We start from the raw sequence: 122,361 nt of genomic DNA, 5'->3' as shown, positions 1-122,361 counted from the left end.
TGGACTCAGAGTTAAAGGAATCTGACCAATGAAGGCATGATTATTTCCTAGGTAATAATGGTGTACTTTATACTTTAAAAAAAATGTGACAACCATGAGCATTCCTGGTTAATAACAGTAACATTTGCCCACTTAAGTAGAAAGGTGATTAAATATGGTTCTACTCCATGCCTCCATAGTTGACCTGTTCTCAGTTTCCTGGGATTTACTGAGTTTACCAATGGTTATTCCTCAGTTTACTGATAGAGGTACCTTTGCAGACTCCTTACAAGGTGTTAGCATCAAGAATTGATTCAAAGCTCATGATTGCTAAGGCTGTCCACTCAGAGTCTGGGAATTCCTTGGCATGATACCCTGAGGACACCTTTGGTGGGTTAGATTGGGGGTGTAGAGTAGACACTTTCTGAGTCCTCTTCATTTCTAAGATTTTTCTAAGAATTGCTAAGATTTTGAGTGGAAGGGCATTAGGTCTCAGAGGGAGGAGAGCATGTAATCAAAGACTAGCCATGGAGGATGACACAGCTGCTCCAGGACTGTGGAATCCTTTCAGTTAAGCAAATAAGCATCGAAATAAAATGTATTTATGTGGGCCAAAGGAGCAATATTTAAATAACAGTTCAAATTGTAGCATATTAGTCACATGCTAATATTAGATGTTAAGAGCACACGTAGCTATTTCAGGAGAATGGACACAGTTTTAAAATGCAAGTAATATTAATTTGTTGGGGGAAAGGGGAGAAGATACCTGTTTTGTTGATCAACAGTTTAAATCATACTTAAGGCCTTTAAACATTAATTACATACTAATCCTTACATGCTAATTATTAATTTGTTCTGTAAAGCTATGTCAATGCAAACTTTTCTTTGAAGCATTTTTGTAGGTGGCCAGTTGAGATGATGAATAAAAGGGCATTTGTTTAAAATATTCCATAATTTGAGATTTTCACCTTAAGTAACTTTAATGAATTTTGTTTCATGAGGTTTTGCTACATATAGATCAGAGCTGTGAATATCCTGGAAATTTTTATGGTATCTCAATAATCAATAATTACCTCATGATAATAAGAATAGATTGCCCAGAACATGTGTAGTCCCCCTGTTTATCACTGTAATCATGGAATGTCAGCCCTAAAGAGCACCTAGCCCAACACCTTCAATTTTGGACAACAGTCCTGTGGTGTAGAGATGTTTTCTGTCTCTTCTTAAATCTCTACCATAACAGTTTTCAAACTGGGGTTCCCTGGACCAACAGCATCAGCTTTTTAGAAAAGCAAATTCTTGGGCCCTACCCCAAACCTGCTGAACAGAGACTCTGGGAATGGGCCCAACAGTATGTGGCTTAACAAGCCCTCCAGGTGGTTCTGACCCATGTTAGTGTTTGCGATTGCTGCCCCACACTTCAGCATTAAAATACTGCGGGGCAATAACTTCTCTTAGATCTCTCTCAGCCACATAGAGAATTACTTCCTGTTTTATGTCTAAATTTATCTCCCTAAGGCTTTGAAGGGCACGATACACAGATTTTACAAGTGTAGAGACACTTCTCTTACGTTCTTTTATGGGTAACTGGGCAGGGTGGGTATTGGCAGGAGGCGAGCCAAGCCAAGAGGGGAGATGAAGACAGAGCTGGCAGTGGGCAGAGAGGGTGGGGGGAAGGCCAATCTTCACTCTCACTCCACTCACATTATTTGATAATTTGATAATCCAAGGTCTACGCTGAAGAGGAGCACGGCGTAATTTAGTCTGGGGTCTGAGTTTTTAAGACACACAAATAACACCAAATCAAGGGAGTACGGAGTCGGGGGAAGCAGGAGTTATGTGGAGGAGACGATAAGCATCTCAAATACTGGCAACATTATTCCAGAAATTGTCTAAATAAAGCAAGATAGAATAGAGAAGGGTCCAGCCCTCTGGGAGCTGAGAACTGACAAGCTAAAAAAAGGCTGCAGAAGATTGGCTGTGATTCAGGGCAGGATCCCATTGTTCCCAACCACCCCTGCCAACCCAGTGTTAGCAGAGAAATCCAAGGATTCAGGATGCCATGGGAGGCCACAAGGTGGCCTGACTGTGTTCCTAAGAGCTTCACAATGCTGTTTGTAAGGACTGTGCATTGAACGGTTACTGTTTTGTCTGTCTGGAGTACCACTCTCTCCACAGAAGTGCAGCTTCTCAACATGTGGGTCAGCGGGAGCCCCTAGTTCCTCACCATTCTGCTTCCCTGACTCAATGATTGGCTGGAGGTAAACATGTTCCCCAAGCTTGACCAGTCCTGGACGTTTCTGACCTTCAACCAGATGAAGAGGGTCTCAGGCTGACTCAGGTAATAAACCTGTTAGGTAGGAGTGTGAGCCATTTGGTGGCCAGGTACCCTCTGGTGTGGGGAAGAGGCACGTCTGCAGTGGGAGAAAGTGACTGCTAAGACTGAGACAAGTGGAAATGAGAGATGGAGAGAGGACTGGTGGTGCTCCAGCCCATGGTGTGGTCATCCCTGAGGCCCAGCTCAAATTCACCTTTCTTACAACTCAGCTGGCTGAGCCAAAAAATTCCCCTTTTTGCAGTAAGAGAAGGGGAAAAAACTACTTTTCCTCTACACTCTTAAATTCAGTGCTGGGGGCCTGTGAATTACACCGACAAAAGACATTAACAGGAGAAGAAGTCTATTTCATATGCACAGGGGAACCATCAAAGGAAGTAGCTGGATCCTTTAATGGGTAAAGGGTTACACACCTAATTCAGCAGAAGAAAGGCAGCAGGGAGAAATGGCTTACTGTGGAGGAACAAATAGGTTTCTTTAGGAAAGGCAAATGGATTATTAGGGAACAGAAGGAGACAAGAAAATCTGTGGTAATGTTTGTCTATACAGGGACCAGTGGTCTGTACATCTTCATCAGAAGCCTAACAGTTCCCTAGAGAAGAAATTTGGGTTAGATTTTATTCCTGGTCTCCCATGTGGGAGTAGATCCACCCTGAAGAGGAATTTATGGCAGCTGTATTTTCCAGAAGTTACTGCTTTTAGTTAGACAAGGGAAGGGAAGCTCTCTGAAGTATTTTTTCTTTCTTTTTTTTTTTTTTTGTTGCATCTGTTGAATCTCAGATGTCTTCAGCTTAAAATAATCATTACCAAAACAGCATATTTTGGAGTGGCATATTCTGATCATTGCCTAAGCCAATTTGTCTCTCTAGGGACTGTGTCTGGCTTCACATCTTTCTGTAGATGCTTAATTAGCAAAACACCCGTGGGTTTAAAAAAAAATTTTTTTTTCCAAGTGGATAATCAATTTATACTATTTTTTAACTTCATTTTTAAGAGCAGTTTTAGGTTTATGACAAAAGTCAGAGGATGATACATGGATTTCCTATATACCCCTTGTCCCCTCACTATATAGCCTCCCCAATCATCATCTTACTCACCAGAATGATGCATTTGTTACAATTGATGAACCTACATTGTCACATCATAATCACCAACAGTCCATGGTTTGCCTTAAAATTCACTTTTGGTGTTGTACATTCTGTGGGTTTAGACAAATATATAATGACATGTATCCATCATTATAATGTCATACAGAGTATTTTCACTGTCTAAAAATCCTCTGTGCTCCGTGCTCCACCTGTTTATCCCCTTTATCCTTATCCCTGGCAACCATGGATCTTTTTATTTTCTCCATAGTTTTGCCTTTTCCTGAATGTTACATCACTGGAATAATACAGTATGTAATCTTTTCAGATTGGCTTCCTAGTAATATGCATGTAAGTTTCCTCCATGACCTTTCATGGCTCAACAGCTCATTTCTTTTTAGCCCTGGATCATATCTATTGTCTGGGTCTACTGTAGTTTATTTATCCATTCACCTGCTGAAGGACATCTTGGTTGCTTTCAAGTTTTGACAATTATGAATAAAGTTGCTATAAACATCCATGTGCAGGTTTTGGTGTGGATATAAGTTTTCAACTCCTCTGGGTAAATGCCAAAGAGCATGATTGCTTGGACCATATGGTAAGTGTATGCCCAGTTTGTTCAGAAACCACCGAGCTGTCTCCCAAAGTGGCTATATACTTTTGTATTCCTGTAACAATGAATGAGAGTTCCTGTTGCTCCACAAACCTGGCCAGCATTTGGTGTTGTCAGTATTCCAGATATTGGCTATTCTAAAAGGTGTGTGGTGGTTATTTTATTTTATTTTATTTCTTACTATGCCTTCTGCTTTGTAAATCCTGCCTTTAAGTATCCTTGTACTGCTTTAGAATGTAGTGTCTATTTCAAGGACCTCAGCTGAAAGTTTCATTTTAACATCTTGCATTTTTCCCAAGCTCATTCATAGCGACAAGCTTGTAGATATCCTCATCATACACAGCAATGACTTGAAAGGACTCCTACCTACCCACCTTGAGAAGCATCATCCTGTATCCCTCCCTTAATGCACTCTCACTGAGCCCACTCTGAACGTTTGCACATTCTTTGAGCTCATGATGACTGGATGTTTAGAAAAATTTGCTTTTAGAAAATTTTTGTTAAAAATTTTATCACTCTAAGTAATTGACAACCATTTATTTGTGCAATATTAATCAACTATGCTCTCCTTTTTCTGGATACCACGTTACTTTTCACTCTACAGATTGGTTATTAGTGCATTTAGATGTTCCTGCATTTTATGACACATTCCACTAAGGGTATCCTCTGGAACAAATATATGTGTGTGTGTGTGTGTGTGTGTGTGTGTGTGTGTGTGTGTGTGTATATATATATATATATATATATATTTTTTTTTTTTTGCATGGAGGTAGTATCGGTAGCTTGACAGCCTCTAGTTCAGTGGTCATCTGTAATAGCATTTGACCCATAGTAACTCAGTTTTATCCCTAGCTGCCTTCAGAGCTCTTCAATGGATACTGCCTATTTCTGTGACTTAATATTCAGGTGATTTGTCCAGTGAGTTTTAAACAGCTTCTGTTTAATGGAATGCTTTAGACCTATTTGCTTCAAAAGACACTGGGGGGCAAACTATCCCTAAAATATGGAGTAAGGAAAGATAAAGGCAAGGAAAGCTTAAGTGCTGTGATCGGATCATTTCTCAGTGCACGTTGGCACTGTGTTTATCTTGCGCAGAAAGAAATAACATGAACTCTAAGTTTTGACTGTAAACTTTTGGTTTCACCCTGTTATGTTTCCTCCCTTTGTGGTTAGCTGCTTGGGAGGGGATTTCCGGAGATGCAGGCTCTGTAGTTTGTTTCCCAAAATATTTTGCATTGTTTTGGGTGAGATCATGTATTGCCTACTCCGTAATATCTAGGTCTTGGAGAACTAATTTGACTTATAACCATAACCACATGATCATAATTTATATCAGTGGTAAAGGAGATGCCTCTGTCATGACATATTCTTTCATAAAATAAGAAAGCCTAAAATAAATATGTTCTTTTTTAATTTGGCAAAATTTATGTAACATAAAATTTATCATTTTAACCATTTTAAGCACATAATTCAGTGGTATTAAATTCTTAATGTTGTGCAACCATCATCACTATCTAGCCCCAGAACTTTTTCATCATCGCAAATGGAAACTATATCCATTCAACAATATCTCCCCATTTCCCCATCCCCACAGCCCCTGGTAAACTCTATTCTACTTTGTGTTTCTATGAATTTGCATATTCTAGGTACCTTATATAAGCAGAATCATGAAATATTTGTCCTTTTGTTTCTGGCTTATTTCACTAAGCACAATGCTTTCTAGGTTCATCCATGAAGCATGTGTCAGAATGTCATTCCTTTTGAAGGCTGAATAATATTCCTTTGCATGTATATACTGTATTTTTCAAATTCATCTGATGATGGATATTGAGGTTGTTTCTACCTCTTGGCTATTGTGAATAATGCTGCTAGAAACATTGATATACAAATATCTGTTTGAGTCCCTGTTTTCAGTTCTTTTGGGTATATACTTAAGAGTGGACTCTTCTGGTAATTCTGTTTAACTTTTTGAGAAACTGAAGAAAGGAAAACTTATGAAGTATCATATTTTGTCTTCACTATCCACAAGTTGATTCTGCAGGACCCAAATGTGATGTGACAGAATGTCTCAGAATACACTATTGCCATTTAGAACCATTTAGGTTTGAGGACATGGGTATGCCCCACAGCCTAGAAGCTGGTTTGGTATTCCTAAGACAGGTCATGGTGCAGGAGGCAATTCACTTTGGGATAGCTCATCTGAATCCATGGTATTTATTTATAGAAGAGCTCCAGGTCTTTTTTTTTTTTTGTAAGAGGACCCTGATTGTCAGAGCACCTCTGAAACTTACCCTGCATCCTTGGATTGATCCAGACTGGGGACTTTACAGAACTGGATTAAATACCAGGGTTGCCTCAAGCAAGACTAGAAAACCACCTGCCTCTTGCCTAAACTGCCACATCATACTCGTCACCAAGTCTCACCAATTTTTCTTCTATATCCTTGATCCTATTTTTTTCCATCTCTGCTGCTACCATCCTAGTGCAAGTTATCCTCATCTCTCTTGTAAACCCCTGAAATAGCATTTTTTTCTGCTCCTACTTCATGCACTCTTGTTCTGCACACTGTAGCCAGAGTGATCTATGTGAAATTCAGATCTGATCACGTCACCAACTACATTTTCGTGGAGGGGACCAGAAGAGATGATTATAAAGTTCATATGGAAAAGTAAACAGTTAACAGCCAGAAAGTCTGTGAAAAGCAGGTGTAATGAGAAGAGACAAGCCTAGATTTGGAAAGCATCAAGTACTAAAATAGTTTTACATCAGCACGTGGATAAGCAGAGCTGTGGAACAGAATAGAGAAGCATTAAAGAGACCCAAAATAGATGAGAACTTCAATTATAATAAGGTTGGCATTTTGAGTCAGTGGGGAAAATTCAATTTAGAATAATTGGTTGTTGAGACAAATGGGAAAAAGTTGTTTCCTTAACTTATACATCACACCAAAACAAGTTCCAAGTGCATCAAAGATTTAGATAATATTTTTAAAAATGAAGCCATAAAAATACAAGAAGTTAATTCAGGAAAATGTCTTTACATTCAGAGTACGAAGGGATTTCTGAACATGAAAAATATGAGAAGACTTAGAAGAAAAAGATGGGTAAATTTGTGTACATACAGATTAAAATTTTTCTCACAGAGAAATATCATAGAGAAAGTAAAAATGCATATGACAAATACATGGGGTATTATCCCTAACATGTAAAGTACCCTTGCAGGACAGATAAAGAAGACTAATATTCAACAGAAAAATGAGCAAAGGCAGGCAGTCCACAAAGAAAAATCATTCAAATGGGTCTTGAATATATGAAAAGATACTTGACCTCTTTTTAAATAATATAAATGTAATTAACTAACACAATAACATGGATTCCACCTGTTAAATTGGCAAATTAAAATATATTGATACTAGATTGTGTTGGCAAGGTTATTTCAAATATGGTATCTCATGTTGCTGGGAAGAATGTAAATTTGTATAATTCTTTGAAAGACTATTTAATAATATCTATCAAAATGAAAAATGTACTTACTGTTTGATCTAGCAATTCCATTTGAAGGAATTTATGTGAAAAATTTTAAAGAGTCACATACAAGAATAACATGAAAACATTCTAGAAGCAGTTTTTAATTCTGGCAGGAAAGGGGGCACAAAAGACTTTCAAAGAGGAATCAACACTGGAAGAGTTAAAAATCTGACACTTTCTTAGCTAAAAAAGAAGAAATTCCCTATAATCAGCCAATGTCTGGTATGGTAGATGTATGTTTGGATGGATATTTAAAAGATCTAAGTATGGCAAAAACGATTGCTTGCTGAGTTCTAAGGTTGGAGAGAAATATCCTTAAGACTTCTGGGACCAACATTTATTTTTACATGACCGTCCCCCGATCCCGTCCCTGGCAAAGAAAACCCTGTATTTTCCATCTCTGTGAGTAACTTGCCCATAATCACACACTTAACACATTTTCTGATGAATCATATATCACATCTGCCCCTGAGACTGGCTCCATAATTTGCAGGGCCCACTGCAAACTGAAAATGCAGGGCCTCTTGTTCGGAAATTAAGAATTTCATAATGACAACAGGAGAACATTAAACCAAGCATGGCACCCTTGTAAGTAAGAGGCCCAGTGTGATCCCGCAAGCTGTGAGCCTGTGAGACTATCCCAGCCAGCTCTCTGCTAATTATATTCCAGCAATACCAGACTACTTGGCCATTTCCTTAAATAAGCCAGGCTCTTTCAGACATCACTTTGCACAAGATGTTACTTCTATCAGAAAGTTCTTCTGCAGACCCAGAATCATCCTCTCCAAAGCTCCTACTCATCCCCAAATCCCTCCTCAGTTGTCACTAGCATGAAGCTGTCACTGCCCTACTCCCCCTCTCTTCCCATTAAGTGTCCCTCCTCTATACATCCTTGGCCATCTGTGCACAATTGTGCATGGGCAAAGGTCTTGCATTCTGCTTGTCTGTGTGCCCAGCGCTTACACAGTACCAGTCGCTACACTTCTGGGCACTTACTATGTAGCAAGTACTATGTTAGGAACATTACCCTCACAGCCATCCAAGGAAGGAGCTGTAATTATTCTCATTAGCCAAAGGAAGCTCAGGAAGATAAAGCCTATATAGGCTAATACATCTAGAGGCACATGTGGTTATAAAAGTGGACTGAATTTAACAATTGTCTGAATAATTAATTGTCAACAGTGGCCTAAGCCATGACATTAGATTATTAAGCCTACGCTTAAATAATAGCTTTGTATAAACAAACCTAAGGAAATGGAGGTTCTGTAGCCAGGTAACTGAAGGTCTCCATTATTTGGAAAATACAAGAGTACACTGAATATTAAACAAGTGCCTTCTGACTGCACCTTCCCCTGTCATCCTAATTTCCATCAACTATGGTGATGTCTCAAAATCTACCCTATCTTTTAGGTGAACATTTGCCCTCTTTGGACATTCTCTTTAAAATATAAGTATTATCTAAAGTGAAGGCATTAAGTTCCTAACTCTGTAATGGGTATGAGTTCACCAGTCTTTTCTATACTATCCTTAAGTAGAATAGAAAAACACAGGGCTAAATCTGCTTACACCACATGGTGAAAGGTGGCTGATTGCCCATAAATGTCTTAAAAATAGTGATTCTCATAGTGTGGCTCACTGGCCACCTGTGTGGGGGAGGGGTAGGGGTTGGGGGGCATTATTATTAAAAATGTAGATTTGTGGCCCTGAACCTGGACCCACTGAGTCAGTATCTCTGGGAATAGACCCCTAAATCCTGCATTTGAGTGAGTGATTCTGATGCATAGTGAAGTTCAAAACTAACTGTTTAAAAAAATTAATGTAAACTCCAAATAAAATAAGATGAGATTATCCTACACTGTTTTGTTTCTATCACTACTTTCATACTGATATAAAAAATTGGGGGAAAAACATCCCACGACATTGTATGGTAAGGGCAGAGGAAATATTGAAATGGGGAGAAAATGGGATTGAAAGGAAAGACCTAGGAAATTGCACCTCAAAAATTTTAGTCTTTCTTTGGGCTGGTGATGTGCCCTTTAGGGCTTCTCAGACTAACCAAGGTCGATGTACGTTAAGTAAGTTAGTCTTCTGAGAGTGAATGAACAATATACTGCCTTGAGAAGACTGTGTATCTAAGATCCATCCATTCGTTCAGTCAAGGACCATGATTTGAGCCACTACCAGCCAGGCACTATACTAATTGCCAGAGATGTCAGGCTGAGCAAATACCTCTCAAATAGCTTACAGACTGGTTGGAGAGAGAATACACAAGAAAATTAAGAAGTTGATGTTGATACTTGCTTTCAAAACTTGAGGGAAGAAAAAAGAAAAAATGATAAAAATGGAAAGCTATTTTGTTATATAGCACTTCAACTTTACTGTGTGGGAAAAAGTTAAAATGGAGAAGTCCATAGTTCTTACAGGGGTTGAGGCATTTACAGTAAAAAGGGCTGGTCAGACAATGGCGAATCAGGTACTGCGGCTCAAATAATGATTTCATCAGCAATACAAATGATTCTCTATTCTCAGGGATTCATTTATTTTAATGGCATGATTTTCAGATCATAGCAGAATTATTCTCCACCTCCAACCGCCATCAGGTATTTGCATATGTGTGAATCTTTACTTGTCTGAATCTGCAATATGGGTAAAATGAGGAAGTTGGATTAGGTAAACATGAAGGGCCCTGTGTTGTTTTGGTCCTTCTATGAAGGAAGGATCCTTCACTCCCTTTAGACAGGAAATTGAATGTGGGGAAAAAAATCCAAGAAACATCTGGATAAGTCTAGACAGAAGTATCTCCATAAACCATATCTACAGAAGGGCTGATTGTAGGTTTAGCATTGTGCCAACCCAGGGAGGAATAAAATAAAAAGGCAGGCTTCAAGCTAACTTTACAGGTGCAGCTGAGAAAATTGTACAGACCAAGTAGGCAGATGCAACAGCAAAATGTAGCTGACTAAGGCTGCTTTATTCTTCTCTTTTTGGCCAGAGTGGATTTCCAGGGCGGAGGTGAGGATGGCCTTAGATAGTGTTCCCACCCAGTCTTCTTTGAAACACTGTTACCATCACCACTGATTTTAAGAATTCAGGGAACTCAAAATAAACGAGTGACATATGATTTCAGAGACGGGAGGTGCAGGACTGTTGGATGAGGAGCTTCCAGGAGGAGGATGCCCTCTAAGTCAAGCCAGGAAGAAGGTGGAAGGACAGGTGTAACAAAGATACAGCAGGAGAGACCAATATGGAGTGTGTGTGCCTGGTGGGGTACAGAGTGCCTGTGGGGGAGGAACAGAGTCCAGTGAGAGCATTTTTACCTATAGGTCAAGATGTTACGGTCCTGGGAACAAGCTCTCAGTCCAGCTTAATGCCAGTATAAAATATATTCTCTTCGAGAAGCCTTGGAGATGCTAATGACATATGCCCCCGACCATCTTTGTCACTGGTTAAGCTCTGTTCCCTACACCTTGCCATGTGACGGAGGTGAGAGCACCGCTGAGACTGAGAACAAAGGTGAGAACCATGTGAAGCATGAATGTATGACTACACGGCTGCCCCCTCCCTACAGAAGAGCAGAGTGATCAAGGAACAAGACTACATTCCCTTCAGAGTTTACTTCTGCATCAGGTTTCATTTCAGGACGATACAAGACTCAAGAATGTTGTAACTTTATTCCATCAATGATGGGGAAATCATAGAAGATTTATAAGCAAGGGAGAAATATGAAAAACCACAGCAGTGTTTCTGGAGGATTGGTCCAATGGCTATCTGCTGGCAGCCTCAGATGGTGGGGGCTGGGGCTGGGAAGTGCTAGTGATGGTGGTAGATTTGGAAAGAGGAATGTGGTAGGCTTTGGCTGTGGTCCCATCACTAGCAGGTATGGGGAGATGGGCAGGAAGAAAATGGACTCAAATTAACACCAATAAGGTAAATGAACATGGAGGAGTGCTCGTGTAACACACACGAACGTTAGCTGGTTGCTGTATTATTGAGATCACTTGCAGCCCCTGCGCACGCTGGGATGATAGTTTTCCACCCTGGAATAAGGTTTTTTTTTTGTCCTCTGGAAGACAGGGTTGGATAACTAATGAGAAAGAGAGCTTGAAATACAAAGAGAGAAAAGGGCTGTGTCCTCAAGGGCGTAGTGACAAGCCATCTCATGGGGGCAGCAAAGAGGGGAGTTTGCTGGACTGGCAAAACTGAGCCCAGGGCTCAGTTGTGTGAGCCTTTTACACCAAGAAAGGGGATCTAACTACATGAAGTTGGGACAGGAATTGGAGTTCGAGAAAGGAAAGAGGGCCACTGGGAGTAGACTGTGCTTCACAAAGCTCTGACTTGGAGGGAACTTCCCTTGTGAAGTTTTATTCCACATCGGGATCTTCTACTTTTCCTGCTGATTTATCAGTTAGGTAGAATTGATTGGTCTCTTAATTGACCATGTAACTCTAAAGGTAAATGGTAGGTACAAGAAACATTTTTTGCCAAAAACCCTGATTTCAGATCAGGTAAGTTTTACTCTGCTTTAAAATTAATGTTATTGATACAGAATCCTGAGCATTAAAGTCTTCAAAGCTACCTGAGCAGTAGGTAAAAGATTTCAGGAGCTCTGTCCCTTGACCTTAGCAGAGCTCCTTAGGGCATACTGTTTCCCTGTCACCTTTATGCTTGTCAGGGCACAGGCTCACATGTTGTCTTGTTACATAAGGGAGCAGCATAATACTGTCAAACCAGCAAGTGTCACATGAGATGGCTAATGATAATTCTTGTCCTAGACTTTTGGCTCTCTGGATATCTGTCACAAGGAATATCATGTTCAGGAGGATTTATTCCCTGTGTATCTGCTTCTTGGGCTCATGGGAATTGAAATCCAAAGTAATCATTCAAAGTCACAGTTTTACCAAGTAGGTACTGTGCTTTTTGGCATGACTGGAGAATAAAGGTCATCTAAAAGGCATCCAAATTGGACAGGAAGAAGTAAAATTATCTCTGTTTGCCAATGATAGGATCTTATAGAAAAACCTAAAACTCCTCAAAAACAAGACAAAACAAAAAACCTGTTAGAACTAATAAATGAATTCAGTTAAGTTCTAGGATACAGCATCAACACACAAAGATCACTTGAGTTTCTATCCACCAACAATGAACTATCTTAAAAGGAAGTCAAGAAAACATTCCACCTACAAAAGCACCAAAGAGAATCAACTACTTAAGGAATAAACTAAACCAGGGAGGTGAAAGACTTACATACACTGAGAGCTATAAAATACTGATGAAAGAAATAAAAGCAGACACAAATTAATGGAAAGACATCTTGTGTTCTTGGATTAGAATAATTAATATTGTTGTAATGTCCATACTACCCAAAGTAGTCTATAAACTCAGTGCCATCTGTATAAAATCCCCAGACTTTTTTTAATAGAGGCAGAAAAAAACAATCCTAAAATTCATATAGAACCACAAAAGACCTTGAATAGCCAAAGCAGTCTTGAGGAAGAAGAACAGAGCTAGAGGAATCTGATTTCAAACTATCTTACAAAGCTATAGTAATCCAAATAGTATGGCATGGGTATAAAAACAGACACATAGACCAGTGGAACAGATTAGAGAACCCAGAGAAAACCTCATGCATATGTGGTTAATATTTGACAAAGGTGCCAAGAACACACAATGAAGAAGGTCTCTTCAATGAACAGTGTTGGAAAAATTGGATATCCACATGCAAAATAATGAAATTGGACCCTTACCTTTCACCATACACAGAAAGTAACTCAAAATGGATTGAAGAATTGAAGGTAAGATTTGAAACTGCAAAACTAGAAGAAAACATAGTGGAAACACTTCTTGACATTGATCTTGGTAATGATTTTTTGGATAAGACACCAAAAGCAAAGGCAACAAAAGCAAAAATACACACAAGTGAGACTACATCAAACTAAAAAGCTTCTGCTCAACAATGGATGGAAACATCAACAGAGTGAAAAGGCAGCCTACAGAATGGGAGAAAATACTGGCAAACCATACACAAATTATACCTCAAAAAACTAGGGAAAAATTAAAACTAACAAAGTACAAAGTAAAAAAAAATTTTTAAAGGTTAGGCAGGGGATCCATTAACTGTTTTATCTTATTTTTTAAAAAGGTTTACTGAAGTCTAATTTACATAAAAAAGTTCTCCCACTGGTAATATAGTGATTCAATGATGTTTAGCATACAGTTGTGCAGCAATTATCACCATCCAGTTTTGGAGCATTTCCATCATCCCAGAAAGTTCCCTCATGTCCATTTGCAGCTATTCCCCCCTCCCATCCCCAGCGCTAGAAACCCACCAAAATGTCTTCTGTCTCTATGAATTTACCTTTTATGCACATTTCTTATAAATGGAATAATTCAACACGTTGTCTTTTGCATCTGACTTCTTTTACTTAGCATAATTTTTTGAGTTTCTTCCATGTGGAAGCATGCATCAATTGTCCTTTCTTTTTTATTGTTGAATAGTATTCAGTTGTGTGGATGTATGTACATAATTTGTTTTATCCATTCACTGGTGGATGGCCTCTTGGATTGCCTTGAATTTTTGGTTTGCAGGTTATAGTTTGTGCATTTCTCATAGGTAGATTCCTAAGAGTGGAATTGCTGGGTCATATGGTAAGGACATGTTTAATGTTTTAAGAAATTGCCAAACTGCTTTTCAAAGTAGCTGTGCCATTTTACATTCTCCCCAACAATGTATGAGAGTTCCAGTTTCTTTACATTTTCATGGATACTTAGTATTGACTGTCTTTTTTATTGTAGCCATCCTACTGGGTGTGCAGTGGTATCTCATCGTGGTTTTAATTTGTATTTTGCTAGTGACTAATGTTGTTGAGCATCCTTTCATGTGCTTATTAACCATCTGCTTATTTTTTTTGGTGAAATGTCTGTTCAACTCTTTTTCCCATTTTTAATTGGGTTATTTGTCTTTCAACTGTTGAGTTTTAATAGTTAAAAAAAATACATGTATTTACTAAATATATATATTAATATATGTATATAATAACACATATATATGTGTGCGTGTGTATATGCATATATATGTGTGTGTGTTCTGGATACAAGTCCCTTATGAGATATATGATTCACAAATAGTTCCTCGCTATTCTTGGAATAGTTCCTTGCAGTTTTTAAAAAAATATGTATTTACTTAATATATATATATATATATATATATATATATATATATATATATATGTTCTGGATACAAGTCTCTTATGAGATATATGATTTGCAAATATTTCCTCACAAGTCTGTGGTGTGTAATGATGTCTTTGACACAAAAGAGTTTTTAGTGTTGGTGAAACTCAATTTCCTAATTTTTACCTTTATAGATTATAATTTTAACTCTTCACATAATCCAACGTCATAATTTTCTCCTGTTTTCCTCTAGAAGTTTATCATTGTAGCACTTACATTTAGGTCTGTGATCCATTTTAAGTTAATTTTTGTGTGTGGAATGAGGTTAAGTTTCCAAGTTAAGATTTTTTGCATATGTATATCCACTTGTCCCATCATCATTTATTGAAAAGATAATCCTTTCCTTTGTTGAATTGTCTTGGTACGTTTGTCAAAAATCAATTAACATAACTGTAAGGGTTTATTTCTGGACTCTCAATTCTGATACATCCATTGAGATTATCCATCTTTACAACAGAGTGCCAATATCATACTGTCTTGATTACTATTGGCTTTTAGTAACTTTTAAAATCAGGTAGTATAAGTCCTTCAACTTTGCTGTTCTTTTTCAATATTGTCTTGGCTATACTAATTCCATTGCATTTTTATATAAATGTTAGGACCAGCATATCAATGTCTAGAAGAGCCCTTCTGGGATTTTGATGGAGATTGTGTTCAGTATATAGATCAGTGCTGAGGGGACAGGAGCCTTGACAATAGTGTCTTCCAATCCATAAACATGGAATGTCTGCATTTATTTAATCTTTAACTTGCCTTTCCAGTGTTTTATAATTTCAGTGTACAAGTCTTCTTTAAAGTTTAAGTATTTTTTTTCTTATTGATACTACTGTGAATGGAATTGTTTTCTTAATTTGAATTGTTATTGTTAGTAGAAAGAAAACGATTGATTTTTGTATATTGATTTATATCTTGTGACTTTGCTAACCTTGTTTATTAGTTGTAGTGGTTTGTTGAATACTTGGTATTTACTACATACAGAATCTTGTCATCTGTAAATGAAGAACACTTTACTTCTTCCTTACCAGTCTCAATGTTTTAATGTTTTTTCCTTATTGCCCTGTCTAGAACCTTCTGTATGCTGTTGAATAGATATAACAAGAGTCACAACCTTACATTTTCTCTGTGCTACACTCTTATGAAGGTTTCACACGAAAAAACAATGTGGTTACTACATTTACCCATATTATCAAGTCCCCACCTACACCCCACTGCAGTCACTGTCCATCAGTGCAGCAAGATGCAACAGATCCACTATGTGCCTGCTCTGTGCTACACTGTTCTCCCCATGATCCCCCACACTGTGTACTAAACATAAAACATGATTTTAAAAAAATGATGTGTACTAAACATAAAACATGATTTAAAAAGTTATGATTCAGTCTTGCACCGTCAAGTAGAATATTCACTGTAGATTTTTTGTTTTGTTTTATAGATGCCCTTTAACATGTTGAGGAAATTCCCTCTGATCCCTAATTTATGAGAGTTCTTTTGTCATGAATGGATGTTGTATTATGTCAAATGTTTTTTCTGCCTCTATTAAGATGATCATGTGGTTTTGTCCTTTATTCTATTAGTAGTGTATTATGTTGATTGGCTTTCAGATATTAAAACACCTTTGCATTAGTAGGATAAATCCCAGTTTGTCATGGTGTATAATGCTTTTCATATGTTGCTCATTTCAGTTTGGTAATATTGTGTTAAGAATTTCTGCTATTACATTTTTGAAAGATATTGGTCTTTGGTTTTCTTTTCTTTTTTTTAAAATTTTTTATTAAGGTATGATTGATATACATTCTTATGAAGGTTTCACATGAAAAAACAATGCGGTTACTACACTTACCCATATTGTCAAGTCCCCACCCATACCCCAATGCAGTCACTGTCCATCAGTGTAGTAAGGTGCCACAGATACACTATGTGCCTTCTCTGTGCTACACTGTTCTCCCCATGATCCCCCACACCATGTGTACTAAACATAATACCCCTCAATCCCCTTCTTCCTCCCTCCCTACCCGCCCTCCCACACCCCTCCCCTTTGGTAACCGCTAGTTCATTCTTGGAATCTCTCAGTCTGCTACCATTTTGTTCCTTCCATTTTGCTTCATTGTTATACTCCACAAATGAGGGAAATCATTTGGCATTTGTCTTTCTCCACCTGGCTTATTTCACTGAGCATAATATCCTCCAGCTCCATTCATGTTGTTGCAAATGGTAGGATTTGTTTCTTTCTAATGGCTGAATAGTATTCCATTGTGTATATGTACCACACCTTCTTTATCCACTCATCTACTGATGGACACTTAGGTTGCTTCCATATTGGTTTTATTTTCCTATGATGTCTTTCTCTGGCTTTGGTGGACACTCAGAAAGTTTCTGTTGACTGCTTTGTTCTGTGTGAGAGAACACTGTTCTTTTTCTTTGCATGTCTCATAATTTTTTGTTGAAAACTTTCAACAATTTGAAATCTTAGAAAATGTGGTAGCTCTGAATTCCAGTCATTCCTGCCATCCCAATGGCGGTTATTGCTCTTAGTTTGGTTTGTTAGTAACTGGCCTGAGATTAATCTGTGAAATATGTCTCCCCCAAGGTATGTGGACACAGATATTTCTGCTCAGTTTTCCTTAAATTTTTTTTAACCTTGACTTCTTGGGCTCACCCCTGTGTCTGCATAGCCTAGTCAGCTAATGATTAGACAGAGGTTGTGCTCCAGTACCTTGATCCAGGAAAGCTCCCATGCTCTGCTAGTGTATCTATGGGTAGGGGAATGCATTCCAGTGTCAGCTATGCTCAAGTTGGCCTTCATGTTTACTGCCTGCTGGGCCCTTTCCTGTCTCCTCTGTGCATGCTGGAAGTGGGTGATGGATGGACGGGGTCTTCCCTGGTCTCCACCGCACACCCCTGTAGCCTGAGCCAGACAGATGCTGGTCCTAATCCCAGTTCCATCCTCAAGCTAGTAGAGTCCTATTCTCCACTTATTTGCTGCCAAGAGTTCCTTCCATTGACAACACTGCTGGGTACAGGGGGCATCCACTGCTCCAAACCCAGTGAGTCTCCTTTGACCATAGCAGTGCAAATGCCAGTGCTCAAAGTCTGTCCAGGTAGCACCTCTGTGACAGTGGAGCCAAGTGGGGGAATGGGAGCAGCTCCAGGTAAGACTGCATAGAGATTCACTGTTAGGACCCAAAGTTGTGAAGTTTTTCATTTATAATGGTTCTCAAATTGTTGCATAGCTTCGTTGATTTCTAGAGCACTAAAATAGCTGCTTGTCTATCTTATCCATCGTTACAGTTGCTTTTGGGGGAAAAGATTTTCCAGCCTCCCCATTAAGTCACAGCTAAAAGTCCCAACTCCCATTTCATTCTCTTTTTAATGGGGGAAAAACCTAGAGTCTTCAAATAAAAATCCTGACTATTATACCTATAGTAATCTCTTACTTGCAAAAGGTAGAAGTTACTAGAGCAGCAAGGAAACTGAGAATCTTAGATATCTAGATTAAGGAAAAAGGCACAAATGGATACAGTCATTAGCACAGAGCAAAGATCATGTAAAAGAGGGAGAAGGGCTTGGTCTGAACCCAGCTTCACTCTCTCCTCTGCTCTGGATAAGTACCTGGAGGGATGGGGCTTTCTAAGCAAAGGGAGGAACCATAAGAAGACGACAGTTTTCTTTTTTACTGCAGTTAAATATGCTGTGTTAACCATTTTTAAGTGTGCAGCTCAGTAGTAGTGAGTCTGTTCACATTGTTGTGAAACAGATCTCCAGAACTTTTTCCTCTTGCAAAACCAAAATTTTATACCCATTAAACAATATCCACTTTCTCACTCCCCCCAAGATAATTTTTGTTAAATAAAAATTCATTCCTTCTATATGTCAAAACTTCATAAATATAAAGGCAAACTACAACTGGGAAGGTAGAGCCTATTAGCAGCAAATTATACATGAAATACTTTTTTTTTCAGTAATAAAACTATTTTATCCAGAGGCTCACAGGAACCTATGCCTCTGTTTTCTTATTTATTTATTATTTTTGCTATCATTAATCTACAATTACATGAAGAACACTATGTTTACCAGACTCCCCCCTCACCAAGTCCCCCCCCCCACTACAGTCACTGTCCATCAACATAGCAAGAAGCTGTATAATCACCACCTGTCTTCTCTGTGTTGCACAGCCCTCCCCGTGCCCCCCACAACGCTATACATGCTAATCGTAATGCCCCCTTTCTTTTTCCAGGCCCTTACTCCTCCCTTCCCACCCATCCTCCCCAGTCCCTTTCCCTTTGGTAACTGTTAGTCCATTCTTGGGTTCTGTGACTCTGCTGCTGTTTTGTTCCTTCAGTTTTTCTTTGTTCTTATACTCCACATATGAGTGAAATCATTTGGTATTTGTCTTTCTCCTCCTGGCTTATTTCACTGAGCATAATACCCTCTAGCTCCATCCATGTTGTTGTAAATGGTAGGATTTGTTTATATACATGAAATACTTTTAACTGTGCAAAAAGAAAACACCTAAATAGCAAAGCTGACAAAAAAAAAAATGGAAAAGACAATTCATAAAAGAAAAAGGGTCAATGAACTGAAAAAAAAAACTTAATCTCACTAGTGGTCAAAGAAGTGTAACTTAAAATACCAATTTTATGTCTCAGATTGGCAAAAGCATGTTCAGTGGTAGTGCTTAGTGCTGAGAGTTACTCTCTCAGTGAGCTGGGCAGGCTCATACCTGCTGGTAGGAACATAAGGCAGTACAACTGTTAGAGTTTTATTTGGCAATGCTTTTCAAAATCTTAAAATAGTCTTAACTCATGACCCACTAATGTCACTTTTAACATCCTGTCCATAGACAAAAGGGATGTATCCAAAGATTTATTTATAAGGATGTATATCACTTCATTTATAAAAAGAAATATATAAGCAATTCAAATGTTGAACAGTGGAACAATGGCTACATAAAGTATAATGCATTTATGTGACACTATAATATGGAGTCTTTCCTGAAGAATTCTTAATAAGAGGCTCATGCCAAGTGAAAAAAACAAACAAAAAATTCCCCTCAAAACCAAAACCAAAACAGAAAACTGTATGTATGGGTATGCACAAAGGGAAAATAAAAATAGAAGGAATACACCAAAATGGTGACTGTCTCAGGGTGGTGGGAGATTTGAAATTTTCAAAATCAAAATATTTAAAATTTTCATTAACAAGTATGTATTGTTCTTATAGTCAGAAGAAAAACCTTAAAAAGGAAACATAAAATATGGAGTATATATAACATATACAAATATTTTAAAAAATATTTGTATATATAACATATACAAATATTTTTAAAAATATGAATTTCAATACCCTGCTCAACTAGTTATATTTACTTAGTGTTTGTGAAATTGTGCCTAGGTCTCAGAATACACATTTGTGAAAGTTGGAATTTTGCTCCTGCTCTGAGTCGTCATACTTTTTGGTGGCTGTTTTAAAATAAAACTGAAACACTGGAATAAACTGTGCCAGAATTTTATCTTGGATTTTTGGTGTTTTTTTTTGAGAGTAATTACACTCTCATATTTAGTTAAATTGAACTTTTACCTGTCTTTGATATTTGTGGTTTTCAGAAGCTGAAATCCAGTACTTCAGGAACATGATGGATTAAATTCCTCTGTACAGTGTTCTGTAAACCTTACAACCAAAAATAATTTCGGTACTCAGGGGAAAAATGAAATCCAAACAACATTTGAATGTTTGGAAACTCCCTCTCAGATATATGAATTCTGATAAAGTTGCATTTTTAATTGTCATTTTGCAACTATTTTTAAACTTCATATTCTTATGAAAACTTTATAGAAATCTATTACCTGGGAAGAAAAATACCATGAGAGACCAGAGTCCTATTTACATTAGCTTCTTTTGTCATTTGAGGAACAAAAATGCCTGTTGAAGCAACCTACTTGAGTAATTAGCAGCCATTGAAAATTTGGGAAACCGAATGGAAGTTGCAAAGGCCTGATTCAGGTCACATCCACTGAGCAAGGCACCACACATAGTGCCAAAACTATGAGAACCCTTGGACCCTGGATAGGGGCTGATTGTTGAGAGAGGGACAGCAAATTGGTGCTCTCAGAGGTGGGCACCCTCCCCAGACGTCAACTGCTGCCTGAAGCAGGAGCGACCCACTCAGTTCCAGCTTGGCCCAAGGACCCTGGCAGAAAATCTGATCTCTCCTGACATGTGAGTAGTACCAAGCCTCAGCCAAGAATGTGTTCTGCTGGGAAGGGCATTCATCACTTGTATCGTTTGAAGGCCTTCTGTGCCAGGAGGAATAAAGTCTTCTAATCCAGACCCAAGTTTTGGGAGCATAGAGAAGTTTAAGAAGCTAATAAATTTGCTTTTAATATTCAGATTAGTTGGGAACTGACTAGATCTCAGTCCTAGCAAGCCTGGAGTGGCTGGCAAATCACCAGGTGCCCATCCATTCATTCGAGAAGCCAAGAAAACACAAAACCCCAAAGGCCTTTCAGAGAAGCAATTAAAAGACAAGCTGATATAAAAGTACATTTCCAACTCTGTTCCTTAGATGGAAATCTCTTCCCAAATGGAGCTTTTTTTCCCTTCTCCTATAGCTTCAGAAAAAGATTACTAGAACGCATTTTCTTATATTCCATACTGACTGGAATGATGCTAAATATTTTTGGGTCTTCACTTTAATCACAAACCCACGTATTTGTTGATGCTGTTGGAGAGGCACAAATATATATGTCCTCCTATTTCTCTCCAACATCTTACACCTTCTATTTCCTTGTATCATGTGAGGGCCTTCGTGCCAGGAGTAATCACAGAACCGTTTACTGGCCTGAGTTTAATCCCAACGTCTCTGCTTCTGATCTTCCACTCCTGCTCCAACAACCCTAAGATTAAAATGGAAATTCTGTGGCTGCAGGCTAGTGAGATGAACAATAAAACAAACAGAGGCGAATCCATTATGGGGGTGTACATGTGCATGTATATATGTATATATAACATAGATATATTCTTTGTGAAAAATCCTCTGCTCCTTAAACTTATTTTACTAGGAGATGATGAATGCTAGGAGTTGAGGGAGTTCATTTTTTTCAAATTGTTTGTGAGGAACAAAAGTTAAGCTCCATAACGAATGGGACCTTTTCCATTTAAGAACACCAGGGCAACTCTTCTTCCTTGAGCACATCACATTCGTCTACTGCGCTGGGATGCGGGTGCCGTTTTGGCTGTATCCTATCCTGCTGCTGTGTGATACGTTTGGTTATTTTTTATCATCACACCTTCCTCCTCTCTTCACTCTCAATTTAAAGTTCTCTCTCTTATCTGGAAAGGTCCTCTGTGAAGAGGATCCATCTTTAAGTAAAACCACCTGATGCCCACAGTCACCAGCGTTGGGTATTTTTTGCATTCTTTTGCATTTCATAGACATGTTCCCAAAGAGGTCGTCATTATTTTAATTTCTCAGCTTTCAATATCTTTCTTCGCATATGAAGTTAAAACTGAGAAACAGAACACATGACCTGTACATTTCTTGATATTTAATAGTTTTAAATGATGATTTTTCATCTTGTGGAAAATTTCTTTCCACCAAGGTACAGTGATACATGCCGTGTGAAAACAATTTGCTTTTGAGGATTATAGTGTCCAGGACAGAGGGAATATTTACAGTTACGTCCTTTTCAAAGTCACCCGCTCAGAGCTGCTAATTTTAGCCATCTCTGTCTTTGCGAGTCTCCTAAGAGGCTTCTTTTTAAGCTGTCAGCTTCCACGAGGGGTACATTAAAATACTTTCATGGGGAGGCAAGGTAGTTACAGAATGATACTTTGGGTTTGGTATGTTCTTTCTTGGATTTGGGCAAAATTCAGTAAAAAGAAATGCCATTTTACAAAATCTGTTTTGCCAACAGGAACAGTTCTTGACAATTTGAAGTAACAGGGCCCAGGTATTTCTTCTGTGGATTTCTTCTGCTCTTCCTCTGTTCTCTTCTTACTACTGTGGTCAAAATGTGTGTGTGTGCGTGTGGGGTGGGGGAGGGGGCCCTGGGGGAGGAGTTGGAGGAGGTGGATCCTGCCTTGCTGTGGCTTCTGCTTTTCTCAGAGAACTTCAGAGAACGACTGTGATACCAGTTCTAAATGAACAACATGTAACTCCCCTGTTCACCTCCCCTCACCCCTGCCACGGGTTTTCTATGTGTACTTCAAATGCATGATACAGAGCTGCTGGAGTCCCTCCAGTCTTAATCACTTCATCAGGCAGCAAGATTTTGCTTTTCTAAGAGGTGAGCGACCAAACCTGAGGCCGTGCCTGGGCTTTGCAAAATGCTGCTTAGTTCCCCAAGCATCAGTGACAGCTTGTCTGGGTTTCGTCAGCCCTTGGGGGTGAGTTTCACCAGGCCTCTTTGCCAGGGCCTCCCCGGCGTTGTCAACAAGAGTGTCACACCTACTGCAGACAGCCCTCAAGTTTCATCACAGGGATGCTAACAAATACTGTCCGGCTGCAGCAGTGACCTAGTGCATTCAAGGGCAGGAAAAAATGCTCTTCTTCCAGAACTTCCCTGGGCATGGAATTTTCCCTCTTAGGAAGATAGGAGCTTTTCTGGAAACAGACGCAACTGTGCTTTGACCTGTTCGTGGGAAAAACCCTGAACCCTGTAACTCCTCTGAAGCCCCAGTCCCAGGAACAGGGGCATCCAATCAATGCCTCACACACAGCCTGGAAGCCCACAGCCGAGCCAGCCCTCCTATCCCAACTCTTGGACAAAACAATATTGACAGGCGGGGATACTCACCACTATACTAACGGCAAAACAGTATTGAAAAGTAAGTATCTAGACCTTGTTTTTTACATAAGGAAAGTCCTTGCTTTAAATACATAGCTGTTTCTGTTTTCTACGATAGGGAACAGGGCAGCTCATTCAAGCTGCTATGTGGCATATTTGGGTATATGGGGTCTTAAAGTGGCCAAATTCTCATTTTTTAGTTTAGGTCCATTCTGATCCTTTTTGGAAACTATTATTTTTTTTAATGTCTGTTGACTTTGAATTAAAATAGATTCTTTCACATCACGGCTATTCTCAACAGCCAGAAAAAGCAAACATACAGGATGACTCAAAGGAGTGACCTGAAGAGGTTTTGCAAAGTAACATGAAAAATTGAGGTGATTATCCAGGTAATTCAGGCCCTAGAGACTTTTGCCTGAAATATTTGAGTATCTTAGTTAAAAGTTTTTGCTTTTGTTTGGATTATCTGAATGGGTAAAAATCTCCACTTTCTGGGTGGGGATATCTTGTTTAACAACAGGAATGCAAATTGCTGAAAAGCTCTCAGGCATTTCAAAATGGCTGATGCAAACATTCATGGAGTCATTAAGTAGACTTTCATTGCTTTTATTTGTTGTGGTAAGAGCACTTAACATGAGATCTGCCCTCTTAATCAGTTTTTAAATGTACAGTACAGTGTTGTTAACTATAGGATTGACGTACTCAAGCTGTTACACAGATTTTTTTTTTCAATTTAAGGCAAAAGCCAACCAAAAAAAAAAAAAATCCATCAATAAAATGACACCACTGTCACACTACATTCTGATGAACACATCCAGGCTTTAAAACCAGTGATGATGGGTGATAGTCGCAGACACCTGGCAATCATTTAAAAATAGATAAAAGCAAGAACAGTATTTAGAACTGCTTCTGCTTTAGTGTTTCCCTTCTACAACCTTTACCTTAAGTAAAGGCAGTCTTCATTTTTGAAGATTGATTCATGAGAAATGGTAAGAGCCGTTTTGTAACAGGATACCTGGTAAAGGTAACTTGAATGAGCTTGTTTGTTGTGGGGCTTCTGAACGGGAACCCGGGATGTGTGAGCCACCTTCTGAATCGACAAATTGACAGATTCAGTATTAACAGGCACTGATGGTCAATCAACATGTTCAGGTCTTGGAAATCAGGATTGAAAACAAACTAAATGTATTTGAGCTTCCAAATCACAGTGGCCTTTTGAAGTTTTTGCAAAACGTTCAGTCACAATTTGGGGTAGATTTTTAGATAGGGTGGAATTCTTATTTTCATCAACCACAGAGAGTTCCTTGTTTCCCCCATGTAATTCATTCTTATCTGCCCCGTGCACACTTACATGTGGATATCAGTCTGTGCAAAGAGGATACAGCCAAGTGTCTCATCTGGGTGAGTGGAGGTCGATGGAAGCAGGGTGGTGCTGAGGAGTAAAGCCCACACTCTGGAGTCAGATGTGGAATCAGATCCTGATTCTAGCACAGCTTTTCAGCCTGTGTGAACTCCTGTGTTCTTGTCTGTAAAATGAAGATGTCACCATCCAGTTTGACAGGACTGATGGAGGATTAGATGAGTAAATATACCTAAAGTACCTGTGCAGTGGTAGTTTCTCCACAAAGGCTAGTTCTCCTCCTTGGTTAATTAAAAAGCTTCTCTCTCTCTTTTTTGTTAAAACTTCAGAATGTTTTCATAATACTAACTATTCAAGTAATGGAAATGACACATTTTTGACATCAGTGCATGACTACACAAAAATAACAGAAGGTTAGATTTTTTGATGAAAATTCTGTACTTGAAACCAATGTATTTGAGAGCAAAATAGAAAAAGGATTATGTTTTAGAATGCATCTATAATAAATAAGAAAACTGTTTTTGTCTGAAAATAGTTGATGGTGTGTTTATTATCTAAAGAGAGTATATCCATATCATTTGAGGATGCCTTTTAGCATCTACTAGTACCATGTTTAAATATGAGTTTTCTTGAGTCCATAGGAATGGAAGGGAAAAGTAAATGTCTGCATACAAGGGGATGCCTGTGATTATTATGAAAATAAGGCACAAGCACAGTCTTTCCTCAAAGATTATAGTTGAGCCTTGTGTTAATTCCCTTTTTGCTTAGACACAGGCACAATGGGGTGATAGGTGGGAGTGAAGGTGGGAATGCTCTGAAATGGACTAGCCACTGGGGTCTGAGCGGAGACAATAGCTGGGTAGGTTATCCTAGGAGCCATGGCTGGAATGTCAAGGTCAGTGATGAAGGTCCATAATGAACACAGGGTGCTTCTATGTTCTGGGGTGAGGGTGAGTCGGGCACAGAGGGATGGACAGACAGGAATCACAAGTAGACCTCATGGGACAGCTCTAAACATTTTTATCAGCTCTCTATTGTGTTACTGCCCTTATCTTCACTGAGATACCCCATAGCTTTGGCCCAGGCACATCTAAGTATCATAATCAATTCTTTGCTTGAGTTCCTGAAAGGCTCACAAGGAACCCTGCTCGTCTGGGCTTAATTCTGCTAAAAGGGAAATCTGGATATTCAGAAGTGTAAGGAAATGTGGAAGAAAATAATCATGTCAGCTTGTGGTTGGCAAAAATGAAAGAATAAATGCCCAACCCACATGAAAGAGAGAAACATTTAACAATGTGTGGAGCCCTCATGGAGGTTTCTGCTGATGCGCACCCTCCTGGCATAGCCCAAAAGGACCAGGAGACTTTGGACATCAGGCTGGAGAGACATCAGTTCTGGACAGTTCACTTCCCAACAGACAGCACCCTACTGCTCCCAGGGCCACCTCCTGCATGGCTGCTGCCGGTGTATCTGGGGCCACACAGCTCACCTTGACCTGCACTTGGACTTCAGTCCTGCTCTTAGATAACCAGGCTCATTCACTGCTCAGTCAGTAAGTCATTTATGACCTTCCTCTAGTCCAGCAGTTCTCAAACTTTAAAGTGCAGCACCGTCTAGAGACCTTGTGAAAATACAGGTTACTGGCTCTCAATCCCTGAGTTTCTGATTCTGAAAGTCCCAAGAATTTGCCTTTCTGACAGTTCCCAGGTGATGGTGATGGTGCGGCCCAGGCAAGTCCACACTCTGAGAACCTCTGCTTTAGCCATTCCTGTAGCCTGTAATTCCTGAAGAAAACCTACTCGGGCTTGTTCTCTCCAATCACTAAGCCTGCCTACACAGAGATGCAGAAGGCTCAGCTGGAAGGTGCTAGAGCTGTAGGAACACAAGCATAAACCCATTGGGTGCCATTCGGGCAAAGAGTTGATAGCTGAGCATGTGTCTGGGGGACACTGAGTGTGTGGGGGGACACATGGTGGAGGGGGTCTTTTTATAATTTTTTTCCAGTGGTGGTAATCAAGGGAGGCTTCAAGGGCAAGCTAGCACTTGAGCTGGGGCTTGAAAACTTGTGGGATTTGAACACGTTATCGATGGAACGTTGTCTGTGTAAAGGAAACAAAAAAACAAAACATGGAGGGCAAGAGACAGGGTTTGAATGAAGACCAGAAATTTGTTTGGTTAGGCTAGGCTTTCTGCAGGTGCCCCCAGAGCTTTCTTGGAGAAGCATTGTTTGATTAAGCCACCTAATCTCAAATCCTGTCTATACAGAACTAATCTCATTACACAACCGAATCTCAAATCCTTTACTTCTGTGTATAATGTGGTGAAGGCATGTGAGGGCCAATGATAGGAATTTCCATGGGCCAGTCAGGGAAGGATGGATGCTTCAGTATGCTTTCTAGAAGTAACAAAAATCAACTCACACTAGCTTTAACAGGAGCGGGGATTTATTGCCCACACAACTGAAAAGTCCAGGAGTTTGGTCAGGATCCTGGCTCGGGTTCTCTCTCTGCAGACCCTGCCCTTCTCTGTGCTTCGGCTTCACCCTCGGCCTATTTTCTGACAGTCTCCAATGCTTATCACAGCTTTCCCTGGGGTTGCACGCTTTCTTTTTCCTTTTTGAGAGGCCAGAGTGAAAGACCTAAGCTTGGCACTGATTGGATCACTCCCGAACTGCCTTCTGGAGAGAGCCATGTGCTGATTGGCTTAGACTTAGGTTAGTGAGCCAATCACCGTGCAAGACCAATCAGAGCCCAGAAAGCAGGAAGGGCGCGGAGTGCTGGGAGGCAGTGGAATGGAGTTAGAACAAGCGAAATGGCCACTTCAGGAGAATTAAGCTATTTTGGAGAAAGGCCTCTAAAGTCAACCCAGCTCTTCCTTTAGTCGTAAGGTTAGCCATGGGCAGCGTTCGTATTTTAGAGATTTTTGGATAGGCCTGTTATAAACTCCAACTCAGACAAGGTAACAGATTCTCCCCAGAATGGCCCTTGCATGGACTATATGACCTTCCTCCCAGGGTGCTTTTTACTGGGTGTGGTGAGACACACAGAGAAGATGAAGAATGATTTAAAAATCCTATTCAGAAAAGAAGGTTAGGTGGAGGCAAAAATAAAGTTTTCTCCCCAGATCCCCTGACTGGCTGTTTTGAAGGATGATGGCAGAAGGTGGTGAGGTTAAGGACCCGTCCCTGGTCCCCCAACTGTGCACTTTCTTTGAGCGGCTTACTGGGAGGTGGTTTGTTGAGCACAGAAAAGCCAGGCACAGTTCGTTGCCCTGAGAGGGGGTGGTCTTCTTCCCCCTACACGGCAGAGAGCAAGACAGAAGAGACCCCAGCCTTTCTCAGGTCCTCAGCTATACTGGCCGAAGCCTGAATTTCCATAGAGAAACACTCCACACCTCTTGGTCCCATAAAAAATTAACATTCTCCAACGAGGGAGAGCTTGGAGTTGCCTTGGGGCTTGGGTACATGGGGAGGGAGCAAAAACACACAAGGGGCCTGTGAAGGACAAGAGGAGGAGGAACCAGAGAAAGAGCTTCTTCACTGCACAGTGGTGGCCCTGAGTGCGCGTGCCTAGACTGGACACGACCATCAGTCCACCAGGCTCACTTCAGATCAAAGTGATTTTAACCAGTTGATTGACAGAAGTTGGTCTCATTAACAGCAGTGTCCTTGGTACGTTCACAGCATCATAGTCTTTCCTCTCTTCCTGACTGCCCTGAGAGAGGACAAGGACACCAGAGACAAAGGAATGTGTCCTTTCAACATAAGTTGAAAATCAGAGTCAAGAATCATGGATTTTCCCACTAACAAGCTGTGTGACCTTGGAAAAGTCCCTTAACCCACCTGTGATTCTGGGGTGTTTCTCAATTGCAAAATCAGGGAAGGTACTAAACTCATAGGTCTCATGTAACCTTGAGCTATTTTTTTTTTAGCCCTCCCTTAAAGAATTGAAATCTTCCGCAGATTTTAAATAGCAGAGGAAAGGAGTACCAGCAGGAAGACTCTATTCTACCAAAAACAATTCAAGCCAAATGCTGACAGCAGATTACAGCTACAGTTCAGTGTTCATACTTTATCTACATGCCAGGCACACTGTCAGGCACATGGAGTTGCTCACTATTAATATTTAAACGTTAAATTGTATTTTTTTATTAGGTAAGATACATAGATTTAAAATATCCAAAAGGTATACACAGCAAGCACTGACCTAACTAGCATCCCCTCCTTTCCTCAGACACTAGTGCCTCCTCCCTAGGTGCAGTCAGGTTACCCATTTCTTGTGTATTTCTAGAATCATTATGTGTATAAATAAGCATATTAGAATATTCTTATTTTTTTATGCAAGTGATACCATATACTACACTCTTTTCTATATTTTATTTTGCTTAACAATTATATCTTGGAGATTATTTTGTATCAGTGCCTACATATAAACCTGATTCATTTTTATACCCATTGCTGTTAAAAGGTTCCATTGTGTAGATACACCATAACCAGATTCCTACTGATGGATATTTAGATTACTTTCAGTCATTTACTATCACAAGCACTGCTGCAATGAATATAGAAGGTGCTTGTTAAATGTTTGTCTCCTTCTTGCCTCTCTTTTAAAAATGAACATTTTTGAGGCATATTTTGCATATTGTATAGTTCACCTTTCTAAGTGTTCAGCTTGGTGATGTTTTCAGTACATTCATCAAGGTGCACCACCATCATTGATGTTTTGCACAGTTTCATCACCGCACAGAAGATTCCCTCATGCCTATTTCGTGTTGATTAATGTTCTCTGCCCTGCCTCCCCCTCCAGCATTCACTAGTCTACTTTTGGTCTCTGTTGCTTCTTTTGGACATTTCATGTAAATGGGATCAAACAATACATGGGCTCTCATGTCTGGCTGCTTTCACTGAGCATAATGATAATGTTTTTGAGGTTCCCGTGGCCTACCAGGTGTACTGGTTTGTTGCTTTTCATTGCTCTATAGTGTCTTGTTGTATGGCTCTGCCACGTTTTATCTGTTTCATTAGTTGGACATTTAGGTTGTTTCCAACAGAAATTTAGGTTATTTCCAATTTTTGGTTATTATGAATAACTCTCCTAAGAACATTTGTGTGAAAGTCTTTGTGTGGATATATGTTTTCATTTTTCTTGGGCAGATTTCTAGGAATGGAAATTCTGGGTGTTTGGGTAAATTTCAGTTTAACTCTTTAAGAAACTGCCAGTTTTCCAAAGTCTCTGTACCATTTTACATTCCCACCAGCCATGTTAGAGGGTTGCTTTTTCCATATTTCCCATCTATTTTATTATAGCCATTCTAGTGGGTATGAAATGCTATCTCATTATGGTTTAATTTGCATTTCCATAATGACTAATGATGTTGAGCATCTTTTTCTTGGGCTTACTTTCTTGCCTGTTTCTCATGTACAACCCTAAAGTCATACCCAAAAAAGAACATAGTGCTTGAGACAGTGAGGAACTAGGTTTGTAACATCAACCCTGTAAAGTTACGTAAAGCTTCCAAACCATTATCTGTGAAATGGGAAAGAATACCTCCTTAGTAGTTGTGCTGTAAAGATTAAATGTGATAATGTCAATAAGTATTAAGTGCCCAGCCTGGGGGCTGACACGTAGAAGCACCCAAAACATGTCAATTATCTTTACCCGTCTGGTCTTTCTCCCACGGCCCCCACTCCCAAATTCCCAGAACCCATCTTTGGGGAGGATGCTATTCCCTAACTAACCTAGGATGGACTATTAAGGGACAGTGGGTGTGACATCCAAATCCATAGTAACTCAGATGGCAAATTCAGGAACCCAACTGCCATTGGATTAGCCTGGGTAATCAGAACTAATCCCGCCTGTCCCCAGTGAGACAGCACTGTGACAGCTGGCTTTCCTACCAGCTCCTGTTCTCTGGTGTGGGCTGAGAGCTCTGCCCTGGCCCCTCCGGGGACAGCAGGCTTCCTGCTGACAGCAGCCACTGGTATGGGGCAGATTAGCCAAGAAAAAACTTGGCAGCAGTCAAGGGCTTTCAATATTCAAAGAATTCTCCTATAATCTCTTACCTGTTCCCCACCAATTTGAGAGGAAGATATTTTGTCGTTTTGCTGATGTTAAATCCTAAGCTCCTGACAGCAGCTAACAGAGAGAGCTCATTTTGCTATTTAGAGGAGTTTTATGCACCCATTTAATTTTCCTACCAATGAAATGAAGTAGAGACTGCTGTTATCTTAGTTTTACAGGTGAACAAACTGAGGCAGAGAGAAGATAAGGTAGTAAGTGGTAAAGCTAGGGTTTGAACCCAGGAATCTGGCCCTTCATCACCACATCCTTCTGCTGTTCAGTTAAGCATCCTGCCCATTCTGGAGTATCTATCAAATGGGACATGAGAGTACTCTTTTATCCAGCAATTCCATTTCTTGGTATTAATCTAGAGAAACACCTGCCCAGAGAGGCATGTACCAAGATGTTTTTTGAGACACATTTGTAAGTCTAAAAACTCCAGCCAGTCTCTATGTCATCAGTACAAGAACAGACAAGATTAAGCATGATATTGCCATACCATGCAATACTGAGAGCATCAGGCAGTTTTTAAAAAAGGATGCAGCCCTTTATGGACTGGGCTGACACTGTAAGACTGCCAGAAGTTATTCTTAAGTAAGATAAGCCAATTGTATGGCAAGTACATGCCATGTAATGCCACTCATCTCACAAAATTATATATGTATTCCGATGACTTTATACATAAATGGATGAAAAATGCCTGGAAGAACAGCCAACTCTTGCTCTTAGGAAAGTACTAGGATGGAGGAATAGTGTTTGTGGATGACTTTACCTTTATATGCATTTTTAAGAATACAAATGTGTGCATGTAGAATCTGTATAATTAAAGGTAAACATACATTTTAAAAAGAAAGCAATTTGCCCTGGACCACACAGCTAGAAATCATTGACAACAAAAGAAGAATCACCCAAATATTGTGTTCTTTCCAGTTAACATGTTTTCTCTCCAAGGTTGTCTGTGAGCCCAGCCGCAGCCCCCTCTGCTAGTATCCATAACTCAGTATTGCTATCCATCTCCAGCAGAGAAGGGGAAATCTGTCTTCAAAGGCTCTCACTGCATCCTGACTTCACTGTCCTTTCCCTGTGGCTGGGGTACGTGGTCCCTGAACCAACTGTATGAGTCAGGGAGTATGTGTGTCAGTGTTGTGACCTGTAGGACTTCATTGTCAAGAGGCAGTCACCCGGGGAGGAGCCATAGGTGACACACCAGGTCCTCAATGTCACCCCAACTCCTGACAGTTTGTCCTTTCTTTCCTGTCCACCCCAGCAGTGAACCTTGGGAATGGGAATGGAGGAGTCATATCTTATAAATCACTATTGCAGGTGAATATTATACCAGTAGAAACTTTAAGACATTAATTGACAAATCACATAAAACAACAACAACAACCATTTGTGGTAACCCCCAGCAGAAAAGGAGATTGATGAAACCAGGGAAGTCTTTCATTAAAGTCTATTGATTACCACCTTGAAAATCAGTTATGTAGCTGATTCTTCCCAGGCCATTTACATACATATTCTAATCCTTACAACATTATCGTTATCTCCTATTGCAGATGATGAAACAGGCCTGATAACTCCACCAGGTCGGTGGCAGAGGTGGATGTAGATTTATCCCTGGCCAGTAACAAGGCCTGGGCTTGGTTCTCAGTCCTGTGGTGCTTCTGGTTCTGGAGAGTTTTCTAGCCATGAGAGTCTCGTGCCCGCCCTTTCCCCTCCCCAGTTGTCTGGGTAAGTCTCCTAGGAATGTGGAGAGCCCAGGTAGTCATCCCTTTGCCCCAACAGCTGCTCCTAAGAAGGGTTGCAGATTGGCCTTGGGAAGAACTGAAATGCTGACACACGGTACAGCATGGATGAACCTTGGGAGCGTTATGCTACAAGAAAGAAGCCAGTCACAAAGGACTACATATCACTTGATTCTATTTATATGAAATATCCAGAATAGGCAATGCCATAAAGACAGAAAGGCGATCTATGTGTTTTTGGGGCACTGGGAGGGTGGGGGTTGGTGGGAAGATGAGGAGGGGGAAGCTAAGGTGGGGGGGTGGGTTTATTTTGGGGGTCATGAGAATGTTCTAAAACTGATTGTGGTGATGGTTGCACAACTCTGAATACGTTGAAAGCCATGGAATGGTACACTTTAAATGGGCGAATTGTGTGGAATGTGAATTACATCTCACTAAAGCTGTTAAAAAGAAGTGTTGCAGAAGTATCAGTGTCATTACCAGTCAAGTCAGATGGGCTAGTGTTTCTAACCAGAAGCTGCACTTTAAAAAAATAATGATTAGTGCTAACATTTACTGAGCACTTACTTCTGCATTGTAATAAGTGCTTTATAGGCAATAATTCATTTAATCTTCACAACCTATGAAGAATATACAAGTTATGCCTCCATTTTACAGATGAGGAAACTCAGGCACAGAAAGGTTGTTTCATGCTTATTGAGCTCGTAATGAGCGAAGGCGGAATTTGAACCAGGCTCCTAACCACCTGTGCACGTTGCCACTCAAAAATGATGATTGTAAGTGTTAGGGCTAAAACCTCTGACTCCTAGTCCACTGATTTTCTTGGATGATAAACTAACTGTATTCCATGTCCAGATCAATATACTAACTGGAGATACAAAAAATATAAATTGCACTGTCCTCGTCTTTGGGAAATTTACCAGACTAGCAATAAATACAAATAAATAGGGTGATTCTAAGTCTAAGACTCTCTTTGTCTCTTTATTTCTTATTCTTTTCTTTCTCTCCTTCCCCCTCTTTCTTCCTGAAGCTGCACTTTTATATGTGTGCCAACCCTTGTTCTGCACTTTATATTGAGTCAAGGACATTGGACAAGATCAGAAATACAATTTACACTTTTAGTTGTGAAATACCATAACATTAAAAAAAATTGAACTTACATCCCATTCTTCCTGCTTTAGACCTACATTTAGCCCTAAAATTATTCATTCAATTATCCTGAGAAATACCAACATTTTTTTTATCTTAAATCATACCTGCTGTTCTAGCTCCCATTACCAGATCAAACTTAAAATGGGATGAGTAAATACATTGGTGTTAAAGAAATACTGTGGGAGCTGCAGAAGCAGGAGGAGAGGCCCAGAGGGGAGGACTAGCACGTGTTTAAGTGTAGACCAGGGGAGCCGTCTACGGGCAGGGCCAGCCCCAGGGGCCCCGTGGCCCAAAGGGTGCCAGTGGTCTGTTTAATGCTCTGCGTTTGCTGTCTTCAATATCTTAACCATATTTGAACAAGGAACTCCTCATTTTCATCTTGAACCCAGACCTGTAAACTGGGGGAATTGGTTCTAACAGTTAAGAAGCTGTCGTACCTGCATGCAGAGGGGTTCCCCTTCTGTGTTACGGTTGGGGCCGTGTAGACCCAGATTCTTCCACCGAGAGCTCGGCTCAGGCTTCTGCATTAGGGCCCTCAGCATCCCCACCGTCACCATTTGCAGCTTCTTGGAGCCCTTCCCCCGTTCATGCTAAATGTGCCTCGTGTGGTGTGAGCTTTCCTTTTCCTGAGCTCCATGGTGTGGAGAGCTGCTCACCAAGGTAAGGAAGTGGGACCCTACCGTTTGGATAGAGCGCAATGTTGTTTCTGAGCTTGGGCCCCTGCAAAGGACAGATTCGGCAGAGTGAGGCCTGCCCTGAACCCTGAGGAGAAGGGGGAAAAAGGCCCTCTGGGTTCAGACCGACCTGTGTTCTTAGGGCAGCCACATACCTGTGCGAAGTGGGTACTGTGTAGCTGCAGGGGCGCCTTGCACACGCAAGATGTCAGCTTGCACAGTCATGAAGGGTGGCCCCAAGGCAGCAGCCACTGAAGCTGTGTGATCTGGAACAGTTGCTGAACTTCTCTGAGCCTCAGCTCCTCATCTGTAAGATGTAGGAGGTAACCATTTAGTAGTTTAAAAGGATGAAATAAAGGACCTGGTGACTAATCAAGTGTCCGTGCCTGCTTGTACAAGTGAGCGCATGCTTGCCCAGATGCACCAGCCCAGCCACTGCCCTTTGGGGGGCAGAGGAGGGGAGGTGCCTGTCTGGTGCCAAGAAGGAGCACTTTCTCAGTTTTGAAATACTTCCCACCTGGAGATTCATTTGCGTCTAATCAACTCCTCTTTTTGGAGGCAAACATGCATATGCACTTTTTGAGTCCAGTATGAAAAGACTTTGAGGAGGAAAGAAAGAAATGAGAGGAGGTGGCCCTGGCTGTAGGCTTCGTGGTTCTTTCCTCCTTATCTGGGCTTCGGTCAGGCTGTGATCCACTTGGACTAGTGGCTCTCAACTGCCGCCCTCCCCGGGGACATCGGCAACATCTGTAGACATTCTGATTGTCACGAGTTGGCAGAGGGTGCTACTGATATGCAGTGAGTTGAAGCCCGGGGTGCTGCTAAACACCCTACAGAACCCAGGACAGCCCCACAAGTATCGGGCCCACATGTGCGCAGAGCCGCAGGCAGGAGCCTGCCCCAGGACTTGCCTTCTCTACTCCAGGGAGAGGTGCTTGTGATCCTTCTCTCTCCCTAGGGGCCACTGACTGGGCCGCGGGATTTCTCGAGCTCGTGGGAATGTCAGAGAAGTCCAGAACAAATGCTAATATTGGGACTTTTATTTTTCAGATTCAAGTGGCATGAAAGGATGACAGACTCTGAAGGGCCCCAGAGATGCACACTTTGTTTTTTATCCACGTTGCTTTCCCAGAAAGTTCCTGAGAAATCAGACACATCGCTTCGCTGCATAATATCTGGTAAGCGTTACTAGCTAATCACCATCAGAAATCTTCTTGTGGACCAGCTGTTTGGGCTCACAAAGGTGCTATTAAAACATCATTTGGGAAAATTGCCTGGGAAGTTTGTTTTGAGTAACCCATGGAGCAAATAAATCCTCTATGATATTTTCCTGAAAGATTTCTTGGAGTCATTTCCTGGACACATTTCAGGGATCTTCACTTCACACTGTGTTTCTTCATTAGGGCAACTTCCATACTGGTAATTTTTTCAGATAATCTACTCTTAATCTCTGTACACAGGACTGTGTACATAGGAATGGCATGAATAACGTCTGTCAAACACTGTTGAACTTTAGTTCCATCAGTCTTCTACTGATATCCCAGTACTGGCTGAATCTGCCTCCCCACCGCCTGCCTTCTTCAGGTGCACTAGTCAGCAGGGAAGACGTCACCCAAGACAAAGCATGTCCAATAGGGGACAAGCAGGACACTGGAATTCCCCCCCCCCCCAGGCTGGAGAATAAATAATCCAGAGCTCAACTGGAAATGGTGCCCCCAGGGATAAAAATGATTTATTATTTAAAGAAACTAGAAGCAAAATAATTGGGTTGGGAGTGGTATCTTGTATTTTGTGGTTTTCTTTTCTTTCTGTGATTACATCTCTACCCTCAAAAACATGCAGGCGCCAGTGATCTTCCTGAGGGCAGGTAGAAAACGATCCTCCCCTGATCCCCTTTCCTACATCCAGAGAGAAGAGCTGGCCTCTGAAATGGCCGCGCTTGCTTAGCAGAAGTTGTAATAAAATCCCATCATCAGTCTGGATACTGGGGTGTAGAACTGTGCGCTTAGCCTCTCCAAGCCCAGAGCTGAGCCCACTTGCTTTCTAGGTGTTTGTCCATAGCCATTCAGATAGATGGACAGGCACCAGTCCACTACTGAGCCTTCCAAGCGGAGCCCCTGTATCTCCCCAGGGGGCCCCGGTGTTGAGACATACCCTAAACTTGGCCACTGGTCCCCACACACCTTAGCCAGATGCTTGTGAAATGTTCTAGAGGTGGCTTTCATCCCATGTGACCTGTAGGTAGGTAGACTTAAAAACAAGGGTAGGATTTTCCGGTTAGGTTTCCAGCAAGTGGAGGAAGAGAAAAGAGAACCACCCACATGGTACAGATACCAGTTCCTTATGCGAGTCTCATTTCTGGCTGATGGTTCAGATCTATGCTGCACAAAGGGAAAAAACCAGTCAGCCATTAAGAAACTGGGGGAATCAATCAGCCCTGAAAAGTCTGAATGAAATGAACAAAACTGGAGTCAAAGAGATCAGAATGAGTTCCCCAGACCCAGTTCATGCACACTGTATATACTTTCTTCAAGAAAATCAGGTACACAACATATGATTTCACTTCTTTGTGGAGTATAAAAACAAAGTAAAACAGAAGGAACAAAATAGTGGTAGGCTCATAGACACCAAGAAGGGACTAGCTGTTACCAAGGGGGGAGGGAAGGGGGTAAAGGGGCAAAATAATTCGCAATCACAATATAAGTTGGTCACAGTGACTGGAGTACAGCATGGAAAATACAGTTAAAGATTCTGTAACATCTTTCTGTGTTGATAGGTAGTGACCTCACTAGAGAGGGTAAGGATTTAATAATATGGGTAACTGTCAAATCACTGTTGTATATTTGAAACCAACATAAGATTGTATATCAATGATGCTTTAATTTAAAAAAATCAGGTGTACATTTTTAAAAAAAGGAGCAATTGAATGCTTCCTAACAAGGAATCTATGAAATTGTTTGAGAGGGGGACACAAGGCTGATGAAGGCAGAAATGAATTATGACCAGGAGCTTCCTTGATGGTTTTTCAAGGAAGCTCATTTTTGGTGACTTAGTCATTTGCCTGAAAGAGACCCAGCCAAGGAGCTGCTGGGGAAGGATGTGTCCTTGCATGCAGCCTCTCTGCTTCTGGTTCCAGGGACCGATTTACTCAGGTGCCTACCTGAAGGAGGAGGCAAAGATGCCTACCCACAATTGCCACAAAGCACATTCATGGTGTCAGCACGGAGGTAGTCTAGCTGGGAGACAAGACACGGTGGGGGAAGCATCCTCAGGTCCCATCCATGGCACAGACCTCAGAGGAACATAGAGTTCTTCTCTTAGTGGTCAAAGTTATATGATAAATGATAGGAACACACAAATGTTCCTGGGATGGGTTCAGAGCGGCGTAGTGTTTCCACATTCTGGGCTTTCCTCCTATATGTCGGATACATTTCAATGTGTTTTCAATGGTATGGAGGCTAGTGAGAAAGCTCCCCTGGGGCATTTTGGAAACCCTCCTGCCCTATCACAAGGGGAAAAAAAATCCCAAGGGTGAATGGAATTCCTGGGGTTTTACCAGATTAGCCCATGAGTGAGTGTCACATGGGGTTCATGATCACCAAGGGAAATCTGAGGGAGAAAGTACAGGCCAATTTCTGTGATCATATCAGTCACACGTGCTCAGTGCCAGTCTGGCAAACTTACCTTCCAGACTTCTTCACCCTCAGGAAGGTATGGCATTTACTAATCCACTTTGTTCTTCCCTCTTTTGTACCATACCATACACTCAACTCTAAACACTGTTAAAAAATTACTTTCAAAAAGGTAAAGTGACTCCCATGCAAATATGAAAGGAACATCTCAGAGACTTTATTCAAGTCTTTGAATACAGAGGGAACCAGCAAGTATTAAGGTGTGGCCAATAAATTAGAGGTATTAGGTACTTACAGGCAATGTAATAAGGGGATGTTAGGGTAAGATTAGTGGGTTGAGTAAAACACCGGTGAATGTCCTGTAGGGCAATAAACCATAACATATGGAGTTATCTTTTCTGCCAGAGATTATTTGCATCTCTATTGGATAGAAATCTACAAGTTTACATGTAACTTCACCAAATCTGGGAATTTTAATCAATATAGTGATCATTGAATTAAAGTGCATTTCCCTAGATAATTTTTAGATGGAGTTGTGTCTCCTTATGGTATTGAAAGAAGATCCTACCCACATTTTTGCCTTATACCTAGGTCTTAGATACTTTTCTTAATAGCTCCTTGAGATTAGGGACAGAATTTTTCGTTTTGTGTGTGCCCCATCCTCACCCTGGCACAGCACTAGCTTAGGCACATAACATGCTCAACAGTGCTTGTTGAATGATGCATTTGCATCAGTAAGAGGGAGTTTTTCCTGTTCCCCCACTGACATGGTCCATCATATTCATCCCTATTGCTTATTACTCCTTCTTATTCATGGCTTTATAGTTTTCTTTTCTAATAATACTTAATGTAATAAGAATATTCTTATTTCTTCATCAGGTGAGCCCAAGCCAGAGGTAACTTGGTATAAGAATGGTCAAACCATACATGAGTGTGGCATTGTTTCCAGTCATGAATTCTTCCAGAATCAGTATATTCATGTGTTACATCTCTATTGGTAAGTCGATGTACCCCTCTGGACTGTGTGCTCAGATACCTGCGTTCTGTCATGTGCTGGTTTCTATGAGTTAACACCAAAAGATTGGCTCATGTTTGCTTTTTGATCCTAATGTTAGATGCTGTTGGCAGGTGTCAGTCAATGCATCCAGCAGCGACTCTGCTGAGCTCTGCCTGGTCACTAATCACATGGCTCTAATTTGCTGCCATTGGTGGAATTACAACTTAATCTAGAATTAATCTAGAATGCAAGGTAGTCCCACCCTTTTCATTCATTAAGTGAATGAAATTGAATCTTGTTCTCTCTGGGAAGTTTAGCACAATAGGATTTCAGCACCGTCATCCCACCTTTTGTGCCTAACAATGGACAGAAGAAGTGACTGACATGATCCTGCAGCAAACTGGTGATGGAGTTAAGGCTAGAAACCATACCTCTGGCTTTATTTTGGGAAGTAGCATGGTCAGTACAGTGGTTTCTGATTCTTTTCTATTTCCTCAAGAATTATTTGTTCAGATGAAATAAGGAAGCTCCGTAAATGAAGTAGAGAAAATGAGAACTTCTCTGGTTGAACCTGGGTGGGATGTCTGTGCCCTTGGTCTCCAGTGCTACTGAATTGGCCACGATGCTCCTTTTGGGGGCTCTGAGGAGCCTGAGGTCTGCAGAGCATGGTGTGAAAATGATGGGTAGGTGTGGACATGTGCTGATGAAAACGACAAAGTAAGACTTGGGTGTGAAATCTGGCTCTGCTATTCTCTGGCCAGCTGTTTAACCTTGCCGAAACTCCATTTCTTCATTGGTAAAATAAAAGGGTGGTTGAGAGAATTAAATAATTTTATGCTTGTAAAGAGCATGTTATGTCATAGGCTGGCCAATAAATACTAGCTTTCTCATCTCCCTGTCCACTCTTTTGCTTCAAAGTAAGATCTGAGATGATTTTGCCATGGTGGAAATGCTTGACTCGGCTGGCTTACAGAATATCTAACCTGATATTTGACATATATGTTTACTCATCTATTATTTAATTCTTTCAATAATATTCATCAAACACCTACTTTATGGCAGGCATGTTGCCTAATGCTACTGGTAGAAGTGACAACACAAACCTTGTCCACACTCTCATAAAATCACAAGTCCAGCATGGGAGACAAGTGGTGCACAAATCATGCCATTTTCCCCCTCACACTCTAATACCCTGGGAGGCAGCCCAACTGCCACTTGCTGCTCACAGGATTGGAGTTTCCTGCCTCTTCATTCCAATTTTGCCAGACCTCTTTCTCCTCTTCACCCCACTCAGCTTGGAAGCCACCTCTGCTATTCCCAGGCAATTCTAGTTACCCACAGATCTGTGCAGCCTCAAACATTCTCTTCCCTTTGTTTAGGCCTCCCTTTGGGTGCTTATTTATTGCTCAGGATTGTGGGCCTCTTAGAGGCAGAAATCATCACTGTTTCACACTGATGTATCCCCTAGGGCCTAATACATAGTGATATATATTATATAATACATGGTGATACAGATGGCAATACATATATGTATTTGATTTTAATTTAGATCAACATCAGCAAACTTTTATAAAGGCCCAGATAGTAAGATGGTGTCAGTCAAAATGACTCAACTTTGCCATTGTAGTGTGAAAGCATTCATAGACAATTTCTCTTTTAAAAAGCAAAGCTGTGTTCCAATAAAACTTTATTTACAAAAACAGGTGGGGGACGAGATTTGGGCTGCGGGCCACAGATGCCAAACCCTGGTCTAGATGGTAAGATCCTTGAGAATCCACACACAGTTTTTGTATATTTTCCACACTTGCCTTTGTCCCTCTTAGCACTCAATACATACTTCTTGATTAAGTTGAGTCTCACATGAAGCAAAAATTTATACTCCCTTTATAGCCAGAAGAGAAGCTTGATGAGTACTCTTTTACTACCGAATGCCATTTAAGAATTGAGATTTGCTATTAGTGTTATTCCTTGTCTACTCAGGACCAGGAATGCAGTTGAACTAATGTTTGCAGACTGTCAAGGGAGTTAAGTGATGGAGGAATAAGGAGGATATGGTGAAGCCCCAGGAGGAGGTGGGCAGGTTAAAATGGGGGATACAGTACAGGGGAGAGTTTAGGAAGGGAACTTGTTTTGTGGAAGGGACAGGGAGTCCTCATTCTCTGCTCTGAAGTCCAGCAGGGCAGTGGTTTACTGTACAAATTAAAGACTCAAGGTGAGAGAATATACTCTTTCCAAACTCCTGGCCTGTCATTTAGAAAAGTACCCAATATTCAGTCCCAATTCAGTCAGGAATAGTGCTGGGCGATAACAGACATGGTTCCTTTTTTCTGCTTAGTAATAAATATGTTGGGTACTAAGGATCTTTGAAAGTCCTGACTTTTCACACCAGTAGTTCTGAACTGTAGCTGCCCATTAGCATTACTTTGCATGTGACATAGAGAAAATGTTCCCACCTGGGCAACTTTGAAAACCCCTAGTGCTTGGCCTTCACCCTTGACTAATTTAGTCCCGACCCCAGGTGATTCCAATGTGTTGCCCAAGATGAAAAATGCTTTACATCCTAAAACATTCATCTGTAAAGTAGTTTGACTTCTACCAGTATTTTAAGTGCTAGTTAGGAAAATGAATGGTCATTTGTGCAAATGACTTTCAAAGATTAAAAGTTAGTTGTTAGTTAAAATACTACTCTCAGATTTTCTTGCCATTATCAATATATCATAAAGCACCAGATCAGCTCATTGTTCCCCAAAGAAAACTATACTTTTCTTTATCAACCTGAGTTTAATCTTTGAGTTATTAAATCTGCATTCTTAGATATTTGAAAGCTCCGGTGTCTGTTTCCCAAGGGGTTTTTCTGGTTTAACAAATCTAATCTGCAGGCCAAGAGCCCTGCTCCTGTATTTATCGACCTTCTGATCTTCCCTCTTTCCTCAACCCAGCCGCACCACTCCCCACATTCTTCTCCTCATTGCACTCGAGTCTTGTAGAACTGTGTACTTTGGACAAATGAGACTGCTTGGAAGAGATTGTTCAGTGCTGTTGTGACCTTTATGTCACCACAGGTCAAGTGTACTTGGCCAACAAGAGAGATAGGAAGCCGGGAGAGCATTCTGTGGGCTGGCTGTGGTTCCCCTGCTGGTTCTGCCTGGCCCACTCATGCCCACTCATGCCCACTCATGCCACTTGAGTCAGTTTGAGGATTGGTTAGGAAGGAAGGTCCAATATGGCTTCACCAGCAAGCCTGGTAGCTGACTTTGGCTGTTGGCTGGGCCACCTCGGTTCTCTACATGGGCTCTTGTCTTCCAGTAGGCTAGAACTGGCTTTCTTATATGGTGGTCTTGGGGCAGCATCTCAGGATAACAGAGCTGCAACCCTTCTTGAGCTCCACCCCATATAATCCTACCACATTCTCTTGGGCAAAGCAAGTCACAGGGCCAGACCAGACTTAAGAGACAGGAAAATAGATGCCACATTTTGAAGAGTGAAGTGGCAAACTCACATTGCAATAGGGTGTGTGCCTTGCCAATGGGTTTCAGCCCTGGACAAATTCACTATGAATTCAATGAGACCGAGGAATGACAGTGGAACGTTCTTGGGGTGAAAGGTTTATACCCAACTTTATTCCCACGGTGGCAGGTCAATCACTAGATCCACTCAGAGCGAGTCTGCATGCAGCAGGCCAGTCCCTGCCTCTGAGCCTCTCTACCCCCGCAGCCGTCCCAGTCTCTGTCCTTGGCACTGCCACCACTCTAGCCTCTGCTCTGCTCTCCTGCAGTCTTGCAGCCATGCCACCATGTCGCCCAGAGCACTGGGTGGAACTCTTTATTATATAGAGTCAACAACAACATATTGCCCACACAGGTGTAGTGAGCTAGCCAACCAGGGCCAGGTGAGAATCCTGGCTACAGAAACCTTCATTTTACCACACTCCACCCCTCCAGGATTCTTGCCTCTCAATCTATGTGCCCTCAGTCCTCTGTAATGGTTCCCGTATGAGGAAGCTGGAACATTGTAACCAAATTCCATAATCTATGACAATATACATATAACAAAAATTAAATAACCCTCAAGCCTGAGGAGATCTGTTGCCACCAAGTGGTCATCCTGGCTGTGTTCAAACCAGTTCCACGCAAATGAGTTAAACAAAAGGACCATGGGTGGGCCTTACGGTACCCACCTTCTCCAGCCTCTCCAGCAAAAGTCTTGCAGACACACAGGCCAGTCTTGTTGCTTCATCTCTGCCCTCCGCCTCATCCCAGCAGCCAGAACCGCTGCTCTGGTCTCAGTTGCTGCCACAGCTGCAGTCCAATTTCTCTCTGTCTGCTCCTGCCTTTTCAAACCAACCCACATCTGGGCCCTTGTGACACTCAACAGGGCCCTTTAAATTCTTCCTTGAGAAGCAGACCATATTTCCTTTTGTGCTTGAGCCTGAGGACAGCAGCAGAGCACGGAGCGCTCCACGACCTGAGGAGGGGCCGCACCTCTCCTGAAAGAACCGCGGTTCCCTCTGGCTTATCCACCAGCTTCCACCCAGGTGGGGGCTCAACTGAGGAGGGGCCGATGCCTCCGCACCGGCAAGACCTCCACCCCCACCTGGTCATCACACCTCCGCTCCTCCATTTCCGGGGCTGACGGCTCCCCTACATCCCTGACCTGCCCCACGGCACCTGCCAGCCTGCGTGCTGCTGCTGCTCGGGCCGCCCCTTCTCGGGCTATTGCTCCTTTTCCTGCTGCTTCCTCTCAGGCTACCACGACATCCTTTACTATTTCCACAGTATTTCTTAGTGACGCCATTTCAGTCAGCAACAAATTTTCTTTCTCTTGGGGTGGACCCCAGCCCTCCACCCCTTCACAGTGCATGTCCACAGGGGACACTCGAGTGTCTCCCCATCATAGGTGCAGCCGCTGAAACACTCCTTCCATGAGGGCAGCCTCTTCTTTTTTCCCTGATCACCAATGAACCCTGCAGGCTGTTGCCAATTGTCTTGCCAATGGGTTTCAGCCTCGGGCAAGTTCACTATGGATTCAGTGTGACCAAAGAAATGACAGTAGAAGAACGTTCTTGGGGTGAAAGGGTTATACCCAACTTTATTTCCACGGTGGCAGGTCAATCACTAAAATCCTGTTCACTCAGAGCGAGTCTGCAGGCAGCAAGCCAGTCCCTGCCTCTGGGTCTCTCAGCCTTCACAGGCGTCCCAGTCTCCGCCCTCAGTGCTGCCACCACTCCAGCCTCTGCTCTGCTCTCCTGCAGCCTTGCAGCCCTGCCACCATATCGCTCAGAACACTGGGTGGAGCTCTTTATTATATAGAGTCAATAACAATGTACTGGCCACACATGTGTAGTGAACCAGCCAACCAGGGCCAGGTGAGAATCCTGGCCACAGGAACCTTCATTTTATCCACAGAAAGGTAGCTTAGCTTGGCAGCACTTTTTCTCTGTGCTATATCCCTCTTGGAGGAAGAAATATAATTAACATGTTTGATCAAGGAATCATTGGGTAGAAATAAAGATGACTGAATCTTGCTATGTCTTGGCTAAGACAGAAAAGGCATCTCATCCAAGGCTGGGAAGCATTTTGTGAACTTCGTGTTCCCGTGAGCTTAAGTAGGTGTAATAAGCCTTAAGGGTGACTGACTGGCAGGACTCTCCGCACCGGGAGGGCCTCTGCGGTCCCGGCCCGGAGCAGAGGCAGGCTCCTGCGGCATTCTTCCTGAATGAATTCAGCAGGTGTGCATCCTGGCCATGCCTCAGGCCATGCTTGGAGCGTTCCTTGAATGAGTCCCAAGGGTCTGACGAGAAACTCCCATTTTGCCCTTAGGGTGGTAGGTCCATGCCGACAATCCACCGTCCATCATCATGTTCCAGTTTTGACTTTGGTAGGTAAGGGTCTCAGGGCAACGAATGGTTATGAGAGCCATGCCACAGGGCACTCAGCTTTACCTATGTACCTCTGCATCTTTTCCTGGACCAAACTTGGACAACTGCTCCCACCATGGTGCCAACTCTAAGGGCAAATGATGCTAGTTTGGGAGCAGTGACAGACTGCCCCTCTCAGACTTGGGATAGCCAGGGAAAGGTACACTGATCACTGGAAATTGGACACGTGCTGTCTGAAAATGCCATTCCTTGGACACTTTCTGAGAACCTAGAGCAGGTTAGTAACATTAGGAGGTTCTTGGCCTAAATGAGGTTGAGGTTTACTTTGTATTCACAGAATCACAGAACCACCTAAAATAGCACCGCCTGCCCCCAGCATGTCCTACCTCCCTTATCTTTGCTGTATTTTTCACAGAGCGCATGAGGTAATGTGTGTATCCACATATTTAACAGCTTTGTGTAGGTGTAATTGACATACAAAGAAGTACACACATTTGAAGTGTTCAGTTTGGTAAGCTTTGACACATGCCCACACCCAGGAAACCATCACCACCGTCAAGATGGTGAACAGAGTTATGGCCCTCAAAAGATTTCTCAAAGCCCCTCCACATCCCCGCTTTCCTGTCCCTCTGCCCACCTGTCCTCACACAGCTCCCACCTTGCCTTCAGTCACCAGGGACGAGTTTGTCCTTCCTAGAATTTTAAATAAATGAGGTCATAGAGCATGTAGTCCTGTCTCTGGCTTCTCTTGCTCCACATAATCATCCTGAGAATCACCCGTTTCCTTTGGTGTGCCAGTGGGTCATGCTTTATATTGTGTGTCAGTGGGTCATGCTTTATATTGCAGAGCGTTTCAGTGTTTCATTGTTTGGAGCTCCCGGAATTTGTGATTCTGCTCACCTGTTGGTGGACACTTGGTTGTTTCCAGTCATGGTGTGTATTTCTTTGTATTTTTGTTCACCGGGAGACTCCCTTAGTGGGAATGTAAGTTCCACAGGAGCCTGAACTCATCCAATCTGTTCCCGCTGTACCTCCAGGGAATGGCTCAGTGCCTCTTTCACAGCAGGCGCTTAATAAAGATTTGTGGAGAGACTTACACAATGCCTTGAGTGCTTTGTTACATTCTTCAGAGTCTTGCTCAGAGGAGAGGGAAAGAGCTGACGGGATTTAGGACACGTTACCCTCAATATCGTACCTTAGCATATTAAGCAGCTTAAGCGGAAGGAATTTTTTTTAATGGCAGAAGCAGGAAGGTCACGGACCTGCCCTCCCTCTTCGCCTTTCTTTCCTGAAATAGGTCACAGACCTCCCCAGAGTAGGGCATGTTCCCTGTATCAGGAGGAGGGGAGACATTCCTAAGCACAGAGATGGGGAATTTGGGACCAAGAGGTCTGCACAAACGAGAGTTGTTAAACTCCCCCTTATCTTCTTAGTTAGGTCTTCACCATTTACTGCCTCCAGCCCAAACATCATCTCGTCAATTCTTCACAAATTCATTACTTCTTTGTTTAAAAGATATAAAAGCTTCCTGTACTGGTCACATCTTTAGGTCTCTCTTGAAGGCTCCCCTGTACATATAAAAATTCAATGAAGTCTGTATGCTTTTCTCCTATTAGTTTGTCTTTGTTGGTTAAATTTTTGGACCCAGCCAGGGACCGCGACAGAGTCCAGGACAATGTTCCCCCCTTACAGAGCCATCCCCTAGGCATCCCTCGCCTGAATGTGGGGAATTGATGTGAATCATGGTGGCTTCTTGGTGGTTAGCCCACTGCTACTCTAGAGGCTAGGCTGTTTAAGGGGACCATGAAGACAGGAAATAATTCTAAAAGGCCTCCTGCAGGAACCATAGGACGAGGGCACTGTGGCAGCAGCTTTCTGTGGCATTTGAGTTCCAGGGAGCCTGAGCTTCTGGTCATTAAGTGGCTGCCCCTTTTCTGTCCCTGTCATTCCCCATTCCCTGGGTTGCTGCCCCAGCAGGGTGGGGATTCTTCCTGCTTGCAGCCCTGACTGGCTTTGCTCCAACACGGGCCGCCCTGGGCTGGCTCCCTGCTCTCCCAGCTGCTGTCAGTTGCCGTTTCTGCTCACCCAGCAGGCACCAGGAGATGGGAGCAAGGCAGAGGCGCCCGGTGAAGATGACAGAGACAGCAAGCACCAAGGCTATGATGCGAGCTGCAGGCAAAGAGGAGCAATTAAATTATGATGGACTTCTTCCCTGATTATCAGCAGGTCTCCGGGCTGCTTCTGCTAGTGAAGTCCTTGGATCTGGTTTTGCACATTCCTCCTGCCTAGGTCTAGTGGTTAGTTTTTTAAAAAACCAAAACCAATTTAGACACCTACAGCATTGCATGAGGGGGCAACTTTCCAGGCATTTACTGGGAACTCAGTTCAAAGTGAGCAGCATGTTCATTGACAGCTGATATTTTTCTGAGAATTTAATACAGGGACTTTCACCCTTCATAGAGATATTGGAGTCTTAGAGCTGGAAGCAACTCTAAAATCTTGCCATTCAAAGTTGATTTCAGACCAGCAGTAGCATCCCCTTGGAGCTTGTTATCCCAGAATCCCAGCCCCCACCCCTGGCCCAACGCAGCAGATTCTGCATTTTAACAAGATCCCCGGCGATTTCTGTGCACATGGACACAGGAGAAGCCCTGTTCCAAGGGCCATCCCACTGCTGGCTGTGCATTACACCTGAGGAACTCTAGAAACAATACTGATGCGCAAACCAACCTCTAAGAAATGCTGATTTAATTGGTCAAATCCAATCGGTTTAGTTCAACCCCTTTACATCATAGATCACCCCAGGTCCCGAGAGATTTTGGGATCCATCCAAGTTCCTAACCACTGGTTAGGAAAAAGCTAGGATTAGACACCAAGGATTTTGTCTCCCAGGACCCCTAGGTTCTGTTACATCACCGCATCTCATTCTACCCGTGCTGCTCTCTAAAACAAAACCTACTAATGCCTGTGCTGGTGTATAGCTCAAGAAGTGGTCGTAAGGACTTCCTTCAAAACTAAGGACTAAGGAGGGCCCACTGTGAGTATGGGAGGGCTCAAGACCCTGGGGATCCAGTAAGGGCACAGTAGAGTCCCCCACCTCCCGGGATGGCATAGAGGAGGAGTTGCACATTAGGCATACCAGCGAGGCCACTGTGTCAGGTGAATCCGAGCCAAGGCGGGCAGGGCAGGTAGGAGTGACAGGGGCGAGGTGTCCCCGATGAGGTGCTGTGAGCAGAGAGGTGAAGGAAGGGGGTGGGGGAGTGGCGAGATTATTACCTGGGAAGGAACGTCCTCGTCAGAGGGAGGAAAAGTGAAGGCAGAAGGGAGAGCAGTCATCATGGCCGGAGGGTGGCGAGCAGGGAAGAGTCATGGGGATGAGCCGGAGAGGCAAGGGGGATGCAAGACAGCAGGGTCTGGTGGACTACACCATGCTCACGACTTTGAATGAGCTGGGGGCACACAGAAGGGTTTCTAAATGGAGAAATGATCTTTTCTGGCTTGGTTTTAGAAGGATGGTGGCTGCAGAATGTGAACATTCCTCTGTAGAGGAGATGGAGCAGGGCGGTAATTCAGGCGAGAGATGAAGCGGCCCATCCCGGACGGGTCTGCGGAAGGCGGCAGAAGCTGCCGGGTTCTTGGTACCTCTGACTGGAGTTGCTGTGGGACTGGATGCAGGAGGGGAGTGGCAGGTGGTCTCGAGGGTGGGCCTCCTGAGCAACCGGTAGAAGGGAACTGTATTTTCTTGAGATGAGGAGCAGGTTCGGATAGGAAAATCAGGTCTGGCTGTGGCCCACTGGGTGTTTGACGCCCTGGCAGTACTCGTCCCTCAGAATCCCCAGCTAGCTTGCTCTCGTGACAGAGCCCTGGGCCAGTATCTAGTGGTGCGCCGTTCTCTGTCCTGCTCTCAAGATGCCACGTCTGTCATAGATGGATGTACGGTTTAATTCAGGAGTTTTCTACTGTCACAATGTCCCTTGACATTTCTGGAGACATTCTGGGACAGTAGACTAGCTTGGTGGGCTATGGGGACAGTTTCCAGCCACCCTTGAGTTTTTTATGGTAAGAGGATTCAGTCTGTTGACTAAGCCTGATGATATTAATACCATAGAATTTTTTCCTTTCTGAAGTCAATTTGCTCATTTCTTTTTTAATGATTGTCTGGTCAGACTGCGTTGCTCCTAGAGGCTCAGAAAGCTGTCAAAAGCTGGGTCAAAGGTTCAACATAGACCACTTTGCCCCGACAAGCCCAGGCAAAGCTACCTTCCCTGCCATCAGGTGGCCGACTCCCTACTCCTTCACTGCCATACAGGAGCTCCCATTCATTTAGCTCAGTGCTTCTGAGCTCTGGCTGCCCATTAACCACCCAGGAAGCAAAACCCTTCACCCCCTTGATGCTGTCTAATTGCTTTTTTCAGTGGGACCCTGGCGCTGGTATCACCTCCTCTCTCACCCTTTTAAATACTTTATTTTTTAGAGTAGTTTTAGGTTCACACCAAGATAGAGCAGAAAGTCGACTTGCCCCCATCCCCCGGCCATGTGCCATTCCCCTGCTGTCAACATCTCCCATCACAGCGGTACATTTAGCCTATACTGACATGTCATTACCATGCAGAGGCTAGAGTTCACTTACCATCTGTTTTACATTCTCTGGGTTTGGACGAATGTATAGACATGTTCCGTCCACTACAGTATCATACAGAATAGTCTCACTGCCCCAAAACTCCTCTGTACTCGTGTTTTTAAAAAGCACCCCAAATGATTCCAACATTCAGCCAGATTTGAGAACTACTGGTTTAGTGCTTACTGGGTGCGAGGCCCTGCTTTATGCACTTTACAGGAATTAACTCCCCAGTCTTCATGTCACCCTCTGCTGTAGGTACAGTTATTGTCCTGAGCAGTTTGTAGCTCGTCACACAGTGGACAGGCAGCGTGTGAACCCAGAAAGGCTGCCGCTAAGTCTGCTCCTTGACCACGATGCCATACTGGCTTTGTCCTGTCTCTCTGATCTGCTCAGAACTGCATTTGGTTGAAGAAGAAACTTAGAATTTCTGCTGCTGTTTGCCTGCATGCTGAGCTCCTAAGCAGAACTCTGTGCCTACCCATCCCACAGTGTCTGTCCTTCAAGGCCCTATCCCCACCAGCTCATTTCTTTACTGTCCCTTACACACACCCTGCTCATTCCAGCTCCTGTGCATCTCCCAGGAATGCCCTCCCCTCCTGCCCACCAGCCAAAGTTTCATCCTTCCCTGCTGTGCTCAAGTTCCACGTTCCTGGCTCTATTCCCTGAAGATCCAGGCCACCCTGACCTCTCCCCTTCTAGCCACCAGGCACCCACTGCCTTGACTGTGCCTTTTGGTATTCGATGACACTAGAGTTTGCCAATCACATACTGCTCCCTGTGTAAGGCCTGAAAGTCTAATCTCAGGAAAATTGGCAGCTCCCCTGGGGAAAGAACCAAGTCGGACACCACCAGTTTCTTGTCTCCTTTCTCAAGTCCATGCAAGGTGCTGGGCACATGTAGTTGTAGGTCCAACAGGGCACACTGGAGAATGGGGTGTTCCTGCTCAACCGGAGCCCACAGGCCATGTCAGCCAGGCAAGGCAGGAGTGCTATACTCCTGCCCCGGCCCACTGTGTGTGGGTGGTGAGCCTCTTACAGAATGGTTTCTGTTCCCCGCAATGGCTGCTTTGATCCTCTTCCCAGTGAACTGGAGCCTGAGGTCCAAACTTCTCTGTCTGGGATGGAAAAATCTTCCACATTCTGGGCCCTGCCCACTCCTGGTGGGTGACCATACTCCTGATATGCCTGGTTCAGCCTCAGTTTCCCTGGCATGGCCCCAGTTTCTGCCTGCGGTCTCAGTGTAGGTATTAATCATGACCCTTTTCACTCTTAGTTTAAACAGTAAGTGATGCAGTCGCTCTACTTTTCAGGCTACTATTCCCCCGGGTTCCAAATAAAGAACAGTTTGCTGTTTCCTGTGAAGGCGTGGAGCTTCCTGACCTCCTCTCCAGGCTAGGCTGTTCCTTCTGCCTGGAATGATCCACCTTCGCAACCCAGGCACATACCCTCCTTCCCAACAAAGCCTACCCTGTGTCCTAGACCTGCTCCAGCTTGTAAGTTCCCAGGAAACCTTCCCTTGTTATCTTGCATCTCCTGCCCCCCAATCTCTGTGGTTGGTCTATCTCTTTAATGGCACTTAGCACACACTGTCCTGTACTGTAGCTGTGTGTATAAATGCCTTGTGTCCTTTATTAGATGGGAAGCTCCTGAGAAATGGCCTGGGATTTAACATCTTCATCTTCTACACAGTAGCTAACACAGTGCCTTACATGTGTTAGACATTTCTTCTAATTTTTTTAGCTGAGTTAACTTAAGATAGTCACGTCTTCTCTGGACCTCGGTTCCAACAGCAGTAAAACCAATCATCTCTATGTCAGTCAGAGTCTAATCAGGGAGACAAAAACCATTTTCAAGCATTAAATGCAGGGTTACACAGGTGACTGAGCCAAACAGGGATCAGTGAGGTCACCCAGAGATGAGCATCAGCAGAAGCGACTATCTCCTAGCCTGCAGAGACAAAGGGGGGTGGCAGGACTACTAGTTCCTAGAGTCACAGGGGCAGAAGCAGGAACCCTGGTGGCCCTGTCCTGTGGGAGGTGTAGCCTATTAGAAATGCCACCCAAGGCTGGTTTCTCCCTCCTTCCCACCCTCCAATTTCCCATCACCTTTTGGTCAAATGTGGCAGGAAGCCAGGGGTTCTGGGAGCTGGGGAGTCACAGCCTTAAGGGGTCAACCCTGTGATACAGAGCAGAACAGGAAAGGGCACAGAGCAGGAGGGGCTCCAAAGCCGTGTTCAGTTCTTCATATGTGTGGTTCAATAAATCTGCTGGATACATAACTGAATTCATTGGTAAATGAGTAAGGGATCAACTCATCTGTTTGAAATGCACCGAGCTGCTTGTGGAAAATATGATCAAGAAATTCTAGTTCCGAGTATTACAATTCTTCCATCTGTATGACAAACATAGCTCTGGGGCATGAAAAAGCCCCACACTTTCTTAAGGCTTTAGGTATTCTGAGTAATCCAAGTCATAAAATTTATAGCAGTCCTTAAGCAAGTAATAAAGTACAGAGACTTAGTGTAAAAAGATACTACAACCTTCACCTGGTGCTATGACGGTAGCAAGGACACCGATGTCATCACGTAAGAATTTATTGAGCCGAGCCCTCTCCAGCCTCCTAGCTACATGGGCAGGCAAGGCTCAGAAAATCCACAGGGTGGGGGAGACTTCAGAGGCATTCCTGGCTGCCCAGGCCAAGACACTGCCAATGTGTAGTTCCCAGATCTTGTTTTCATTCGCTGGAAAGTGGAATATATAATAAAATACAATAATATCTGAAGCCTAGAGGGGATTCCAAGTCCTATTTCTAGCCAATAGTTTCAGCTTCCTTTCCCATGCATTCTGCCTTCAGGGCACCTGGTTAGATTGAATTTCAGCAATTTTAATATTGTTAGGAGAGTTATTTGGGGAGCAGGGAGATGACCTCCAAGAAACAAAAGGGAGAAGAGCAGCTACACGAGCTGGAGAAATCTGCTTTTCAGCCCATGTGGAAATAACTGATTCTATTTTATTTGTGCCAGTAAAATTGTCAAGAAATAGATATATGAAACAACGTGTGCGAAACACAACATCCTTCGTGTATTAAAACAATGATGATGTTGATTGAAATGTAGGGATTTAGGAGTGTATCAGTTTTGTTAGGGCCATTCTGCTGAACGCTAGAAAATAAAAGGATTCCATGTCTTCCTTTCATACTTGTTACATTCTATTCTCCAGCCCCTTGTCTTCATATTCTTATTTTATAGGGTTACTAGTCCCGGGGCTTCTTACCCTGTCCTCTTAGTTCTCAGTCACATTTATAACTCTTGTTCCTCAGGCACAAAACCGTCCTCAGTTGGTGGGATCCTGAGGGACTTTTAGGATTAGTGCTCCCTGTCAACCCCCAGCACTGATGGAACCAACCTTGTACTGCACAAAATTAAATCATGTAGACCCATGTATTGAGCATCAAATCAGAATCTCTGGTGGGAGGAACCCAGACATAAGTCTTTTTTCTCCTTGTAAATCAGGAAATTGAAGCCCAAAGAGACTGAGTCATCTGCCTAAGAGAGCATTTAAGTGACTGTACCGAGCAAAGCAGTCCGTCCTCCACACCAGCCCATCTTCAAGTCCAAGAGCATTTCTCTGCCGGGTTGTTATGGGGTGGAAGGATGCTGAGAGCATTTTAAAGCTTCCCTCAGTGAAGAGGTTTAATCATGGAGCTGAGGACGGGGGCTAGACTAGGGCAGGTTAAGACACCAGGACACTTGCTGCTCCTGCTGAGATTTGGCCACTTTTCTTTTTTTATTTTGGTATCATTAATATACAATCACATGAGCAACATTGTGGTTACTAGACTCCCCCCATTATCAAGTCCCCACCACATACCCCATTACAGTCACTGTGCATCAGTGTAGTAAGATGCGATAGAGTCACTACTTGTCTTCTCTGTGCTATACTGCCTTCCCCGTGCCTCCACTCTACGTTACGTGTGCTAATCGTAATGCCCCTTTTCCCCCTTCGCCCTCCCTTCCCACCCACCCTCCCCAGTCCCTTTCCCTTTGGCAACTATTAGTCCATTCTTGGAGTCTGTGAGTCTGCTGCTGTTTTGTTCCTTCCGTTTTTGCTTTGTTCTTATGCTCCACAGATGAATGAAATCATTTGGCACTTGTCTTTCTCTGCCTGTCAGCCACTTTTCTTGAATAAATGCTCCTCAGATTGCGTTTGGTTAATTTTCAGAACTCTGAAAAAGTTGGTTCAGACAAGTTTTGCCAGTTTTCTTGTGGAGAGAAAATTTCCAGAAGTCCTTACTCTGCTATTTTGCTGATGTCCTCCCCCCTTCTGCTTCCACCACGCAACCTAGCACAGAATTGACCTGCATTGTTATGATAAATTAATGTTTGTCATATTTCCCAAACTAGAGATATGGAAGGCTTTGTATCCTTCACCAGAAACCTGGCAGTTTCCCAATACCTCAAAATTTTTCTTATAAGATCCGTAGTAATACTAATGAATGTGGTTTTCAAAAACATGTAATGAAATAAACTAATATTTGGAAGATTTCATGAACCAAGTTTTTCCAAATGACCAATACATGATGTTACAAAATCATGCATGGGTGAAAGATTCACATAAAATGAATATAGACCAATGGATTTTATGTAACAAGTATGAAAGGTTGATTGATATGGTTTCAGATTCCACATTGCAACTAATCTTTATATAGTATCAAAGATTATCTGCAATCATATGAAGAGTATTAAATACTTCCTCCTTTTCAAACTACTTATTTGTGTAAGGCCAGGTTTTCTTCATACACTTCAACCAAGACAATGTATTGCATTACACTGAATGCAGACATAGATACAAAAATCCAGCTGTCTTCTATTAAAGATAATGTGAAAAAATGTAAAGCAATGCCATGCTTCGGAAATTGTACTTTGTTTTGGAAAAAAATTTTTTGTAACAATATGCTAACATGTAATGAGCTTATTTTGTTATTTTAAGATGAGTAAATGTTTTTTCCTCAATTTTAATTTTAATATGTTAAATATTGTAGATATAAATGCCTGTAAACAAATGTTTTCCAGAGTCCTCAATTATTTTTAAGAGTGTAAAGGGGCCTTGCTGACAAAATGTTTGAGAACCTCTGATTTAGACCAATTCAGGGAGTTTAAACTCAGAGGAAACCCCATCCACTTAAGGCAGCATGTGACTCCTTTTCTTTAATATGGAAATGATTAATTTAGTAGGAACCTCCAGTATTCAAGCAAGACTCACAGCAAGTGGGGAGGAAAACTGGTGCTTCCTTCAGCCAAAAGGAAGGATACAAGGAGGGAACACAGTCAATTGTTCAGGGAATCCCACCTGGGATGGTTTTGCATTCCTGTCAAATCACCGTGGGGCATGCAGGTCTCTCTGCCAGCATCTTGCAAAGATTTGAAAGCTCAATCCTGCTCCCACCTTCTCAACTGCTACCACCGCTGAGATCTCTTCTTTGAACTTGCCTTGTCCCTCCACGTGACCACCCAACTTAGCGCAGACTTGACCTACACAGTTGTCTGAGAAATTCCTGTTATTTTCCCCAGCAGATTTTTAGTCACTTTAGGTGTGGACACGATGTCTCACACATCTCCTTGACTCCTCCACAGCCGTTAACATAATATTGGGCACTGGAACATACTCCACGTGAGTTTGTTGGCTGACTGATGAAGATAGAGACTTAAGAAGGAAACACTTTATTGGCAAAAATGATCTCTCTACACTGTCATTTTCCTTCTCTGAATGTTAGTTTTTTTAACAATATACTCAGAGCTAGACTTCAGGGTCAGAAGGCTCTGGTGTCCTACCCAAGCTCTACCACTTACTAGCTTTGTTACTTTGGGGAAATCACTCAAATTCTTGGAGCCCCAGTTTTGCTTACAGGGAGCACCTAGCAGGTGACTGAACAGAAGAAGCATTCAACTTCCTTCCCAGATTTTCTCCCCACTTCTTTAGGATGCTTAGAGATAATTATCAAGGACATGCCAACCACTAACCATAACTCTCTCAAAGGGGATCATTAGCCAGTGAGAAGTTAATTATACTTGATCCAGTTCCTTCTCCTCTTGAGTGTACTTAGGATGACTTGTCAATCTTCTAACAGCTAAAACACATGTTCCATGAAATCATACATTACTAAATCATAACATTCTCCCATCTGTTTTAGTCATTCAGAATTTAAATACATTTAACCCAATTATTTTCTCCATATTTTTCTGAAGTTCATTTTGTTTTCCCTTCTTGATTGTTGGGAACCATCTCTGTTCCCCTCTTTACTGCTTTTTACCTGGGCCATATTTTCTTCTCTTTCTTTCTCTCCTTTCCATGCAAGTCATGGTACCTTGGGATAGTTGGTTTCTCTGGCAGATGGGTCATGGTCTGGATAAATCAGGAAATCAAAATTACTTGGGATTTTCCAGTACCCGCAGTGCTGTTTTAAGTTCCTCGTAAGCCCTGAACTGAGGCTGACTCTCCAGGAATGAATGGAGAAGAGGCACGAAGGGAATGGTGTGGGAAACGCAAAACACAGGCACAGATCACTCTCTCTTCATTCCTCCCCCATCCTCAACTCAGGAGACCTAAGCCTAATTAATGATGCTGATGAGGTGAGGATTCTCTAATGGTGGGCCAAGGACAATTTGCTGCAGGATGTATCTGGGATCTTTAAAAGCAGATCCTCAGGCCCTCTACCCATGGATTCAGATGCAGGAACTTAAAATAGACCGCCCTGATGATTCTGCACACTCCTCGAGAGCCATTGAAAATCTGGCTTAGTACTTCCACAGCCTTTTTTTTTCTTTTATTGAAGTATCGTTGATATACAGTCTTATGTTGGTTTCAAATGTACAACACAGTGGTTTAACAGTTACCCATATTCTTAAATCCTCACCCCCTCTAGTGCGGTTACTATCTATCAACATAGAAAGATGTTACAGAACCACTGACTGTATTCTCCATGATGTACTATGGTCCCTGTGACCAACTTAAATTGTGATTGTGAATTATTGTGCCCTCTTATCCCTCTCCCACTCCCCCACCAGCCCCAACCCCTCTCCCTTGGTAACTACTAGTCACTTCTCAGTGTCTATGAGTCTACTGCTGTTTTATTCCTTCTTCCAGAGCCTTTTAAAAAAATTGGGTTATGTTTGATATACAATATTACATAAGTTTAAGGTATACAACATATTGATTATATATATATATATATATATGAATATAAAAGGCATAGTCATGGTAGCTAATACTTCCATCCTGTCATATAGTTATCATTTTAGCACTGCTACATTCTTACAGAGTACATTCGGCATAAGGTTTCTGTGTTGCAAAGCCCCTTCGCATTGATTTTCTCATTTGAACCTCAGGATAATGTCAAGTAGATGGGAGCAGGTATGGATTCCCCAGGAAGTTGCCCTAAATTTCAGTCTTCCTGTGCCATTAGCCAAGACATATCCAAATAATAGCTGTGGGTCAGGCTTGGCCAACCTCAGCCACTCCTGAGTGATTTCTATTTGGGAACCAGGTTATCAAAAATACACGATGTTAACAAAATTGGAATTAGTCTAGGATTTTTGAACATGAGGCCTATGTGTGCAGGCACCCAACGCTTGAGGGCTTATGAGCACATATGAGCTTGGGGAGTCACAGGGGTCCTTCCAGTGAGGACGAGTGAGGATAAGGAGGACTGTGAATGTCTAACTCCGACCTGGGTTAGCTATTAGTGCACTGTTTACACAGATCAGTCAGTAAATATCTAAGCATTGACTCTAAGTCCAAGCCAGACCCATAGCTCCTGCCTTCTGAAAACGGTTATTGGTATCAGAGCTGGATAATACAGAGTGATGTCAGCAGTGTTACAGTTACAATGAGATCAATAAGGTAAATAGAGTACAAATTATAAAGCAAGTGTAACAAGTTTTTATTGGGACCACAGAGCCTCGAGAAGGGTCCTAGTGGGAAAGGTCAGCAAAGGCTCCAGGCTCCACGTGGATCCAGTCAGTAAAGGGAGGGGCCACGGGGCACTGTCTCCCCTGGAGCAGGGAGCCCAGGCTCAGCAGGATCCAGGATTCAGTTTCTTCCCTGCTGGGCCAAAGCCGAACACCTGACTTGGTCTGTACAAGTAAGGTGGCATGTGGACATGGTTTCCAGCCAGAGGGGTTCACGGGCTGTGGTTGAGACTTTATAGTCATGTTAAATTAAAGAGGAAATGATACTCTTCAACATGCACACAATCCTGGTGTGATATCATCTTTATAGCCTCCTGGCAAGAACCATGCCTTCTTAGCATGGCCTTAAAAAGAGTTATTGCTCACAGTTCCACTACATGAAGTAGAATACTTCAGTTATTTATTTTATGTGTCTTGCTCCCCCAAATAATGCTTTTCCAAATTGCCAAAGCATAACATGACTTTTAAAAAGAGGAGAGAAGAAGAACCTAGAATATAAGATGTCTGCCTATTAAGCTAAATACTTCTCAGGATTTGGAGGTAAGATTGTGGAAAGTCGAAGGGAAAATGCTGAGCCTCCCTGGAATCTCAGCCTGAGGGCAGCCAGAGCCCAGAATGTGGTTGCCTGTGACCACAAACCCCTTTCCAGGGAGACCACAGTGCTCCTGAGTGGGCAGTAAAACTCGGTCATTTTCTGTATGTGCCATGATGTGAAAAATGTCATGCAAGTCCAGACCTGGCAGACTTACCTGTGTATTTTCTTCATCCCAGCTGTACCAAACACGACACTGCTGTTTATCAGATCTCTGCTAAAAACTGCTTTGGAATGATCTGCTGTTCTGCTTCCATTGAAGTCGAGTGCTCAGCAGAGAACCTACAACTCTCACCGAACGCAAAATATGATGCGGACACAGTTTGCAGACACGGAACAGAGACACACGAACTGGAGAGCACAAACCAAATCAGTGGCGAAGAACATCCGGGTAAGGAAGAAGAAAGCACCTCCTTGGGTACTCCCATGGCAGCTGGGTCCCCCTCCTCCAAATTCAACTGTTTATGTTCACTCCAGTTATTGGCCAGGAATGATATTAGCACGTCCAGTTTTGAAAGTCCCTTGGACATTAAAGGAACAAGACACCCCAAGGAGGCTTACGATCTGGATAACACAGAGGTTGTTCCAGATGGAGTACTTTTTCCTAATTCGAGTAGTATTCCTGATGAGCAAAACGGGTTTTGCCATAGGACAATGCATTCCAAAGTGTCGAGGTTAATAGATGATGCCTTAAAGAATGGTAACCCTAATGAGGAAATACTAAATTCAAGTCATCAAAATCCCAAATTACAGAAATACATTAGCTTCAGCCGACCGCTGTCGGAGGCAGCTACACCCATTTGCCCAGATGGCAGGGCCACAATCGACAAGCAAGTCAGCCCACAGGTTTTCACCAAAGACTCTGACAGTGACTATGAACTTTGCCCAGAGATGACCCTAACCTGCACCGAGGAGTTTTCAGATGATGACCTGGAGTATCTGGAATGTTCTGATGTTATGACACATTACTCTAACGCAGTTTGGCAAAGGAACCTCCAGGGGACTGAACGTGTTTTTTTATTAGAAAGCGATGACGAAGAGATGGAATTCAGTGAGCGTTGCCTGGGTGGGTGTGAGCATTTCCTCGGTGAAATGGGTTGTGGGCCTCGGGTGTCGGATGACGCTGGGCCTATGGATGCCACCACTGGCTTCTGGGGTTATCACTCACAACCCCAAGATGCGGGGCTGAGGAGCAGCCCAGCCTCCGCCCCTAGTCCCTCGTCCCCGCAAACAGGGACGACTCTGACTTCAGGACCTCACCAGGATGGGACATCTACAGTGACAGACCAGGGGAGATACAAACTCCCCACTCCTCCTGGGCCTGCTGAAAATGATTCTCCAGGAATTCCAGGAGAAACCAGAGACTGCCACCAAGCAGGGGAGGAATTCACCCGTGACAATCTGCTAAACATGGATAAAGCGGTAACAGAGACAGAGATGAAGCGTCCGTCTGGTGAGTCAGAAGGGTCATCAGTGAGCCAGTGTTTGAAGATTCCAGCTGAGAAAAGAGCAGGGGACAAGAGTTGGTTGAGCAAGAGGGGCTCGGAGAAACCTGCCAGGGTGAGGCGACTGGAAATGAGGGGGAAAGTCAAGGAGCTGAGCCCCTACCCGAAAGGAAGTGGGACAGAAAGCACCCTTCATCTCCTCTGTCCCAAAGAACCTGCTAAGCACCCACTAACCCAGAGTGAAAAAAGAGAGGGTTCTCATGCCAAAGCAGAAGCTCCTGATCTGAATCCCCAGTTCCCTGCAGGAGAATGTGCTATTGCAACCCACGCAGAACAAGAAGCAAAACCCCCCCACACTCCACCAGGCTTGCTCCTCCAAGAAGGGAACTCCAACTTCAAGGGAGAAGGGGTGCGGGTTAATCACCTATTTGAAACAAGCCCGGTTCCAGACCAGAGTGATCATCCTCAGGTAAGACTCCTCTTCTTAAAAAAATTAGAAGGTGTGTGTGTGTGTGTGTGTGTGTGTGTGTGTGTGTGTGTGTGTGTGTGTGTGTGTGTGTGTGTCCCTTCATTTCACATTCACGATTGATGTACCACATGTAAATCAAAATAAGTCTTCTAGTACGGTCAGGGTACTTGTGAATGACAGCTGCTGCTGCTAGGAAGGAAATCTGGTTTTGAAAAAAGGCCCAGATAAACCCTAAGCCATTCTATTTATAGCAGAAGTCAGATAGAAGTAAGAGGCACCGATGGGATTCTGGAGACAGCTGAGAAAAGAAATCTGATATTTTGTCTACTGCATGTGTTTTACTAGGCTATGTTACTATTCAGGAACTTTTTAAGCAAATGTTTTGGGTGTAACCTTTAAAAGAAAAAAAAAAAGGCCCAAACATTCTTTTTAGTAATTGTTTAGGGGCACTTTGAAAACGGTACGTGTTGGCTTTAATCAGAATTCATGGTACAAATGAAAGATTTCAGTGTGTCTAAAAGATTTGTAGAATTCCCTTAGTGACGCTGGAGAAGGTAGACAAAGTAGATTTTCTGGGCTCAAAGACCAAAGTAGGTTTTTGAATGGATGTTTGTTTTGTTTTGTTTTTCTTAGATCACAAAGTATAAGGGAGGCTAAGGAAAGACTGACAGGAAGTAAATTTGTTTTATTCTATAACTGATTTGAAGGTATATTTGAAAGAGATGGAATTAGATTAATGGGAATGACTAATGCACAAAGGGTATTGTGCTTAATATATGAATCTATTCTATTTTTAATTTTAAAAGGTTCCAAATGAGCTTTGAACTGATGCTATATTCTGGCCAAAATTTGACTTTTGTAAATAAAAACCTAAGACAATTTATTCATCAAATTGTTTTTACTGTAGTTTGTGTTCTCCCTTCCCCAAAATTTGTAGTAGAAACCTACTACAGAAGGTTTTTAGTAGAGAACTAGACATACGCCAAAGAAAACTATTTCCAAGTGCATTCAAAGTTATTGAACTTACTCTGTGAAAAAATAAAAATTTAGTTTGATTTCTGAAGACCCCATCATAAAATAGCTGCTTGAACAATCTCCAGATCTGAGGTAGCTATTTACTGAGCATGTTGTTCTGTTCTTCTGGCCAAATTAGCCAGGCAAAAAACACATTTATACTTTACTTTTAGCAAGAGAGCCGGCTTTATTCTATTTGGTTAACACATTCCACTTTGCTGACCGCTCACCAATGGCCACAGAATGATGCCTAAGATAAGTTTGTGGAGGTGATTTGCCCCAGTATTCACACAAAATTATGTTATGATGTTAATTTTTTCTTGTCAATAAGCATAACATTTTTTTTTCTATTCATAAAATTCTCTTCCTGGCTCAGCTGAGTGCATTTTTACAGTTGTTTATCCTTTGAGCTTTTCATTTGGCAAACTAATTATTAAAGGTGCGAGTGTAAAATGTCCAAAAAGAAGTGACTGGAGGGGAGGGGGCTGTTGACAATGATAGTTTTAGACCTACCACTGTGGGATGCAATTTCTAGCTACCTCAATACCAAAAGCAAGGAGCCCGTTTTGTCATCCTCAGCTTATGCCGAAAACGAATTCTGAGATGGAGAATCTAGGTGACCAGCAAGCCATCTCTGGGACCCAGTTATCTGTCTTGTGCACAGTCTTCATTCTTGTTTCTATTAAAATTCTTATGGGATGCTTGTTCACACATCCACATACTTACACATTCATGAATGCACACCTCTCTCAACAGCTATCAGCTCAAGGTGCTACCTATATTTTGTGTTTGCGGCATGACTAAGGCAGTTAACTCAGAACCATGAACATGACTTTTTAGGAAGCTTATATTCTGCAGGTAGTAGGACTGTTTCTCACTTTGCTGGGCTCAGTATCTGAGGCAACCTCTCAGTCAAGGGACAGCCAGAAACATGAATGGAAGCTGTAGGTATATTCAAGAGCAGTTCTGTGCAGCCTGCAGTTAGAAATAGAAGAACTGTATCTGTGGCATTTCTTTTCCTTTGATTAAAGCAGAAAAATTTTGACACCGGGATAGTGACATAGTGAGTGCAGATTCTTTTACTCCTGTAAAAATTTCCTACCTAACTGTAGATGTCCTTGTTTCTTACCCACGTACACAATATGGCCAAATTTACAGCAAATGGCTAGGTATCACTGTAACTGTGACACAAAAGCATTAGGACATCATTGGGAACCAAATCAAACTTTTTATAATACTGCTAAAAAGAAAAAAGGTTGGTGAATCTTTCAATAACAAAATCAGAAGACATTTTAAATATTTATTTTTGAACCTCTGAGGCTTGTGGGAACTTAAAATTTGAAATGGTTTAATTATATAATACATAATAAATAAAATATGCAAAAAAAATTGAAATGGTTAAAGATTCTTGGTTGGGAGTAATACTAAAAAACTTGCCCATTCTTGACTCTTGCCTGATTCACTTACCTTTAGGTGTCTTTTAGTAGAAACAGTGATCAGCAGCTTATCTTTTAGTTTTTTCTTCATCTGTGTGCTGATTTTAGCATTCTAAGAAAATTCCCATCCCTCTAATTCTGCGTGATAAGAACAAAGCTGTTTTATAGACTCTCCTGACTAATCCTGGGTCTCCAGGTGTGTTTATTTCCTGTCTTCCTTTCTTGCTTTTACAATGCAAGGCCATCTTGTTCTGATTTGTTTTAAAATAGGACTTACCCAGGCTATGATTGGAAAGCCCCCAGTTGCTCTACATTTATGGAAGATTCCAGTGTTAATCCCAGTTTGGGAGTGGAAAACAGAGAGGGTACCCCAGGCTAACTTGAATCATCTTCAAGGGTCAGACTGCCAATCCTTCACCTTGGTTTTGATCTTGCTTTCCTGATCCAATTTAGAGTCAAGACCTGACAATCTGCCCATCTTAAGTTTCCCTGTGGCTCCACTGGGGTAGGATCATCTTCACTTTTAAATCAGAAGAGCTGTGTCTGTCCTTTTGCATAGCTGCCCATCTTCATCGCATAGAGATTTGCATTTCTCCTTGGGGTCATGGGATCTCAAGCTTACAGTGTGGAAATATTTTCTTAGGTTCTGTTGGTTAAGAATCCTCCTGCCGAGGAATTAGTACTAGCATAGCAGGTGAGCTCCATGATGGCGGGGAGTTTAGTCACTGTATTTTCACTGATATATCCCAAGTCCTTGGAATAATGCTGCCACATAATAGGCACTCAATAATCACTGAACACATAGCCATACAGTACTAGATTCCAAGCATAGGAGTTATGGCTCTAATGATCACCTCATGGCCTTCATTGTCATACCCTTTGGTGTCCTTCACATGCCAGCTTGCCACTAGGAAATTGCTTCCCATTGTTCTTTGGCCCTGGGAATGGACTGGTTTGTGCTGCACCATCCACACCTCACACTTGCGTACCCTTGTGAATCCTGGTAATTCACATATAGTCTAGGCCTTACCAGTTCTCACAAACTGCTAACCAGTTCTATGAATATCTTACCACTTCCCCCTAGCATTCAAGACCTCCCAGAATATTGCTTCCATCTATCTCTGAGAGGCAAAGCAGACGCACACGCCTGTTTCCTCATCTGGAAAACAAAGCCTTTCCCCAGATATGTGGTGTTTTTTCCTATCTTCTTGTCTGCAGTGCTCTTACTCGGCTTGTTGCTAGCTCAGCTCATCTGCACCTTCAAGGCTAAGATGCAGCACAGTCCTTCAAGGCACCTCCCCTGAATGCTTCCGTTGTCCCTGACTATAATTTCTCCTTCCAGAGAAACGCAGCGTTCTCATCTGCATGCTCTGTGTGGTGTAGTGGGGCTCCAGACCTGAGCTAAGCCTTACAGCTTTCTGACTTGTGATCCTGGATAAAAAACTCAAAGTCTCCCAGCCCCAGTTTCCTCATCTAAAATAGAAATATTAATCATAATAATGCTTATCTCATAGAGTGTTGTGAGGATTAAAGTCTTGCATGTGAAAAAATACTTAGCACAGTACCTGTTAGCATTTAAAAAGTATTGTCATTTTAATTTTGTTTATTATTTACCTTTTTAATACATATGTTCTTTCTCCCCATTGTAAAGACATCTTAAGGGCTGACTACAAGTAGATTATACCATTTTTAATTGCAAATTTACTTGAGATAATTATACATGGACATGCAGCTGTAAGACATAATACAGAGACATCATTAAGCTTTTCCCAGTTTCCCCTAATGGCAACATTTTGTAAAACAGTAGTATGATCTGATTTTGACTGATCTGATATTAGCATTCAGTGTCAAGATATTGACATCATTACCATCTACTGGTCTTATTCAGATTTTCCCAGTTTTACTTGTACTCATGTGTGTATTAAGGTCTATAGGCATTTACCACCTGTGTAGGTTTGTGTGATAAATGTGGAATGAAACTTCATGTTAACCTAAATTCAGCCTAGTGGCTGGGCAGGTGGTGCAATAACATAGTACATGGCAGCTTGAAATAGCCAGGCACATAGTAGGTGTCCAGGAAATACATTTTTTTAAGCATAGGAAAGTTTAAGTTTAAGTTTCAATCTAGTTTTCCTATCTGGGATAGAACAACTTGAAATTTGAACTCATTTGCATGATAAAATGCATCCCCGCCCCCACACCAAGTAACAACTGTTAAAACTGACTCCACAAGGCTGGTAAGCCAGCTCTCTACTGATGATGGGAAGGGCAGGAGTTTACAATCACTCATCTCTCTGCACGTGGCCATCAGGCCTCTTGTCAGCACCACTCCATAGCTGACACAGGGACTAACACAAACATTTGTTTTGATTTTAGTCACAAAGCCCACTCTACCACTCTTGCCAAATACCATTCCTGTCCTCGACCTGCAAATCGCATCATGCCCTGGCTCCCTGCAGTAATTGCATACCGTCATTGTTAAATAATGAGTAGAACATCTTTCATACAGCCTCACCACCCACCCACAGTGTGGTCTGCTAACCAGCTTGTCAAAAAGCACCATCTCAAGCCCCACCTCAGTCTTGCGGAATCAGAACCTGCGTTTTCAAGTGATTCCTAGGAGATGAATATGCATACTGAAGCGCTAGGAGCCCTGGCCTGCAGAGAGGAGATCTCAGGTTAGAAGAGACTGTAGAGCAGGGTCTGTACTGTGGCTACACATGGAGGTGACTGGGGACCTAAAACATTTGATGCCTGAGATTCTGATGTACTGTAATCTGTTGTGTGGCTTGAGCATTGAGGGTTTTAAAAGCTCCCAGATGATTCTCTGTACCTCCGAGATTGAGAACCTTAACTGTGCTTTGGAACTGTCCCTGGTGTCTTCTAAATAGACAGATACCCAGGCCCTGCCTCTAGACATCCTGGTTTCGGTAATTTTAGGTCAGGGATCAGGTTTGGAGACCAAGAGCTGTCAGTGGGGTGCAAGGGCTGCCCTCCGGGCTCCTGGTTCCAGATCCACAGAGCAGGGCTGCAGAGAGCTAAAGGTTGTACACCTCATGGAAGCACACTCTCAGGGATTCTAGAGCCCCTCCCCCGCGTTCCCCCACTGTTACCCGAGGAACAAAGAAAGCATCGGGTTACTCAGTACTGCTTTGCAAACTGGCAATGGACATTCTCCACATGTAAGATGCTTCTGCTCTAGGGCAGTGTGTGCATTCCTGAAACACCTCTACAAAATCCCACACCTAAAACATCAGGGCTTCTGGGGAAAATCGCATTCCCCACAGGTCACTTCATAAACAGGCCATTTTAAAACCAGAGACAAAAGCAAAAAGTGTACACAGGAAGTTTGTTTAGACTGCACAGCTTGTCAAGGCCGATAGGAAAATGACACAAGACGACTGAACAGAAGTGCTGGCCACCCTTGAGGCAGGCAAGCTGGAGGGTGCTGAGGCGGCAGAGACAGAAGTGGGTCTCCGCCCCGCTGGGCTGGGAAGGCGGGCCTGGGAAGGCAGGCCTGGGAGGGGCAGCCTGCCCTCAGACCCCTTGGAGAGAGAAGCGCAGGGGAATGCTCATTTTCAATTTTGTTAGAATATGACTTGAAAGGGTCCCTGCTGCCAATACAAAAGCTGAGTTAAAGGCTATTCCCTTTCCTTCTCCAGCACCTATAACTCACTGCAGTGACTCAGGGCCCCTTTGCCCAGGGAAAACCGCATGTGCACCAACGGGGCATCTGTATCACTCCAGCCTCGGTCTCCTATTGACCTACCTCACAGGGCTCAGAGACTCCCCCCCTGGGGACCACAGACCTCCTGCTCTGGTGCTCCGAGTCCTCTGGACAGCGCCTCGAAAGGAGGATCTGGATCATTGGCACAGGAGTGACCTGCTGAGGTGCATGTTTACAAAGGCAGATCTCTGAAGTTTCCCCAGACCTGTTGAATCTCTACTTTTCCCAAGCTCCCTAGGTGATTTTCAAGGCTGGTAAAATGTAAATGGTGGCTTAATTAGACTGAGACCTAGAGGGAATACTGCCCCCTGAGGCATTCCTATAAAGAATCACAGGATTTATGGAACAACAGGAAGCTTGGGGCTTTCAAGCATAAGTGTTCACCCCAAGCAGGGAAAAAGCCCTCACGGGTGGGATTTTCTCTGCTTTCTGGCTGGCTCACTAGTCTTCACCTGTCCGGCAACTGAAATAAACACAGATCCTGATTTGTTGTAACTAATCCAAAACAGGTGTGCCATCTGCCGCTGAGTTTTATTTTGAGGGGCAGCTCAGTGACAGGAATTTGGGTGGCCACAGTGAGGCTGGTGACAGGAGGGTCACTTGACTGCCTAGGTGGGTTTTAGTCCCCAAAGAAATCTCTCATCACTGCCTGGGGTGGGAGCTGAATGCTGGAGGTGTGTCTTGTTAGTCTTTTTCTTTCTTTCTCTCTTTCTTCTTTCTTTTTTTTGCTATGACGGAAAATGGACTTGCTTTGCTAAATGGGATAGAAAGAATACTGGACTAACCAACCATCTATCAATACAAATGGTAAAACTATGGAAACCAAACAGGGTGTAATACCTCCAAACAGATCAGTAGATAAACTGACTAGAGTACAGACTCCGATCCAAGAATATATTGGAATTGGTTTATGATGGAGAGAGCCTCTCAAGTTTTAGGGAGGAAACAAAAAATTCAACAATGATGCAATTAGCCACCCATAGGGGGAAAAATAGCAGTACCTTACAGTGGACCCCCAAGTAAACTCCAGATGGATGTCTGAGTTTGATAATCATCCCTTTCAAATGACACAAAGGTATAAATGCAGAAAAGTAGTATTTTAGTTTAGTAGGATTGCCATGATAAAATACTGTAGACTGGGTGGCTTAAACAACAGAAATTAGTTTTATAACAATTCTGGAGGGTAAAAGTCTGAGATCAAGGAGTTGGTTCTTCTCAGTCCTTGGCTTGTGGAGGGCCACCTTCTAACTGCACACGCACGCAGGCTCCTGGTGTCTCGAAGTCCCAATCTCCCTGTCTTTTAAAGCCACCAGTCATATTGGATTAGGACCCAGCCTAAAGACCTCATTCTAATTTAATCCTCTCTTTAAAGGCCCGAAGTACTAAATACAGTCACATTTTGAGATATAGGGGTGAGGGCTTTGTCTTGCCAATGGGTTTCAGCCCCGGGCAAGTTCACTATGGATTCAGTGTGACCAAAGAAATTGACAGCAAAACGTTCTTTGGGGTGAAAGGGTTTATTACCTGGCTTGTTCTCTGGCAGTACGTTGAGCACTAGCATCTCTGCCTCTGCTCTGCTCCCCTGCAGCCTTGCAGCCCTGCCACCGTGTCGTGCCCAGAGCACTGGGCAGAGCTCTTTTTATAGAGTCAACAGCCATGTATTGCCCGCAGGTGTGCAGTGAGCTAGTCAACCACGGCCAGGTGAGAATCCTGGCCACAGGAACTCTCATATTATCCACAGCTTCAACAAATGGATTTGGGAAGGGGTACAAAATTCAGCCCATAACAAGTAGTCTATAAACCTCTCATTGACTGTTTTGGGTGGGAAGAACAATGCCCCTCAAGAATTATGTCCGTGTCCTAGTTCCCAAAACTGGTGAATATGTTACCTTACATGGTGCAAGGGACTTTGCAAGTTAAGTGAAGGGTTTTGAGATGGGGGTTATTATTACCCTTGATTATCCAGTGGTCCAAATTTAACCACAAGGCCCTTCTAAGTGAAAGAGGGAGGGAGAAGAGGCAGGGAGAGAGAGAGAGATTTGAAGATGCCACCTGCTGGCTTTGAAGGTGGAGAAAGGGGCCATGAGTCAAGGAGTGTGGAAGTCTCCAGAAGCTGGGAAAGGCGAGGACATTCTCCTCTGGAGCCTGCAGAAGGCATGAAGCCTCGATTTTAGCCCAGAGACATCTGTGTTAGACTTCTGACTCCACAACTGTAAGGTAATAAATGTGGATCGTTTTAAGTGACTAAGTTTTTGGTAATTTCTTACAGCAGGCACAAGAAACTAATATAGACAGAAGGGGTGGTTTAACAGCTAAGTATTCTAAAGTAAGGCAGGATTTCCTTCTATAGATTTTTACTTCAGACATCAGAGAAAGAGCCCATTCATGACACAGACTTTGCAAATTCCAATTGTCTTTGGCTTAGAAAATCTGATGTGGAAGAGAAAACAAGAAACATGGCAGTCTATTCAGGTGAGGCTCAGCTTAATTTAAACTCAGGAAGACTCAGAGAGCAAAGACAGAGGCATGGATGCCACAACTAATCCCCACCAGAGCTCCTGGGCCCTTTCAGGACTCTGCCTAGAATGTCTTTGAGCCACAGAACCACTGGTGTCCAGTGGACCTCCAGGTCTGTGATGGGGCTGGACTCTAGGGGTGGCCACACCTGGAATGTACCTTCTGACCAGGGCAGTCTATGAGGCTGAGATGGTGCAAGGGCTGCAGAGAACTTGCCAACAGCTCTAGGGCAGGGCTTCTCAAACCCAACACTACTGATATTTGGGGCCAGATGCTTCCGTGTTATGGGCAGCTGTCCTTGTGCCATCAGATGCTTAGCAGCATCTCTAAGCCAATGGCTGTCAAGGCCGATAGGAAAATGACACAAGAAGACTGAGCGGAAGTGCTGGCCACCCTTGAGGCAGGCAAGCTGGAGGGTGCTGAGGAGGTAGAAACAGAAGTGGGTCTCTGCCCAGTGGGGCTGGGAAGGTGGGCCTGGGAGGGGCAGCCTGCCCTCAGACCCCTTGGAGAGAGAAGCCCCTCACCTCCACCCCAGCTGACAACCAAGAATGTCGCTAGACATTGCCAAATATTCCTTGGGGAGGGCAAAAATCACCCTGTGTTGATTAGCTTGTGCTAAATTCTGTACCCTCCCCAGTGACAGAAGGGAAACTAAATCAGCACTGTACAATAGAAATGTAGCCCAAACAGCACTGTAATTTTTTGTAAGTTATGTCCACAAGTTATGCAACCGTCGCCACTATTTAATCCCAGGATATTTTCATCATCATCAAAAGAAACACATACCCATTCATGGTTACTTCCTCTTCTCCTCGGCCCCAGCCCTTGGCAAGCCCTAATTCATTTTCTGTTGGTGTAGATTTGCCTACTCTAGACATTTCATATAAATGGACTCATACAGTGTATGGCTTTTGTGCCTCTGCCTTCTTTCAGTTAATATAGTATTTTGAAGGCTCACCCATGGTTGGAGCATCTATCAATGCTTCATTCCTCTTTATGGCTTAATAATATTACACTGTATGGCTCTGCCACATTTATTTCTATCCATTCATCAGTGGATGGTCACTTAGGCTGTTTCTAGTTTGTAGCTATTACACATAATACTGCAATGAACATTGGCGCACAAGTTTTTGTATGGACGTATGTTTTAATCTCTCTTGGGTAAATGCCTAGGAGTAGAACTAGTTGCTGGGTGACTCTATGTCTGGCCTTTGGAGGCACAGCCATACTGTTTTCCAAGCAGCTGCACCATTGTACATTCCCACCAGCCCCATATGAGGGTAAGCCACATACATAATATTGAATTTTTGGAAGCTTGCGTTGTAAAAAAAGTTCAAAGACACAGGTGACGTAAACTTTAATAATATATTTTATTAACTCAATATGACCAAAATATTATTTCAATATGTAATCCATATAAAAGTTTTTAATGAGACATTTTATGTTCTTTTTTCTGCTATTAAGTCTTCAGAATCTCATATGTATTTTATAAGTAGAGTACATCTCAGTTTGGATGCTGACTCTTTATTGGTAATATTTGATCTGCATTTAGATTTCATGAAATTATTGAAAGAGTGGATTCACATACCCAACTTATTCTAAGCCTACGTAATTTTTCCTAACCACATCAAATGCATGTCAGTTTTTAAATTTCCATATAAAGTGATTAAAATTAAATAAAATGTAAAATTCATCTCCTTGGTCGCACTAGGCTGTAGTCTTCTGGACTGGACAGCCCAGCCCTAGGTTATTTCTGGTGTAACTGTGTTTTTTAAAGTGCCTACTGCCCCAGGCCTCAACATTGGTTTTCTTTTCTCTTGTACAGTGATCCAGTGATGAACTGTAGTTTTCTCTCTCTTTTTTACAAAGAGACTTTCTTTTTTAGGATGGTTTTTGGTTCATAACAACATTGAAAGGAAGGTGCAGGAGCTCCCATATACCCCTGGCCCCACACATGCACAGCCTCCCTCACCATCAACACCCCTCACCAGAGCAGGACATTTTGTTATAATTGATGAACATACACTGCATCCATGTCACCCAAAATCCATAGTTTACATTAGGGCTCATGCTTGGTGGTGTTGGGATAAACGTATAATGACATGTATCCACCATTACAGTATGATTCCATTTCAAAGGAAAGGGCTTTTCCTGTGTACCGTATCTTCCTAGTTATGGCCATCATGATGGCTTAGGATAAGTGCAAACAACAACAGTTGTCACCCCACGAGCCCTTCCAGCCTCCCAACCTAACCCCATGCAGCCCTTATTTCTAATAACAAGCTCTAACTACGGCAGCCCCCACAGCGAGGACCTTAATGTCCTAGTTGGCACCTGGCAGCCTTGTTGCTTGCTGGGCATGCTCCACTGTGTCTCTCGTATCACTTTAAAAACAACATGCCACCCTGCCCCCAAGTCATCTCTCCGGTTACTGTCAAGCTACAGGACAAAAGGGGACACATCCAGTTGTCTCTGAGATCACAGGTTATCGGCTCTGGAAGTCAGAGGTGGACTAGAAAGCCAGGGGTGAGAGGAGGCAGGGTTTTTCTCTTAGAAGTGTTTTTGTCATGAGTTTTCATCCGAGAAGTCTAGTACCACGTTTGAAGGTGAAACAGCAGCATGGCCATATTGCCCCAGAGGCGGGTAGTCTCCGGCTGGTCCCTCAAGGACTCCTGGGCTTGTAGAGGGCAGGGCCTCTCCAATGCTATGGTGCGGGCAGGTCACCTGGGAGTTTGTCTGAGTGCAGGTTCTGCTTCAGCAGGTCTGGGGAGGGACCTGGGATGGTGCGTTTCTGACAAACTCCCAGGGATTTCCAGTGACCACGCTGAGCAACAAAGGCCTAAGGCTTTCCCCAGAAAGTGTACAATATGCCCCCTTCCCTTCCCCTCATCTTCCTCAGCACGCTGAGTTGCCCAGTAGTCAATAATAGCTGACATTGATTGAGTGCAAATAAACTTAGACTGTGCTGAGACCTCAGTGGGTTTGCTCATTTAATTATCTCAACAGCCAAAGAGATAAATCCTGGTGCTGTCTGGGCTCTGGGACAGGAGGTAGTGCAGCCCAGCTTTGAACAGAGCGTGCCTGACTCCAGGCCCTCGGCCCTAACCGAGGCATTACATAGCTTCCTACTTCCATCTTAGGTCTGAATTCCTTTACTCTCTTTAGAACTAAAATAAACTCTGATAACTGTGGTTGCCTTTGGTGAAGGGGATTGAGTGGGTGACAGGATGGGAGGGATACTAACTTGTTGCTTTATACCCTTCTATTGTATATCTTGTGAATTTTGTGCCATGTGCATATTACTTATTCAAATAAATTAATGAATATATTAAAAAAATAAGCCCATAGCCTTCTAAGAACCATCCAGTAGCTGGGCCAGTATCGGACCAGTTCTCAGGGCAATGAAATCAGATATTTTCCTCCAAACTGGGCACTCTGCATCATTGGTGAGATGATGAAGGTCCTCCAGGCCGCAGCCATATCCTTCCCATCCTCTAGGAATATACCCAACAAGGCCAGCCTACGGCCGCCCACCAAACAGTAGCTCATATAGGGACTGGACTTTCCCAGAGCAGGTAAACTCTGTAGTAACATTCCATGCACAATAAAGAATATTGTTACAAATGGTGCTTTTCCAAGTCAGATGCTTTTCCTTGCCTTCAGACAACTTGACATGGATCCTAATTCCAAGGTGCTTATCTTTGCTCTATTGTGACATCACAAATTAACAAAGAAAAGAAAATCATCATGTTAACCAAAAACTGGTTGGACTTCTCCACTGTGGGTACCCAGATCTGGTTTACATATCAATCCTGTCCCGCTAATGTAAGCTAATTGCCGTGAACGTGAAAATGTGAATTTCAGCATATTTTAAAGGAATGCAGGTTAATTACTTTCACATCCACATAGTGAATGAATCTAATTGCTAAGAAGAGTTTGTGAGAAGTGACTCTGACCTAACCAGTTTTTACTGAACATATAAATTTCCAGGGTAATTAGCCATAATTTAGAGTGCCCATATTAGAACATTAATGGCTCAGTGGGACACGTTAGGGGAAGGCAAGGTCTTCCCCTAATGTGTCTAGTTTGGCTGGAACCTGCTGTATATACATGACAATAGTAGGAAAGCTGGGTGGGACCAGAACTAGAGCCTAAGGAGTGGGAAGAAACCTAGCCAAGTGCTGGGCAAATAACAGAATGCTTCTGCTATGTTCAAAAGACCTTTGGACACACACCTCCACCCAGCCCTACAAAATCACTAGTCCAAAATCCATTTTCTTCACACGTACATACAATAACCACATGGTCCTTCCCCTGCCCCTCTGATCGTACTTCATATCACTAACAGAAGGGATATATAGGCATGTGGGCATGACAAAACCTGGGGTCTTCACACACAGAGGTGGCTGGGATACAGCCTAGCCCAGTGTTTGAGTGCAAGAACTATGACTATAACGCCGCCATTTGAGTGACACATCTGCAGACAACAGGGAAGTTTCACTCAAGTCTTTGGAGGCCCTCATGCCCTGTTCTGCAGGGTGGTGGCATCTGCCCACAGACTTGCCTGGTGATACTGGCCCACAGAGGTCATTGCTGAGAGTGACCATTGCTGTGCATGGCCTCAGGTCTGGTGGCTCCTGCTCTTTCTATGCTGCCCCAGGGGCCCACGGTGAGGGATGCCACATGTCCCCCAGGGCTCTTCCTGCCTCCCCAGAAGCAGCATTGTCCTGGGAACAAGTTCGTCTTTCCTCTCTTCTGCTCCCAGACCAGCAGATCTCCCTCTACCAGGGGAAGTCCATCTGTGGTCAAAATATTCTCTCCATGTCTTGTGTTCACCCAGCAATAGCCATTGAGCACTCCCTCTATGTTAGACTCCTGTCTGTGCGACAGGGAGCCAACCATGAGCAAAGCAAGGTCTCAGCCCTCAGGGCGTTTACTTTCTAGAGGGGGAGCCCTCGGGGAGCCCGTGACCAAAGAGGCCTGCCTGTAGCGTCAGTAGTGATGGGTGCTCTAAAGACAGACAAAGCAGGATCGGGAGTAAAGGGGGAGGTCCTTTAGGAAGGTTGTCAGGCCTGTCTGAATCTTCTAACTGTTCTGAAACTCCTCTAAATTCCCCTGGATTTTAGGCATCTTGATGCCATGAGCTGAGAGTCTAGAAATCCAGGCTGGTTTTGTTTTTCACACTTCCACATCCCTCTCTGAGGCAGTAAAGAATAAGCTTTCTGTCTGCTTGACTGGAGAGGGGAAATACAAGGAGAAAAGCAACTGTGGAGTAATATCCCTTCCACAGCAAGGCGACAGAAAGGGGAGTGAGTGGCGTCACACCAGTTTCAGGGGCTCCACGTTTCCTCCCTTTCCCCAGCATGAATTTCCAAGTGGCAGGTCCCCAGTATGTCTCTTACCCTCAGGAGGACTCTTGGGGGTTCAAGTGGGCAGCATAAAGATTGAAGGAGGGCTGGGAAGGTTTGAGCTGCCGAGTAGGCTAATTCCATGTCCTGGCCCTCAAAATGGTTACTGTGTTGTGCCTTCAGACAACCCAGAAAACTCAAAGGACTGGGTTGAAAAAGTGCTAATGGATTTGAACTTAGAGAAAGCCAAAGGTACACATGAGTGTCCCTGAGCTTGTATGAACTGTACTCACCCCTCGGGCTGCTCCATGATGCCCCAGTTCCTTTATCAAGGTGGGGCAAGAACAGAATGACTGAGGCATTTTGAATGACTGAGTATCTTCTCTGCATGAGAGCTCAGATCAGCTTAAACCTCTGGCTTTCTATGGCACTTCAAAGTTCCCATCCTCTTGAAGTGTCATGTGCTAAAAGTGCACCCTGCAGGCCCTACTGTGTGCACATTGAGCTGGTGTTCCATCAATGGGGATGGACTAGGCTAGTTCAGCCCCTGACCAGATCCCTTGAGTAAATGCACAGCTGGGAAAAGGGAGGGCAGAGAAGCCTTAGCCCTTAAGGTATCCGAAGGACCGACCGAGAGGGCAGAGACACCTATTCTGAGGACTCCAGGCCCCTCAAGAGAAGCAAAGGCTGGGGACACACTAGTGGCTGCTTTGGATAGGGGGGGTCCTACATCAAGTGAAGCAGGAGCACCCCCAGGTCAGTGTGCTCAGAAATGCTGCCGTCCATCTTATCGGGGCTGGAGGAGCCAAGTTCAGGATGTGGCCTGTGGTGACAGAGAGAGAAACAAACCACAGTGCCCAACATGCTCCACTGACTGTGGTGTCTGCTGCTCCTTCCCAGGCCCTGTGAGTCAGAGACAGGAGCAGCAGGTGCTGCCGTCACGATTCTGAAAGCACTGTGCACCTCTTGGCTGCCCCGGGCATGTTTCCTTCCCCTTGCCCCCGGATGTAGAACTTGGACACATAACTAAGTTGTACCATATGCCTCTGTTACAGCCCAGAGATGATAACTGAGCTTCACAAGTTTATTAAGCTCTATCTAGTGCATCAAGGATTGTAGCAAGCAGGTGCCTCAGTCCGGCAAAGAGCTTCTAGTGAAGTTTCTTGAGCTGGAAACCAGAGGAGGCCCTCATCTTCAATCCCCATGTCAAATCAGTCCCCAGATCCTGGTGACTCTCCTCCTAGAGTGTCTCCTGAATCGGAATCCTCCTCTCTGTTTTTGGTTTCCAAGGGCTGCGATGGCATATTCCCACAAGCTGGGTAACTTAAAGCAAGCAGAAAGATATCCTTTCACAGGTCAGAAATATGAAATCAATCAAGGCACGGGCAGGCTTCTGGAGCCATCCCACGCCTCTCTCCTAGTTTCTGGTGGTGGCCAGCAAGCCTGGCAGTCCTGCCTCTGTGTTCACATGATGGTTTCCCTGTCTCTGTGTCCAAATTTCTCTCCTTTTGTAAGGACACCATTCTAATCAGGGCCCACTCTAATCCACTGTGACCTCACCATAACATGATTATATCTGCAAAAACTCTATTTTCAAATAAGGTCCCAAGCACAGGTGCCAAGGCTGAGGACTTAAACCTGTCTTCTCGGGGGACACGATTACCCGCAGCAGTTGCCATCCCTTCAGCCACTGCTGCCCAGGCCTCATGATTTTATTTGGACCGCTGCCCTAGGTTTCTTTCCAGACCCCATCGTAGGCCAGTGTCTCCCTCTTCTGAGCACCCTCCGTGTGCTGTGCAACAATCTTTCTGGAACCTACACCTGGGAGTATCATTCCCTTGTTTAAAACAACAATGACATGACCTTCCAAGTCCCTGTCAAGCTTCAGCAGACTCTCTCGCTCTAGGAGTGGATCTGAACGCTGGGTGCTGCAGGCAGGGCTCTCTGCAACCAGGCTGTAGGTTTTTTCCACTGTCTCCCTGCTCCCAGTCTTTCCTTTCCATGCACTCCACATCCTAATCATTCTGCAGAGCTGGGCACTTACCTGTCCCAGTGCCTTTGTTCATGCTGCTTCCTCAACCTTCTCTCATAGAACATCTGCTGACTGTGACTTAACAATGAATGTAAGTTCCATGAAGATGGAGCTTTTGGCTGGTGATATTCTTTCCCCAGCAGCTAGAAAGAGGCCTGATATAAAGAGAGCTTTCAACAATTGAAATAAGGAATTGGATAAAGGAATGAAGAATTTAATACGTATGAATGCATAGGCAGAAAATAAGTGGGTTCTGGATCTCTCCCTAATACACGTGTCCCTTCTCCTCTCCTCGTAGGAGAAATAACTTCTCTCATAACCTTTTATTCCGATCTCTCTGCTAACCTTTACTGTATATTATAGCTGTTTGTTTGCTCAGCTGGGCTATTACTCTAAGCTACGTGGAGATAGATGCTGGGTCTGTGAGTGCTCAGAACAAACACCTTGACTGTCAGTATTACTTGTTGAGCTGAAAATAAATTTCATCAGAGAGGCAAGAAAAGAACAATCATATTCCCCGCCCCCTCCAATTGGCTGCCTCCCCTGCATTTGCAGAGCTGAAGAGGGGGTGGGGGCCAGCAGGAGGTAAAATTGCAAATTCTGTAAGTTCCCCTTTTTGCTGATGCTTGAAAAATTATCTTTCTGAGTCAGCACAGGTATTTTGATACTGCTTTGAGATTTCAGGCCTTTTTTAAAAGTGATGGTTTAAAAACAAGTGCTTTTGCATTTACCATCAAGCTGACGGCACTGGGTGGGAAAATAACCCTCATGAGAGCTGTTTCCCCCTTATGTCTTATAATTTTCTAAATCTGGGTGTCAAGCTCACAACAAACATCAGGAACGCCCCAGTCACTGCCTCTCCATCAGCGGTGGGAGAAGGCCAAGCTCAGGCAGGGGCTGGTCTCTGGAAGCCCATTCTGAAGTGGCTGATGCTGAGTTCAGGGTCCAGAAGCGGGGGCTCCAGGATGTCGGCCTTCGTGAGAGCAGAGCAGTGACAAGGGACAGACCCTTGGTTGTACTGAATTCCCTCTCAGCCGACTTTGTGAACCATAGATACAAGCATAAATTCCAGTAGGAGGCCAGCTTTCCTGTGATTATCCTGCCACCAGAATGTCATCCTAAGCCTCTGATCTCAAGTGCCCCCCACCCAGTCACGTGATAGAGCTTCACTGCTGAGTGTTGATGGCAAACAAGACTATGGGCAGGGGGGCCTGTTGGACAGGCTGGGAGAAGAATGGGGTGCTCTGGTGGGTTGTATAGTGTCCCCCCAAATCTATGACCACCTGGAACCTCAGAATGCGACCGTATTTGGAAGTAGGGTCCACTGTGGTTTCAGAGCTCTGGCCTCCAAACGTGATAGTAAATACGTGTTGTTCTAAGTTGCCAGTTACTGGAAATTTGTTTCCGCAGCCCTAGGAAACTACCACAGTTGCCAGTGGTGTGTGCGGGAAGTTATCAGAAAAAAATTTTTGTTTTTCCGTATCTGCCTCCAGGAACTTCTTCCAAAGCAGGTCGGGAGACAAGGGCGGCCACAGCAGGGATGGGGCCTAAGGGTTGTGTTGAGGAAAGCAAACAGATGAAAAGAAACAGGTATTTGTTTTTACTTTTGTTTAAGCTGGACATTTTATTTTTGTTTAATAAATTTTGTTTAATTTTTGAAGTTAAGCTTTGTTGAGGGAGGAGTTCTTTAAATTCCTTTCTTCGTATTAGATCAGAATCTTATCTCTTCATAGTCAGAAAGTGGGAGTGTGTGAGGGTTTGGACAAGGGTGCCCAGCCTTGCACATAACCCCACAGATGGTAGGACGAAAAGGCTGACCGAGTCAGGGCGCAGAAGGCACATACACCCTGACTTCACGTCTCCGGATACTGGTGTTGTGTCGGAATTAGCTAAGGGAAACCAGGAGGACTGGAGATCTTTTCCCCTGTGGGACACGGGGAGTAGCCCCCAGCAACCTTCCCATGTGCGCAGGCCACACACCAGCTTCCAGCATCACAGGAGGGGGACAAGCAGAACTAAGAGCTTGATCATCCCTAACGGCTGTTCAAATTACGAAATCAGAGGCATTCCTAGGCAGGCAGAACAGGTAAGATCAGTTCCAGAGGAAAAATACAGGAATGCCTCTACTCGTGCACATGAGAAGTAATATGTGTGAATTTTCAAACCACACAGCTGCAGGCACCAGCTCAGCATGCTTTGGCTTCCCGAGCGCCGACTGCTGCCTTGAATCCCAGGTGCTCTCTCCCTTCCTTGGTTCTCAAAGCGTTTTCCCACCACCGTCAGCTTCCCAGAAGCTTCTCTGTGAGTCATTCTTTTCCTTTCCATCAACAACAGGAAGCTGATTTGGATGGTTCCATCCAAAGAGGTCCCTGCATGTCTAGTCTAACCTGCCCCATGCTCCTCCCCACTCCCCACTCCCCACCCTGCCTTTGACTCCCTTCATCTTTAAGTGCAGCTGTGTTAAATGTAACCCTTCAATTGCACATTGGGAGGTCATGACTCTGTGCCTGTGGTCAAGTGGACATCTTCACCTTCAGTGCCTGGTACCCACTGGTGCCATTAATGCTGATATCTTCTGGGTAGAAAATATTCAGGACCTCAGTTGCTTCTCTCTCCTCAAAGAGTCCAGATGGCTTCAGTTTAGAACTAAAGAAGACTGAGGCTGACTGAGCACCAAATTATTAGAGAAGAAGAAGAGTTACACTTTAGGAGAAAATACATATTAACCAAAGCACAGGGCCCTCTGGCAATTTTTCAGGCGGGAGATCAATGTCTCGACAGAGAATGAAAGAAAACCAGATTCCAAAGAAACAAAACTTCCTTGCCTATGTTGACAAAGAGGCACTGGTCCAAGAACAGACTGGATGGATTTGCACTCATTTAACATATTTTTTTAAGCACCTACTATGTGCCTTGCACCAAGCTGAATGAGACTAACCCTGTGCTCCCTCTCCTGGATCTCATGACCCTGAGAAATTGTGTTTCTTCTGCTGAATGAAGCTGTCCCTGAGTCTAATCAGGCAACCGGGTTGCCTGAGGGTAACTGTGCCCTCCTAGAACTGAACTCTCTGATGGGTATTTTCCGCTTAAGCATAAGGCAAACCTGAGGACATAGAGGTAGCCTGCTCTTTACTAGGAGCCATAATAGTGAATAAGGGGCTCATCAAACCCTAAGCTTGCATTTTCTCATTTTTGGTAATGCTCCTACGAGACAAGTGACCTGCCTCTATTTGTGTTTACTTTTGGATTTTCCAAGTGTCGAATACCACCACTGCTGTGCACTCTGAAGCCACGCTGAATAGGCAAAGTCGTAGTGTAGTGACCACGACAACTATTTCCTGTTTCTAACGTTTACGAGAACCTGGCTTTGTGTGATGTATCATTGTCAGGGTGGCGCAGGCATGACTGCTACCTTGGTTTTGCTTTTACTCACAAATTCTAGAATCTGTAAAGAGCGATACTGATTTGAAAATGTTCTCCTAGAACCTGAGTAAGGCTCAGCTTTCCCCTTTGGTACCAGTCTGAAATCTACAGAGGAACTCCAGGCCATGGGAGGTAAACACCACCACTCACCCCAGCTCCTGACTGAGGGCAGGGATTCTATCTGTGGCCCCGTGGGCCCTGAGGAAGAGACTGGTGGGCGCAAGGGGGTCTGGAAGCTTCTGAAATTGTATGCATAATCATGTAGGTGAAAGGAGGATTTTCGGAGAAGATGAAGCTGTAAGTTTTCTCAGTCCCCCAAAAGATTAGCAAAGCTGGGGGCTGTCGGCCCCTGGTCTTCCGTTCTGCGGCTGGGATGATCTCATTGGCTTGCCTAGGTCCGCGAGCCTCCAGGACTCTGCAGGGTCCGAATGCTGACATCGGGCAGTCTTCCAGACAGACAGGCACTTACTGCCCGGGGGAGGGAGAGGCAGCAGTGAGGGAGGCAGGCGAGATTCAGGAAGCACGTGCCCCGGGGACCCCTTCTGCAGCCACTGTCTCTTGTCTTGTCCTGGCTTGTCTTATCTGAGGCCCACTGGCTCATTGTGGATCAGGTATGTGGGTGTGGAGGTGACACACTGCACCCTTCTCACTAACAACTCTCACAGTTAATAGGGAGGATGAGATCACGAAGCCTTAGGAGTCGGAGGGAAATCTGGTTCCAGATGGAAGGTGAGGTTTAAGCCCCATTTCAGTGTTTGCATTGTTTACATGGCAGCAGGTCATGGAACACGAAGGCCGGCTGGGCCAGGAGGTACTCACCAACCGTCTCACTTTGCTGTGCAAGAAACAGCCTCAGAGGGATCTGGGGACTACTCCAAGACACTTCCCAAGTAGCAGTGGATCCAGGACCACCCCCGGGGCTTCCAAGGCCCAGTCCTCAACCCAGGAGCCCATTTTCCTTTCCCCTCCTTATCCAAGTTCCGAGTTCTCCAAGGTACAGCAAAAACCCTGCAGATGACTCCAAAATGCAGGGTGGAATTCAAGAGAAGTGCCTGGATTTCCCAACTCCATGTTTCTTATGTTTGCATGTCCCCCGGTTGCACTTACGGAAATGAAGGTTCTCGCTCTCATTGCCCAGCACACCCTCAGAGGCAGGAAAACAAAGATGCACACGGGGAAGAAGAGGGCTGCTCTCAGGTGTCAGAATAGCTGAGATATTTCTCCTTAACCTGACATACATTTCTGGGGCATTTTAGCAAAGTGAACTGCATTAGCATATGCAAAGCACTGAGAACAGTGCCTGTGCATACTGAGGGCTCTGTAGGGCTTAGCCATCATTATCAGTAGTAGTACTGTTTACCTCACATCACCTGAGGTCACAATAAATGCCTAACGCTCCTGCTGGTTCTCTTTCACTCACACCCTGTTATAACTCAAACATTCCACTACATGCACAGAGCCCCGGGAAAGGGTCTTTGTCAAGGACACCCATCCTTGCTCAATAAGAGTTCCAACAGGCATTTTAGACACTCTACAACTTTCCCAAGAAATCAGGACAGGATTGTAACACCAGTTGGCAAAAGATTTCTTATTTCCCAGGAGAGAATGGAAGGCAGAAGGGCTGGTCAAATGACAAAGGTATTTAAGGTCAGGTTTCAGGATTGGGGATTCCAGATGAGTGTCCCTCATTTTATTATGTGTTATTTTAACATTCAAAGCCTATAAGTGAAGCTCTTTTCTGGGCAACCCAGCAACTCCTAAAAATAAACTCACGTTCCTGAAATATTCTAGTTTGCCTTTAAGCTTCCTTTGGCTGGGGACCTGGCTATTTTCACTTTTGCAGCCCCAGGTGGTACCGATTTGATCTATCGAATGACAAATGACTGAATGACGCTGTGCCTGTAGTGAGGGCTCAGCAGATATTTAGGAAAGGTGAGCCTTGGGTGAGGCCACACAGCCCTGCACGGCTGGGGAGTGGGGAAGGTCCCGTGTAAAGGTTCTTGGAACCACAGGGGGAAATTGATGATGTGTAGACAACTGTTGAAAGACTTGTGCTATTTATATCTAGTCCAGATAAGGAAGAAAGAACATTCAGAGAACATTTAAAAAGAAACAGGAGTTAGCAAAGGAAAATTCTCCCACAGGAGGACATGATGGTGTATGGAAGTGCTCCCGGCAGGGGCAAGGAATGCAGCGGCTCGACCCTCTGGGCCCTGGGCGGTTGTTTCCCGCCTTTAGAACCGTGGCCTCTTCTGTGATGATCCTTCTCACATTTCCCCACTCTCGCTCCCCCACTCGACTTCAAATTCACCTTGACTCAGGCCCTTTTGATCCCTTGGCATTTCGACCAGACCCTTGAGTCCCCTTTCCAGGAGCCATACTCCTTGCCCTTTACGACACTGTCCTTCAAACTAACCCCTGCCCAAGCCATCCCGCAACTCCAGAAGGGCTCCAGGCTGAGCCTCATATGCCTTTTCCTTCATCCCCCAGATACATTTTCCTCTTGTATCCATTCGGAATGCTCTGAGCTGCAGTTCACAGAGGCTCAAGGATTCCTGCAGGTGCCCAAGTCCGTTGTGTCTTTCTGCTCCACCAGCCCTCATGTGTTGGCTTCGTTCTCCTGCTGGGTGCCTCATGAGTGGAAGAGGAGAGCTTTAGCATCAGGCATCACGACCTCACCACAGGAAGAAGGAAGGGGCTGGGCAAGGTACCTGCCATGCCTGTGCCTCGCAGAAGGAAATCCAAGCCTCCAGTCAAGTCCCTGAAGGGAAACTGACCCCCGACTCCTAGCTGCACAGGAGGCTGGGAGAGTATAAGGTTTTCCAGGCTCTGTAGTTGGAGGCAGCGTGGGAGAAGGGGACTGGGATCTGTTGAGTTAGTCAACCAACAGCCTCTGCCTCATCCACCCAGCCGTTCATGAAAGAGTTCCTGAGACTACACGGAAATGTCCAAGAATTTATCTCAGAACTACTACCTGTAACATCAGAGGGCAACCTCTGGTTTTTGCACTGGGGGATTTTTATCCGTGGAGGAAGAGGAGGATTCAGTGGTCACCCCCCTTCCTGTCCTAGAGCAGCGGTGAAATCCCATCCAGTTGGCCATTAACCCAACTTGTCAAGAATCATTATTTATCTTTTCTGTGTACATCTGTCTCTTGAACTGGATTAGAAGCTATTTGAGAAGAGGGATCTCATCTCATACTACTTTCTATTGTTAGGGACTCTAATTGGTGTCATGCACTCTGCCGCCTCCCAGGACACTCTCACGAATGACAAGGAGTGTGAGTCTGAACACCATGGGGTGGATGAAGAGACCACACACCTTTCCATAGGATCCATGGCAGCTGTACTCAGGAGACAGACTTTTTGGAAATGAAAACAATGTGTTTGTAGAATCGGAGGCACGTTAACTAGCAATAGGTTGGAAAATGTTGTGCAAGCAGCATATAAGTTCTCAAGCATAATACTGCTTTCAAAAGCAGGTTTGGGAGTGTTACTAAATTTGGTTTACCCTTTCTCCTCCTTGTTTTCATTCATGTGTTTGTTCATTCAGCAAAATTAATTGGGCCCCTACTATGTACTAGGATTCTGAAACTCAGAAATGAATAACACAGTCCCCGCCCTTAGAGCTTGTGAGGAAGCTAACAAATAAGCACGTGATCTTCTTGCATATATGGAATGCCATTATAGTCTTACTCCCAAAGTGCATTAGGAGCTCAGAAGTTCTGGGTTTAAATTAAGGAGAGTTCCCAGCCCTTTGGTGGGGTTTGCTTTAACTTCTTTTATTAGAAGACCTGGATTGGAAAGGCTTTCTATCCAGACAGGCTGGGCTGTAAATCCTGGGTCTGCCACTGACCATGGAACCCTGGGAGGTTTTCTAATATCAGTGACCTCATGTGCCACCTGTCAATGTATTGCCTTTCAGCTCTGAATGTACCCTTCAATACATGCTGGGTGGGTACAGAATTTCCTTAACCATTTATCTTTTAAAGTAACACAATGTGAAGCTTTCTCGGCAAAGGACACTGGAAGGACCCTGCAGAAGGAAGAGGGTGCCTGCCACTTTCAGCATCAGTCGGGAGTCCATGCTACGGGTTTGTGGTCATCCCACTAAGCCTGTCCCAGCTCAGTGTGGCCCGAAACACGGTCCGTCTGTGGCCTAGTGATAACCTTCCTGTGGCCCTCTGCTCAGAAGCCAGAACTCTGCAATAGCTGCCTGCTCTGAAGGCCTGTCTGTCCCAACATTCAGGCTCTCTCTATAAGCCCTGCAAGGCCTATACACAGGGCTGGGGCTCCCTCTCCTCAGCCCACCTCACGGAGCCCACCCACTCTGAAGGCCTTGGCCTTGGCCCTGCCAGGGTCTGGACTCCCACTGTACCCTAGGCACTGGGTGCTTCCGGCCTGCACACAGAAGGGTGGCCTATTGCTTGCCCCAAATTCAGACCAGCTGTAGCCTGGCTAAACCAGCGAACTTCTCTGCTATCTGGTGGGCTGACTATATCTTCTGAGGTCTGAGTCCCTCCCAAGTTATCCCCCCTTGGCATTCTCCCTCATTTTGGAGCACCATAGGGTTTCCATATATCATACCCTTTTTTGCAGTTAATAATTGTTTATATTCAACCTCCTTTGTTTAACCTACTGTGTGGTTTCTGCCTACTGATTGGACAGACCCAGGCTGTTCACCTCGTTAGTAAAGAAGAGATAATAGTATCAGCATTTCAGATTTCTTTTACCAGTCAAATGAGGAAGCTTATGTAAAGCCCAAAGCTCTGCTCATCAAGGTTGCCCAATTTTCTCCTTGAGTTAACCACTCCTTTCTTTTCACAGAGAACAAGGGAAACTTAATGTCAGTGAGTGTCAGGCATTTTGCAGGGTGGTGCTGCTGATGTACATGTGGTTAGCCATAGAGGAAGAGACAGAGGGTCAGAGAGGCCAAAGAGGTTATGTGGGGTCATGCATGCAATAGATGGAGCTGAACCCAGGTGGCCAGTCCTCCTGGTACATACTCCACACCCCACCCTGGGCTTCCTCCTAGAGCCTCAAACCCTCCTTTTTTCACTTGAATAAGAACAACTTTCCTGCAGAACAAAACCTCCTGTGTCTCACCACTCACTCCATAGTGAGAATAGCTGAGTGGCAGGAGAGTCTTTTGCTGGAGTTCTTTCATAATGACTTAACCAGGAGATCTCCTAAAAGAATAGTCTGACTCATTTGAAAGGCACAAGTCTGTGGTTTCTCTTTCTCTATGAGTCAGTCTCTGAATGAGACCCATGGAGCCTGCCTTTGGAACTGCTGTGCACTAAGCTTCCCAGGTGCTTAGAACAGAGCTTGGTATGTAGTAGATGCTCAGTAAATTTCAGTCAAGTGGACAAATTTACGTGGTCAATGATTTGCCATATTTCTCTCCATGCAGGGCTTCACTAGGCTATTTTAAAGTAGGATTTTGTTATAAAAGCGAGAGGGGAAGATCAAGTACACCTTAAGAGGAACAACTATGTTGTAATCAAGGCATGATATGATGTCTCTGATGTTATATCCTAATGACCAAACTCATTCTAACCAAAACTTAACTTGTCCTGTGTTCAGGGGCTCTCCAGGGGCTAGGGTCTTCTGGGCATCAGCCTATGACCCTGTTGATATGGTAGGTGGGCAATGTCCCAATAGGTAACACAGTGGCTCTTTAACCGGAGCCCTTTGAAAAATAGCATCCAGTGCCTAGCAGAGATTTCTCCATGTGGCAGGTACTCCATAAATGCCTGTTGGCACTGGTGATATTTCAGTGATGGCAAGATCTTAAAATAAAGGACTGATATGAGTAATGGAAATTCCAGCAGGGGAGGAAGGCTCAAGAGAAGGTTGTGGTGTTTTTCATTGAACCGTCTTCCAAATCATGACCAGGAAGCTACCCACCCTTCCTATGCTTGATACTTCATTATAATTGTGCTATACCTCATTATTAAAATATGTGACCCTAAATAGCAAATGAAAAGAATGTTTTCTACATGTGATAGGTGTTCAGAGTTAGAGGCAAAACAATATACACATTAAATTCCTCAGCACTGTAGGAAACCTTATTCCTTATTTCCCAGGAATTATATTTCTTGTTTCTGTTTTAACATGATGGGGAAAAAAGGGGAGGCTATAGAAAGAGAGTAAGTACATTTCCCTTTTTAGAAACAATAGGATGGGAACTGGTGGTGTCCCTGCTTAGGGTTAAAGGTCCCTTTTGGACAGTTGTGCCCAAGTCAGGAACAGATGAAAGTCCAGTGCCTTTCAAATGTCGATGTTTAATGGGCGAAGCTGGGTAAAGTTGTCTTATTGAAGATCCATTCATTTACTCATCCTATCAACTCATACTTACGTGCACCTGCTGGGTGCTATTGACTGTGACAGGCCTTGAACATGACATTGAATGGGAGCTCCCTGCAGACGGGCATTTTGCCTGTATTGTATCCCTATTTGCCTGGCATATGCCCTAGTATACTGGAGACATTCACTAAATATTTGTTGAATCAATGAATGGTCCCAGTCCTCATGGAGTTTAAAGCACAGTTAATCGTACTAAATTTCTTTTTATTCAGTTAGCACTTTATGACAGTCATGTCTGACTTAAATGAACATCAGGGAAGCTTGCAGGAGAATATGAGAGGTGAATCACTGATGCCAGGAAGGAGCCTGGAGGGATTATGGAAAGAGGTGTGGTTACAGTGTTCTGTTTCTCCTGTAGAGATTGACTGTAGGGCAGTAAGACAGGCTCCTGTGGTTTATGGAAATAAGCCTTAGGACTCAGAGCCCCCTGCACAGGAGCATTCCAGCTCTGTCAGAGACACCTGCTCTCTTCCTCTCTTTAAAAGTGCAAACATTGGCTCCTGCACACTCCAATGGGGCTGCTCCCCAAAACAGGAGTCTTGGGGGCGAAGACGGAGTTGTTTGCCAAAAATTAGCAACAGTTCCCTTTTTGTTGGCTGGGTATAATTGTGATATATATTGAAATAACTGGTGCACTAGAGTGTCAAGAGACAAGAGTTGAGTCAAACAGCTTGCTGCCAGAGGCCTGATGGGTTCTCTGCTCACAAGGTGAGAGTCACCCCTCCCTCTGTCCCTCCCTCCCTCCTTCTCCATTCCTTCACCCTTCTCTTTCTCTGTCTCTCTCTCTTCCCCCAAACCAAAGCAGTCCTAAATTCCCTACTTCTTGTGGACATAGTTTGCCAGCCACAGGGCCTGTCTTTGAAAGTGGAGGAGGCATTCCAGCATTTTATAACCTTCCTAAAGCAAAAATGATTGGCAGTGCTGATGGCCAGTCGTGACCACAGTAATTCATTAGCGGTGGGTTCAAAGGACAGGCCTCTCTCTGTTCTTTAGTAACATTTTTAACCAGCAAGGTGTCATATTTTGGGAACAAAGACTGTTTATTCTACTTGACAAACATTACATAGTTGATTTATTATAATCCTATGAAATGCATCTTTCTGGAAAGATGAACACAAACTCCTGTGACTTGATCAAAATAGTTTACATTCAATTTGGTTCTATCTTTGTTTCTGAGAGAAAACAATCATGAACTGATGGCTGTTGGAAAGCTTGTTGCTTATAATGGGGAATTTTACCAAGGGTCCCTTGGAACACACAGTTGCTTAAATTTGCATATTTCCCCAGGAAGACTCTAAGAGCTAGAGAGAGTTTGGGGATTAATGCTTAGATTTCAGTCCTCGCTGCTAGTCTTCTGCTCCATTACCACAGCCCCAGGGATGCACACTCTTGCAGTTGCAGGTATGCCCTGTTGGGGGCCATCCCAGGAGCAATTCCATTAATATCACTTTTCCTTCTCCTAGGTGCAAATTCAGGAAACGGTCAGGGAGAGAATCTCTCCCAGCCAGATGCCATCTCTCTCGGAATCTGCTGGGGAGAAGTCTGCATTCACTGAGACCACAACAAATTTTTTACCCAACTTAGGAGGGATCAATGAAGAAAGCACATCATTGGCCCCGTACTTGGAGGCAGAAAGCTGTACTCAAGGCTCACAGCATGCAGAAAGCCACGAGAGAGAAGATAGCACAAGTGTACTGTCCTGGGAAGACCTAGGACATGAGCTGACCATCCCAGAAGCCAATAATGAAAATATGTCCCCATGTGAGCTGTCAGTGCATGTCCCCCAGGACATGTCTCTCTCTGTTGCTTCCCCTGAACCCACAAACACCATTTCCATCATGAAAACTACGTGCAGTGGGACAAGGGGCAGAGAAGTAGCATGTGTGACGGAGTGTCTTGAAGCAGGTGGCCAAGGAGCATGTGATACCATGGAGTCTCCTGATGGATCCCCAGCTGATAAATATTTGCCTCAAGAAATTTGCTCCCTGGACTTAGAATTGGCAGAAGGTCAAAGCAAAGTAGCTGATTTATGTTCTGCTGACAAGACACTGGGAGTTCTTTTTCAGACACAAGGTTCTGAGCCGCCACTGTCCACCTGTGAAAGCAGCAAAGTTAGGAACTCATCTGTGTCCCCACTTTTTATCAGTACTTTCGTCTGGAATACTTCACACAATTCCAGTGAAGGTGACACAGAAGAAAATCTAGCTGAGGTGGCCACTTCCACCTCCACAGTGGCCTCTGCAATACAGGCTGGCCAGGAAGGGCCGAGCCCCAGCAACTCCAGAGGGCTTGAAGCAAGACAGCCTCCACCTTCTGACGACAATGCTTTTGTGCAGTTTACAGAGGGAGGTGACAAGATCCCCAGGACCCATGGCCCAGACACTGGAGATACACCAGCCAGTCATGGGTCAGTTGTGAAGTCTTCTCACAAGAAGTCAACATTAGCTGCTCATCTTGAGTGTCTTCGGGTGACCAGAGAGAGTGGGGACACATCAACTGTTACCTTTGCCAGCAATATCCACCCAGCCAAATACCATCCTGTTTCAATCGCTGGGCACAGCCACACAGAGGGCCTGGGGAAGAGCTCACTTCAGGCACCGGAAGAAAATATTTTCCAACTTCCCTCCAATGTGCAGCTGGGTCATATTTTAAATGCTTCCACAATCGAAACTCCAGAAGAGCCCCTTTGCACGGCTCCCAATGAACCAGGAGTCCATGTCCACGAGGCTCAGCTCCCAGAGGGAGAGGGTTTCTGTGGCAAGCCCGCTCTTCAGATGGATAAGCAGTCTGGAGGTAAGAGCTGGACCGTGGTCAGAGCGGACAATAGGAGTGTCGAAGAGAATGTCCAAGAAAAAGAAAGTGAGACAACTCAGGAGGGCCTGCCCCACCAGCGTTCTCTTTCTGAAGATGATTGCCAGGAAAGTTTGCTCACAACGTCTGCTGCACAAGGGCAAATACAGTTGGTGCCCTTGGACCACTCGTCAGCACACTCCAGGGAGGAGAGAGGGCAGAGCTGGCAGACCGGCGTGTCCATGGGGGCTGCAGCTACTGTGGACGGTGGAGGGCAGGTGCTGAGCAGGGCTCCGCCTCCCTCTAATACTCTCCTGGGGGAGACCGAAGGAGGCAGACCAGGACTTTGGGAAGCAGGCAGAAAGCTGAAGATTATAACCCTAGAGGCTCCCACTGTGGAAGACTGGTCACCAAGGCAACTGACAGATTCTGGGCGCCAGGGGTCAGAAGCTGGTCCCGAGACTAATGACAGGGTCTGGGCTGTAGCCGACTTTCTCAGATCAGATGCTCTTGTGCCTGAACGGGACCCCTGTGAAGCAGCAGTAGGTCCCTGTCCTCAGGCTGAGGCTGGCTCAGCCCTTGCTAGTAACAGAGAGATCTATGACAGTGAAGAACAGACGTGTGTGCGATGGGCCAGGGGGCAGAGAAGACATGTGCCTGGGGGTAGTCTTTCTTCCTGGTATTCGGGCCAACCCAGATTCCTGGAGTCATCTGTGGACCCTGTAGATGAAAAGGAATTCTGTGTCACAGATGTGCAATCAGAGGCTTCCAAAACTGGAGGGAAGGAAAACAATGTGAGTCGAAACCAAGAGGAAAACCACATCAAGGTGGATCATCCTGCATCTTTTAAAGAGGCTCTGATTGGCCCTAAAATCCTAGAGTCCTCTGTAGATCCCATTGATGAAACAGGTGTGCTGGCATTTGACCTGTGTCACCGGGGCTGCACACTGGGCGATGGAAGAAAGCCACGGGAGAAGCTCAGCCGCGGGGCACTAGAGCCTTCTGAATCCACGTTGGAGGTCAGGAACTCGAACCATGGAAACCTGAGCCAGAGAGTGGAGGTCCAGCCTGCCCTCCTGCACGTTCCATGGCCCCAGCAAAGTGGGGAAACCATTCCAAGTGAAAACAGCATCCCCCGAAACCAAGAAGACAGAGAGACAGTGGAGGTGGAGCAGAGTCAACACAACAAAGCAAACGTGGGCGCCCAGCCTGCCATTCGGCAAGTGCCGTGTCCTGACGAAGACAGGGAAACAATTCCAAGTGGTTGCACTGCCAGCCAAACACAGGAGGACAGTGAGCGATGCTTACGGGAGGCAGAACCAAGTAACAAGGCAGCAGAATGTGCGTTCCCCACTCTTCCTCTTTCTAGTTGTCTTGCAATAATGACTCATGCATGTGTTGGAGACGATACTCACAACTCCACAGGTCAGATTCATCATGTCCTTGAGGATGATTTAGTTGAGCCCAGCAACTATCCATATGCATTTTCCGATTCAAAGGGAACAGGAGTAATTGAGAGTGAGAGCGGTAAACGCTTGTCCTCTCCTGGTGATCACACTTGGTTGCCCTGTACTTCAGGGCCAGAAGGAGACGTCCCAAGCTCTCCAGTGAGCCACAAAATTGAGGAACCCCAAACAGAGGAGTCCCAAATTGGGGAAACCCTGCCCGCAAGCGTGTCTGACTCCCCGGCAGTGGGTTCGGCATTCAGTTTAGAAGAATGCATGTCCGAGAAAGCTACCAAGACCCTGCAGGGCCCGTGTGGCCAGGGCTGCGCGCTGGGCGATGGGAGAAAGCCGCGGGGGAAGCTCAGCCCCGGGGCAGCCCAGACCCGCCGATTTCCAGGGGCCCCGCCAGCAGAGACGGGGGCAGAGGGGATCAAGAAGAAGCAAGAAACCTCAGGAGGCGGACATCTAGCTGAGGGAGTAAAAAGGAAAATTCTGTCCAGGGTGGCTGCCCTGAGGCTGAGGTTAGAAGAGAAGGAAAACGTCAGAAAGAGCTCAAGCTTTCTTAAAAAGATGCCTAAACTCGAAGCAGCCGTATCACGCATGGATGAGACAAACGACCCAAAAAAGCCACCTTACAAAAGAGAAGGAAAAGGTGAGGCTCTCTTGCTGTCTGTTGTTGCTGAAGTTTGGGTTTGTTGACCGGATGCCAGGTTCCTGTGCCGTCCTGAGTCCTTTGCAACTAAGGTGCGTGTCCACCGGGTAGGCACTGATGCTCGCGCTGCGACCAAATGGCGTGGCAGGTAGGCCCGTGATTCTTGCACTTGTGTACCCTCAGAACCACCTGGAGGGCTCATGAAAACACAGATTGCTGGGCTCTGTCTCCAGGGTTAGATTTGGTGTGTGTGCTCAAGGAACTGCATTTCTAACAAGTTCCCAGGTGCTGTGTGGGGACAACCACTTGATACACGGCTGCCTGTAGGTATGTTTAATCAAGAGAGTGTAAGATGTCTTTCCTTTAATTATCCTTTAGAAATGTGTTAAAAGATCAACAGAAGCATTAATCAATGTAGCTCATTAGCATAGTTAAATAGACCACATGCAAAGCAGGGTTTATGTAAATGAACATTGAGGTACAATTTGGTAGACTCCTCTTTAATCCGTGATTTTCATTGAAAACTTAATTGAACATTGGATTTTCTTCCAAATTTGAGTATAAAATTAATTTCCAATTGATGCATCCTCCCTTTAATCTGAGTCTATAAACTGCTCTGGGCTCTCAGTTCCAGGTTCCAGGCCACTGGAGGCGCAGGGCCCTTGTATTGCAGTCCCTTCTGCTTTGCTGGGGAATCACGTCAACCCCAAACTCTTCCCCACTACCGGAATTTAGGATCTTTTATCTCAGAGCTTTCCTTTCCCTTCCCATGAAACCTGGTTAAAGTCAGAAGAGAAAAGATTGCACTAGGTGAGGTGCCTGCGTGCGCTGGAGCAGAACGCCGTGGCCTACCCTAACCCGGGGAGGGGGCCTCTCTTACCCAGTCCTGGGGCTTGGCAGCTAGTGTTCTGCGTCAGATTGGCTCTCTGCCCCTGCTGCAGAAAGGGTTAACTACAAACTGGCTTCTGAAGAGTTTGGAGGTATCCAACCACATTCCTAGTATATATGTTTTAAAACATTTAAGGAGAATGAAGCGATGTTTTAAAAGATCTCTAAAGTGGTTTCAGCCAAGAGAGAAACATGCCTTTTGAATCCCTGTCTGGGGTTACTTGGTTATTCATGTTACCGTGGCAGCAAGTACTACCCCGATGAGCTTCTGCACAGCCTCCCCCCACACCTCCCGACACAGCTTCTGGACGGGTGGTGCCCTGGCACCAGAGGCCTGGGGGGTGGGAGTGTGTGTGTGTGTGTGTGTGTGTGTGTGTGGTGGGTGGGTGGGTGGGGGCATTAGGGGCGACTTGGTGATTCTGAAAGAAAGAAAGCAAACTGAGTAACTTCTTTTTACATTCACAGCTTAGTACACCAAACTTTATGTTTACTTCTCTATCCTTTCCCCTCAACTCTCGGCCAGAATCTACACAGAAGATAGACCTGTCTACACTCCCAGGCTCCCTTTTGGCTCCTTCATCCGCATTTCTCCCTCTGACCCCACAAACTGGGGTCCTTTCCACAGCCCTGAGACCCCTTGCCCAAGCCAGACCCTCATTCAGTTCTGCTGCACACTTCATGTCCCTCTCACTGTCCCTGCAGCTTCCTCTGTGTTCACAAGTTACGGTGGGTTGTGACAGGGCCGACAGCCTTTAGATAACGCATTCTGCTATCCAAGTCTCTGTTTGCACAGAGACGGAGGCACGTGTAAAATCATTGACTATTTCACAGTGATGGAATTTGAGGCATCAGAGCAAGCAAAGTATCAGTATTGGGGACTTCTGGCTTGGATATGGATAATATACTGTTTGGTGGCGTTACGGAACTTGGGCTGTAATAGAGTGATACCACATTTCCAGTAACCTCTTCGCTTGCCAAATTATTGAGACCTCCCAGCTACGTCAGCCCTCCTTGTCTTGTTCCAATGTCTATGCTGCCGCCCAGTGGCTTCCCTCAGTAATTACACATTTACCTTGCTTGCAGAGCTGTCATCTCTGATTTTAAAAGGCGATGTTCAAAAATCTCCGCCTAACCCTTGGGAATTGTTTCCTTACTGCTTCTCGTTCATTCATGTAGACGCTCCTCTTCTGCTAATGACACTGACAGCAGATGTCACTGCGATCCAGTAGGGTATCTTCAGCAGAGGCAACTGATCCAGGGGGAACATGGGTGAATATTGTTCAGCAAATAATTTAATGTTGAGTTGTCTGTTACATCGGGGGGCTTAGTCACAATGACGTGGATGATCCAGATTTTATTCTACTTCCTAATCCCCATCTCTGATTTAGAGCTGGATCACCTGGTGATCATTTAAAGGCATCTTTCCTTGACCCAGGTCCTATAACTAACTGGATGTCTAGATCCCTGCCCTGCCCATCTTTAAAAAAAAAAGTCTCTCAAGTTCTACTTCACTTTGTGCATTACAGACCTCACTCAAGGAATTTTAAGTAAATGAAAAGTGGGTTTTCATTTAGATTGACTTGTTCATTTTCTGACTGTTCAGTTGAGCCCCATCTTCCCCTCAGACACTCGGTTTCCTCATCCATAAATTGAGGGTAAAAATTAGTATCTTTAATTTTGGAATCGTTGTGAAATAAATGTGACAAAATGGAAAAGTCTTTTTGCCCGCTGTAAACCTCTTTGCAACCATTATAAGAACACCGACCTGCAAATCTCTCATTTCCAGCTCCGGTATTACTGGAAAAGATCCAAGCCGAGATTGTCCCAGACCACTCTGGAAATGTAAAATTAAGCTGCCAGTTTGCAGAAATTCATGAAGATTCTACTATCTGGTGGACAAAAGATTCTAAGTCAATAGCCCACGTGCAGAGAAGGTGCGATATTTGCCCTGGTCGCTTTTCACAGTGGTTGTTTATTTCATGATGTAGTGCGAAAAGAAAATGATAAATTATAGGAAGTGAAAAGGAAAACTGAAGCAGGAACTCCACACCACAAGTATCCAAGGAGAGTAAGTAATGGAGACAGATGTCCAGATAAGGAACTGGGGGCTGGGGTGGTTCTCTGGTTCTGCCTATTGAGTTGGGCAGCCTTAGGAAGGCATGAAACCTGTCATTAAATTTTTAAACTCAGGGGAACATGTCAAATCATCTAGTTGGAGGTCCTGTGGTCCCAAGATTGAAGAGCTCCCTTCTGTGTGTATGTGAATTTTGCTGTGTTTTCTGTTTCATAAATTCCTGTTAACCGGGCAAAGCTAAGATGGAGAATTAGAAGGAAAAAATAACCCATGAGGTTATAGAAAAGTAGCAGCTGTTGGGAAGGATAAGCAGCTGTCTCCGAGGCAGCAAAACCAGTTTATTCCTGGGGCCCTAGGCCATAGCAGGAGAGAGGAAAGAGGGTGGGGAGCAGAGTGAGTGTCATTGCCAAGAATACCCCATATGAAGTGCACCTGATAATGGCTTCTTAAAGCACCTTCCTGGCAGTAAATGCTTGTTTAAGTGAGGCGATGAACTCGAGCTTCATCTGACACACTTGAGGAGGCATGGCTTGTTCTAGAAACAGATCACCTGGTTCGATGGAAACCAGCATACCTCAAACAATCCTCAGAAGCTTCTTTTTGTTGAAGGAGGTCCAGGTTCAGCTCCCCAAGACATGGGAGGTATTCCTATCCTCTTAATCTTGTCACAAGAAACTGAAAAAGTAAGCACAATCTGAGAGCTTTCTGTACAATTAAATATGTCTGCTTGGAACATATGTCTGGAAATTATGTCCCATATGCAACAAAGGAAGATCGGAGCTACAGCTTCTTTTCTATAACACCATGCACCAGCAAATCTAAGTGGATTGTGACGATGTAATAAAAGCCACTTTGCCTAACATGTCAGCATTACCCTGCTTGGCTGATGTATGGCTTAAGAAGAATTATAATGGAGAATGAATGGTTTGATTTTTAAATCAAAGAGATTCCCTAGAGATTTAAAGAAAGTAGTATTAATTATTCATGTAAAATACTTTCTGGGAGCCAGCAGCCAAGAACAATTAACCACTGTTTTTTGAAGACTTGTTCTAAGCTTGGAATTGGCACTTGAGACTCTCAGGTCCCTTTCCCATTTGAGGTGTTGTTAGAAAGCCTGACCTCCCCCCAGGGAGCATACGACATTAGTAAGCATGCTATTTACTAATGACATGTGGCCAAGCCTTTAAAATCTTTAGTGATGTTTGCTTCATTTCTTCTTGGCTACACTGTGTGACTTATGTGTATCCATTTGCCTTTTCTATTTTAACATTTGAGAATATTTGGGAGTCATAACCCCTGTGTGTATTAAAGATCACTTCTATTATTGCAGGTGGGTTTTCATATGTTATCAAATTTCTTCCACCTCTAATTCTAGCTGAGTGTTTCTTTTACATGTTCCTCCAAGAAACGTGTCTCACTTTACTGTCAAGAAACAGTTTTGAAAAAGTTGAAATCTCTCAAATGAATATAACATGAACACATAGCAAGATCTTCAGCTCATTAAATAACAAGGAACGAGTACCACAGTAAAGCTGTTCAAAGGAGCATTTGAGGAATGGAGATTTATAAGTCAATCTGGCAAGAGAAGGCTAAAATAAAATTGCAAACAGATACAAAACTGGTTAATGTTTGACAGGTAATAAACCTTGGGGATTGTCTTTTCTCTTGGACAGAAACCTTCAAGTTATGACTTCAAAGTGTCTGGGTGGCTTCCATTTAAATAGTAAACAGTAAAGTCAAACACAGGAGCAATGTCCCTGTAATTAAGTTGTCCTTGGGTGAGCCCGGCAAACAGTGACAAGGACACGGCACCATCCTTCGGCCTTTCTACCCCAGGTTTGAATGCTTTTTCTTAACAAACCAAAGTCTGGAAATCAGATGTCAGAATACTTTCTTGTGGGTTGGGCAAGGCGAATATATTCTGAGGAAACTAAGAAAAAAGTGGTAGCTTTTCTCGAGTGTGGTGGTGGTATGGCCTGGCTCCGTGAAGTTCTCAAGCTGGCACCCCCAGCGATGGTCCCTGGGCATCAGGACCTTCTTGGTAACCAGACGCACTCTCCAGTCTGGGAATGGGGGTGCTTGTGAGTGCGCTGGGCTTTCTAAAGGGCAGTTCTCCCTGCTGGACAACGAGGGGCAAAGAGCAGCTGCCGTGGAAGGCAGGGTCTCGTTGGTGGCCACAGGGAAGACAAGCCAAGGACGTCTCAGCCCAGACTGGAGGGAATTAGGTGGGTGCCGCCAGCCCCCCGCTGCTGCTCCCTGGGGCTGGTGTTGGGTGACGGGGTCTCCCGAGAAGTCCCCAGGCTGGGTGCCTTCTCCCTCAGTTCAGTCCCTGGTGGTGGTATTCCAGTTGCACCTGTCGCCTGGGCTTCCTTTGTGTTCGGCTCCCCAGCTCAGCTCCACTCCTGTTCAGCCCTTTCTGCATTTGCCCATTTCTTCTCCTAAAAGTAAAATGACTGGTCCCTCATAGGATAAATAGGATAACAGGACGTTTCCCGAACTTTCCCCCTATTGATTCACAAAATGCAAGTTCATCTCCTTTCACCTCCCGCAGTGTACATCGGTACTGTCTGTTAGTCCTTCTCCTCCCAGACCTCCAGACCCTCAAGGGCAAGGGCTGGGCCATTGAATCTCCCAGTTCTGGGCCCGCAGCCGCTAACTCACACTCCTGGGTGGTGACCCCTCACCACACTTGGTCCTTTGCTGAGGATTCACATGCCTGGTGTCAGATCCTCCTCTCTGCACATCCGAGAGGTGGTCTTGCTCTTTCCTATTTCCTGGATGAGGAAACAGGGTGAGGCTTTGTGATATGCCTAGTTACCTAGCTCAGGATTTGACTCCAGGACTTCCTGACTTCCAAACTATCCCTCCCAGAAAAAGGCTTGGGTGAGAGTAGTGGGCCAAAACAGAAAAAGGCCTCCAGGTTCCATACCAAGTATCACAGCATCAGGAATTTCTGCGCCTGAAGGAAGATACTTGCAGGACAATTCTAACTTAGTCCCCCACCTCTCTGATGGACTTCAGCTGCCCCTTTCAGAGACAGAAATGCCATGCTGATCTGTAGGCCAGGAGAGGACACTGCACCAGCCCCCTGTGACTCTCTCAGTCCTTTGCAGCTCTGCCCTTACACCTGGTTGAATATAAGGGGAAATTTTCCCCTATGCCTGGGTTGAAAGTTCATGTCCACTTTCAACCACACATTCAGGAAGTACTTGGTGGCCCCATCAAGGGGGAAGTGGTATGAGTTAGTGGACTTGGTTTAAAGTCACTGGTACATCCCAGAAGAGGCAGGTGTAAATCAGAGACTTAAAGTCCAACTCAATATGAACACTTTTCTTGAATGTGCAATTGAGACAAACTCAAGGTAAATGGATTTTGTTGTTGAAGTGTGTCATGACCTCAGACTGAAACATACACTGCACACATACAACCCTGGTGGATGTTTAAACAAGATGTATTATTAGAACACAACTAGAATGATATTTGAATATCCTTTTTTTGTCAGCAAAGTTTTTTGTTTGAGACTTTGGAATAAAATTGTGGCTTTAACCGTCATTCCAGGAATGCCAGATGTGAGGGTTTGAGGGGAAGCAGCCTAATGAGGTCAAGACGAAGGCTCCTGAGTCAGGCTTTCTTGGGTTAAGTCCTGGGCCTGCCCTTATCCTTTGTGTGACCTCAGGCCATTTGCTTGATCTCTCCATGCCTCAGTTTCCTCATCTGTGAACTGGAAGTAGTAATAGTACATTTCTTATTAGATTGCTCTGAGGATGGCATGAAATAGACTGTTAAGTGATTAGTACAATGCCTGGTACATATCAAATACTCAGTACACACAACTGTCACCATCATCAATGTCACTGTCACCACCACCACCACCACTGGTTTTTCTATTCATAGCACAATGCTTGGAACTTGATAATGTTGGTGGGTGGGTGGATGGGTGGTTTTCACTAGGGTTTTCCCCTGTTTAAAAGAGCCCTCAGCTGTGAGTCCTTCCATAGAGCACAGACCTCCCTTCTTTTGTCCCTGATTATGGCTGTGTTTAGATGTGGGTTTGGAATTTTCAGGCTTCCTTCAAGCACAGGACACCCAGATTAGGAATGTCATGGAGCTGAATTATGAGCAGAAATGTTAATGACAGCCCCCAGAACTCACATTTCCAGTTCTTTTGCTCTGCTAGCGACAGCCTCCTAAATACTTCTGTGCATTTTTACTGCATAGTGGGGTGAGGATGTTAAACCAGAACTGTGCTGATCATCCCTGGCAGATAAAAGCTGACCACAATCTGGCCCTTCGGTCCATCCCTTGGCTGAATAGCAGGGCAAGGGGACTTCGGTTTCTTTCTCAAGTGTATTAGAAAAATGTAACTGCAGAATGCTGAGGCATGCAAATGTCTGTGTCCCCCACTGCAGTGCAGGTGACAACTCCACTGTGTCCTTGGCCATCATTCAAGCCAGTCAGAAGGACCAGGGCCTCTATTACTGCTGCATCAAGAACAGTTATGGAAAGTCGACAGCTGAATTTAACCTCACCGCTGAAGGTAAACCTCAGCTTTTCAGTTTCAAAGGAAAACCACCAGCCCCTCCCAGTTCAGAATGTTCATTTGCACTGAAGTCCTTCTCTTTGTCTTCTTCTAGTTCTCAAACAACTTTCAAGTCACCAGGATCCTAAAGGTAAGCTAATCTGAATGTCAGAGGAAGTGGGTGCGCCATCAAGCCTGAAACTCCTCCTGCAAGTCAATGGTAGAAGCAATATTCCCAGGGAGCCCTCTAACCAAGTAGGAGAGGGCTCAAGAATGACCAGGGAAATGAGTGACAACGGATGAGCTAGTTCAGCCTTATTGCAAGGACTATTGTAAATGCATTAGCCTACAAATATCCAGAAGTATATTATTTATAAAAAAGATCAGACGGTAGTGTGCCATTGTCAGGACCTGTGTAGGGGAGTTTGAGGTGAGGCTTTTTCCTTTAAGCCTCAGACTTGCGCTCAGCCCCGTCTGCCTGGGGTTTTTCAGCTTCTGGAGCTTACACAGCATGTTCTGTTTCTTCAGTTTACTTTCCAGTTTGACTAGCTAAGCAGAACCCAGAGAGAGCTGGGTGTCCAGGAGAATAACTCCATTCGTTTGCATCTTAGTGCGGATGAGGGTTGGACTGTCCTGTTTTCCTTTGGCCTGGGTGCACCTCATAGAGCAGCAGCCGGACCGCTGCTCCTGCAGTCGCGCTACCCCTGGGCCACCCACCGAGTACAGTTCGGTGGTGTCATGCCCGGCATGGATTTCCTCTTAGGGAAAACCATCCATTCCCACGTATCCAGTGGTGTGCTGGTAAATTTTTAATAACTTGCTTGGGGGTGGGGAGACCTTGGGGTTAGTGGAATTTTCTAATTTCTGTGGTGTAAATACTCTCACCGTGGCCAGTTTTAAGCTGTGAATGTGACATCATGGAATGTGGGGTTGGGCAGAGATGCCCACAGAGAGCTCTCAGGAGCTGGAGCAAGCCGGCCACGGCACCCCTCTGCGCCCCACCCCCTCCAGCACCCACTGCCAGTTACCAAAGCTTTAGCTTGACTCAGGACCCCTGGTCAGTTTTAGAAGAGATAGGAATAACACTCTGCAAATTAAATTGGTTTGGCATCTTAAAGATTTACCACACGTGCTGACTTTTTAAGGAAACAAAACAGCTGAAATCACTGTGAAAACAAGACAGTAAAGGCAATGATATTAGCACACAGTGTGTTAAAGACCAGGAGCTGGGATCTTGGGTTTAGAAAAGATCTAGCAGATATTGTGATATTTATCCAAAACAATAGATTTGAATACAAACTCTTTGCAAACCCATTCACATGCTAACTGCCTGTCTTTAGGGTGGAGTTATCATTCGAAATCCTTTCCCCATTTCTGTCCCTACCTCCCCAAAAGTCAAAATATGCAAAAGAATGTCCTTCTTAAACAGAAAACAGAATGGCTTTCAGAAGAGAGGTTATTCTGTTCCACCAGCTTCTTAGCATCGCTTGGCATTCGCATCCCAGATCCCAATAACTTAGGTTTGCAGAGACTCATTATTCAAGGGCTTTACTAGTTAGGACTGAGGGGGATAAGCTGCTGCCCACCTGGTGGACATGGGGCCACTGCTGTAGCCCTGTGACTCCAGCCATAAGGTATGGGTCTAGACCCAGTGACATCGCCTTCTCCCAGGGCCTGACCCCTGCTGTAGGGGTTCCAGGTTCAGTGACTCACGGGGCTCAGGAGGCCTGTTCTGTCCTCTCCTTCCCTTGAGCTCGCAGGTGAAGAAGTTTGATGCCATCATCTTTTTCATTTGGAGACCTCTCTCTCACTCAGCATTTTATTAATTTAATTCTCTAGAGGAGGAACAAATAGCATTTTACAAGTTGGTCTCTAATTAAAAAACTAATAAGCTAAGCTCATGGGAAAGCCCAAAATGAATGATGGTTTCAAATAAAACACAAGCTAGCCCAACTCGGTTGAGAGCACACACGGCTTTCAATGCAAAGCCCTGAGATTTTTTTTCATTCATTGTCTTAACTTTGTGGAGACATGTCTGTTGGAAATTATAGACAGGATTATAGTTAATTACACTGCATATAGGACTGTAAAAAAAAACTTCCCTTCTAAGCATATAGTGTAGAACAACTTTTGTGCTTAAATTTGATGGATTTTAAAGCATAGCATGTACAAACTTCCTACTTTTGAGAATAATTGAATTTTAGAGATTGGGATTTCTAAATTTAGGATTTTGAAGAAGAACAAAATGTTTTGTAGATACACAAAGCAGTTGTTATATTTTTTCAGTGGTATTAGGGACCAAGTTAAAAATGAGTAATCATGTGGCTAGAACTAAGAAGATTTGGATTATATAAAAAGCATTCCCTCCCCATTTTGTTATCTAATTTTTAAACTTAACTTTAAAATTATACTCTTTTCCATAGATTATATATATATATGTTTCTATCAATTAGGATAAAATCTGTGACACAATTATCTCCTTAAAATCTGTCTGAGAGAATGTTCCCCTTGCCAACCTGTTTTCCCACTTCTCCACCCCAATTCTAGACACCCAGACAGGTTACTCAGCAGGATGTTTTCACTGTCTTTGTGAAATTCTTGGAGCGTCTTTCCACTGACACATTTACACACCTGTTCTACTTGAAAATCCCCCCACCTACCTACTTTCTTTCTTTCTGGTGATAACTAGACCTAGACATTAATCAATACCCTTTAAAAACAGTTTCAGTCTCCTTACACTTTTCATAACTCACTTCAGTCTGCTCATAAAACATGACCTGATACTATTTTTAAAAACAGAGAGAAACAGTTCTCTAAAAAGTCCACATAGCGTGTTATTCACCTGCCCCATGACTTCTTCCTTCTTTTCAACATTCAGAAAGATGTCGGTTTTCATTGACTTTCAGGAGTGGAAGGCATTCAGAAAAAAACAACAACAACAAACTTATTTCATTGAAAGTCATCTTATTTTCTTTTCTAAGCCGCTCAGAAGTCTGACTTCCTCATCTCTAGTTTAAAACAGAACATTCTGATAGAATCCATTGCCATCTGAAACGAGTATAGATCAACTGAAAATAAACAGCTGCTAGAAAACAAAAAACAATTTTACTTTTCTCCTTACAAATAAATCCAAAATAATTCGACTTTTTCTTTCAATTTCTCTCCAAAAGATGCCCATTTTCCTTTTTTGTTTGGTTTCTCACCTGTTCCTTGTATCTGCCACGTGCATCCCAACAGAGGCAATATAGTGTCGCCCCCAGGAGGGCACAAGTTGGTTCTTGAGGAGGTAATAAAATATTTTTGTGTATAAAGCACAGATCTACTTACACTATATAAGCAGTTACACAGCACCCCTGTGGGATTAAAATGTCATGGGGGAGGGGGGCACTTTGAAAACAAAAAGTCTAAAAAGGCTCCTTCAGGGAACAGTAATGAAGGAAAGGTTGAGAGACATTGATCCATTGGAGCTTATCTTTGGTCCTTTCTCCCTCTTCCCTGCTTTACCCATCTTTTCAACTTGCCTTTAATTACCTCTCATGGTTCTGGTATTTTCCAGATCTGTCTAAAATTCTTGCTCCCGCTCTCCCTAGTTTTGCTCCAATCCACCCTCTGTGGTCTCATCTGAGCCCCTTGGAGCCTCACACTGATCTTCCTGTGTCCTCCTCAAGGACCCACCCGCCATGCCTCTGCTGGGGCTTAAGGGTGGCTCCCCTTCTGGGTTCTACAGGCCAGCCTTGTCGTCCCTGTGCAGGGACATCTGTTAGCTACGGGAAAGGACTGGGAGACATTCTGTCCATCTGAAGTGGAGCTGTGTTTCAGGGTGTGAGGAGATTGAATTCAGCCAACTCATCTTCAGAGAAGACTTCCTCAGTGACAGCTACTTTGGGGACCGCCTGCGAGGTCAGATCGCCACCGAGGAGCTGCACTTCGGAGAAGGCGTCCACCGAAAAGCCTTCCGCAGCAAAGTGATGCAGGGCCTCACTCCCGTCTTCAAGCCCGGCCACGCCTGTGTGCTCAAGGTGCACAACTCGGTTGCCTACGGGACCAGGAACAACGATGAACTCGTGCAGAGGAACTACAAACTGGCCGCCCAGGTGGGTCTGCCTGCCTGCAGTGACTTGAGGTGTGAGAGGGACCCATGTAACCCGAGATGAGGATCAGACTAGGAATTGATGGGAGTGTCCCCAAGAGGTGTTTCTCTCCCTATGGGGTGTGGCCATAAGGGAGCCCCTGGATCAAGGCCAAATCCTGGCAAACACGTCTAGGGTCTCAGAGTAATTTCTTGGCATCATGCCAGCCAGGTGGGACTCAGCCTATGTCCCAAGGGACCTCATTGGTTCTGACCTGGGCTGGGATCGTTTCTGTTCCAAGGAAGCCATATGAGACCCCCGGGGGCTTGAATCTACCTGGACACAGGCTGATGTGGAAAGTGGGGGTCTTGAACTACACAGATGCCAGGACTCCCAAGGATCCCCAAGGGCAGCTAAAATCAAGAGTAGTTTCTGGAGTGTTTTGTTTTGGTTTTTTTATGGAGGAGGAGGTGGGTGGGGTATATTCAAAAGCGTCAGCATTTGTCCTGTTTCCTGCCTTCTCTTGCTAAGTTCCCACCTCCCTGTGTCACTGAGTCACTCAACTCTTAAGGCAAAAAGGGAGAGGAGAGCCTTAGCCTCTCCCCCTGCCTCTTCTCTCACCTTGGTCCACCTGTCTCACTCCTGACACCAGCTCTGGCCAAGCTTTCAGGAGAGCTGGTTTAGCTCTTTTACAGATCAAGTGCCCTTTGTCGATTTTCACGTGTAAAACAATTGGGTTAGATTTAGATGAATCTCTCAGGTGTTACCAAGCGTTAGCCATCCATGATCCCCTCCGCTGGGGCAATGTCGCTTATGAGGCAGAAGATCCCTTTTCTGAGTATAGGATACTGCCAGTTGTGTTCCTTTCTCCTCCAAGGCCACCTTTCTTTTTTCTTTTCTTTCACTGAGTATTCCTTCCATTTGGCCCAGCCATGGAAAATCCCCCAACATGCAGACTCCCGCTCTGCAAGGCCCTTCAGAGTGGAAAGCAAACTCCAGTTTGCCTTTCCTAAGCCAACGGTCTTGTCAAGGTGTTCACTATTCATACCTTTGAAGAAGAACCTCAGATGGGAGAGCTCCTAGGCAGCCCAGCAGGCCCCGAGCTGTACCTGATATCCTGCCGTGGAACCAGACCCTTTATCCCAGGGTGAACTTCGACCATGCAAGTTCTGGAAATTTTATAGGTCAGAGCGCCTGCTCCTGAGACCGCTGATCTTCACCTGGATGGTTCCTTCAGGTCTCAGCGCTCCTCTGCAAGTGGACAATTGTAGGTTGCAATAATTGTTGCTTCTGTGCCCCTAACCAGGGGATGGGTTTGGGAATTCACTGCTGACCTACATCGGGTAATCTGATTAGCTGCGCTGGCAACTCTCTGAATCTCTTTTAATCACTTGCATTTCCCATGTATTTGGGTGATACAGGAATGCTATGTCCAGAATACCGCCAGGTACTATGCCAAGATCTATGCTGCTGAAGCACAGCCTCTGGAAGGCTTTGGAGAAGTGCCAGAGTAAGTGTGTTTCCCTCTCTCGCGCGACCATTGTTGATGTGTTGGGGCCTTGGAGGGCCTGCAGGAACGAGAGCAATCTCATCTATCATGCAGACGCTTATGTAACAGGAAAGAAAATCTTTATTGATGAAGTTCAAAGTATAATAATAAGAATTGAATATAATTTTTGTTATGTAGGTCTAGGAATGAAAAGAGTGGAATTATTTAAATTGGCATTGTGTTAACTTTTTAAAGTAGCTTTGCTTACATTTGGAGTTCAGAGTTAGTGGTCCCTATGTTCAAATCAATTGCAAATGTTCATCTGTAAATATCATTCTTAGCTTGTGGGCTGTGCAAGCACAGGCAATGGTTTGGTGACCCCACTGTACACATAGTTTCTCTTGCAGCGAGTACGGAGTGGGATGCATTCATGAATACCCTGTCACAAGCTCTGATGCAGCTTATTCCTGGCCCAGTGACCAATGGGGCTGGCCAGTTGTGACATCATATCCCTCTCGGTGCCCTAGTAACTGCATTTGGTGAGGAGGTGGTGAGGACCGAGCATCACTGGGGCAAAGCTCAGGGAGATGTCAGGGAAGACTCAGCCCTTCTCAGTGTGCTGAAGACAGGGCCAGGAGGTGGGACCCAGGCTGGCTCGTGTGCATGGGTGCAGAGACTAAGTCATCAAAACGTGGAGGATGGGTTATAGGAATGCCCCTCCCTCTTGTCTCCCACTCTGCCAGCTTATTTCTGCCTAGTCTTTACAACCCAGGTCAGGCCACAGCACACCTGGAAAGCCTGCTGCCTGTCCTTCTTAGGTAGGAGTTGGGAATTAGGGGCTCCTCCCCTGAGCAGCACCCCAAATGCAGCCCCTGGAAAGCAGGGACTGTCTCTTTTTCATCTCTGCTCCCCTGGAGAGTTTTCGAAACTCTGGCATAAGCAATTCTGTAGATGTTTGTTGAATGAAAAGGATGGGAGTGTGGAGTTGCCAGTCAACAGATGGGGCAGATATGGGAGTCGGGGGCAAAGGAGTTTTTTGGCTTTGCCGTGGTAGATTTGAGGTGCCTATCTGACACCAAGTGGAGGTGGAGAGCAGGTTGCTGGAAGTGCGAGTCAGGAACTCTGGGGAGAGGTCTAGGCTGGAAATATAAGTGTGGAAATTGTCAACACATAGATTGTATTTAAAGCAAGGAGGTCTCTAGTTTGTGTGTTAAGATACAGAGGACCTATCCCGGGGCACTCCAGAGCCAAAAGGTTGGGGAGAAATGAGGAACCAGCAGAGGAGACAGAGAGGTAGCCAGGGAGGGGAGGAAAACCAAGAGGAAGCCAGTCTCTAGAAGCCATGGAAAGCGTCTCAGAAAGAAGCCCGGGGTCAAGGGTGTCCAGTGCAGCTGAGACAAGTCAGGCGAGGGCTGAGTGGAGACGGTGAGGCTCAGCGGCATGGTGCTTGGAGACTTGACCAAAGGGCTTGAACAAGCTCCGGCGGAAGCTGCTTGACGGGAGCTGCTGTAGTGGGAAAGCCTCTTCGAGTGGGTTCAAGGGAGAATGGGAGGGGAGAGACTGGAGACGGTGGGTCTACAAAGGGTTTGAGTTCTGATGTAAACTGTGAGTCAGGAGTTGAAGTGGACTGTGGGGTCAACATGCTGGACAGTTATTCCAGCGCGTTGCTATGCCATTGGGAATGATTCTGTAGGGGGAAAAGTGGGGGGATGAGAGTGGGGTACAACTGCTGGAGCAATGCCCCTGAGCATTAAGAGGGGTCGGGATCCAGGGCAAGGATGGTTGAGGTTAAGAGCACCGGGGGCGCATGCCCAGTAAGGGGCGGGAGGCGGAGCGCGCGGGCGGGTGTGGACCCGGGAGGTAGGAGTGCGTGGCTGTGGCAGCTGTTAGAAGTTCTCTTCTTATTGCTTCAGTTTTCACAGTAAAACAGGAAGCAGGGTCATCAGCTGAGAGTGAGGTTGGGGGAGAAGGTGTGGCAGTTTGAGGAGAGAGGAGCCAGTGTGAAATAATCATCTGTTATTAAATGTGAGTGACAGGGAATGGATTAGTACAGAAAAATGCAGTCAGGACCTGTCACTTCTCCACTCCAGCTACCACCATGACTGCACAGCCTCCTCCCGGGGCTCCCTGCCTCCGCCCCTGCCCTAGCACAGGCACCTCCACCGGTGGCAGAGTGATCCCTGTACCACAGACGTTTGATCATGTCACTCCTTCATCCAGAACCGTCCGATGGCTTCTCCTCTGACTCAGGACAAAGGGCAGTTTTCCAGATGGCCTATCAGACCCCACAGGGCTGGCTTTGCCTCTCCTCCCTGTCCCGGTTCACCCACTACCACGCTGCCCTTTGCTCACTTCCCTGCAGCCCGCCGTGCCCTCACTGTTCTTTGAACGTGCTAGAGTGCGCCTGCCCCCGGGCCTTTGCCATCCGTCCTTCCTTCTACCTGGAAGGCTCTTCCGCAGATGCCCTTGTGGGAAGGTCTTCTACAGGTCTCTGCCCAGACGTTCTTAAACGAAGCAAGGCCTCTCCGACCCCCCTAGCTTCTCTCCACTGCTTTACTCTTGCCCATAGTACACAGCACTCTACAGTTACTTGTTTATTGTCTGTCTCTTTCAATTAAATATAAGATCCTTGAGAGCAGAGCCTCTGTTTTCTTTACTGTTGGTTCCTGGAGCAACATCTGAAAGAGTGTCTGGCACATAGAAACCTCTGAATAAATATCTGTTGACTGAAAGGAAAGAAAGAAGGAAGGAAGGAGAGATTATAGTCACCAGACCAGTAGGTCCCTGGTCACTGCAATATGCCTGTAATGAAGACACTCATTTCTATGCAGGCAATTAAACTCTATCCCAAGGAGAAGTTTCTGACCAACTCTAGGAACAAATGAAAAACAGAAACACATTTTTTAGCCACTGAATGATCAGGGGGGTGTAGTCTCGATCCAGTGGAATCCAGGGATTTCTCTGCAGCTTCCCACTGCTCCGGGTGAATGCTCTCCAAGTCCATTCCCGTCCGAGAACATGATGTGTGCCCATGTTCTCTCCCCTTCCAGAATCATTCCTATTTTTCTTATCCATCGACCTGAGAACAACATCCCTTATGCAACAGTGGAGGAGGAGCTGATTGGAGAGTTTGTGAAGTATTCCATCAGGGATGGGAAGGAAATAAACTTCTTGAGAAGAGAATCAGAGGCCGGTCAGAAGTGCTGTACCTTCCAGCACTGGGTGTACCAGAAGACAAGTGGCTGCCTCCTGGTTACAGACATGCAGGGTAAGGGGGGCAGCTTGACCCGGGTTCCAGGGATGCTATGGGTCTGGAATGTTCCTGGGGATGTGGAGGGGAGGAGAAGGAGGGGGCTGCTGGGTGCTTCCAAGCACCTTTACCAGCAGGGGTTACCAATGTCTCATCAGAAACCAGGTATGACAGAGGAGCCTCAAATGACCAACCAAAGGAAGTTACAAAGTACGTGTTAATAATTCACATCAATAATGTCTTCCCACTACAGCAGGTAACTAAATATTGGCCTTATTGTTTTACCATCAACAGGTATAAGTCAGAAGTATATATGAAAATCCAGTTGTACCAAAAGATAAATTAAGATACAATAATTCATTCTTAATAGGTGAAAGGGTCTTTCACGGTTGCTTCGGATTTCATGCGTTCCTGGTGGACTTACAACATTTTTGATGGATATTCAGATTGTTAGGAATGCATTTGTCAATATGAAGTGGGGGTGTCATAATTAGGTTACCTACAGAGAAAGCCTTGAGACAAGCTGTGGTTTGGGGGTTCTGCAAGACCACCCTCAGGGGCATTAATTTGCTGGAAGGACACAGAACCTGGAAAACTCTTTACCCTTGTGGTTACAGTTTATCACAGCAAAAGGATACCCGAATCAGCAAAGGGAAGAGGCCTCTGGGGCAGAGTCAAGAGAGATCAGCTGGCAGCGTCCAGTTGTCCTGTCCCCGTGGGGTCACGTGGACAGCATTTCCTTCTCTTGGCACTGATGTGTGGCAACAACATGAAGAAGTGCCAGCCAGGGGAGCTCTCCCAAGGCTCAGTGCTCCGAGTTTTACTGGGGGTCCACCACAGAGGCAGAGCTGACTGGCCTCGAGACTGGCCTTGGCCTGCAGGCTCTCCGGCACTCAGGCTGATACCACGTGCCCGATGCCCCCTGGGAGGCAAAGACAGTCTTATCAGGCGGGACGTTCCAAGGGCTTAGAAGTCACCTCCCAGGAGTTGGGCAAGAACTGAACCTTTATTTGGGCAAGGTTAATCCTTTACTGCACACAAATGTTCAAATACAAATATTTGGGAGGGGCTCCCTGGAAACACCAAGAGGAGAATGGGGAAGTGTGATAGGGAAAGAGAAGACATCCATCCCACAAGGCACCTGGTAACACAGCCTGTTCCCGCTGCGGGTTACTGACCCTCACGCCCTCTGGGCAATCTCTGGGAGCCCGTGCAGAACACAGTACACCCAAGGAGAGAGAGAGCAAGGGTATTTATATACCCCCTCCTCTTAGTTACCAGTGGAAGGCTGCCTCTGGTCGGGGCATTAACTCCCCTGCACTTGCCACCTGCAGATTGGCAAGCCAAGCTGCGCAAAGCAGGCTCCTGTGATCACAGAAAGTTCTCAGGTGAAAAAATGCTGGTGGTGGCACCGAGGGGTGGGGGGTGGGGGGAGAGCCAGTGTGCATGGAAGTGGTTTGCGGGAGGGCAATGGGTGGGGCACCAGCAGCTTCGGCCACAGGGGTTTTCTTTTTCCTTTCCAAATAATAGTGCTAAGAAAAATCTGAGCTATAATTATATACTTGCTGTATGTCAGACACTCATCTACAGGATCTCAAACTCTATAACATGGTGAAGTGCAAGACTGCCTCTGGGTTCTATTCCCTGCTCCACCACTTCCTAGCTGTTCGCTCGGGCAGATTTCTTACCTCTCTGTGCCTCTGTACTTTCCACATGGGGTTATTGAGGGGATTAATAGGGTAGTAAAACAGTGCAGCAATGACACATAATAAGTGTTCCCTATTTTTTTAACCTTTTGTTTTGAAATAACCATAAACACAAGAAGTTACAAACATGTACAGAGAGGTCCTCATGTACCCTCTACGTAGCTTCACCTAATGATAATATCTTACATAACTGTCGTACCTTATCAAAACTAGGAGGTTTACATTGGCACACAATATAATTAATTAGACCACAGACCTTCCTTGGATTTCACTAGCTTTTGTATGTTCTCATTTTTTTCCTGTAATGTTTGTTTAGCCTTCACTGTGACCCCGCAAAGAAGATATTATGATCCCCATTTAACAGATGAGCAAACAGAGGCTCAGAGACTGATGCAATTGCCTGCTGTCACTCAGCCAATGAGCAGAGGAGTCTAAGACTCTAACCCATGATTTCTGATCCTGAACCCCCAGCTCTTTCCACTTAAACCACAGATTTACAAATTTGCAAGAGATTTCCAAGTGTCTTCTGATGGTATAGGCTCCAGTGAGACCAGCTGGGAAGCGCAATTTTACAGTCTTGGAGGTGCAGCCTGTCAGCAAATGGAAGGCAGTCCTCTCTGCTCACTTTTTGAAGAGACCTCACTGCCGTCCCTCCCCTCCCCCAACAAAAGAAATATGGTCTTAACACACAACTCTCTATTCCGATTACACTATGGCTGGGCAGTTGCTGATGCCCCACCCCCATCTCTTCTGCTAAAGTGTTACTTCCGCATCAAGTACAGTTCTACTGCAAAGCCACACCCCTGAGCTTCAAGCATCCAGGCTCTAGTAAACACTGTGGTGGAATGTTCATCTCTCTGTACACAATGTGCGGGTTTCATGCGTTGGCATCATGCACCATAATGGTGTCTCTGCAGCTGGGAAAAATCTGTTGCCATCCTCACTGTGGTACAAGACAGTACATCTAAAATCATCTCCACATTTTACACTTCTACTGAGACACTGGAGCTAGGATCGAAAAAATGAACAAATGCAAACCCAGCCATTACATTCTCAGATACTTGAAAGTCACCTTCCCTGGCTGTGTTTGCTTTTGATAGGATTGTAACAAGTTCTGCAGGTTTGAGGGGTGAAGGCCAGGCCTGTGATTGGGCCCTAAGAGCTGGTAAAACCACTAGGCTTCCTGAGAACTATCACCCACCAGACTCAGGAACTCCAGTTCTGGAGAATCGGCTCCTCATGCTGCCCACTTCCTTCCTTCCATGAGAAACAACCTGTAGATGACTATGACCCCCAATTCCATATAACAGCTGCACACTAGGATTTAAATTATTATTCTATAGAGGCCCTTACTAACCTTGTTTGAATTGCTGGCAAATTACTAAAGCAAAAGAGAGAAGTTTCCTTTTAAAAGATGTATGCCATTTGTCCAAACTGTAAGTGACAGCTGGTAATTGTGAGAAGCAAGGAAAGGCAGCTCCCAAGTGCAAGGACCTTTTGCCAAACAACTTTAAAATTGGACTTCTAGGCAGCTTTGAGCTGTGGTTTTTAAATACAACTTTTCACAAAACAGGATGTCCAAGGAAAGAGGGCCTTTGCAATTTGGTGCCTTTTTTTTTCTTAAAGCGCAGTTCCTATAATAAAAGCTACATGAAGCATTTCTGCATATGTTTTAGTTGTTAGCAGATTTGTAAGAATGAGATGAATTAGTTGTTAACTCTGAACGAGCCTTTTAGAATGCTCACTGGCTCACCCAAAGTGCCGGGTCTAATTTCGCTCACAGGTGCACTGCAGAAAAGCGGGGCTCATTGCTTCTGTCTGACTGACCAGCCTGAATAGCAGTGTGGCCTGTATTTGTGCTGCACTGCAGGCAGGCACTGATGACTCAGAGCATTAACCCTTTAGCTTTCCTTTCCTGGGCCTCAGAAAACAGCCCTCACAGGAGTGCAGACCCACGATGCCAGGTCGCCATCACGTCTAACCTCAGGGCTGGCTTTGGGGAGGACGCTGCTTCCTTCATCCACAGGCTGGTTTGGGTGCTCCCAGGCCCCTTGGGGAATACAGCAGTCACAGCCTGGGCTGGGTTGGACAGGAGTCAGGGCCAAGGGGAGGCAGCACCCAGGCCTGTCTTCCAGTGGGTACAGACAGACTGGTGGAGTTGGTCAGCACTTGGGACCCCACGCCCTGCCATCAGAGGCCTGTCACTGGATTGCATGGGTGAGGTTGAGGCAGAGGTCTGCTGAGTTGGAACAAGTGCCCATAGCCACCGCCCAGGAGAGATGGAAGCTGAATTGGTCCCTGGTCTGGCAAAGAGATTCTGGAAAGGCCAGAGGCCACCCACACTCCGGGCATCAGAGAGGGCTGCCTTTGTCCAGACCTGGGAGAGGTTAAGGATGTGGAGTGAGACAGGGGCAGGGTGAGAGAGGCCCTTGTCTGCTGGAGAAGGTGATGGCAGCCCTTCCCCTTCCCCCACCCTACCAGACAGGGGGGTTTCCATTCTCTTTGCATCCCTGGTTCCTCAGCTGCTCTCCCATCTGCTCCTGCTGGGGAGGCGTAAGCAAAACAGCTCCTGGGTGCTGGGATTCTAGCAGGGTTGCCTACAGCTCTTTGCTGAACCAGGGGGAAGCTCAGGTATACATTGTTGCTTTGGTAGCCCCCCTAGCCCAGTGGTTTGATGGATGGACGTTAGGGTAAGCATTGAAGGTTACACCATGGGTGAGCATGTCAGCATCTCTAGGCCAATGGTTAAAAGTCTACATATAACTCAGGAGTGTTTCCCTGGTCTAAGGCTGACCCAGAAAATCTTCAGTCCTGGATGGGAAAACTACCTTCACGGAAACTGGAAATTGCATATCTGGCATTTGCCTTTCAACTGAACAAATGCCATCTTGAACTTTCTCTCTGGTGATCTTGCCTACCCCAGCCCAGAGCCACACCACCTTCCAGGACATAAGAGCTTCCACTTTCTGGGAAGAATGGGGCGCAGACCTAAGCCCAGATCCCAGCCTTTCTGGGGAGAGAGGTCATGGGACAAGCAACAGGCCTCAGAGTCATTCATGGAGCAGCTGGTGGGCCCCACCACCTGCTCCCATAAGCCAGACTCCGCTGGTCAGAGGCCTGCCGCCCTCGTTGTCATCCCATCAAGCTGCAGGTATGTCTGAAAGGCTGTCAGCCTGATGGAAGAAAGCTCTCCTTATGGAAACAGGGAGGAAATTGTGTGTGCGCAGCAATGGAACGACAGCAGGGTGGGGCTGTCACTCCACCTTCCTGTGCAGATTGCCCGTCGTTTCTGAGAAGCCCTGTGTACACAGATCCCATCTTTGCTCTCTCTTCCTATAGGTGTAGGAATGAAGTTAACTGACGTTGGCATAGCAACATTGGCTAAAGGGTGAGTAGAAAAAATAAATCAAGTGAGTATCATTCAATTCTGGGCTTCTATACACCTTCCGGACAGACACTGCTAGGCTGATGTGAGCAAGCAGATTTCTTGTCCTAACTGTGGATGACAAATGTTCTTGGGATGAATTCAATTCACTTCTCTCACTTACATAAAATATTTATGGGCTTTGTTCTTTCAGAGAAACACATTTGTTTCCTAACTTTGAAACAAACAAGAACTCTGCAAACATATTTCAAGATTAATTACTAACAAGAGTGCTGTGGGGGAAAAAAAGCCAACACTATTGGGATTTCTTTTCATTGCAAATGGTCCATTTTTCTACATTAAAATCTTTATTCTTAGAAGCTTCTTTAATTTTTTTTTTTTCCGATTGAGTTCAGGGACCTCAATTTGCATATATCAAATGTATTTTCCCTGAAAAATACTGTAGGGGGCTCCCAGACCCCCATGGTAATGCTGACAGGAGGCAATGGCCAGGAAGGGCTGTGATTAGTTTCTGGTTCTTGCTGGTGGCTTTGTTTTCCTAGTGTGGTATTGGAGTTGCCTTTGCTCAGTGTGGGGTCTGCCCAGATGGCACAGTAACATTTAAGGGGGTATCTCTTGAACCAACCGTGCCTCCACACTGCCATGCTGACCACTGATGAGGAGAAAGCAGCCTGTTTGTGCTTCTTGGTTCTTGTCTGCCTGACACCAGAGTGGGTACATTTCATGCCATCATTTAGAACAACTTTCTGCTGAGACAAATCAGAAAACCTGCTCAAGGAGTTTCAAAAACTAGACAAGCTTAAGAGTGTGATTTTTAAGACATCTTTTAAAAGCATCTTAACAGCTTCCAGAAACCCATTCTGCATTTTTCACCAAATTTAAAAAGAAATCCAATCTCTTTGGTCTTGTTCTCACATTTAATGTGTCTCCTATCTGGCCTGGGACAGTTGCCCAAGACCCATTAGAAGAGCTAACGGCTGGAGCACAGTGCAAAATGTTGTTTATAATGTGTCACTGACTGCCTTCCCTCCCAAGATGTGGTCAGGGACCAGAGGGTGGGAGAGAAGGGAATTCCGAAGCATCTGAGAACTTCGGAAGGTAGACATTACATCATCTTGTCTGTTACTTAAAAAAAAAAAAACTTTTCTATAAGCTTTTCCTTTTAAGCTACATTCCCCCCTGCCCCCCAAAGAAATGTTTCTTACAAGTCCTTTTTAAAAATTGACAAAATGGGGACCTTGGATGAGGGTGTGCGGGGTGGTTGGGAGATCTCTTCAGAGGCCCCTGGGAAACCCCTTTGCTCTGGAGTGAAAACCAGTAACCACATCCAACCTTCTTACTTCCCAAGTGAGGAGCAGGGGGTGCGGGGACGGGGCAGCCTGCTTACAGGCACCGCTCAGCATGACATTAAGGCGCCAGAAGAAAAGGGGCTGATCTCCAATGCTTGTAGATGAGATTCAATTGAAGAAACACTGAAAGCCAGAGCTGCAAAGTGGGGCTCAGACAATGGGGAGAGACTTGGAAAGGGTTCAGATTCAAAGGCAGCTTGCAGACAGGCAGAGGAAAGTCCAGGCAGGAAGCAATTGCAGGCAGGAGGAAGGAAAGGTTGGGGAGCATTGCAGATGCCAGGAGGGCTTCCAGAGAACAGGAGAGAAGACTGATGGCTAAGCATTGCATCAGCACATTCTCTTTATTCTTAGCCAGCACCTGCGTGTGCCTAGTTCAACCGAGCTGGAAAGGGAGAGTTGCTCTTCTCCAGAAGCCTGGGGGATGGGCACAGTCCGGGGAGCCGGGCTCCATGGAGGCAGCACTACACGCGGTCTTTTAACTGCATTAGAAAGAGCTTGAGGCGTGTCTGGAAGAAGCAATGAGGAGGCAATCTGACTTACTTTAATAACAGTTAACGATAATAATTTTTAAAATGCTCTGTATTGTTTAAAACAGAAAGAAAAAAATCTCCCAAATTTAGGACCCACCCTTTCAAAGCCAGCTTTTGTCAGAATCTCTTGGGAAGAGGAGCCATCGTGTCATTTAAAGAAAATATTCCTGTATGTCTTATTCTGGGCCATATTTTTGCGGACATCCCAGTCAGCAATGCAACCTGCTTTGTTCTCTCATATTTAGTGACTTTAAAGGGGGCGATACTATTTTGAAGGTAGTTATTTATAATCTCATAAAAGAAAATAGAGAACTGGCATGACTTATCGTTTCAATGCAACTTTACCTGGTACTACGGTCCTTAAAACAGCAGTATGTCATATTTCTCCTGGGAACCAGCAAGATGAATATGTCTGGAAACACATCCCCAGGACCTCAATATCCATAACCTCTGGCAATGCTGAGTACAAAAACTTCAAGCTACAAAGTGTGGCAAAAAAGGATTGTTATCAACGTCTAATAATTCATTTTCTAGCAGACCCAAGATCCTAACTGGACTGTAGAGCATATTTCTTATTTGAAATTGCTCAGCCATGTAGAGTTCTCAGAAGAGGAGGAAAATGCCTAATTTTGTAACGGGAGATTTGGAAATTTAACCTAACCAAGCTAAACCAGTGTAAACTAATGTGTGTGCAGGGGCGCCAACCTGCCTGCGGCGCTGTGGGTCCCGCAAACGCATGCCCCTCCCCTGCCAGCATATGAGTTTCTGGGGAGATGGCAAGATTGCGATTTAGACACCAGGGGGCACCAGAGCCAACGCTTTTGTGCTTTATCGTCCCCTCTCCGCACCCCCTCTCCCAAAGCCCATTTGATGTTGCTGCACTGAAGTGAAACAAAGAGAAGTCCCTGAGCAGATTTCTTCCCAGTCAGTAAGCATTGGACCAAAATACTATTGGCAAGAGTAACCACAGAGGACATCCCCGAGTGTGGCCACCAGCCAGCATCGCGCCTTCAACCCTTGCGAAAAAGAATGAGGCATAAGATGTGTGGCATGTATCATGGGACCCTGACATGGAAACCACATTCAGGAGACCCTGGGCAGAATCAAGCCAAATTCCAGAGAAAAGGTTCTGCCCGCAGTGCCCAGGGCAGCCCACTTTGGAGACCCTGCGTCCCCACCGTGCCTGGCGAGGGAGGGCTGATGTGGACTTGTGGATGGAAGAGACGGGATCCGACATTCAAGAAACACTCTTAGAATATACTTATGTGTGTGGTGTGTGTGCATGAGAGTGTGTGGTGGGGGTGCATGTGGGTGTGTGGGGTGTATGTGGCGTGTGTGTGTATGTGGGTGTGTGGGGTGTGTGTATGTGGCATGTGAATGTATGTGCATGTGTGATGTGCGTTTGTGCCCGTGTGTTCTATGTATGTGGTGACACTAGGCCGACGATTTAATGCACTGCATGGATCTGCCAGAGGGGAGGAAACAAAGCGACTTTGGGACAGAATTGCCTGAAGTCCTTTAAGAGCCTCTCACAGCAGAGCCCGTGTGGCTGGAGCCCACAGCCATTCTAGCTGACTCACCAGCCCCAAGCTTCAGACGCCTGTCTGACGGGCTTGAGGGACCTCGGAGAGATGCTTTCACACCCTAAATATCTTATTTTTCCCCATACTGCCGCCACTGTCATCTCCCCTGGAAGGCAGTCTGCCTCCTATTTTAATCTGATCAAGCCACCGCGTAGCAGTGGGTCGGTCAACCTTTGCCATCGAGGAGGCCTGGAGGCCCGCGAAGGGAGCGTGTAACCATCTCCACCATTCTGGCAAGGCTGACACTACGAACAATGTTCTTGGAGTGTTTTGGAGTCTCCTGAGCCCCCGAGTCAGCCAGGACACAGCCCCACCCCACAGAGCAGGGGTAGCATGGCAGTCTCCTGGCCGGTGCCCAAGTCTTACAAAAGTCACCATTTGTTGAAGTGACTGGAGTTGGAGCCACGGGGTCCATCCCCCCACCCCCGGCACGACTCTCTCCTCATCCCCCTGGCCTAGTCCACCCGCAGAGCCGAGGGACTCACAGCCAGCCTCCTCGTCGTTTGCCCTCCGGCTCCAGAGACCAGTCTGAACGGAAGGGACATCTGGAGAAATTGATGGATTCTAGATCACTTCCTGCAGGACAGCCTGGTAGACCGCAGGAGGGACATGGAAGGTGAGGAAGTGGTGAGGGTTGTCCCGGTGAGCCTGAGAGGATGGGGTCGGCGAACAGCGGAATGGTCCAGAAAAATGTCATCCGTGCCTTCAGCAAGGTCCAAGCAAGATGCTACGGAGTCAGGTTACAGGAATCCAAGAGGAAATGTGCTGTCAGGACACCACAGAGTCAGCAAGCTGGTCAACAGAAGACAAAAATTCTAAAGAAGTGGAGCTAGATCACCATTGAAGGCCGCAGGGAAGGGGCCTATAGTGAGGCAAAGACTAAGGGGCTCACTGTGGAGGCTGTTCCACGGGAGTGGGGCCCTCCCTGAGCCCGGCAGGGCCTGTCGCCTGAGGAAGGCTGGTCACCCAGTGCTGTCCGTCCCAGGCACTCAGGAATTGTGGCTTCAGTCCCACCCTCACCCCAGCCCAGACTCCGACCCAGATGCAGCTCTGACAGCGAAATCTCCCAGGACCGAGGATGTTCTTCTCTGGCCTGAGCCCTAAAGGGCCCCCCGCAGCTAAAATGATGGGGACTCTGGGAATCGGAGCTCTGGGGCCTAGGACTATGCATGACTCTCAGACTGCCTCCTTTATGGGCATCTTCTTCCAGTATCCCCTCCATTGCAGATATTAAGGAGAGAACTGTCTGCTGCCTGCACGGCTGTGGGCACAGAGCCCACGGCCCACGAAGGGACCCACAGTACTGGCTCTCCCCTCTCTCCCTGGGGGCCTCTTGCTGCTCTGTCTTCCTCGGCATCACAGGGACCCTCCTGGTTTGGGGGTGCCTTCAGAAGCAGTGAGAGTAGGAACCTCACAGGAGTGCAGGAATTCTAGAATGCCTTTGCCAGCAGCACCAGAGAACTGAACGTGGGGGTGGTTCTGCCCCCTTGTCTTTGTACGTCCAGCCTTCTGAGTTCTCCCAGCCCGGCTGATGTCAGGAAAGAGTGTGCCAGGGCTTGTTTCCACGGAGGCAGCGCAGCTGTGGAAGAAACTGAGGCCTGACGGAGAGGCTACAGAGGCGGGTGGCAGGACAGAGTGGGCAGAAGAGGGCAGGGAGGCCTGCAAGCTAGGGAAGGAGCTGGGTTTGGCTGTAAGGGGGACGGAGCCACTTGGGCTGTTGTGTGACCATGCTCTGCCTTACCCTCGGTGGCCGTGGGATCCTGCTAGACTAGGCGGAGACGAGGACGGCCACCGGGAGGCCACAGCGCTGGGGTGGGCGAGGCTGTGGTGGCTGCGCTGCGGTCCCCCATCCACAGGGAGGAAGGTCAGCTTGTAGGCAACCTCAGAATACAACTCTAGAAGACGCAGACTGGTCACATTACAACATCCCCACCCCAAAGAGCTCAGTGACTTGGCCACCGACATTTTTTGAAGTGATTCTGTGAAAACAAGATTCCTGTTGGCAAATAATTTTGGGAAACCCTATGTTGAACGAGTGTAGGTGGTTTTTTTTAGTGTAAGCTTCTGTAGGATCTTGAAAGGGCTGATGGGAATTTTGAATGCCCCAGGGGGCAGGAGAGAGATTGTATAGCGTTAATCACAGTCCTTACACCACAGAATTTTTGTGTTTCAAAGCATCTTTTGGGACTATTGCCGCTTGGAACATATTTTGGGAAATGCCAACCCCTGGGAAACATTACGTAGCATAGCCCATGAGCTTTCCGTAAATGCCCTCTGGCCTTGTCTCCTCAGAGCATCCTCTGAACCTTTGCCCAAGCTGTTGCCTCTACCTGATAAACCCCGAGCCAGCCATCTTTCCTCTGTGCAACCTTCTTAGAACCCTCCAGGCAGTGGGAAAAATCGCATTCCTCATGTTCCTGTAGCTCTTTTTCACAGAATAATGTAATCATTTTTAACATGTCTGTCTTTCCTACAAGATGGCCAGCTTCTGGAAAAGAGCCACATACCTTATTATTCCTCTTTTATTCCCCCATAATGTCTGCCTATAGCTGGTAACCAATGAATGAAGAAATGAATGAACAATCATAAAGAAGTGGAGGGTATTGATGGAACTGCAGGAGTTGCTGAATGGTTCCAGTGTGAGAGGCTCCCTAGAAGCCCTCTGCTGACCCATAGGTGGCACCCTGTTCTACTTGTTCATAATTACAGTCCTGGCTTTATTTTACACACATACACCCTCCCCCCTTCAAACTAGGGGTATATTTCAATTTTTCCCCAAACTGAATTCTGTGTCTTTATAGCTATTATCTAAGGTCTGGGACCCGTTCCATAAGGGCTCACTTGTTAATTAACATCACACACTCTGCCACCAGGCAGTGCTCAAGAAGCGGCTCGTGAATTTTCTGGGAGATCACAGTGTGAATTAGTTATCTTTCTCTGCAGAGACTAGATGTTGTTCGAATGTTTAAAAACCTCAAGGCAGCCTGAGACAGATGACGGTGACTTGTTTGCAATGTGTTTAAACAAGGAGGGTGCCGCTGCGCGTGACCTTCCGAGTTTGTCTGGGAAGCTCAGGAATCCGTGTGAGGCAGGCGAGGCCTCCCCACCTCAGAAGGGCAGAACCGGGCTTTCCATCACGTCTGACAAACACGGCCCACGGGGCCCTGCATGCTGCCAGTGGGTATTCAGTCACCCAGGCCAGGCAGGCAGGCTGGCCTAGCAGCCCCACTCCTGGCCTCCTGCGGGAGGAGATAGAGAGGTAAAGATGACATGGTAGGCAGCAGAATTTTTTTCTACCCTTCTAGGCTCAACTTTTGTCTTGAGCTGGCTTTTTCTTCAACAAAGGAGCCTGGCTTTTAGGAACGGAGTCACTTTTCACAAGACAATGGACTGCGGGCTCCCGGGAAGCAGAGCTGTTCCCTCGCATCAAGGAGGAGGAGCGGGCAGCAGGCTGGCTTTGTGACGAGTGCCTCAGCTGGGGCTGCCCCTGATGCTTTGGCTCTGCAGAGGGAAGAAACCTTTCATGCCCTTAACAGCTTAAAGCCCCGCTTGGGTTTCACTGGAAAAAGCACACAGTCCCAATCCCCATTCATTCCAGGTTTCTGACCTTTACGGTTTCTACCAGCAAGTGAAGGAGACCCAATTTCTTGTTTGGCTCTACTAATCGGGCATGGCCAGGACACTTTGACACCCAGTAGGACCAATTTCATGACATGCAACCTGTGCAGTTGTACAGGTCCTACACTCACAGGGGCCCCTGGCATCATTTAACGTGCTCTGCTGCTGTCATCTTGAAAGTCTTACTTACTTTTGAACAAAGAGCTAGTGTTTTCATTTTGTACTGGGTGCTGCAGATTATGTCCACAGTCCTGTGTGCCAGGCACACCCCTGCCCTTCCTTGGCAAACTGTCAACCTTCACTCTTAGCTTCAACCTCCCTTCCACAGGATGGAATATTGTGATACTGAGAATTATGACAATATAGTCAGCATTAATTGCACCTTTAATGCATGTCATGCACTGGAGCTACGTGCTTTGTATGGATTTTCTCCTTTGAACAAGCCATTGACCAGCTTTCTTGATGAATCTTGTTCATCTGTAGGTGGTAGGGGGAGGTGTGGGGGCCTGGGGACATGTCCATTCAAGGAGGACACTGGCCCACCATGATTGGCATGTGAAAATACAATAATCACAGTTGGAGTATTAAATGCCCCAACCAAAAGCAGCAGCGCCTGAGACCACTCCTGGGCAGGTCAAAGACAAAGGCCCCAATTCTTCTGCTCATGCGGAAGGTGGTGTGTCACAAGAGTCTTTCATGGGAGGAGGGCTGCACCCTGATCTTGTCTCTTGCACCTACTTGCTCTATTTTCTTGAGTCCCACAACCTCTCAGCCTACGTTCTTTTAACTGTAAATTGGAAGGTCTAAACTAAATAATTTCTTCCAGCTCCAGAGTTCTAGAATCCTTTATGCAAAACCTCCGGATGGGACTGGGTAGCTTTCAGATCACCAAGAGATCTTCTCCTTTGCACAGAGATGGTCCACTCGCCACTATAATGAAAAGTGAAAGGGTGCTGATACGCTGGTATACTGGGCCCTGAGCATGCAGGACACTTGCTTACTCACTGGCCTTTCATCTCTACAGGGCATGCCAGTGGGTCTCTGCCTTAACCTAACTCCAAAGAGTTTGTTTTCTCTGTCAACAGCTGTGTCAAACATTTGGCCTTGTCTTGCCAAACGTAGGGATAAATAAATTTCCAGGCATCACTAATTTCCCCTGTTTAAACTCGTGAAGTGTCCTGTTTTAAATAATTCTGTTTCCTTCTGTCCAAACTCACAGGTACAAAGGATTTAAAGGCAACTGTTCCATGACCTTCATTGATCAGTTTAAAGCACTTCACCAGTGTAACAAGTATTGCAAAATGCTGGGGCTGAAATCTCTTCAAAACAACACCCAGAAACAAAAGAAGCCAAGTACTGGGAAAAGCAAAATTCAGCCAAACTCCACAACAGTGAAGAAGATGGCTTCTGGGACCCCAGCAGAAAAGAAAACCTAGCATCCCTGATGAACTAATGGCCACCAGCTAGCAGCACATGGTCTTGTGGGTGGAAACCTGAAAACACCCAGGAGAGGACACACAGCCTGTAGAGTGATGTGACAATCCTTATTCCCCGCTGCCTGTGCTCCAAGCTGCTTCTGAACCCGTCGCCTGCTGCCTTCCCTGAAATGCTTTTGGAGCAGGATTTGTGACCCACTTAGGGAGACAATTGTCATTCTGAAAGACAGTCCATCTTTGTATACACCTTTTGCATCTGTACTGACCTAGAGTTATGTGTCTGTCTGTGTATTTGCATGTGGCTGTGCTGTCAGAGACTCGGTGCTGAGCAGGGTCTGTCTACAGCCCAAACCCTCCCATCCCTAATCCCAGAATTTCTAGACACAACCAGCTGCTGTCTGAGCAGAAAATGTGAATTCCTTCCTTGGGTCAGGTTGTGGCACTCATGTCTAACATACTGTTGCTGCTGGAGGTGGCTTCAGAAACGTGAGGCCATTTCCCATTCATTATTCACACATCCGGTTATAATTTTCTGTTTAATTAAATTCACATCGAAACAAAAAGTGTAAGCTGTGTAGACTAGTGCAGACACTTATTCTTTAGAATTTGTGCCATATTTCACATTCCCCCAGGATTGGTAATTTAGTAATTTCCTAAGATGTTTACTGGAGCACAAAATATTTGCATCTGTGTTTTATCCCCATTCTGACATCACAACTCTGGTTCGATCACTATCTGCTTTGCTCTCTGATCCCAGGGCTGAGCCATGCCGATGACACAAGAAGATGCGTGCAAAGCTGGCTGGGGCACCCAGCTCGCAGGTTCCCGGCCCCTGCCACCGGAGTCACCTTCCTTACCTGCTTGGGTCCTGCCCAGCTGTAGAGCAGAAGGGCAGCCGCAGTTCACACAGGGTAGGAAGAAATGACATGAAGACAGCTCAGGGGGCAGGCTTATGCACCCCAAACTGTGCTGCCCCAGTTTGTTGTCTAATTCATAGACTCTGTTTTCTAGGGTTTTTTTTTGTGGCAGTTTTAGGTTTATAGAAAAACGAGTGGAAAGTTCAGCGAATTCCCATGTGCTCCTTCACTCCCACTCCGTTATTTCCATCACTACCATCTTGCATTCGTGTGATATTTGTTTTAATCAATGAGAGCCAATATTGCTACACTATGATCAGTTAAAGTCCAAATTTACACTGGGGTTCACTCTTTGTGCTGTGCACTCTCTGGGTGCTGACGCTCATGTAATGACACGTGTCCATTCCAGTATCATCCAGAATGGCTCGCTGCCCTGAAGATCTCCTGTGCTCCACCAATTCATCCCGCGGTCCCCCGCTCCCAGCTCCTGGCAACCACTGATCTTTCTACTGTCTCCATCGTTTTGCTCTTTCAGGAAAATCATATAGTTGGAATCCTGCAGTATGTAGCCTTTTCAGATGGTTGGGGTTTTTTTTAAAGACAATCTCAATTACCTCCTGACTGTATCTGGGAGAGTTGGTGGGCCACCTCTGGGATTTTGGGATTTTGGTAAAAAAAAAAAAAGATAGATTTTTTTTTTTTGGAAAAGGG

General features: G+C 44.9%; 1 protein-coding gene and 1 long non-coding RNA gene across 3 annotated transcripts; one reads left to right on the top strand and one right to left on the bottom strand.

Annotated features, from left to right (window-relative positions):
* The first annotated feature begins 23,585 nt into the window (after positions 1 to 23,585).
* Positions 23,586 to 121,356, top strand: ALPK2 (alpha kinase 2). The gene is made up of 13 exons (XM_057504217.1): positions 23,586 to 23,595; positions 35,596 to 35,723; positions 39,057 to 39,174; positions 58,410 to 60,144; positions 87,473 to 90,896; positions 93,571 to 93,718; positions 98,268 to 98,395; positions 98,493 to 98,528; positions 102,197 to 102,471; positions 103,869 to 103,957; positions 106,987 to 107,204; positions 112,232 to 112,280; positions 120,577 to 121,356. Exons 2-13 carry the CDS (start codon positions 35,615 to 35,617, stop codon positions 120,791 to 120,793), a joined length of 6,546 nt encoding a protein of 2,181 aa, XP_057360200.1. The 5' UTR covers positions 23,586 to 23,595; positions 35,596 to 35,614; the 3' UTR covers positions 120,794 to 121,356.
* Positions 53,711 to 58,508, bottom strand: LOC118907774 (uncharacterized). Of its 2 annotated transcripts, none has more exons than XR_005022944.2 (3): positions 58,388 to 58,508; positions 55,982 to 56,073; positions 53,711 to 54,012 (listed from the first exon to the last, which is right to left on the bottom strand). It is a non-coding gene; the product is annotated as an uncharacterized LOC118907774 (long non-coding RNA). The 2 variants fall into 2 exon arrangements; XR_008998365.1 differs by having other exon boundaries at positions 53,711 to 53,896.
* Positions 121,357 to 122,361: the final 1,005 nt, after the last annotated feature.

This window comes from Manis pentadactyla, chromosome 6 (assembly GCF_030020395.1).
Source record: "Manis pentadactyla isolate mManPen7 chromosome 6, mManPen7.hap1, whole genome shotgun sequence".
Taxonomy (NCBI): domain Eukaryota; kingdom Metazoa; phylum Chordata; class Mammalia; order Pholidota; family Manidae; genus Manis; species Manis pentadactyla.
This window is presented reverse-complemented; position numbering and strand designations above follow the sequence as displayed.

What these genes read in the sequence shown, in the direction of transcription:
- ALPK2 (XM_057504217.1), top strand. Translation starts at nt 35,615, where the DNA reads ATGACAGACTCTGAAGGGCCCCAGAGATGCACACTTTGTTTTTTATCC. An exon ending in TTACAAAAGAGAAGGAAAAG is followed by an intron (nt 90,897 to 93,570) that starts GTGAGGCTCTCT and finishes TCTCATTTCCAG; the next exon opens with CTCCGGTATTACTGGAAAAG. An exon ending in ATAGCAACATTGGCTAAAGG is followed by an intron (nt 112,281 to 120,576) that starts GTGAGTAGAAAA and finishes CCAAACTCACAG; the next exon opens with GTACAAAGGATTTAAAGGCA.